Source organism: Ursus arctos, unplaced genomic scaffold (genome assembly GCF_023065955.2).
Source record: "Ursus arctos isolate Adak ecotype North America unplaced genomic scaffold, UrsArc2.0 scaffold_18, whole genome shotgun sequence".
NCBI classification, from domain to species: domain Eukaryota; kingdom Metazoa; phylum Chordata; class Mammalia; order Carnivora; family Ursidae; genus Ursus; species Ursus arctos.
The window spans coordinates 34,865,577-34,981,856 of NW_026622852.1; the positions used below are offsets into that span (position 1 = coordinate 34,865,577).

The 116,280-nt window shown below is 38.9% G+C and overlaps 1 protein-coding gene across 13 annotated transcripts; it reads left to right on the plus strand.

Moving 5' to 3' along the window:
- Positions 1-4,103: 4,103 nt before the first annotated feature.
- FKTN (fukutin) lies at positions 4,104-90,845 on the plus strand. Of its 13 annotated transcripts, XM_026506071.4 has the most exons (13): positions 4,363-5,036; positions 12,951-13,379; positions 16,091-16,278; positions 25,526-25,585; positions 30,019-30,222; positions 36,341-36,618; positions 37,286-37,418; positions 44,379-44,508; positions 47,042-47,175; positions 48,674-48,801; positions 64,860-64,957; positions 77,751-77,850; positions 89,656-90,845. In XM_026506071.4, exons 3-13 carry the CDS (start codon positions 16,174-16,176, stop codon positions 90,005-90,007), a joined length of 1,722 nt encoding a protein of 573 aa, XP_026361856.2. In that variant the 5' UTR covers positions 4,363-5,036; positions 12,951-13,379; positions 16,091-16,173; the 3' UTR covers positions 90,008-90,845. The 13 variants fall into 13 exon arrangements, with proteins under 13 accessions (XP_026361857.2, XP_048079166.1, XP_048079165.1 ...); XM_026506072.4 differs by lacking the exons at positions 4,363-5,036; positions 12,951-13,379 and adding an exon at positions 4,104-4,152; XM_044386758.3 differs by lacking the exons at positions 4,363-5,036; positions 12,951-13,379 and adding an exon at positions 4,159-4,334.
- The last annotated feature ends 25,435 nt before the right edge of the window (positions 90,846-116,280 follow it).

Sequence of the window (116,280 nt, forward strand, 5' to 3'; positions counted from 1 at the left end):
TACATTTGCACTGCATGGTACTAGTAGTATGTTTATGCCTCTTTTGCATTAGGTCACCAGAATGATTAGAATGTGATGCTTCCAAGTAACCCTACACACCTGTTACAGAATATGCTACTAATGGAAGGGTATTCATGATATGAAATGGAAAAAGCAAGTCTAACAGTTTATATGGTATGACATCATGGGTTTGTGTGTGTACTTAGACTTGGGCAAGAGGGGTCCCTGCCCTGATCCTCATGCTGGCTGTGCCTCTCCACAGAATGAAAAATAGAAGGAACTAAGGGATTGCACTCACCTGTAAGTTCATGTTCCTCTACACACTATGCACCAGATAGCCAGAGCCCCAGAATTCCCTGCCTGACCAGCCCAAGGCTTGATTCTAGAACAATTGCAGGCCTCTCTCAAATCATCCTGAGGACAGACTGTGCTACAGGTGTATATACCTTTACACTTCAGGAGTGGCAGTTTGTGAATAGTGTGGATGGAGCTTGGATGTGCAGACTGGGATGTCCGCATGTATGCATACCAGGACTCTTGTGGTAAGCTGAAATTAGTAAAAGGAGACAGACTCAGGGCCTTGTGGGAAGAACAAACAGACCTAGTTCTCATGCTGCACTTTATTATGGAAGAATTTCGAATTTGATCCTAGATTTCTGTTCCTTGAGAAGAAGTATTTGCCAGGGTAGAAGGACATATATATTTATTTGATGGTTCTTAGACACTTAAAAATATGTCAGAGTTAGACTCCATTTGTACTCTTGCCCCAGGACCCACAATATTAGGGTGGGCCGGGATATGTGTGTAATCCCACATCTGAGTAATTTTTGAAAGATGGATCTTTGGGGCGCCTGGGTGGCTCAGTCAGTTAAATGTCCAACTCGATTTTGGCTCCAGGCATGAGCTCAGAGTCATGGGATTGAGCCCGAAGTCAGGCTCTGCATTCAGTGGGGGAGTCTGCTTGAGATTCATTCCTCTGCCCTTCCCCCTGCTCACGTGTGCTCCCTCTCTCTTTAAAATAAATCTCCCCCCCCCCCAAGATGTTTCTTTGCCTATAATTGAGGCTGTTTTTACCTAGTCTTGTTCCGTTTGTCCGATTGGATTGGCTGACCAAGTTAAAGCATACTGACAGCTGGAGGCTTACAGCTGGGCTCCCCTCTGGTTTGCGGGAGAAGTACTGCTCCCAGCAGTTGAGTTACGTGTTTACCTTCTGTTAGCTGTTTGTTCCCAAATCTGTTTATGCTAGTGGCAGTTGTTGTAATTACGTAATTTAAATATGACATAAACCAATGAAATATGAGTATGAAAAATTATGAGAATCGAGGGAAACTTTAAAGAGCTAAAAAAAAAAAAAGTCACTGACAAGGTAGTTGTGTCCAAGGTAATTGTAAATGATAAGGGAGGACTGCAAAACCAAAAACAACAAAATAGGGCTCTTTGAATTGATTCCTTCACTTGTTTCTGTAAGTTCTTGGTCCACTTTAAAAAAGTAGAAATAGTAGGGGATGCATTATGTCTGTGGTTTATATAGGAGAAACAGAAGCCCCAATCAGTTGATTTGTATTTTAAAAGATCTTCACTCAAGGGGTGCCTGGGTAGCGCAGTCGTTAGGCGGCTGCCTTCAGCTCAGGGCGTGATCCTGGCGTTCCAGGATCGAGTCCCACATTGGGCTCCTCCGCTGGGAGCCTGCTTCTTCCTCTCCCACTCCCCCTGCTTGTGTTCCCTCTCTCGCTGGCTGTCTCTCTCTGTCAAAATAAATAAATAAAATCTTTTAAAAAAATAAATAAAAGATCTTCACTCAAAAGATCGGCCAGTGTAATCATCTGCTTTAATTGCTGTTTTTTTTTTTTTTAGGTGTACATGGAACAAGACTTGTTATGCATTTGAAAAGTATCCTAAGAACCTGATAATCTTCCTCTTATTAATTTTTATTATGACAATTTTCAAATATACAGAGAAGTAGAGGCTATTGTTGATATGATTTATCAGTTAATATTTTGCCATGTTTGTATCATCTTTTTTAAAGTTTTTAAAAATTTCACCTGTAAGCATTGCAATATGCATCAATGATGACTTATTTTTTTATTCTTTTAAACACAGCCACATTCCATTAACATTCTTAGCAAAAATACACTTCCTTACTATCATCTAATGGCGCAGTTCATATTAAAATTTTGTCTCAAAATTTATTTATTTTTAATTTTTTTTTAGAGAGCAAGAGCGTGAGAGTAAGCTTGTAGGCGGGGCGGGGGGAGAATCTCAAGCAGACTACACACTGAGCATGGAACCTGATGAGGGGCTCAATCCCACGACCCTGAGATCATGACCTAAGCCTTAATCAAGAGTCAGACACTCCACCAACTGAGCTACCCAGGCACCCCTCAAAATGTCTTTTTTATGGTTGCTTTCTTCAAATCAGGATCCAGACAAGGTCTACACACTGCCTTTGGTTATAGGTCTCCTTAAGTCTCTGACTTGGTAGTACTTACCTCCCTCCTTCCTTTTTAAATTCCATTGATAAAGAGACTGAGGCATTTATCTTGTAGAATATCGCACATATCTGAATTTAGCTGATTGCTTTTCTATACCCAGGTTCAGTTTTTAGGCAAGAATCCTTCACAGGTGGTGGTGGTGTGTACTTTCTGTTGCATTACATCATGAAATACACAATGTCTTGTCCCAGGATCAGTCATAATAATGATCAGTGGGGTGGGTTCAGGTGGTGCCAGTCTAATCCACCTATAATAATTTCCCCCATAAAAAATTACAAATTTTTTAAAAGTCTCCCATCAACATTTCACGTTAATGTTAACACCTATTGATGAATGTTGTACCTTGTATTATTTCATCAGGAGTAGAAAAATGGTGGTGGTTCTATCATTCTTTTATTAGCTAGAATTCTCATTAGCATGTTGGCTGCATTGAAATGCAGTTCATGCAAGAAAGGATAAATGCTTGATGTTTTTTCCCTTCAAGTTTTACAATAGTGATTTGATGCCCTGGCAACCTTCAATCATGACTAGTGTGTTTCATTTAAGGAATTACTATGAAGTCAAGAATTTTTATGTATTTGTAGTGTTTCAATCAGTAAGTTATTCATTTTCATGCTCAAATTTTCCCATATTAGGTGCGTCAAGCTAGCACTTGTGTCCAGCGATCCCTTTAATCTTTGAAAACTTCCTTCCTTTGGGTGTTATCTTTTTTGATTAATCTACCAACTACTAGTTCTAAGTCTATAGAACTAGTTCTAAGTAATAAAAGGACTTCTAAAAGTAAGCTTGTATGCACACAGAAAATTTCTAGAAGGAAACAAACTTATAACAGGAAACGAGAAATACTTTTCATTATATACTGTTCCAAAAAATAAAGTTTAGAAAACTCAAATATACAAAAGCAGTATTTTTAGGATTTACTATGGACTGATAATAATTTTTGTAGAAACTTAAAATTACAGTATTTAGTGCTTTATAGTTTTCAAAATTCACGTCAAAATTGATACATATTTGATCCTTAACAAACTTTTGGATTACACTGTGAACTAAAAAAGCCAGGGCCAGAACTGTATGCCTGTATATTTCCAGACGTAAACCGGAGTGTAACGGTCCTCTGGAGCTTGGATGTCATGCACCTCAACCTCACGAGCAATATTAAATGCAGCTGCTATTTCGCACTACATCCCGCATCTCGTCCGATGGTTCCCTAACCAGAATTCCGGGAGTTATTCTGAATCCCTCTGCGTAGCACACACACTAAAAAACTACCTGAAATTCACATTTTTAACTGGCATCCTATATTTTATCTGGCAAATTCACACTCTTTAAAAAACACAGCTCAGCTGGTGCCTCTCCAATTCTTGCTCCACTTCCTAAAATCTCATGTCGCCTCAGTGCGCTACAGCAGGTGTTACGTAGGCAAGTGATGAAAGGGCTTTGGCTACGTGGCCTGATACCAAAAGCTAGGAAATCGTGAGGTATCAGTAAACTTCGGACAGTGAAGAAGTGGCAGGAACCGAGGACATGCAGAGGTCCGCGGCAGTACAACGCGATCGTCTCCGACAGCCACCAGAATAGCCACGGCTCTGCACTTGACGGCACCTTTTGCAGCAGATGTTGTGAATGCCGTAAAGCGGGGTTGCTGCCGCTGTTGGGTGAGGTAAGGTGTAGAAGACGCCGCTTGGTCGCGGGGGAGGGGAGGGTACCTTCAGACAGGTATCGCGGGTGGCTCGAGTGCCCTCACCGGGCATCCCCCAGCATTCTGGGCACCTACTTCCCCCGCCCCCCAGCGGCCGAGGCGGGCCACAGGCTGAGCGCGCTCCGGGAGGAGGGAGGCACTCAGTGAGTCAGTTCACCACTAGGGCAGTCCTTCCCACGCTCCTGGGCGCGTCAGCAAGTAAAATCCGCATCCTGAGACAGGTTTAGTTTTGGAGGGTGATCGAGACCCTCGTAGGACTTTGCTTGGGGTAGTGACGTTTGAGCAGGGTCGTGAGAGCTATCGCAGGATTCGGGAGAGGACAGGCACTGGGGGTTGGGGGCGGAGAGCGCTGCAGGTTGTGGGACCAATGTGTGTAAGAGTGCAGAAGCATGAAAGGTTTGGGCAGCACCGCGTGCATATTAGGATAATGGCTGGAGAAATGGGTGCAGGGAAGGGAAGGCTAGGAATGTGGCTGCAGCTGACGTTGGGTCTCAACCGGGAGGGATCTTGATGCTCTATGAGTGTGGAGTTCTTCCACGGGCTGTGGGGAGCTACAACAGTTTTATAGAGAGGGATAATTTAATTAACCATCTCTCATTCTGATGCTTTCCCCGTGGGTTCAACTTTTAGTTTATTTGGAGGCATATTTACTGAAGCAACCCCTTTTTGTGCTTCATAATGGATGGACGCTGCTAGCTATGCTAAAGTTTCATATGGCTTTGATGTCTGCCTTTTGTTTGCACTGACAGTTGGGGGATGTCGGGAAAGACTGGATATGTGTAGAGGTGGTTGTGAATAGGAGTGAGGAGAACTGAGTTCAGAATTCATCACCATCAATTTTTCAGGTAACATGAGGCAAGTCACTTCTCTCAGGGCTTTGGTTTTCTCAGATATAAAAAGAGGACCTATCCGATGTCAAGTTCTTTCTACTTTTGAAGATAGCAGGTTTCCAAAGAATAAAGGTCAGCTTATGAACAGCTATCAAAATGAGCGTTGGAGCAGTGCATTAAGAATTGGGAAAAGAGGGAGGCCTAGTGGAAAGGGCTGGGATACTCTGGGAATGGGTAGGGTTTGAATCATCTCTGTTGAGCATCTTGGATAAAGATAGAAAAGGCAGGAAGAGGCATTCATATTAAATTAAATTATTTAAAAGGGTGTGAGGGTTAGAGGGGGAGGGAAACAGAATCTGAAGCAGACTCTGCACTGAGGTGGAGTCTGTGGAGGGGCTCGGGGCTTGATCTCAGGACCTGAGATCATGACCTGAGCCCAAACCAAGAGTGGGGCATTTAACTGACCGAGACACCCAGGTGCCCTGAGGCATTTGTATTTTAGAGTCTGTTTGTGGCAGTAGGTTTCAAGGGCATAGAGGACCTGGGAAGGATGGTACTGGGTATCCAAGGAACTCCAAGTGGAAAGAAAGTGCAGTGTGTTTGAAAAGGAAGAAAAGGAATAAGAGAAATGCCAGCAATATACAGGACTTGATTTCTTGGATCTAGGTGATTGATATTTAGAACCTGGGTTTTGAAAAAGTGAATTTAAGTGCTTTGGACAAAAATGAGCGTTTTATCAGAATTCCAGCATGCAATAATGTATTGGCAGTACGGTGATTCAGACTGTAGCTGTGGATGTTGCCAATAAGTAGCCTCTTGGACTGTCATTTAATTCTTCTAGAACTTATTCTCTGTAAATTGATATTGTTGGACAAGGTGGTCTCTCTCTCCTAAAACCTGTAAAACATGAGTCTTAAGAATGGAGAGCAACCTTCTGAAATGGGGGAGGGGATAGTTGATGAAGAGTAAAATTGTTAATTTTGAACATACTGAATTTGAGGTGTTGGAAATAGAGTTGGAAATATAGGCAGATGGAGTTCATAGCCTGGAACTTAAATAGTAAGTTTTCTCTCAGAGGTGGTTGTTAAAAATCTTGAAATAAGTTTGTTTTGAGGGATAGATTCTAGAGTAACTAGAGGATGTGTCCATGGATGGGAGGCTAGAAAAATGACTGAAGGAGACGAATGGCTCTCAGAGCAATGAACAAGGGACTCGTTTTAAAAAAGATTACGTGTAGTCATAGTAGATTGTTGAGGCCAACATTGTTATTAAAATACTGTAACAGCATTTGCAGCCAATATTAAGCACCCATTTCTAGGAACTCTGGCAGAAAACAACTCAAATGAATATAATCTCCAGTGTCTTTCTAATTGTCTACTCAAAAATAATATCATTTATATATTTATTTATTCAACAAATATTTATGTGTGTCAGGCACTGCTGGGTGCTATTATTCCTGCACGTAGGGGAACAAGTAGATGTTGTTCCTATTATTCCTGCACGTAGGGGCCTTAACTTCTAGGTCAGTGCTTTTCAAATTTTAACATACATAGAAATCACCTGAGGGTCTTGTTAAAATGTAGATTCTAAATCAGTAGGTCTGTAGTAGGACCTCTATGTTTGTATTTTTGACAGACTCCAACATGCTGCTGATGTTGCTGGTTTGAGGACTGTGCTTTTAAGTAGCAAAGATCTAGATCCTGTCTAGCAATTGTAGCAGTTATTAAACCACTACTACTACCCATCATCTGTTTTTATTAATAATTTCATTGCCTTTATGAAAATAATGTATGATAATTATAACAATATTGGGACAGTATAGAAAAGCATAAAGAATGATGTAAAATATCACCCATTTCCCCCACCTAGACATTATTGATATTTTGGTGAATATCCATCCAGATCGTATATGTGTGCATATGTTCACACTTTATATATTGTCTTAAGTACTTGATACATTTCGAGCCCTGTGTTTGAGTCTTATTAGCTATATAATTTTACTAAGCTCAGTACCCACACATTAACCAAGCAGTTAAGTACTTGCATTCTTGAGGGGAAGACTCTACTCACTTAATTTAACACCATTCTGTTACTCAAAAAATGGGAAGGTATTAACATAATTAAAGCTTATAACATGTGTGAGCTGTAGTAAATGAGTACTTGTTAATTGTCTCAGAATGAAAGAAGCCTTTTAAAAGTTTTGTTAAAAACTTTTTTTATATTTGAAAATCAATTGATGTTCACATAGGATAAACAGAAAAAAATACCTTCACTCCACCCAACCCAAACACAACCACTCTTCTTACCCTGCAGTGTATGCTAACTAAGGTAGCTCTTAAATGACTTCAAGAAATAGATTATGTAAATAATGGTTGGGTCAAAAGAAATCCGTGGTTCCTCAAGTTTCTGCGGCCTTTGAAATAACCATAATCTTTTGTTTATGCCCTTATAGTCTTGTGACAGGGAACTGCTAGCAGCTTGCCCAGTGTCTAGTACATAGGGCTCAGCAATATTTGTGAAGTTAATGGAAGAATGAATGAACGAGGTAGCAAACCAAACTGACCTGTGTGACATAAACTCTGGCTTTCACTCTTCATCTGTACTTGCTTGCATTCACCACTCATCTCACATTCTTTTGTACTCTTCTGGCCACACAGAACTCTTCTCTTCTGTAAAAAGTTGCTCTTTAAATCTATGTTTGTGCTTAAATTCTACTGTGGAAGAATTTGAAAGGCAGAATACTGTGGGATAAACATGAATGATAGCCTTCTGTCTCTAGGAACTGTAATTTAAGACTGACTGCAAAAATAGTACAGATATACAGTGGTGTGGGAATATAAGAGAGGGGGACTTTAATTGTCTGAGAGCAGAGGGAATTATTTGTAGACCTTTAAGATGACTGTTATTAATTATTGCTAGCATTACTGTATACTCTGACATTCTAGGTGCTATTCAGTGCTTTACATGAATTAATTTGTTCAATCCTCAGAACAGCCTTTTGAGTCAAGTGCAATTTATAGATCCACTCTAAAGATGGGGGCGCAAAGACATAAGTAACCTGCCCAAAGTCCTACAGGTTGCAAGTGGCAGAGCAGGATTTGAAGACCGCAGTCTGTCTTTGGAGCTTATACTCTTTAACTACTCAGTAGGCAGTGAGGGGGCAGAGAGGTGGGAAGAGAAAGCCTTGTAGATAGAAGGAATAGCATAGGCGAAGGCGCCTAGGTGAGATGGTACTGTCTCAGCGGATTCATACAAAAGAATAGTACAAAATCAGCCATCGAAGGTCTTAAAGCAGAGGAAGTGACACAAAGAGGTACATTAGAAATAATTTGACTTTGATCCCTAAGATGGGTATTTTGAGGAAAGCCTGGTAGTAGGATATTCAGGTAGGAGGCTTTATATCTAGACAGAGGTAATACGGCCTTTAAAATAGGCTAACTGTATGCAGATGGAAAAGAAATGACAGCTTTTAGAGGCATTGAGAAGGATACACAGTTTGTTGACTCATTAGATATAGAGTTAGAACAGCAAAAAAATATTTTGTTTTGAACATAAGTAATTGAGAATATAGGGATACTACTAACAGAAGAGATAGTCAAGTCATGGGAGAAATCTGGTGTGAAGGCGGACAGTGATTCATTTTAGGTGCTAGTAGAGTGTTCAAGAAGACATATTCAGCAGTCAGCTGGAATATTTATAAGTTGTACTTAGCCAGTAGATTATGGGAACTATCCCTAATAAAATGATTAAGAGCAAGAGAATGTAAAGAGAACTTCCATCTGAATTTTATAGCCAGCAGAGAATCGTAGGCATATTAGACAACGCCACTTCCTTCACCTTTTTACTTTGCCCTTGTAATATCAATCCCCTCCTATTTTCACTTCCTTTCTTAGCTAGACTTTCTTATCTAGGTTTATCATTTCAGACACTCTTTGCAGAACCTTACCATTCCCTAGTCATTTAGAAGGGAGTCACTATATATTTATATATCCGGAGCATCAGATAGACCAGTTTTGTTTTGTTTTGTTTTGTTTTTTATACCAGGTGTCAGCATGTTGAGTAGAGGTTATATTGCAAAGAGTTAAGAAGTAAATGAGTGGTAAGCAGATAAAGAGAATTCTTCACCCCGTGCAGCCTAACCTTAGCTCCCACCCTACTGATAGCTCTCAAGAAGTTGGCCGTGAGGGGCGCCTGGGTGGCTCAGTCATTAAGTGTCTGCCTTTAGCTCAGGGCGTGATCCCAGCGTTCTGGGATTGAGCCCCACATCAGGCTCCTTTGCTGGGAGCCCGCTTCTTCCTCTCCCACTCCCCCTGCTTGTGTTCCCTCTCTCGCTGGCTGTCTCTCTCTCTGTCAAATAAACAAATAAAATCTTTAAAAAAAAAAAAAGAAGAAGAAGAAGTTAGCCGTGAAAGAAAAGGAAATGAACAACATGAAAGACCGGCAGTATTTAGGGAAAATGGGTAGCATCTATTGCTACTGGGCCTTTTTTTGATTATAGCAGCTGGAAATGTTGATTTTTTTCATGTCTTAACCTTGAATACATTTGCAGAAGCATTTTCTCTTTGTGCTTTCTAAAACGCTGCCTCATCTCTGTAATCGTGCCTTTGCCTAATTACACGACCCTCTTTGTAGGTTAGCCTCCTGTTTTACTTTGTAGTGCAAGCCATATTTGAATCTCAGTTCTGTCTGATTCATACCACCCATGTCTCCCTCTCCTTTCTCTCATGTCCCTGAATAAGTTGGGACCTAGCAGCATTGAGGGGAACAGGCTAGCACACATCATCTATTAACCTAAATTAGGTGTCAGGGCTGACATTTCTTGTCGGAGGGCCTCTGATGTCAAGAGAGATGATCCAGTAAGGCAGGAGTAGGGAAAAATGGAATAAAAAAGTCAGGCAGTTAGACGTTCTTTCAGACAGATCCTTACCCAGATGATTCTCAAAGGAGTGGTGGTGGTCATAGGATGTCAGTTAGGCAGGTGTCAAAGTCTTTCATTGCTATTACCTGCAAAGATCAAGTAATGTAAAACAGGCAAACGGGAAGCCGAAAGAACATGAAATGCTGCTCTTTGCTGTAGAGAGAGCCTGAGCACTTGTCTTGAACTTCCCATCCTGTACATTTTCCCTTCACATTTGTGTATGGCTTTGATCTACCACCAGTTTTTTTCAAACTTTCTCATGTCTTGACACATAGTGAAATTGATAATAAAGGATATAAGAATGTGTTCATTCTTGGCTGGAGGTGACCAGTCTTAGGCTCTGGCTACCCCAGGCCCAAAGACTGAGAGGATTGATAGCTCTGACACACATAACCCATTAAAGATTCAGTTGAGAAGCAGATCTACCCAATTCTTTCTTCATTGCCAATTCTTAGTTTATGGCACTGGTGATGGCAGGCCATCTGAGACACATTCTGTGCTATAATATACCATACTTATTTTAATCTCATATTTGCATTAGAACTTGAAGATACTTGAATTACTTAAACCTCCTAACTCCCCTTAGTGTCTGCATTATATATTTTTCTGAAAACATTTGGTGTCTTTTTTTCCTTTATTTCCCCCTCATTTTAATTTATTATCTCTGCAATACTCATTTTCATTAGACATGATATACTGTCTTCTTTAGGAAGCTTTCCCTAAGTATAAGTAAAAAAATACATTACCTATCCTCCCCAGAACTTTTATTATGATAGGTAAGATGTCACATATAAAAAGAAACGTATACACAAAGAATATTTTTATTTTGCTTCTATGCCATATTTCTCCATATGTTATTTTTAAATGTTTCTTGTTCAGGAGTTGGAACAAAGTATGGGCTTTAAATTCTAAAAACAAAAATCACTCTTCATATTTCATATTTTGCTTTAACATAAAAGTTCCTGCAGGACAGAGAACATTTTAAAATAGAAACTTTAAAAAATAATTTTGTGTACTCTTGAGCATTGTGCAATGTACTTGAGTATACTTAGCATACATTTTATTTCTTTATGTTAATTCAGCCAGTTGTAGGCTGGTAGGGGGCATGATTCATATCTATTAATAAGTATAATTCAAAACGGAAGGTAGTAAAAGCCTCTCCTTGTGCTCTCATAGTAACTTGTGTCTACTCGTTCATAGCAGTTACACTGTTTACATTGCCTCCATATTTGCCTCTGATAGAGTCTATCACAAACTAGATGTGGGGGTGATAAGGAATGGGGTCTGTACATTTTGCTAAAAACTTCCCATGCTATTCTTTAGGTACATCACACCTTCCATCACCATTAACATCACCATTCTTCTTTTGAAAACTTCTACTCATCTCTAAATTCTTAGAAAATAGGAAACTGTATCTTATGTATCATTTTATCTCCAGTGCTTAGCTTTTTGTGGCATCTGTGCTTGTACAGTAGGCAGTAAATGTTCCCAGCAGGAAGGTAAAACTAGGAGTTTAGAGATAGGAGAGATTAATTTTGACTCGGAAGAGCACAAAAGACTGTATACGAGGGTTACTTGAGAGGAGTTATGAAAAGAGGTGTAGCTAGTTTTATGGAAATGGATGAGGGCATTTCACACAAGAGGGAGTGAGCAAAAGCAGAGGCAGGAAAGTGTGATATGTATTCCAGGAATTCTTAGGCAAAAATTTCAGTTTGTGACATGGGAGAACCCTGCAGAATTTGCTTGTGTTCAGTCTGATTATGAATACTCTTCTGTGGAATTGGAACTTTGTTTGTAGGTGGTAGAAAGTCATGGAAAAATTTTTATTGTGGCATGACTTGATTCATCTCTCAGCAACTTGGTACGTCTGTTGCTGTGTAGGTGAGATTATGGGTAGGTAGAAAGTGGAGACTGGGGCTTTAGTTAAAATTAGGACATTAGGTACAATTAGAGTCTAAATTAGAATGACAGTGAAGAAAGAAGCAGGAGTTGATGCCAGAGATATTTTAGAGTAAAATCAATAAGCCTTGGCCTCTCTTTTTTTAAGTATCACATTTTTTCATTTTAAAGTGGTAACTACATTCCTAATAAACAGACCGTGCTAGCAAAAAAGGAATGTTTTGAGAGGTGAATACTCCTCCTTTGCAATTGAATTGCCTTGGCATTTATAGAAAATAATGAAATAACATTAATTGGATATCATCTTGATAATAACAGTAGAGTTAAGTGATTGATGATACGTGTTAGAGGTTTATTTTACGTTAAGAATTCATTGTAGATTAGAGACATGTCCAAAAAGAGAACAAGACAATAATTTGAACCTTATGTTTCTGTAGTAGTGTATATAGGTCTTTTATGCTATTTATTTATTTATTTATTTGTTTATTTATTTTTTAAAGATTTTATTTATTTATTTGACAGAGAGACAGCCAGCGAGAGAGGGAACACAAGCAGGGGGAGTGGGAGAGGAAGAAGCAGGCTCATAGTGGAGGAGCCTGATGTGGGGCTCGATCCCATAACGCTGGGATCACGCCCTGAGCCGAAGGCAGACGCTTAACGACTGTGCCACCCAGGCGCCCCTATGCTTTCTATTTATTAATTCAGGCATAGAAGAGGCTCAGTTATGGCACATTCTGAATGCCACTTTAGAAAATTACATAGGAATCAATATACAATATGTTGATGTACTATTTAATATAACTACAAGAAACTGAGCTGAAATATTGAAAATGAAGGATATTCTCCTTGTTATCTTGTGAGCTACCCTTGTCAGCATATTTGTTTTATTTTAGCAGATTTTAGCTGACAGCAAAAACTAATGTCATCATCAGTGTTATTTTATGTATGTTGCTAGTTTTTACAATTTGAGGAAACAGAACATGATCGTGATTTATTCAGTTGTTTTTGCTCTATACATTATCTGTAAATCAAATGAATTATTCATATTACTGTTTGGTATCATTTTTCTTAAGTAGTTTATTGACTTTATATAATGTGTTTGCTTCATGTAGGCTTCAGCTCTGGAAGCTCATTTGTGTTGTTTTAAAACTCTAAACCAAGAACTTTTGATTTTTAAAATGGCAAAGTAGAGACATTCGTACCCTCTTTTATCTGAAATTAGCCTGAAACAACAAGGAGAGTGAGAGACAGAGATTACATCTTTGATGAGACCAGAAATCCTATAACCCCAAACCAAAATCTTTGAGAAATGGTTGTCAGATGTAAGCAGGAAGAGATTAAAAGAGGATGCTAGTAGGAAGAGATCTCAGAGCTTGCAGAGCAACGTGAGAAAGATCTTCTGCCTACAGTGGGATCAGGATGTATAGGAAGGCAGTAGGAGCGTCCTTGGATTGTTTGGCTGCATGAACTAGCAGGAAGGGAAGAGAAAATGAGAAAACACACAGATACACCATCTTTGCAGAACACACTTTCTTGGTGAGGTAAGAAGTCATGGCTAAACAACTTTCTCTCATTGTTCTCAGACACGTTCTCTTTGTATGTCTTTCACACACACACGTACAAAACACTGTGTCATAAAATGCTTTGTTGTACATCGGCGACTACCTTCTAGTTTAGAACCAAGCCTGCTTCTTCCTTCCACAGTCCTCTTGCAAATAAATGATCCTAATAGAGTTCACATCATTCACAGGTAAATAATAAAAAGGAAACAAGAACAGTATCTACACAAAAATGCTGCAAGAAAAAAAGAAGAAAGAAACAGGGAAAAACAAGTGACAAAGAACCCATGGGAAAACTGTTTTGGCCTAACAAATTTAATGAAACAATCACTTCTCTAAAATAATAGACAAAGTTTATTGGCCACGGAGAAATAGTAAGACAACAGGATATGATAAATCATATTCTGGCAGAGCTCAAGAAAGAAAAGGAAGAAAAATAAAATCAGAGAAATAGATGGCCATATTGGAAGCAAAAGGGAGAATTAACATTGTTGAAAAGTCAGTAAAGGGCGTGACTACAGGCTTTTCAAAGTTGAACAAAGTGAAATGTGAATGAAAAGAGATGAAACAAATCTGCTGTGAAACAAATCAGTTGTGTTCTGGAAATAGAGAATTCAACATTAGAACAGAAAAATATTCAAACATATAACTTAAGAAACTTCCCACTAAAGAAATCTTAGTTCTAGAGATTGAAAGGGCATGTAATAAAGAAAAATTAGTATGCATGAACCCTTGAACAGTGTGGGGATTAGGGACACCGACCCCCCCCCCATGCAGTTGAAAATCTGTGTGTTAACTTTTGACTCCCCAGAATCTTAACTACTAATAGCCTACGGTTGACCAGAAGCCTTATTAATAACATAGACAGTTGATTAACATATTTTGTATGTTATATATATTATATACTGTATTTTTACAATAAAGTAAGCTAGAGAAAAGAATGTTATTAAGAAAATCATAGGGAAGAGAAAATACATTTACAGTACTGTACTGTAAAAAATCCATGTATAAGTGGATCCATGTAATTCAAACCCATGTTGTTCAAGGGTCAGCTATACAGTCATCAACGTTGTTATGTAACCTAGTTTTTTTAAAAATTGGATTTCATAGGTAAGAAGTGCATTCTCTGTTCACCCCATTAAAATTTACCTGTAGGGGTGTCCTGGGGGAAGGATCAGATATTGTCAAGGAGATATTTAGCATTATAGAACAGTGGTACAAAGCCTACAAGTCATCAGGGGAAAGAAAGTATGATCTCAGCCCAACTATCAGTTGACAAGTGTATTTGAACAATGTAAGAACTCAAGGTAGGGGCTCCTGGGTGGCTCAGGGCGTGATCCCGGCGTTCTGGGATCAAGCCCCACATCAGGCTCCTCCGCTGGGAGCCTGCTTCTTCCTCTCCCATGCCCCCTGCTTGTGTTCCCTCTCTCGCTGGCTGTCTCTCTGTCTGTCAAATAAATAAAATCTTAAAAAAAAAAAAAGAACTCAAGGTAAATAATATCTATAAGTTTTTTGATAAACTATAGGAAGATGAATATCAGCTATCCAGTAGATGAATGGAGCTGATTCAGCAGAAGGATTGGTAGGGAAGATAGGATGAACAAGAACAAATTAACTGTGAGGTTTGGGGTTTTTTTGTTTTTTTTTAAAGATTTTAATTTATTTATTTGACAGAGAGAGAGACAGCCAGAAAGAGAGGGAACACAAGCAGGGGAAGTGGGAGAGGAAGAAGCAGGCTCCCAGCGGAGAAGCCTGATGCGGGGCTCGATCCCAGAAAGCCGGGATCACGCCCTGAGCCGAAGGCAGACGCTTTACCGCTGTGCCACCCAGGTGCCCCTAACTGTGAGATTTGTGGTAACAATATGATAGAACTGTAATGAGGTAGAAATAACTAATAAAGTCAAGATTGAAGGAGGAGAAAAAGCAGGAGGGTAAGTATAAATTTGCTGATTTCCTCTTATTTTTCAGCTGGAGAACAAAGGACAAAAAGTTTAGACATCAAGTAATGAGGTGTTAGTATATTTAAAGGAATAAAGGTGAACACTTGAAGAATTAAGTGCAATATGTTTAACCAAAATCAAATAGTACAGAGGAGGTACAAAGAAGTAGAACTGTTTTGAGTTTCTTATCCTAAATAATCAGATGCAACCAAAGATGAAAGAACAAAACTTTTTATCTTTATACTTCATTTACATTTGCAAAAAACTGAAAACATATATGGGATATTTATAAAAACTGACCATATCCTAGGTCACAAAAAACAACAAAAAGCTATCATACAGATGATATTTCTTGACCAAAAATTTTCTGTTTCTTCTATGAGAGTGGTTCTTAATATGGTCAGCAGCATCAGCATGGCCTGGCAACATGTCAGAAATGCAAATTCAGAAGCCCATACCAGATCTACTGAATCAGAAACTGTAGGAGAAGCCCCCAAATCTCTTGGTCTGGTTTTACAAATATCCTGTTTGTTTGTTATTTGCAGTTGTTATTTGTAGAATGCCATGATAAGTATTTTTGTTCTTTCATGTTTTGTCTCATATCTGATTATTTATTTAGGAGAGGAAATTAGCAAATCAAAGAATGTTCAGTAGAACTTTAGGTAACTTTTTCTTTGTTGTGGTGCTGGTTATTAGAGGTGAAAAATTAAAAGTACGTTTTTGTTTCTTTAGAAATATCTTTTTTGTTTACAGAAAACAAGATTATCTTCTTATCTAAAGAAGATGAAACCAACCGGGTTACTCTCAAAAGACAACCAAGTGAGCACTGCAGACTAATGAGTAGAATCAATAAGAACGTGATTTTGGCGCTTTTAACTTTGACAAGTTCTGCATTTCTGCTGTTTCAGTTGTACTACTACAAGCACTATTTATCAGCAAAGGTAATTTTTTTCTCTTTTCTCATCATTAGGCTTCATTTTAACTGTGTATTTTTCTAACATTCTTCCCTATTTCAGTACATAAAATTAATCTCAGTTTTTCACATTCTTGCAGAAATAGTTCTTACTGAGATTCTCATCTTTGTGAAGTATGGCAAGCAATTCAACATTGTAGTTAAATGTTGTTATAGCACAGTAATCAAAGGTGCCAAGTTTCAGTAATGTTTAATCTATTGAAATTTTTTCTGATACAGTTATATAAAATTATTACTCTTACAAACATATTATCCCTCACTGGAAAGAACTGAATAATAAATAATTTTGATAAAATACCAAAATTCATTTATTTCACTATGATATACTTCTCCCTCCCACTCTAGGGGACGATACTTCTCTGCCCTAGTTGACCCTGACCATGAGACTTACTTTGGCTGGTGGAATGTTATAGACATATGCAGAAATTTCGAAGGGCCTGTTATGATATGACTTGCCCTTTGTGCAACCCTGACCTATCAGGAGAAGAATGTGCCCTGGGTAGATTCTGCCCCTCCAGTCTGGGCCCTGGATGGGATGTATGAAGCAGACCAAAGCATAGCTGCCTGGCTGACCTGTGGATCTGACAGAGAAAATAAATGCATATTAGCCTTTAAGACTGGGGCAAGTTTATTATGCAGCATTGTTATGTGGGGTTGCTAGATCTCATTATACAGATGAGAAAACCAAAACTCTAACAGAGATGTTAGATAACTTGCCCATGCAAATCACCCCATTTCTAACATGCAGGGCTGACAGTCTGTACTTCGCCCCATTCTTTCCAGGTTAAATTATTTTTTAAAATAATTGACAAGTACCGAGGCTGCCAGCTACCTTGGCTGTTTATCCGGTGAGTGTCTGACAGTAATGGCATCTGTATTAGTTAGAGATGCTTTTGGCTGACCAATGGTAGCTTAAACAAATAGAGGCTTATTTGTTTCTTCTGCCTTTGAGTCCAGAGCTTCTAAAATTCTCTTGACATTTTCCTTGTCTAGACAAGGCTGGAAGAAGAAATAGTGCATTCTAGAAGCCTTCTACTTTTGTGACATTAGCCAGCAGATTTTCAGGTATAAGATAATCTGGGAAAGCAAGGTTTTACTACTAGCGTTGTTGTTGTTATTTAGCTTTTCCAGACTCTGTAATAGAGATTGTAGAGGAGAAGAAGTGTGAGAGTGGGTGTCAGGTCAACTTACACACTGTCTGTCACAGCAGCTAACATCTTTTGGTGTGCTTATAGGCTTGGCACTGTGCTAAGCATTTCACATACATTTAATTCTCATAACAACAAATTGAGTGTATCTTATACTTTCTATTTTCCCAGAGAAAAAACTGGGGTTTGTTGAGATTTATTAATTTGTTCAATGTCACATAATTATCATTTTTTTTTTGAGAGAGAGAGAGAGAGAGAGAGAGCATGAGCAGGAGGAGGGGCAGAGGGAGAGGGAGAGAGAATCCTCAAGCAGACCCTGCTGAGCACAGAGCCTGATGTGGGACTCGATCCCAGGACCCTGAGATCATGACCTGAGCCAAAACCAAGAGCTAGACGGCCAACTGACTGAGTCATCCCGGCACCCCATGAGCTATTATTTTTATTATTATCTTCAATTTTATAATCAAAAGTAGTATTTGTTATATAGTGTCCATGGCATACAAACTGCCTTAGTAATAAGTGCCATATTCATTAAGCAAAACTGAACAAAATAAGGAATAAAATTAAATAAAGTTTACTAAACCTGTATTGTACTCGAGTTGTTGTTTTTTTATGTTCACTATTAATAATAGGTAGAAATGATAACATCTAAGTTCTGAAATACCAAAGGTTACTTTTATTTTATTAAAAAAAATGGAAATGATATTAAGCTATTCCTAGTCAAGTAACTTTACATTCTACAAAATGGGATTTTAAACTTTATTAATTCAAAAACTTTTATTTAAAAGTCACCTTTTGCCGGGCATTATGACAGGGTGATAGAAGAAATGAGAAATGGTTTCTTTCTTACATTTATTTATAATTTGTTGGGGATGGGTGCTACGGGAAGTATAGATGCTTCTTGTATGTCATTAGTGTGAAGATAAAGTACCATCTGTAAGGAATATAAGTAGTTTATGCCAACAGGAAAAAAATGCTTTGTTTAAAAATAGTAGATGTAGTTAGAGTAATAGATGCTTAAGCTCCCAACATTTTTTTAAAAAGATTTTTTATTTATCTATTTGAGAGAGAGAGAATGAGCAGGGAGTGGGGGAGGAGCAGAGGGAGAGGGAGAAGCAGGCTCCCCACTGAGCAGGGAGCCGATGTGGGTTCGATCCCAGGACCCTGAGATCATGACCTGAGCCGAAGGCAGATGCTTAACCAGCCGAGCCACCCAGGCACCCCTGAAGCTCCCAATTTTTAAAAATATTTTCAGTTTTGTTGAAAATATTTAAACTTTGGCTTTTTACTAAACTTCAAGATCTCACTGAAACTTCAGGGAAGAACAGATGGATCTCGAGTATTCTAGTATAGTTTCTTGTGACATAGGAAGAGAACTCAGAATTTTGTAAACTTTGTTTACTGATTGTATCTGAATTGCATTTCTCATTTGTTCAATATTCTCATTTGTGGGATATTCTTAGATAAAGGAAATTCACACAAATAAAATGATTTCTAGTTCAACTAAATTAGTTTGATTTGTTAGCGGAAGACTACAGAATGGTAGCCGCAATCAGCACTAACTTATAGGTTAGCAGCATCAGCATAAAAACCATGATGTTAGGTCATGTTTGAACTTTAAGGCAATTTAGAAGGACAGTTGAGATTATGTGTTAAAGCTAGGACAAGAATGAAAAGTTGGTTTTATCTGTGATCACAGCCCACTTGTAGTAGTAAATGCCTGCAGCAGTAGGTGTTGAGAAGGACTGCAAAGCTTTTCAGGCTCCTCAGGAGAGAGTACTCTTTTATCATCGGTTAGGGAAGACAGGGTATTGCTGTCTTAGAGTTAAGGAGGCCTACTTTTGACCATTTCTAGGGCCTCACCACAGAATTCCTTTTGGCCCTAGCTGGTTAGACAAGTTTAGCCTTTCTATGATTTCCTAAATGAGGTCTGAATAATCTAGTTAGTTGATAGCATTGAAGAGAAGGAATTAGTGTATTATATCTATTGGGTTGGCTACAACTCCATAGATGAATGGAGTTGACTCTTCAGGTTCCAGAGAACAACCCTCTAGATCTTTGAAATACAAACTCTTGTGTGATGGCCTTATGAGCATTTTCTTTGAGCTCCAACTTTCAGGTAATTGGCTCACAGCTTGCATCACAAAGGAAGGGGTGTCTGTAGGACCCCCTGTGTGACTGTGTGATTATAATTCTGTGGGCTCATTCAATCTGTATTTATTGATTGCTTGTCATATATGTGTGTGTATATATATATATATATATATATATATATATATATATATATACACACACACACACACACACACACACATGGCCACTTTATGTATAAGTTATATATAAGGCCACTTTACAGGAATACAGAGATAAATAGAACACAGATCCTACTCTCAGGGAACTCATAATTTGATATAAGAGACTAACAGCATTAATTCTTGAGTTTGGGACCTAGATAGACCTGAGTTCAAATCCTCATTTGGTTGTTTGGCTTACTGCAAGTCATCTCACTTTTTTGAGCCTCAATTTCTTTAAATGGGGCTAATAGCAACTTTGCTGGTTGAGATAATGTATGAAGTGCATCTAACTTAGTGTCTGATATATGGTAGATGCTCAGTAGATGGTAGCTGTTAATAGTTTACACATTCTAGTCCTTTTAAGGTTTACATTGCTATTTGATAAATAAAATTATATTTAATTATTACAGACTTCTCATGAGCCTACATTTATCATTTTTTCATAAATGAGTTATCTGGGGCCCAGATATGTTAAGCTTCTTGCTGAAGATTGCCAAGTTCAGGTCCTAAAAGTTATGTCTTCTCTCATAGAGTCTCATATGAATATGTTCAAACAAAATACTATAGCATTGTTAAGATATGAAGTGAGATGGCTTTAAGGTATTATGAATAACAGTAGAAAATGATAAAATATTGCTAACTCAGTGGAGGGAAGACAAAGCCAACCGGACTATGTTTGTATAAAGTATTGGGTAAACCAAACCCTAACAATGTTCTTGACTTAGAACCGTAAGCGACACCAGTGCCTGAAGTATTCAGCTATTCTTATTACCTAGAAAGCCACTTACAGGGTTCTGCGCTAGGATGTCTTTCTTTGCATTATGTGTAGTAACCTCTGTGTGTTTGGTTAGAAGGCCAGGAGGGAGTGGAAAGGGGAGTTTGGATTTAAAGTTTGGCAATAGTCATTCACAGTGAACAATTTCATATGCCATTATTAGAAATGGAAATTAATCTGGTAGCCATTTAGATCATGTGCAACAAAGGTTTTTGAAATATTTTGAGTTGGTCAGTTGCTTGCTAAAATCATGCAAGAAACATGATTGTAAAAAAATCTTCTTTGACTATTGGCTAATTCTCTTATGCTCTGAAGGGTAATATATGGGTCATTGCTGGAGGAAGAGTATTCCATCTGATAATCTGATCTAGTATGATAAACTGATAAATGCTGTTGTCCCTCTCTTCCTATCCTTCCCTCTACCCCCATCCCCATCTCCACCATTGTTCAGGAGAAATGTGAAAGAATTTCTTCCATTAGAATTGAGGGATATTTAATAAATACTTCCATGTATTCCCAGACTTCAGACTTCATAGGTTTTCTGGCCAAACATTTTGGCTTATTAATAAACAAAGCTTTCCCACTGTCTCAGATCACATTTATGACTCCTATCCACTAAGAACTTCCGGGACTTAGGAGTAATAAAAGAACAGTACATCTACTGGAAGGAAAGGCACTGAGATATAGAAGGGGAAGGCTGCCTGGAGGGTTGGTGAATTTACCGTGGTTAGTGTTTCTGATTCTTAGGATTGCAAATTTATTTTCTTTTTATTTAAATATTTTATTTATTTATTTGACAGACAGAGAGAGCACAAGCAGGAGGAGCAGGCAGAGGGAGAGGGAGAAGCAGGCCCCCTGCTGAGCAAGTAGCCCAACACAGGACTCCATCCCAAGACCCCAGGATCATGACCTGAGCTGAAGGTAGACGCTTAACTGACTGAGCTATCCAGGGGTCCCAGGATTGCAAATTTATAAATGATTGAAAAAGATGAATTATTAAAGACTTAAAAAATGTTTTTTAAGTCTTACTGTTTGATTCTCTATTAAGAATTCTGGTTTTTGGTTTCTGTAAGAAACTGATTATTGGATACCGTCTTTCAAAAAAATGAAAGGATTTTTCCTTAAATCTTCACCCCGTATATCCCAAATACTTTCTCTTTAATGGCATATCTTAATTTGACTTATTTATCAGTGGGGTTCAGTAGCCACCAGACTTTTTCTACCCTCCTTTTTGGTATCTGATTCCATCTTTCCATTTATTCATTCACTTCACTTAATTTTTACTCTAAATATCCTATAGGATTATCTTTAGGCTTAAAATTAAAAAAAAAAAACCTCCTGATTTTATATAGCATTTCTTTTAGAACGTTCAGCCATTTATTTCTCAAGTGTTCATTGAGCGCTTATTGTGTGCCAAGCACAGTACTAGGCTATGAGACAAAATGTGAGTCAGGTGTAATGCTTGCTGTCTAGGAAGTCACAAATTGGGGAAATTTGGAATTGAAGAGGAGAGGAGTTAAGAACCCTTAGGGGCGCCTGGGTCGCTCAGTCGGTTAGGTGTCTCTCCAACTCTTGATTTCAGCTCGGGTCATGATCTCAGGGTCCTGGGATCAAGCCCTGTCCAGCTCTGCACTCAGCACAGAGTCTGCTTGAGAGTCTCTCTCTTCCTCTCCCTCTGCCTCTTTCCCTGCTCACTTGCTCTTTCTCTCTAAAATATATAAATCTTAAAAAAAGAGAGAGAGATCTACAAAGAGACATACAAGCAAATGATAACATGTTTAAAGCGCAGTTCATAAACCCTGTTCTGACCACTTTACTAGTTATAGTTTAAGAACTCTTCTGTTCTTTAACTTTTGTAATCCTCTTCTGTACTGCTGTCACAGTTATTTTTCTTAAGATCCGATCCACTTATTCTCTGCATAGCATACCTATGGAATACGATCCAAATTTCTTACCATGGTATGGTGGATAGTCTCTCTGCTTCTCGAGATCTTGTCTTCTGCATACTCTGAGCCTCAGGAGGCTGACCTCTATGGACTGCATTAGCTGAGTTCCCTTGACTTTTCTAGTTGCGGTCAGCCAATGGGAAACATCACCCTGAGGTTGGAGACCAGGAGAAACGAGAGGTCAGGTTATTTATTCTCTTGGTTCTCTATTTCTAGGATCGTTGCTTGATAGGGACTGCATTCCTCCGAAATGGCTACAGTGTAGCCACTGGGTGCCAGTAACTGTTCCTCACTGGAGATATATTAACCATTAAAATAAATGAAATTTAAACTGCAGGGCCCTTCACTTCCAAAGGCCCTTGAAGGGACCTTAGGAATATGTTACAAAGCTATATATTTTGGTAAAGTTTGCAGAAGATATTTTTGCATTCTTTTTCTTAAAAAGGACCACCAAAATTGTATAATTTTCAGGCCCCCCTATAAAACTGGATCCTCCTATGTCCTTATCCTTGACCCTTCAAGCTTAGGTAAGTGCAAAGTTTATAGGGAATGAAAAACTGCTGAATAACCTACTTAGGAAGGTTATGATTGAATATTTAATGGTTGAAATAATATTTTGAGTTGGTTTTATGAGTATAAGTTCTCCAGGTAAAGAAGGATGGGAAGGTGATTACAAATAGAGGAAACAGCCTATTTGAAGAGGATGAGCAATGTGGATACCTAGACAAGGAGCACACTACCTAGAGACCAAAGGAAGTACAAAAGTCCTGAGGCAGGAACATGCCTGACAGTTTTAAGAACAGCAAAGAGCTGAATATGGCTATAGAGGACTTTTGCTTTTATTCTAAATGAAATTAGGAAGCATAGGAAAGTTTTGAGCTGATATGTGACATGATCTGACTTAAAAAAAGTAGAGTGGATGCTTTGTTGAGAATAGACTGTTGGGTCAAGAGCTAACACAGAACAGTTAGAAGGCTGTTCTGGTAATTTACACAAGGTGATGATGGCTTGGACAAGGGAGCTGATAATAGAATTCATGAAAAGTGGAAACTAGAGCTATCAGAATTTGTTGATGGGCTAGATGTTGGGTATAAAAGACAGAAAGGAGTCAGGGATAACTTTAGTATTTTGGGCCTAGATAATTGGAAAAGGGAAGTTGCTGTTAACTGAGATGGGAAAGACTAGGAGAAGCAAGCTTGAGGGATGGTTAGAGATCTGGAGTTTTTCTCATACATGTTAAATTTGAGATGCTTATTTGACATCCAGTTGAAGAAGGTCAACAGATAGTTGAATATCTAAGTTTGGAATTCAAAGGACTGGTTTGTTTGGAAATATCAATTGAGAGGTGTAAGCGTATAGATTGTATTTAAAGCCATTAGAGTAAATGAGTTACCAAGAAAGTGAATATAGAGTAAGAAGAGGGAGAAAAGTCTCATGGTCTGAGTTTTGGGACCCTCCAATATCAGAGATGGAAGAACTAGCAAATGAGAACAAGAAGGAGCAGCCAGAGAGAAATAGCAGGAAAACCATTAGTATGGGATTCTGAGAGCCAAGCAACTGAAGTGTTTAAGTGAGACAGAAGTGATCAACAGTTCTTGATAGATCAAATAAGACAAGGAGTAATAATTGACCATTGGATTTAGCAACGTGGAGGTCATTGGTGATCTTGATGAATACTTGGAAGTGTGAAATTAATCTTGTAAGCTCATGAGAAGAGAGGAATCCGAGGCAATGAGAACAGACAACCCATTAAGGGTTTTGCTTAAAGGAGGATGGAATTGTTAGTTGGGAAAAGAGGAATTGTTTGTTTGTTTTAAGATAGGTGAAATAATATATTTATATATTGATGGTAATGATCCAGGAGAGAGAACAAACAGCTCAGAAATTCAGTCTCATCTACTCATGGAGGGCTAGGGTGAGCAACAAGGGCTATGTTACAGAGTTTATAGTCTCTTTTCAAGGATGAAGATTACAAAGCTGTCTCTTTGTGATTTGTTCTCAAATATCCCTTGGTATGAAAATGTTATTGTCTAAGTTGCAGAGCTTATGAGGAGAGACAGTTCTGACTTTACCTTAATTACTCAGTATACCTCTTTCTCTTTTTCGCTCTCCTTCCCTGCATTTAACAAACCATCAGGGTGCCTGGGTGGCTGAGTCAGTTAAGCATCTGCCTTTGGCTCAGGTTATGATCTGGGATTGAGTCCTGCATCAGGTTCCCTGCTCAGCGGGGAGTCTGCTTCTCCCTCTCCCTCTGCCCCTCCCCCCCGCTTGTGCTCTCTCTTGTTCACTCTCTCAAATAAATGAATAAAATCTTAAAAAAAAAAACCCATCATTAAACATTTACTCATTACCAAGCACTACACTAGGCACTGTCAATACAGAGAAGGATTGGACTTGGTCCCTTGCAGTTTACTGGGGATATGAGTCTCCTTTTTAGGAACGTGGGGCATATTTCATTTTTAGGGTAAGGCTATTCTTACTATTCTTCAGCATCCTCCCATCTATATCTTATAGGTAAAGAACATATTCAAGGCATAAGAAACTTCTCTGAATCTTCTTTGAGCATGAAACATTTTTCCTATTGTCTGTAGACCATCAGACATTCTTTTTCCTGTTACTTTCGAAGTATTTCGGGGCTTATCAGTTGAAGACTGATAATGCTTTCTTCCTTCTGATTCTCTAGACCTGGATATTTTTTTAAATTTTTATTTTTATTTTTTAGTGGAGTATAGTTGATACACCATGTTATGTTAGTTTCAACACAGTGATTCAACAGTTATGCTATGCTCACTACAAGTATAGCTACCATATGCTATGTAACACTATTACAGTACCATTGACTGTATTCCCCAGGCTGTACCTTTGGTCCCCATGGCTTATTCATTCCATAACTAGAAGCCTGTATCTCCCACTCCCCTTCACTCACTTTGCCCATCCCCTCACCTCTTCCCTTCTAGCCGACACTCTAGTGATTGTTCTCTGTATGCCAAGCAAAATAAGTCAGAGAAAGATAGCTTTGAATTTACTAAAATGTTTTTTGTTGTCCTCTTAGAATGGAGCTGGTTTATCAAAATCTAAAGGAAGCCGAATTGGATTTGATAGCACACAGTGGGTATGTATGATAAACATGAATGAAATTCCTCATTTACAATGTTCCTTTGGTTCATTTATTCATGTACTCAATAAGTATTTGTTGAATGATGATGCTGATAATAGCTGTCTTGGTGGGCAGTGGGAGTACGTGGTGGAGGGGAAGGGGCAGGCTCTGTGTCAAGTGTATTACATGCAGTATCTCATTTAGTCCTTATGGCAACTTTATGAAGTCAGTACATATTGTTATCCTCAGTTCACTTAAAGGGTTTAAGGTTAGTTGGCTAATAAATGGCTGAGTCTAGATTCTAAGTGTTTACCTTCAAAATTCTCACTCACTGAACTATGGTGCATCCCCCAATGAAAAAATATATGAATCAGGATTGAACTATGAGTAAGGGAAAATAATGATTAGGAATAAAAATCTATTCAACAGGTTTCCTTTTTAAGATAAGGAAAACTAGTAGTACATACGATATATCCCTGTTTTGATTTATAAATTCAGAGCCTATACATTTATAAAAATATGTTTTCTTACCTTTTTTTCTAGGCAAATTTAGAATGAAAAGTGATGCTAGGTTACTAGTTACTAATAAAAAATTACATTTATCCTATCAGTATACATTTTGGTTATGACCAGTTATTTCTTGTGGATGACTTCAGTCTTTGGCATCTCTCTAACCAGAGACATGAAGCTTCTAAGATAGGAAGTGGGTTTTCAAAATCATGAAGCAGCAGTGAAGTAGTAATAATTTTAGGTCATTGCTGGCATCAGTTGGTTTTGAATTACTATTTAAAAAGTAAAGTCTGGGATATCCTTTACCAGGCTCCTCATCTATGAAGTATCAAGATGAACTTTTAATTTATTAAAAATAGCAGATGTTTTGCTCTGTGAACTTAGGGAAGTCTGAGGGGAGCAAGAAGCCCCATCATTTTCATTCAAGGAAGGATCCAGAGGTGGGAGAAAAGAATGGATTTTTTTTAGAGATTTTATTTATTTATTTGACAGAGATAGAGACAGCCAGCGAGAGAGGGAACACAAGCAGGGGGAGTGGGATAGGAAGAAGCAGGCTCATAGCGGAGGAGCCTGATGTGGGGCTCGATCCCATAACGCCAGGATCACGCCCTGAGCCAAAGGCAGATGCTTAACGACTGCGCCACCCAGGTGCCCCAAGAATGGATTTTTTTTTAAAAGGGTTTACTTCCAAGATAAATGAGCAAATATTAAGGAACAGCTTGCTACATTCAGTGAGTTCTCTTTGTTAATTACATTGCATGGTATAAGAATCAGTCTTTATAACTGCAGAATTATAAGGAAGGGAAGTACTAAAATACTTTTGTAATAGTATTTTAAAAGGAAGGAAAAGTGAAATCTGATCAGTAAGTGGGATATGAGCCCTGATAAAATTCTAGAATGAGTTATTAAACAGATGACTTGAGAGCACTTAGGAAAGGGAATGATTATTAGGAACTAGCCTTTCTCTAAGAACAAGTCCCTCCAAGCCCTTTTAGATGAATAGGCTTACAGTCTTAGTGTACCCTGTTTTCAACAAGACGTTTTTCTTTCTTGCAAACAAAATGGATTACTGAAGGTCAGATGGTAATAGTCATGTCTATTTAGAATTAATTGGATTTAGAGTCAATTAGACATCTGTTTCCAAGGAGCATTGATGATTGCATTGATAACAACCTGGAAGGCGTATTTAGAAGGTGAGTTAGAGAATCTCTCCTCTACCCTGCCCTAATCTATATTTATATCAATAATTGTAATGAAGCCATAAATATGTTCATCATGTTTGTATTTAACACTAAGCTGAAAGAGATTTCATTCAACAAACATTTATTAAGCACCTTATATGTGCTGGTGTCTGTCACTTCATCATCTTTCTTCCAGAATCATTTCTTTTATTCTCCTGGTATAAAGCACAGAAAGCAACAACCATAAAAGAAAAAAAAATGATAAATTAGAATATCAAAATTTAAGACTTCTACTCCTCAAAAGACACCATTAAGAAAATGAATAGATATGCCACAGAGGAGGAAATATTTACAAAACATGTATCTGACAAAAGATAGGGTATCAAGAGTATATAAAGAACTCCTACAACCCAAAAACAGATTTTTTGTTCATACTCTATCAAGTTGAGGAAGTATCCTATTCCTGGTTTGCTGAGAGGTTTTAATCATGACTAGGTATTGAATTTTTTTCTATAATTTTTTTTTTTAAGATTTTATTTATTTATTCGACAGAGATAGAGACAGCCAGCGAGAGAGGGAACACAAGCAGGGGGAGTGGGAGAGGAAGAAGCAGGCTCATAGCAGAAGGGCCTGATGTGGGGCTCGATCCCAGATCGCCGGGATCACGCCCTGAGCCGAAGGCAGACGCTTAACCGCTGTGCCACCCAGGCGCCCCTTTTTTCTATAATTTTTATTTTGTTATATTAGTCACCATACAGTACATCCCCAGTTTTTGATGCAATGTTCCATGATTCATTATTTGCATATAACACCCAGTGCACCATGCAATATGTGCCCTCCTTAATACCCATCACCGGCCTATCCCAATCTGCGCCCGCACCCCGCCCCCCCCCCCCCCCCCCCCCCCCGCCTCCCAGACTCTCAGTTTGAATTTTGTCAAATACTTCTTCTGTATTGAAATTATCATTGGGTTTTCCCCCTTTATTCTGTTGATATGGTGAATTTCATTGATTGATTTTCAAATGCTAAACTAACCTTTCATTTCTGGGATAAACCCAGGTCAGGATGTTTACTCTTTTTTTGGTCTTTTTTTTTTTTTTAAGCTACTGGAATTGATTTTCTAGTATCTTGTTAAGTATTACTGCATCTATTTGCATGTGAGATAGTGGTTTACAATTTTCTTTTTTTGTAATATTTTTGTCAGGTTTTGGTATTAGGATTACCCTGGTCTCATACAATGAGTTAGGAAAGATTCTCCCTGTTCATTTTTCTGAAAAAGTTTTTGTAGAATCGGTATTATTCCTTAAATCTTTGATAGAATTTACCTGTGCACCATCTGAGTCTGGAGTTTTTTCTTGTTGTTGCTATTGTTTTGATGGCAGAGTTTTTATATATAACAAATATATATATGTATAACAATACATATGAATATATAGCAAATATATATATGAATATATAACACACATATATAAATTCAATTTTGTTAATAGGTACAGTGCAATTCAGATTTTCCATTTCATCTTGTGACTATTTGTTAATAGTGTTTTTAAAGAAGTTTGTCCATTTTATCTAAGTTATTGAATCTTTTAGCATGAAGTTATCTTTCTAACTTTTTACTTAGTTGTTTCACCCACTAAGAGATAATAAACTCCTCTAGAGCAGAGATTATTGTAGTCTTGGTATTTGCTTACTCAGCACTGAAAGCAAATGGTAAGAGACTTATTACTAGCTTTATCTCATTTTTTAATTTGAATTCAATGTAGTTAACATTAGTTTTGGGGGTAGAATTTAGTGATTCATCAGTTGCATATAACGCCCAGTGCTCATTACATCAAATGCCCTCCTTAATTCCCATTACCCAATTACCCAATCCCCCCACCCACAGGCCCTCCAGCAACCCTCAGTTTGTTCCCTATAGTTAAGAGTCTCTTATGGTCATTTTTTTCTATCCTTAAAATTCTTAATATCCTTGTTTATTTATTATCTTGTATATGTTTTTACATATTTCTTCAGATTTTGTGAATATGAGTTTACCCTTAATTCTATGAGGCACCTTTTTGATGGCATACGTTCCTATGATATTATTACTTTCATTAAAGTATGCTTTTAAGCAGTGATGTATACTAGTTATCCTATTTATCTTTGCTGCTCTTTGGTGTTACTTACTCTTGAGTGTGATTACTGTGTTTCTATTTTAATTTTGAAATCTATTTTTTCAATAGAGGACTCTACTTACTGCCCCAAAGAATTATATTTTAAAATACTACATTATTATTAGAAAATCAGACTATATATGGGAATAGTCTAGCAGGCAATATATTTTAGTTTTAATCTTTTGCTTAGAAACATTATTAAGCAGTATTATAAACATGAAAAAAGTGGCACATACAATTAATTTTTGATTTTGAAAAGACTGACATGACCGATTTTTAAAAACTGACAGATCTGGTATTTCCTCTCCCACTTTGGCTCAAAAAGGTTTAGCTAATACCAAGGGAATAATCTGTAAGCCCAACGTTTTCATCTCAGATAGGACTTCCTCTATGAAGATTTTGTTATTCTACTGATGTATAGTTAATTAGTAGCTTACTATTCTCTATATGTTGCAAATATTTTACTATAGCATATTTTACCTTGTATTGTAAATATACTGAGTGAAAACTATATATTCTTATAAAATTAATGAATAAAAATTTAATAAGGTAGATTGTTGTATCGGTTTAGAAGAATTGAGGGACTTTTTTTCCTTTCAAACAGCGTGCAGTTAAAAAATTTATTATGCTAACGTCCAGCCAAAATGTACCAGTGTTCCTTATTGATCCTTTGATTCTGGAATTGATTAATAAAGATTTTGAACAACTCAAGAATACTTCTCATGGCTCCACTTCAGAGTGCAAGTTTTTCTGTGTTCGGAGAGACTTTACTACGTTTGCACTGAGGTATCACCTTTGGAAGAATGAGGTAAGATGATTTGCTTTCAGATAACAGAATGTGTCTTTTACAAAATAGTGTGGGATTAAACCAGTTTAAAAGTAAAACATTTCAAAAATCTTTAAAGCTTTTTGTAAATTGTATTGGGAATATTTTCAGCAGTAAGTTAACAGAAGACACTTAATGGCTTAAGCAGATAGGGGACTTATTTTTCTTGTGTAACAAGAGGTTAAAAGATTGGTGCTGTTGGTATTAGTTCAGCTGCCCACTGGTGTCAGGGCTGGCATCCCTGAAGTTCTTTCTTCATTTTTCTCATCATTACAAGATAGCTGTCATAGTTCCCACGCATCACATCCATGTTTAAGGCAGGAAGATGAAAGGAAGGGATGATGACACTATTCATCCTTTGAAGCAAAAATTTTTCTTGAAAGCTCTGATAAACTGCTTATAACTCACTGCCCAGAGCTTGACTCATCTTGTTGTAAAGGGAGCTAAAAAGACAGGTATTTAGAATTTCCATCAGTGTGGGCAGGCAAGTAGGAAGGGATTTGGTGATGAATATTCAGTATCTGCCCCATAAGGTATCTAAGGGCAATATCACTAGTCTGTAGCACTACTCTTTCCATTGTGTAAGTGTGCAGTACTTGTTTGATACTCAAATGGAGTGCTGCTTAAGTGTATCCAAAAATTCAAATTTATATTTCCATCCTGTTTAATGGTTACAAGCAAAAGTTGACCAAACATGCCAAAAATTTGCTCACTTCTTTATTTGGAATACCTCTAATTACTCAATTTCACTAATTTTTCATTCTGAGGAGTTATTCAAATAAGAGTGAGAAAATTAGCCTCAGGTTAAATGAACTTAAGTAGTCAGTCAGCCACTCATGATAGATGTGCCCCAGCTCTGCAGTGGGGTTTGTTTTAGTTTTGTTGACCCCTGAGAGGTAAGCTTATACTCCAGGGTGATGATGGGAAGGCAGTATAAGCAGCACGTTGCCTTGATTGCCCTCGGCTCTTACACAGAGCCTCAAGAGACTGAGATTTGACATTTTCCTGGCTTACAGCTCTTTACAGGCAGTGATGCAAGTGATGGGACAGACGAAGTGTACGTATAAGTACATGGGTTTTGTTGGCATATTTTTTTCTTTCTTCCCGATTTTATATTAAAATATTTAAACTTTGGAGAAGTTAGGATATGGTATTTTAAATTTAATTTTTATATTTTTAATTAAAATAATACCAATCCTAAGTTTGAAAAGTCAGATACTAATGCAGAACTCATAAGGGAAAAGAGCAGTATCTGCTTCTTTCCTCATCCCTTATTTCTACTCCCAGAGTCAACCACTCTCAACTCTTTCTACCTTGTTTATCTTCTCATTTATAAATGAGATGTTTCCACTTCTATTTTTTAATATTTCTTATTTAGTTTGTAAATTATGAGATTCAGCTCATATCTATTTTGTCTTCATATATACACACACTCTCTCTTTTCTCCCATCATCATCCTAAAATGACTACATCACATTTTGTAGTTAAATCAATAGTGTTAACCTTATGGATATGTAATCACATGGATGCTACCTAATTTAATCTCATATTCCTTTTCTTATGCAACTCTTTTTTCTCCTTTTCTGTTTGCTAATTTTCTATGTGTTTATTAATAATCTATGTATAAATTCTGTAACAGAAGCATAAAACTGTCAGTAGGCTCTAACACATCAGGTAATCTCTCAGTTCTATTTTCTTGCCCTTGGAGATGTTCCTTCTAGAACTTTTGGTCTTCTTGCCTTAATACAGACTTATCGTTGTGCAGATATTTTTCTGTAACTCCCCTTCACAATATTTTAGGAATTCCCTTCTGAGAAAGGGTGAATGGGAGATTGAAACCTTGCATATCTGAAAATGTTTCTTTTTACCTGCATGTTTGATTTCCAATTTGACTTATATAATAGTTAGCTTCTACTGTGTAACAAATCACCCTAAAATTTAGTGGCTTAAACGACAACCGTTTGTGTAGCTCATGATTCTCTGACAGTGATTTGGGTTGCATTTAGCTGGGCAATTCTTCTGATCTCAGCTAAGCTCAGTTTCCAGTCAGTTAGGCAGCTCTGCTTCCTCAGGATGGCTGGCTGTCAAATGGGGCAGTGGGGGTGCCTGGGCCAACGTGTCTTTCATCATCCAGGCTAGTGAGAAAGCAAAAACATGAAGGGTTTCTTGACATTGTTAAAATATTAAGATTTTTTAACCATGAGCATAAATACAGCTCCCTTCATTCAGGTGTCCTTTGATGAGCTTTAATAGAATATTGTAATTTTTCTAACAGATTTTGCACATTTTAAAAAAGATTTTATTTATTTATTTAGAGAGGTCACAAGTGGGGAGAGGGGCAGAGGGAGAGGGAGAGGGAGAGCATCTCAAGGAGACTCTGCACTGAGTGTGGAGCCCAGTGCGGACTCAATCCCACAACCCTAAGATCATGACCTGAGCTGAAATCAAGAGTCGGATGCTCGACCAACTGAGCCACCCAGGTGCTCCATATTTTGCACATTTTTGATAAGATTTATTCCTTGCTGCCTTACAGTTTGTGTGCGTGTGTGTGTGTGTGTGTGTGTGTGTGTGTGTGTAGTGGGGGCAGTGGATAATGTGGATATTTTTCCTCTTCCTTGTCCAATTCATTGTTACAGGTAATGAGAATGCTGTTGATTTTTGTGTATTGATCCCATTTCCCAGCTACTGTTCTGAACTCTGCACTGTATAAACTCCAAAGTTCCTTCCTCCCATTCTCCTTTCCTTGCTTCCATCCCTCCTCTCTTTCTTTTTCTCTTTCTTTAAATGTAAATGGTTGTATTTTCTGCACAAAAAGACATTTTAGTTTCTTCCTTTCTAACCCTTAAACCTAATTTCTTTTTCTTGTATTATTGATTTAGGTAGAACTCCCCCTCCCCCAGGATAGCATTAAATAAAAGTGGTCTTTCTTTCTGAAAGAAAGAATATTTTATTACTTGGATGTTGAACTTCCAGAATTGATTCTCTCATTTTCTTGTCTTCGCTCTATGATTTTCCATCTCTTTTTTCTAACTGTTCTACTTTTAGACAAAATCTTTAACAATGCCATTGATTTTCTTCATATTCTAGCTCAAAATTTTTATATTTTTCTAAAAGTTTTGTATACTCTTTCTTATAATAGGATTCTTGTTTCATGGGTGCAGTTTTGTCTTTTTCACTCTGTAGATTTTCGTGTTTTGGGGGTTTTGTTTAGTTGTTTGCTTCCTGCTGCGTTTTGTTTTTCTAAATCCCTTCATTTTGGGTGTTTATTTTTTGTTATGCTTCTTTATTTTATTTGGTTTTATGATACAGGCTTTCTACAGTGTTTGTTGATCTTTGTTCATATTTAAGAATGAGGCATTGAAAACCAATTGGAAGCGTTTTGTTATGACCTTGCTTCATAAACTGGTGATTTTCACCGTAGTGTAATAAGGCTATACCAGCTTTTTCACCAGCTCCTAAATGTCAGTATTTGTAGGCCATTCCTACTGTTTTGTTGGATTTCCTCATAGAAAAAAGACTACAAAGCTTGTATACCTTTTCTATAAAGAGTCTTTTATTCCTTTATTTTCCCAAAATGAAGTTTAGAGAAGTTATAACCTGCCTACATACATAATTCCCCAAGTCAGTATAATGTCTTAACTATAATATAAATTAGAAATAAAAGGAAGTGTGTATTTCAGCATGTAAATGTTCGGTCATGACTACACTGGAAAACATAATGAAGTAATTCAGATGGTTTCACTTTTCAGTGAATCATTAAATATGATTAGCTTCAATGTAGACTCATTATGAATGATATTGTTAGTAATGTGGTTTTTTAAAATAGTGAACAAGTTTGCGACAACAGAAAAGTAAAATTGTCTCTCCTTTAACGTAGCTATTGTAATCCTGGGAAATAGAGGCTTAGGTCATTATGAACAAGTTTTTCACTGCAGGACTATCTGATAGAACATTTGAAATTATTCAGGACATGGGGCAGATTTTCATATTTTGGATTGTAGAATGTCTAGTATTCCTCTCCTGAGCCTCTAAATGCCAGTTGTGTCTTCCTCAGTCATTATGATAATTTAAAATATGCCACAAATTATTTTAAAGATTTTATTTATTTGAGAGAGAGAGCGAGAGAGAGAGAGAGAGAGAGAGAGAGCATGAGCAGGGGGAGGGGCAGAGGGAGAGGGAAAAGCAGACTCCCCGCTGAGCAGGGAACCCGCCACGGGCTCCATCCCAGGACCCTGGGATGACCTGAGTTGAAGGCAGATGCTTAAGCAGCTGAGCCACCCAGACACCCCTGCCCACAAATTATTTAAATGTCTCTTGGACGCAGTACCACTTGCCTTGAAAACCAGTACTTTAGAAGAAAGAAAATGTGCCACAATTGGCAAAAACCAATATGACCATAGTTGGTGGAAGAAGCAAAAAGTCAGAAGGGGGAAACCATGAAAGATTTTATGAAGATTGTAAGGCCAGGCCTAGAAGTATTATATGGTATTTCTTCCACATTCCTTTGACCGGGACACAGTTTAGCTCTATATCCATAAAGGAGAAGACAATTGTTACTGCTAGGTTAGCGTTTTCTACCAGAATTAACACTTTCTCTCATATAACAGTATAAACAACATAACAACAAATATCAATTGAGCACCTGCTGGGTACTAGTCACTCTGTTAATTCCTATGGTTGAGGAACTTGAAGTTTATTGATGGAGTTTAAACAAACTATTAAAAAGCAGTATAATCAATACTATGATAGAGGTCTGCGTCTGTAATGACAGCATGAATGAGGATACAGCTAATCTGAATGACAACATTCAAAAGCAGTAAGTGATGTGAATAAAGTATTCTTGAAGAATGTTTATGAATGCTTTGGCTTTTAAGGCAAACTTACAGACACAGCTCCATAATTTAATAACATCAAAGTCTGATATTACCACTTAGAGCTTTGTTTTCCTTAACTATAGACTAGGTATAATAATATTTTCCTTGCTGACCTCAAATAGTTTCTGGGGGCATCAGATGAGATAATGAATGTGAATGAGCTTCATATACATTATATAAATATAGACTAGAGAAGGTAGTATTAAGAATGGAAAGAACCGTGAGGCGCCTGGGTGGCTCAGTTGGTTAAGCATCTGCCTTCAGCTCAGGTCAGGATCCCAGGTCTTGGGATCGAGCCTGGCATCTGGCTCCAGAGCCTGCTTCTCTCCCTGCCCCTCCCCCTGCTTGTGAGCTCTCTCTCAAATAAATAAAATCTTAAAAAAAAAAAAAAAAGAATGAAAAGAACCTTAGATTTGGTTGGATAAGACCTAAATGTTGGTGGTGGCTTTGCCTCTTAATAGTTTTGGTTTTTTAGACTTCCATGAGTCTGTTTTTTAATCTAGCATACCTGTGCAACTTATTTTATAAGATAGATGTCGTGTAACTACAATAACACTTATAAAATTTCTTGGAAATCATAAAGTTGTATTAAAATCTTGGGTGTTCTCAATAATTAATACTGTTTAATCATCCATAGCACTGGTTGTTGATATTAGAAGTAAAAATCTACCATATGGATTAATCTTGTTACATGAGATTTATACTGTAACTAATGATGTTGGAAAATGCACATTTTATAGTATGACTCAGTTTATTTCTAATGATTTGCATTATGATGGACTTCTAATGAAGTAGCAGTTTAAGGTGCTGGGATATAAACTATGAGATGAAAGTACTACTCTTTTGAAGCAACTTTTGAAGAGAGATTAATGGAAGTTAAATTGAAAATTACGAGTTTTAAGTGTTATCCTTATATTAACATTTACTTCATAGATACTAACCAGAGAACACTAACATGAGCATTCTCTTTCCAAGGAAGAAATTGATATTAATTTGCGCTAAGGGAGTCTTTGAACATGTCTGCCAAACTACGTCGTTTCCCTTTTTGGTATTCTCCTTTATTCTCCCACCACCACCTTCCGCCTTGCCACCCTTAGTTTGAAATCTTTGGCCAAAGAGCAGACTAGCAAAAAATATGTATGGCTTAATTTGGTGTAAGAATCACTTTAGTTTTGCTGCCAGTATTTGGTTTTAAATATTTAAGCTTGATGTTTCTTTGGTTTTAGGAAGGCTGGTTTCGGATAGCTGAAAATATGGGATTTCAGTGCCTTAAGATTGAGAGCAAAGATCCCCGGCTAGATGGGATAGACTCACTTTCTGGAACTGAAATTCCGCTGCACTACATCTGCAGATTGGCCAATCATGCCATCCACTTGGTGGTCTTTCATGAGAGGAGTGGCAACTACCTCTGGCATGGCCATTTACGGCTCAAAGGACACATGGACAGGAAATTTGTTCCTTTTCGAAAATTACGGTTTGGTCGTTATCCTGGAGCTTTCGACAGGTAAATTCAGGATTAAAGAGGAGTTCTGAAACCTCTATTGTCCAGTCATGACTTTTCTCTTTGTTTACATTTAGTAATTAAATCTAATATGTAGTTCACACAAATCAGTTTTGAAATGTAAATATTCAACAGGAAGAAATTCATGGACAGGTGCGCCAGGAAATATATATAAGAATGTTGATAACAACACTGTTCTCAATGCCCCCAAACATTGTATATTCACACAATGAAATAGTGTACTGCTTAATACAGGAAATGAATGAATTAGTGCTCTGTGTAACAATGTAGATGAATCCTACAATCTTGAGTGACAGGAGCAAGACATAAAATAATACAGCTCTTGATTATATTTATAAAAAGTGCAAGTACAGGAGAAAGTATGTTCATGGATATATGCTTACATAGTAAAAGTGGTCAAAAGGTACAGACTTCCAGTTATAAGATAAATAAGTTCTGGGGATGTAATGTACAGTGTGGTGACTATAGCTAACAGTGCTGTATTATATATTTGAAAGTTGCTGAGAGAGTAGATCTTGAAAAGTGATCTCAGAGGTAACTGAGGAAAATATGCTTGATGTTTAGCTATTTTACTTATCTTGTATATTTTGAAGAGGCTGCCAGTTTTCTGGGTTAAGTCCTTGTGATAAATCTTAACTTTTTTTTTCAGGCCAGATTTGCAACAAATTACTGTTGATGGACTAGAAGTTTTCATCCCAAAAGATCCAGTGCACTTTCTAGAAGAAATACCACACTCTAGGTTTATTGAGTGTAGGTATAAAGAAGCTCGAGCATTCTTTCAGGTTAGAAATAATCAAATATTGTACTTTTTAAATTAAGGGAGATGTATTTATTTTTAATATTTCTGGGGAGGGGTAGGAAATGAAGGGACTTACAAAAAATTGGTAAGAAAACCTCTTTTTTGATTCATCCATTTTCTTCTAGATTGTTTTATTTTAACTTTTTAAAAAGTAGATTAGTAGATTAAAGATTTATTTATTTATTTTTGAGAGAGAGAGAGCGTGCACGTGCCAAGAGCAAGGAGAGGTGCAGAGGGGAGTCCCATGTGGGACCTGATCCCAAGACCCCAGGATCATGACCTGAGCTGAAGGCAGGTGCTTCACCAACTGAGCCACCAGGGTACCGTAAAGTAGATTAAACATCAACCTTAAGAAATTATTTCTTCCCTAGTTGAATGGTGTGATGTTTATGGAGACCTTGTTTTATTTGGATAGACTTTTGGTAGGTTTAGCACTGGCCTGTGCTTTCAGTTAGGATACCCCATACACTTTATCAAAGGTGGTGTGTTCTTGAAGCACCCCAGTTAGGATGAAGCCACTGTAGAAGATAGACCATGTAGATTTGGAAAAGATTTCAGTTTTTCTCAGAGGGTTGGCAATGACTATGAATTCTTTGTGTTTATGAAGGTTTTTAAAAGTAAATGCTACACAGAGACCAGTGCTTTTTGAACTTTACTTTATTCTGCTGCTGTAGCTTTCAATTCAATTTTTTATCGAAAGCCTGTTTCCCAGGAACTCTGCTGACCCTGAGGATGGAAAGATGATTTTGAGAGACATGAAAGTTCAGCTCTAAGATATGATTTGAAACAGAAATACAGTGAAACCGGTTAGATTTATTGTGGGGTTTTTGTACCCTAATCCTTCCACTTGCCCTTTATTTTCTGGGATTCCCTTCCAAGAAAGCTGTAGACACATGGACAGGAATGGAATGAGGGAATGAAGTACCAACTGTATTATCACTGGCCAAGTGCCTGACACCCGCAAATGCAAGGTTTTTCTGGTAGTCTGTGTTATTCCCCTGGGCCGAGGCCTGCCAGCCTTCCTGGTGGGTCTTCCCAGGCTAGTCCCCTTAAATCTGTAATTGTGGAGCTGTGAAACATACCCAGTCAGCCTCATGGATGAAAAGCTGGCAAACTGCGTCTGTGAATGGGCGTACTCTCACAGGCAAGCACTGATCATCCTTTATCACGTAGTAAGTAACAAAACGCAGAGGAGATGCAGCCTGGTGCTTGGACTTGACCGCTCACTCTTCTGGCCTTACGGGAGTTTGTTCTGGTTGCCACCTCTGTCAGACCTCTTATCACGGTGAATTGTGAATGTATGTCTTGTCCCCATACTAGATGATGTGAACTTATCTCACTTTATTCACCTCTGTAGCCCCAATATCTAGGACAGCATCTGCCACAAAGAAAAGATCCTAGAATTATGGAAAAATATATGGAGAGTAAGGTGCTCATCTGAATCAAAAGATTTTTTAAAGACACTTATTAGGACTACTCCATTACCTAGCAAGCATTTGCCCAGACTTATTTTGTTGATCTTTGTGAGAAAGCAGTATAAAGTATAAAATGCTTCAAAATATTGATACATCGTTAGGTTAGTATCAAATTTTTTAATTACGTATTTTCATTCTTTTGAATTCATCAAGCACTCAATCAGAATTTGAGTAAAGGATATGGATGACAGATGCTCAGAGGGCTTATCATATATAGCCTCATAGTTTTGATGTTTAAAGTACCATCACACTGGGGACAGGACTGTAATCCTGTCTGGAGGTTTATATTCATCGTAGGATCATGTGTGTCCTTCACTTGCAGCAAGGTATACTTGTGATTTCTAATCTGCTTTTCTCTTTCGCTGTTGTATTGGTATCACTGCTGTAGGGTGCCTAATTAGGTTGGTAACTCTTTATTCTTATTCTCTTAAATGTGTCATTCTTCATTTAAAAGTACCAGGGGGGTCAGTTTTCAAATTAAAGTGCATACATAACTTTGAACACTTGATGGCGCCAAACAATCTTAAATATAATGCCTGGTGTAAAATAAGCAATGAACTAATCTAATAGAGCTCATAAAACAACCTTCTAACTTTCTATTTCTAATAATATTTTTTTGGAAACATTCTCAAACTTTCAGGAAGGTTATAAATAAAATGCAAATAATTTTTTCCTGAACCATTTGGCAGTAAGTTGTTGACTGTATACCCCACAACCTCAAATAATTTAGTATTTTCCCAAAACAAGAACATTGTCCTACATTGTCTTAATAAAAAAATCAGGAAGTTAACACATAGATTATCACCATTTAATCCCCATTCAAGTTTGCTAATTGCCCCAATAATGGCCTTTATAATAAAAGGATCCAGCTGAGTAAAATATGATGAAAGGATTTAGAATCACATGTTGTATTTAATTTCTTTTTCCCTCTCTTTTTAAAAAGATTTTATTTATTTTAGGGAGAGATAAAGACTGTGAGTGGGGGAAGGGGTAAAGGGAGAGGGAGGAAGAGAAGCCCAAGCAGACACTGCACTCAGCGTGGAGCCCAACCCAGCTCTTGATCTCACAACCCTGAGATCATGACCTGAGCCGAAATCAAGAGTCAGTCGCTTAAACAACTGAGCCACCCAGGCACCCCTGTATTTAATTTTTCTCTCTTTGATTCCTTCCAGTCTGGAATGATTTCATAGTCCTTTTTTTGACTTTTATGACTTTGATGCTTTTGAAGATTACAGGCCAGATATTTTGTAAATTGTCCCTTGTTTGAGGTTTGTCTGGTTTTTCCTCATGTTAGATTCAGGTAATACACCTGTAGTAGGAATAATACAGATGTGATTCTGTGCTCTTCTCATTACATCCTATCAGGTGCTGCATGGCTGTGATTTGTCCCATTGCTGGTGATATTCACATTGATCACTTGATTAAAGTGGTATCTCTAGCTTCACCCCTGTGAATTTTCTGTTTTTTCCTTTGTAACTAATAGAAATTTGGTATGAATTTTTTTAAAGGTTTATTTATTTGAGAGAGAGAGAGTATGCACGAGGGGGGGGGGCAGAGGGAGAGAGAGAATCCCAAGCAGACTCCCTGCTGAGCACAGAGCCCGTTGTGGGGCTTGATCCCATGAGCCATGAGATCATGACCTGAGCTGAAATCAGTCAGAAGCTCAACCGACTGAGCCACCCAGGCTCCCCAAAGGTACCTTACAACCAGGTAAATACTGTCAGTATCCCAAGGCGCCTGGGTAGCCCAGTCGGTGAAGTGTCGGACTCTTGATTTCGGCTCAGGTCATGATCTCAGGGTCATGAGATTGGGCCCCACATCAGGCTGTGCACTGGGCATGGGGCCTGCTTAAGATTCTTTCTCTCCCTCTGGCCCTCGTCTCCCCACCACTACTGTGTGTACGCTCTCTCTCTTAAAAAATAATTGTCAATATCCTTATCTTTCAATTTATTTGTTTACATCAGTATGAATTCATGGTTTCCTGTTTTATTCAATAGGTTATAGTCCATTATTTTCTTTTTTAAAATTAATTAATTCATATTTTTTTAAGTAATCTACATACCAAACGTGGGGCTTGAACTCACAACCCAGAGATCAAGAGTCACATGCCCTTCTGACTAAGCCAGCCAGACGCCCCCCCCTTATTTTCATTATTTACTCTGATCCTCAAATTGTTCCCTATTTGGCCAGTGGGAACCTCTTCATGATGTCTTCTGTGTCTTTTTGACATGTCTTCATCATTTTTTTAGTACTTTTTTTTTTGTTCTTCGGAACAAGATGCTCTAGGTTCATCTTGTAATTTCTCTGTGACAATACTGGAATCAGCCATTTCTCTAAGTCCTGGTTCCTTTTAAAAGCCAAGGTTTGGATGCCAGGTGTGCTCATTGCTACTTGGGTTTTGTTGCACACAAGCCTTCTCAGTGACTCTGTGTGTGTGTGTGTGTGTGTGTGTGTGTGTGTGTATCTGTGTTTTTATATCCGTCTATCTATATCTGTCTTATCTATCAGTGATGGGGAGGTTTATTTCTATATCTGTCTATCAGTTCCATAAATTCACATTGATAAGCCAGTCCAACTAATTTATTTCCTTGTTTGTGACTCCCTTCTCAAACAGTGAGAAACTTGACTCCTGTTATTTTTAATATATTTGCTTATTTTTTCAATCTCCTGTCATTGCTTCTATCTCCTCTCCCACGTGGTTGATGTCCTCACCCTGCTTGAATGTTGCTCGTCTCCCCCTGGGCTGCCCCCATCTATGGACACACTTCTCAAACTGCTTGGGCTCTGACTCCCCACACTGAACATGGAGCGGGTGTTCCCTCCATGTGGATTCCCTCATCACTTGCTCAGGCTCTGATACCCATACCAGGCCACGCATGTGCATTTTCTTGCTCTGCCTTACCTAATAGTTCTAGTATTGAATAGTTTAAGAAGGGAGGAGGAGGAGAACAGGAAATGCTCTCTTGACTTACTTTATTTACTTTTATTTTCTCAATCTACCAAGAAGTTTGGAAGTAGGATAATATACATTTTCTTGAACTTGATTTTGTTTTGAGTAACCATCAAAAAATAATTAATGAATTCAGTCCAGTCTGTTGAGTTCCAGTGAAAAATCAGAGGGAAATATGGAGCTATCTGGACACCTGGCCTAGGGTTGTCTACAAAGCTATTATTATCCTCCTTCTACTAATTTTTTTCTGAGACTTTGGACAAATTCCTAAGTCTTAATTTCCTCATCTATAAAACGAGTGGGTACCTTCTGTCACGTTATTTTCAGTCTATATTTTGGGGGAAGCCTGGGAAAAGGTTACCTGAATAGCAAAGATCCAATGGACATGATATTTAAATTAGGATTTTGCCTTTTTCTAGAGGTGTGGTAAGCCCAAGATTGATATAAGACATTTTTAAGTAGAAATAAATACGCATACTACAATTTTAAAAGTCCCTAACAGATGCAAAAGGTTTATAGTTGTATACACTTTAATACGTATGGGGTAAATTCTAAGAAATGGAATTTCTGGGAGTGTCATGCTAGGAAAGGTATGTCAGAAGTGAGAGTATGTCCATATAGGGGCAGCCTCAGTAGGACATAACTATCAGAGTAATGCTTTTATCAAGCACAGAATTTTCATGTCTGTTACTTAATTTGACCCTTTCAGTCACTCTTTGAAAGAAGGCAAGTATTTGCCTTTCACAAATAAAAAAATTGAGGTTTCAGTGTGCTACACAGTCATTATTGGCTGAGCATAGACTAAGTCCTGCACCTCCAGTGTTTTCCACCACACCAAGGATAAGAACATGTGCCTCCCATTCCAGTCATGTGTTCTAAGAGAAGCCATGGCTCTGAGAATGTTTTCATCTTGAAGGGATCCTGTACAATTTGTATGTTGTAGTGAAGGCAGCTTATCTTCTGGGAGCCCACTTTCTTCCTAGGGATACTTTTTTCTTAGGATCCTCAGAGTCCCTCCAGCAACTATATTTTCTCCTGCTATATTGTAAAAGAATGACAGGGTATTATAGGATATGCTAGGCAGGGGCTAGTGCAGGAGGGGCTTAGTCATTTATTCATTTACCCATTTACCACTATGTGATCCTCACATATTACATCGTCAGGCACCATTCTGACTTCGTACATACAGTGTTGGGGAGGTTTAGTACATGCCCTCTCGGAACCGTCTTGACAGCCTAGTGGAGGAAATGTAAGTAGAACCAACAATGTGAATAAAAATAAGAATTATAGTGAAAGTGTATACAAGTAGTAACTATTATAAACTCATTGGACAGATTCTTTCATTTGCCTTTGTCTGTATCTAGGACAAATATTATTCTTTGCTCCCCAAATGTTGAACAAAAGGGTAGCACTGGGAGGATAAATACATCTTCCTAGGAAAATTAAGGAATGTTTGTCAAAAGGTAGAACTGAGACCTGAAAGATTTTGTTAGTCAAGAGCACTTCAGATAAAGGAAACATGTATAAAGGCACAGAGGCTTGAAAAGTTGTGGTATATTTGGGGATTTAGAAGTTATTGCTATATTATGAAGTGTGAGGAGGGTGGCGACGAGGCTGGACCAGTAGTCAGGGACCGGAACACAAACGTCCTTGTCTGCTATGCGAAGATGTTTAGATTTTGACCCATAGGTAGTGACCCGTCGCTGAAGAATTTATAGTGTTTTCCTCAGTCTAGAATACCCTAAAAATGAAGAAAATTAGAAAAGCATGACTACATATATGATAATGATAATATTTGTATAGGATTTCATAATTTATGAAGCATTTTTCTGTCATCCATTGTCTCATTCAATCTTCACAGCAGTCCTGCAAAGTGTAATTATTACGCTTTAGTGACTGATGAGGACACCGTATCTAGGAGGGGTTTGTTCTCTCATTCTCTCACTCATTCAGCAGATGTTCAGGTGCTGCTCTGGGCACTGGAGATAAAGTGATAAAATGAAGCTACTCTCCTCATGGAGCTTGTGTTCTTCTGAGGTGATATGCCCAGCATCACAGCTAGAAAGAAGCAGGGCTAAACATGAACACAGATAATCTGAATCAAAATCCCGGCTCTTTCTATTATACTCTGTAGTCTCTAAAGACCCATTGAATCAGTGAATCATGAAAATGTCACTAAGTGCATTTTGTTCAGATATGCTTATAGCTCTCAGAATTAGTCTTCTTATCTCCTAACTGCCCAATCTGCTAAATTGTAATGTGAAGGGAGTTGGTAAAAGTGTAAGTCTCCTCCTTTGGGAATTCTGGTTATACTCCTTCCCCTTTAACTTGTCTTTTCTAGAATCTGCCCCTGTAGTCTTATAAATGTGCAACTAACAAGGAACTCTGAAACTTGATTTTTTTGTAATAGAAAAATACATAATATGGGGTTAATATTCAAATTTAATTTAGATGTCACAGAAATATTTCTGGCAATTTAGAAATGGTTGTAATAGCTGACTATTTGTTATATCTGTAGCAGTACCTTGATGATAACACTGTGGAAGCTATGGCCTTTCGGAAGAATGCAAAGGAATTATTGCAACTGGCAGCCAAAACATTAAAGAAATTGGGAGTACGGTTCTGGCTGAGCAGCGGAACTTGTCTAGGTAAAATTCTTGTTGCTTTACATTTGTGTTTTTGTCATTTCATCCTCTTTGGCTTTAGGGATGACTGCTTGAGATGACAAAACATCAGTGATATTTGAAGTGTCATACTTAGAATAAATATAGTGCATGGAGCAGGAATTTATTGATTTCTTTAAATAAATTAATTTCAGAAACATAAAAGAGTTAGGAAGGCTATGTTGTGTTTACCAAAAACTATAAGTCATGTATAAAATTTATATCAGAACATGTAGACTATATTTGATCTTCAGGCAGTCCTTGGATTAGCATTTTATTATTTCTATCCCAAAGGTTGTTCTGCCTTTGAAAACAAAAACAAAAACAAAAAAAACCTCTGTTCTATTTCTTTACTTACACACCACGCAAATGAGAGGAAGACTGAAGGGAGTGTCATAAGGTCTTCCCACAAGTCTTTTCCAGGTCACTGATACTCTCACTGGTTGGCCATCACTGCCTTACCACATTCCATTCATCCTGAGATGGGGAAATGTAGACTTTTCTAGAGTCCTTATGCAATTTGCTATTAGAATCAGAGAAAGATTTATGGATCTCGTTTCACTAAACATTAGATCGAACTTCTTGGAATTCTAAATTATTTAGAATCTAAATTCTGTTGTTTTTATTCCCTCTTGTTTATAACTATAGTTGGTCATAACTGTATTCTTGATTATAGCTTTATTTGTACAAAAATTAATTCTCCTGTTTTTATAGTGTTACCATATAATTTATTGTCTAATTCAAGAGACTTTTTAGAGTGAAAAGGAGTGCCACTAATAATTATGTTGGTATGACAGACGGAAACTGGGATATATGGTTATCCTATTTGTTAGGCTTTGTGGAAATTCATGTGGTTCTTCCCGTCGCGGAGCTTATAGCCAGAGCAAGCCAAGAAAAAAAGAATACGTCTCACACGTATATGTGATATATGCTTTAGGTTTAACTTTCTGAAGCAAGATTGTGTTATAAACTATGTCATCAGAAATACTTCTTGATTAGTTGTCATGATTTATTATGCATTTTTAGCCTCATGGTTTTCTTCATTTAAGAGCAAAATGAGGGAGTTAGATTAGATGATATTTAAAGAGCCTTTCTTTTTATTTTTAAAGTAGGCTCCACACCCAGCGTGGAGCCCAACACAGGGCTCGAACTCACAACCCTGAGATCAAGACTTGAGCTGCTATCAAGAGTCAGATGCTTAACCGACTGAGCCACCAAGGCGCCCCAAGGAGCCTTCCATTTTTAATAGTTTATGATTCTCTGATAGATGTGGAGTGTGGATTTTTCTCAAGCTAGAGATGAGATGCCATCCTAGACTTCTAAAGATCTATGTTACAGTGAAATTAAAGTTTAGAATGCCAAATAGTGTTGCCCAATAGCAATGCCTATAAAGACAATCATAGACATTTATATACTTTCTGAATAATTTGGATGAAAGAATTAGAAGGATACTAGAGGAGACCTAAGGGCCCTTAGTAGTATTAAGGTATAGATTTTGGTTTTTTAGAGCAGTACTATAGCACCTAATTGAGAAATAGGTATATCGTAAATATACCTAGAAATATCTTTCGATATTGACAATGTGCTGAAAATTGAGGATGATACTGCTCTTTTGTATATGACCCATGAGGGTCACCTGGTGGTGCCATCGGTTAAGCAACCGACTCTTGGTTTCGGCTGATGTCGTGATCTCAGGATCCTGAGGTTGAGCCCTTCGCTGGGCTCCATGCTTAGCGGGGAGTTGATTGAGTTTCTCTCTCCCTCTCCCTCCTCTTCTCCTCCCCCCACACTTCCACTTTCTCTCTCTCTAAAATAAATAAATCGTTATATGACGCATCAGACATGAGCTGTTCAGAGCTGTTAAGTTCTGCAAATTATTGCTCAGGAAAGGGATATTGGTTAAGCAAAATAATTAAATTATATTTTTTAGCACACCTTAAAGGCAGCCTTCATCATTAGAGGTTTATGATCAAACATTCTCAAAAGTAACTTAATTTTTTTAAATTAACATTATTTTTTAAAAAGATTTTATTTATTTATTTGAGAGAGAGAGAGAATGCAGGGGAGGAGCAGAGAGCAGAGGGAGAGGGACAAGCAGACTCCTTATGGAGCGTGGAACCTGACAGAGGGCTCGATACCACAGCTCTGAGATCACGACCTGACCTGAAATGCCCAACCGACTGAGCCACACAGGCGGCCTGGCTCAGTTAACATTATTAAAGCTAATAATTTATTTAGAAATTAAAATACATGAAAGTCTTTGAGGATGCTGAGTGCTCGGAGCAGTAAAAATGAAGGAAAGAAGGAAAGAAAAAAGAAAGAAAGGTTCTTCAACAGATGGCTTCTTATAACCACATATTTTAGTTTGGGATTTAATTTTTTAAAAATATTTTTGGTAAAGCACTGTAAATCTAATCTTGAGAAATAACATCCATCCTTACAAAGATCATACAATAGTGACTAATTTTTTTTCCAAACTTAAGTTTTTAAAAAGTTTTCTGGTTTCTTTTATTTTTAGGGTGGTATCGGCAATGCAACATTATTCCTTATAGTAAAGATGTCGACCTAGGAATTTTTATACAAGATTATAAATCTGATATTATTTCAGCATTTCAGGATGTAGGACTTCCACTCAAACACAAATTTGGGAAGGTCAGTAGTAAAAATCTGCGTTACTTCATAAGTAACATGTCTCAAAAGAAAAGTATATATTAAGCAACTCAGAGATGGTTAAGAATGTGACATGTGTATCACTCAGTATTGGCCAGGATGAGGTCAGCAGAAGCTTGTTATGTGACTTTTGCACTATTTAAGGAAAGTAGAAAATTTGGCTTTCTGTTGACAATGAGAAGGAGAAAATGATCTTGAACTCTTGCAGGTGAATTTATTGCCATATAAAATTATAACACAATTAGTATACCATATAATGTAAAATTAATACAATTATTGAGAATCTCATCTACCCTACCTGAAGTTATATTGTTTCTCATAAGTCACTTAATTTCGTATTCACTTAGGCATCTTGTCATTATCAACATGAAATGGTCCTTTGGTGGCTAAGAGTTAGAAATATAGAATCATTTCAGATAGTACTTGAATTTCTTATTTATTTCACATGTTCTGGGTCATCATAGCAATTTTCTCAGAGTTCAACTAGGAATAGGTCATCATGACTTACATGAAATCTCCTTTTAGACAATTTGATTTCTATGCCCTAAGCCCATGATTCCTTGCAAACATGTTACTCTTTTTTTTTTCCAAACAACATCTTACTTTTAATTTGGTTGTTCCCAGGTAGGTGTTGTCCTGGAAACCAAGTAGAAGTATGTTTAGTCACTGAAAAATTACCTTCTTTATCATAATTATTCTAGTTTTTTTAAAAAAATTAATAAAATATTTTCCAGAGATCAGAGTCAAAGCAGTAGAACTCTAGGCATGCAGCAAATGTTTACTCTACACTCACTTTCTGCCTGACACTGCACTCTGCACCTGGGACACAAAGATGAATAAGTTACAGTACTTATCCTTGAGGAGTTCACTGTCTAATTGGGGGGAAAAAACACATAATAATTATGTGATTAGTGCTATAACAAGACAGAGGCACCAAGTCTAATGGGAACGTAATTATTTGTAGGTTACGTTTCTTTAGGGAAATGCTCTCAAAATTCTTTGTATCTTTAACTTTTCTTTTTTCTTTTTTTCATATACATAATATAATGATTTATGGTATATAGATGGGTTTCTGTGATGCCACATTTATATAAGTACTTATTATTGCTTGAAATGAGAGACTTATTTCCTAATGGTTTTACTTGATTATTAAAGGAATCATTTTTCTTTGGTTTCTTTCCTTGTTTAATCAGAAAGGGGCTCAGGAACAGAATGTCCTGCAGAGTGGTAATTTCGCTACTGTAAATAATTTACTCTGAGTTTTCATTAATTGTCAGAAGCAACATTATTTTATATGCATTTAAGAAAGAAATCAAATGATGGCATGCTACTGATAAATCCAATTTCAGAGATGTTCCAGCTTGAAAAAACATTATCATAGAGTCAGTGTTCTCGCTCTATAAAACAAAATCTTTTTTTTTTTTTTAAGAAAATATATTTCCTTTGTTTCAGTCTGTGAAGGTTTTCATTTTCCTCCTAGGTAGAGGACAGCTTGGAACTATCTTTCCAAGGAAAAGATGATATAAAACTCGACATTTTTTTCTTCTATGAAGAGACTGACCATATGTGGAATGGAGGCACTCAGGCCAAAACGGGAAAAAAATTTAAGTATGAATCAGATAAGTACTTATAAAAGGGGCTAGAGAAATAACTTCAGAAGGTAGGAATAAGGAAGTAACTGAAAATGAAAAACAAACGGAAGACTGTCACAGCTTCACTCTTAGCTAATACTTCCTCAGTTTACCCATAAAGTCCAATTACGTTTGGAAAGTATGGACTACTTATAAGGACAGTGTAAGAGGAGGAAGTGCCCCTGGGACTTCAGTCCAAAGAGTCATTATGATTAGAAGCCCTTGAGTCATTGGAAAGGGAAAACCAAAACAAGGAACACAAAAAACAAGCCCAGAGCCTTAGCCAAAACACTGATCGGCTGTTAGAGTTACAGGAGCTTGTTAATTTGATGGAAATGAGTGAGGGTCAGTAGGAAGGGGATAGTCAGGGTGAAGTGAAGTTTAAGTGAGGGCTCTGGAACTTCACTCCTCTGAGGCCACAAATGCTCGGCAAGCTCTGGAATGTGCCTTGAACAATGACTGAGGGCTGATCCTTAAAGCATACTCATTGAGCTTAATAGCTACCATATTTCATCAAATGTAAGATGATATGGATTGTAAGATGCACCATTATTTTATGTGCTACTAAGAAAGGAAAAATACTGCCAATTATAATTCTAAGATGCATGAATCACAGATGGAAAAATTTGGGTGGGGGGAAATGTCTCAGAATTGATGGAGTGCAGTATGTTAGATTGACATTTTTAACATTTTTTTTTAATGCTGCTACAGTAAAACTCTCTGATGAGAAAAGACAAAAATGACATTAGAGTAACAGTGCTCTCCTTTATGATGCAGTTGATCTATTCTCAATTTTGAGAGAGAAAGAGAAGGAGAGGCGAATGAATGGGAATGAGAACCCAAAGAGCATGGGCTTTGGAGTCAGGCAGACCTGGGGGACCTTGGCTGCACCCTAACCTATCTGTGGCCTTTAGCTTTTCTCTGAACATTGATCTCCTAGTCTATTAAGTTTGGGTAGCATTACCGTGTGTTTGACTGTTATGAACATTTTGTGTGTGTTAACACATCTAATCGTCAAAACAACCTTAGGAGGCAGGTATTCTCTGAGGTGCTGAGAATGTAAGTAGTTTGTTCAAGACCGCCCAGCGAACAATTGAAGGATTCAGACAGCAGCCTGTCCTCTAACTACTTTACCCACTACTTTAACCTTTAACCGCTACTCCCCACTGCCTCCCTAATACACCTGACGATATGAGGCACCTGGCATACTGCTTAGCACTCACTAAGTTATCAGTAAATGACGGTTATCATTGTTATTATAATTACTAAAGTGATTGTCATCATCATTGTCATTATTATGGTAGTTATGTGACCAGAAGCTTAAATTTGCCTCACTGACTAGCTGAGATTGGATCTTCTATCATTGAATAAATTTGAGCCATTGGGCAGAGTGGTGAGTGTTCTGTGACACAGAAGAGAAATGCCATATTCAGACTGGTTTCTCCTGGGTACATTGACGCACCCTCTTGGTATTGCTGAATCTTTATTTGAAGGCAAAGAGTCTTCATGTAAGATTAAATTCTGGAGGTTTGAGAGTAATCCAAACCTTTTTCTCAAAGTCATAATGTATCCCCAAATTGACCTTGATGCCAGAGCATGTTCTTGAAGCTTTTATTTAATATAAAAAATTATTTTGCTTTATGACAACAACACATTCATGCTGGGTAAGCTCTAAGACAGAAATTAATAAGTTAATGAATATGTAATTGACATTCTCACTGTGGCTAGGTGAATGGGGGTAAGTGTTATTCAGCTATAGTTTGTTTATTCAAATATAATAAAGAAGCTGAATCTGGGGGTGCCTGGGTGGCTCAGTTGGCTGAGTGTCCAACTCTTGGTTTCAGCTCAGGTCACGATCTCAGGGTCGTGAGATGGAACCCTGGGTCAGGCTCCGCACTTGGCGTGGAGTCTGCTTGGGATTCTCTGTTCCTCTGCCCCTCCCTCTCATAGTTGCTCTCTCTTTCTCTCTCTCTCTCTAAAATAAATAAATAAACCTTTAAAAAACACACACACAAAAAGCTGAATTTAATGTATAATTTAGAGGCTTCTTTAAAAACTGTAAGATAGTGTAGCACAGAAATTAAAGGGATGGAGCCAGTCTGCTTGCTTTCGAATCCCAGCTTTATACTCTACCAGCTATATTACCTTGGGCTAATTATTTAACCTCTCTGTGCCTAAGTCTCCTCAAGTGTAAAATGGAAATAGTAATAGAAATTGCTACATAGAATGGCTTTAAGGATTAAGTGAGTTAATACACAAAAAGGGTTTTGAAGAGAATTAAAGATATCCTGAGTGCCAAGTAATTATTAGCTGCTGTTACTACTACTGTATTAGTAGGACAGGAGTAAAGAAAATGATTTCTCTTCTTAGTCTTATGAGAAACTTACAGACTAGACACCTGTATAATTAACAATATATTAAACTGCCAAAGCTATTCTTAGAGAACTCATATGAGGATGTCACTTTTTTTCCTAAGAAAGATGCTTTCTAGAGCCAGTATTATAATTCTGTTTTTCTTAAATTTCCTTCTAAGGCTTGAATTTCTTTCTTCTCACCAACATGATCTGAAACCCACAAACTTCAAAAGAATGGTTCATTTCTAACCACTACATTTCTGCATAGAAAGAGCTTCTTTCATGCTGCTTTAACTGCTCTTTATGGTAGCAGTGTTTGGGAAGTGTGAAGTGTTCTGATTATTTAACAAGAGAAATGAGCAGTGATGGAACTGTCTGGACAGATGGTGTGAGTCCCAGATTTTCTATCCTGTTACTGTGACCTTAAAAGGCAGAGAAAAGAACAGGGGATGGCTGTGTAGAGTAGTTTCTTTGGAAGATTCCCCCAGCCATATGCCATTTTCATTCTTTTCAGCACTATTTACTTGAAGGAACTATAGTATTTTCACTACTACTATTCCTAGAGGGGGGAAAAAAAACCCAACCTTTTAAAGCTAGTCTAAAGGTCTTTTTATCTGTATAATATTTTATTTTGTATTCATGTATAGTTCATTCTGAGAAAAGCTGAATAATATCATAGAATGCTTACCATTAAAAAAAGAAAGAAAGAAAAGGTTAAAAAGGAACTCAGGAAGGAAGAAAAAAGTTTTCCCCTTTTGAAACTTCACTCTGCATGCCTGCAGAATGATGTTTTTGGTCTTCAGATGTAATAATAATATTAATGGCAATAATAAAGACACACCTACTAGGGTATGAGCTGGTTATCTGGCACATGATAGGTACTTTGTGTTTGTTATCTCAGACCACCTCACAGTGAGGTGTTCTCACTCTCAGTTAGATATGAGGAAACTAGTTCTCAGAGAAGGGAGGTAACTTGCTCATTAATGGCAGGACGAAGGTTTAACTCCCGAGCTGTTGGACTCTTCAGCCGAAGTGCTTATTTCTAAGACTTAGTAGGTTGAATGAATTAATACATGAAATGCTTTTAAAACAGTAAAACAGTACCTGGCACATAGTAAGTACTCTATAAACATTGACTACTGCTGCTACTATCATTACAATATATTATTACCATTACTGCTGCTGTGTTGCTCTGACACAAAGCATGGTACCTTCAACATCGTGGTAACTTGGATTAGTAACTCCAGTGGGTCTCTGAATTTTTTACACTTATTTTTCTTCTCCAGAGTCCCAGTCACTAGTAATAAAAAGTAAAGAGTGCCGCAAGGATGTGATGTTTTATTCCATAACTTCACAGTTCCTACAGATGCTGCCCTGGTTTCTTGGGGTTCTTTCCTTCTGATCTGAATCAGCTGATATAAGTAGAGGCCAGAAGTTTGAGAGGTAGTAATAAAAATTATCTTTGAATATTTGCCATGTGCCAGGCACTATGCCAAGCTTTTATATGCATCATCTCATTTAATCTTTGCAAGTTTATGAGGGAGATCTTAATCTTATCACCTTCGTTTTGTAGATGTGGAAATTAAGGCAGAGCTAAGACTCAGACGTGGGGCCATATCACTTCAGAGCCTAGATTCTTAGATATACACAATGTTAGCATCACCATGATCTACCATATTGTTAATACTCCTTTTATGAAAATAGTCCTTCTACTCAGTGATATTATCAGGGTAATAGAGCTACCTCTCTAGCCTAATAGGAAATACGCTACCCCCTGGGATAGTAGTGGTTCCTTGTATCTTCTGATATTTGTAGTTCCTGTTTATTGTCCTGATCTTCAGAAAATTTGGATGTGTTCTCTGTGGGACTAGACTCCTATCTAGTTGTGGCTCCTATATAATGTAACATTTCATTTGTGTAGAATTTATTTACTAACTCTATGTGCTAAGGATTCACATGTGAACATACTTAGGTTCTGCTCTCAAGGGTCTCATAATGTGGACCATGAAACAAATTATTTAAGTACCTTATCAGTAGTATAGTAATTGAAGTATGTGTTGTATATAGTTGAGATACCAAACCAAAGTCTGTCTAGAAGCAACAGCAAGGAAGTGTGGCTTAAAAATAGAGAGGTTTGTTAGGTAGACTTGACAGGAATATGGAGAAAGGCCTGATAATAGTTTTGCTTAACTACTTTTCTCTTTAGACTGTTCCTATTTTTTTTCTTATTAAAAATTCTATGAGGGTCTTTTTTACATAAAGTAAAAGCTTTATTGGGGCATTTCCTTGACTAGATTCCCAGCAATGGAATTATTATTGTTTGTGCAGTTTAAGAAGTAGAAAGGGTAAGTGGGTAATGTTCTAATACCAGTAAAATCCAAGATTTTATTCCTCAGTCTCTACTTTTTCCTTTGACTCCTTAGGACTCTTAAAAGTTGTATGGGCTTCCTCAATCCTTTTTTCTGTTTTAGGGTCTAACCCAAGATACCACATTGCATTTAGATACCCAGCCTTTTGCAGCTTCCTTTGAGACCAAGATTTTAAGCATGTCGCTAAGTAGTACCAAGTTATTATACATCATCACATGTCCCAGTTCTGCCCATTCAAGGGCATTGAGTTGTCTTTTTTTGATGTTGCTCCTCAGCACCTCTAACTGGAAATAATCTCTCCTCCCTCTGAATTTCCATAGATTTTTTTCCCTTTATTTTTCTCATGCCTTATTTGGGGACTTCTGCTGATTTGTCTGTACTTTCTGAGTTATAGATAGAATCAGGCCTGGTAAATTTGTTGGGACTGAGTGAGACCTGAGCCCTACCCATTCTTAAGTGTATTTGTTTTGTTAAGATGATAGGGTGATGCCAGATTGATGTCTTGATCCAACGTACCATCTTTGGAGAATCAGAACCATAAGGTCAAGCCACCCAGTTTTTCAGTCATTCTGCTTTACCAGAAGCTAAAGATTAGAGTTAGTTGTTGAATACCCACTCATAGGTTCTCTAAGCTTCATAGATGTACCAGGCTCCTGTGGTTTTAGCTCTCAAAAATACATTTGCCTTTTTAGTACTTATAGCTGTGAAGCTAAAAAGGCAAATTTGAATTATTTCTTTAAATTAGTACATTTAAAACATTGGCTTTTCTGAAAATGATCTCACATTTCCTACTCTGTTTACGCCTTCATATCTTACAACAGATATATTGTCTTAGGTTTCCTTAATTGTGTCTCCAAACCTCTAGTGAGTAGCAGGTACAAATTATGTCATTGAGGGAAGAACTTTGAATGCATTTTATATGGTAATTGTATACAAAGTACAAAAGTGGAAGTTATTTATACAGTTAGCTTTGCTTACTTGTTTTTTTAAGAGACGATTACCTCAGGGGCGCATGGCTGCCAAAGTCAGTAGAGGATGCGACTCTTGATCTTGGGGTTGTAATTTTGAGCCCCACATTGGGTGTAGATATTACTTAAAATAAAATAAAAATAAAATCTTTTAAAAAAATTACCTGAGAATGAATAAATGGCAGACCTTTCATTTATGTGAAGTAAGTTATATATTTTAAGACTGCCGTATGCCTTGTTTGAATAATTCTGTAAAGTATTTTGTAAGGTAGTAGTCCAAGAGAAATCAAAACGTATTTTCACTGAAAGAGTTGACATGAATGTTCATAGCGTTCTTATTCGTGGTAGCCAAAAAAATGGAAACAACCCAACTGTCCATCTTCTGGTGACCAGATAAATTATAGTATGTTCAGGCAATAAAATACTACTCAGTAGCAAAGAGAAATGAACTACTGATTTATGCAATAACATAGATGAATCTCCAAAATATTATGCTCAGTGGAGGAGGTCAGATGGGAAGAGTACCTACTATGTAACTGCATGTATTTGAAATTGTAGAACAGGCAAAACCAATGAAGGGTGTAGTAAGATGAGTGATTGCCAGGGGCCGGGGTGGATCTACTACATGACTTGCCAAAGACCACAGGGACCTTCGGGAAGCAGGGTGGTAGAAGTATTCTGTGTCTTAATTGTTGTGGTGGTTACACAGGTATATGTGTTTGTCAAAACTTAAAATGGGTGCACTTCTTTATATGTAAATTACTCCTCAAAAAAGTGTATTTAGAAAAAAAGTTTATTTACAAGTTTAAAAAAATTATGGAGGCGCCTGGGAGCCTCAGTCAGTTAAGCACTGACTCTTTTTTTTTTTTTTTTTTATTTGACAGAGATAGAGACAGCCAGCGAGAGAGGGAACACAAGCAGGGGGAGTGGGAGAGGAAGAAGCAGGCTCATAGCAGAGGAGCCTGACGTGGGGCTCGATCCCGTAACGCCAGGATCACGCCCTGGGCCGAAGGCGGACGCTTAACTGCTGTGCCACCCAGGCGCCCCTAAGCACTGACTCTTGATTTCATCTCAGGTCATGATCTCAGGATCATGGGGTTGAGCCCCACATCAAGTTCCGCACTCAGCGAGGATTCTGCACGTCCCTCTTTTCCTGCTTCTCCCCCCATTCATACATGCTCTCTCTCTCTGTCTAAAATAAATAAATAAAATCTTAAAAAAAAATTATGACTTAGAAAACCAATGTGAAGAGAAAAGAGCCCAAGATTACATACTGAAATAGAGGGATAACTGGGACCAGAGTGATGAATGCGATCAAGGCAGGCTTAAGTGCAGTGGTAAACTTTGAGCCTTTTGCATCTGATTGGACAAATTAGGTAATCTGAGTTCAAAATAAGCTTTTTCTATTTAGTATAAAATTTGAAATCATAATCTATTTTTTAAATTATCTATTATATCCAAAGAGAAATACTCTGGGAAACAAACTGAGGGTTTCAGAGGGGAGGGGGGTGGGGGGATGGGTTAGCCCGGTGATGGGTATTAAGGAGGGCACGTATTGCACGGAGCACTGGGTGTTATACGCAAACAATGAATCATGGAACACTACATCAAAAACTAATGAAGTACTGCATGGTGACTAACATAATAAAAAAAAAAGAGAGAAATACTATTAAAATTGAGAGGAAGCAAGGACAGCTGAGTCTAATTGGTTGTCGATGAACTATAGATTTAATTTTTTTAAGTTATGCAATAGAAATAAAAATATCCTGGGGCTTTGTTTCTGGCATTAAAGAAGAGTTTTGTGCATGCTTTAAATGGATAGTTTTTGATATAGTCGTTATGCAGGTGCATTCAGGTGTTACATGACAACAGCTACCTATACAAGCTTTAATTTGTCTACTCGTTGATGATATAAATTTGTTCTTGTTTCTCCTTTGGTACAGATAATCAGTAGTTCTGTCCTATGGAGATTGCGTAGCAGAGTTTAAAAGTCAGTAGAATAGATGGAATCACTCAATTTACACTGGAAGTCAGTGGGAAAATGAGGTTCAGTGGGTAGAATTTTATTTTATAAAACATATATGTGCTGTGTATATGGCTTATACATTAGAAGTTTGGGATGGGAGTGGAATATGGGATCAATAAAGATCTCAGAGATTATATTCTAGTTTAGGCTCTGAAAAGCATATTAGCCATTCCACTATTACCCTTTTTGCTTCTGTGTTATCTGGTGGAATTGTGAGGGGCTTAGTGGAAGAGATAATTTAAAAAATGCTGGTCAGCATGCTGTATACTTGGTTCTCAAGAATAGATTGCAATTCTTAGAAAATTGGGCAAAATTGATGGTGAGGACTTAATGTGCACAGTAATTCCTCACTTTGCCACATTCCCTTTGATCTAACACAAATCGCTGATGAATATGCCTAGAAGACATAGCTGATTCACATCACTAATGATCAGGGAAATGCAAATCAAAATCACAATGAGGTCTCACCTTAGGCCTGTCAGAATTCAAAAACATAAGAAATAACAAGTATTTGCAAGGATCTGGAGAAAAAGGAACCCTCATACACTGTTGGTGGGAATGTAAATCGGTTCAACTACTGTGGAAAACAGTATGGAGATTCCTCAAAAAATTAAAAATAGAAATATCCCATCCAGTAATTCCACTATTGGGTACTTACCCAAAGAAAACAAAAACACTAGTTTGAAAGATATATGCACCCCTGTTTATTTATGATATTATTTACAATAGCATTATTTACGATAGCCAAGATATGGAAGCAGACTAAGGGTCCATCAATAGACAAATGCCTAAAGGAGGTGTAAAGTGTACACACACACACACACACACACACACACACACAGAGTAGAATACAACACAGCCGTGAAAACGGATGAGCTCTTGCCATTTGAGAAAACATAGATGGACCTAGAGGGTATTATACTAAGTGAAATAAGTCAGACTTAGAAGGACAAATACCATATGATTTCTTACATAAGTGAAATCTAAAACAAACTAAACTAAATGAATGAACAAGCAGAAAGCAGAATTAGACCTATAAATACAGAGAACAAACTGATGGTTGCCAGAGAAGAAGAGAATAGGGAGTTGGGCAAAATGGGTGAAGGGGAGTGGGACATATAGGCTTCCGGTTAGGTAATGAATAAGTCATGGGAATAAAAGGCACAGCATAAGGAATATGGTCAATAGTACTGTAATACCAGTGTATTGGGACAGATGGCAGCTACACTTGTGATGAACATAGCATAATGTACAATCTTGTCTAATCACTGTGCTGTACACCTGAAACTTATGTAACATTGTGTGTCACCTATACTTAAATAAATATAAAATATATGTATAAAAACAAGTAAAATAAAACATAAAAGGTATAGCTGAGCTAAAAGAGAATGGAGTGAATAATGAAAAAGCAGTATTTGAACAAAATTCCCAAATTAAAGACAGATAAGCAGGATAAATAATAAATCTACATCTAGATACTTCTTAAGGAAACTGTAATGTCAAAAACAAAATTTTGAGGCACCTATGTGGCTCAGTCAGTTAAGCATCTGCCTTCAGCTCAGGTCATGATCCCAGGGTCCTGGGACCCACATCAGCTCCCTGCTCAAGGGGATCCTGCTTCTCCCTCTCCTCTACTTGTGCTCTCTCTCACTATCTGTGCTCTCTCTTTCTCTCTCTCTCTCTCACTATCTCTCTCTCTCAAATAAGTAAATACAATCTTTAAAAAAAAAATTTTTTTTTTGCAGGCTACCAGACAAAATAGATTGTTTACAAAGGAGCAGCAAATATACCTCTTTAACAATAGAGGCGAGAAGATAATGGGGGTTATAGCATCTTTCAAAAGCTGAGGAGAAATAACTAAGTTATGTGCAGTTAAAACTAACATTCAAGAGGGAGGTCAAGATAAAGACATTTACACATATAAAAAGACTAAGAAAGAAAGTTCACGTCTCAGAGATCCACACTTAAAGATCTATTAAAGGACACAGAAGGAAGACATGATAAATATGAAATAACGGTGAACACAAAAATGGGTAAAATATGTCAGTAAATTTGTGAGCCATTGTCTGTAAAAAATAAAATGACAATGTGTTAAAAAGAGAGAAGTCAAAAAAGGAAAACTCTTGATGATAATAAGTTGAGGAGGAGTTGATTTGTCAGTGTTGAAGGAGTGAAGTATATTTAAGTTCTGTGTGGTAGGAAGAGGGTCGAGATTCTGCATACATTCGGTTTTTATTAGAACTCTTACACTGAAGTATGTAGGTTAAAAATAGACAGTAGCTATTACAAACAGTAACTACTACTAGATAGAAATATTTAAAGCTTCCAAATAGGGGTGCCTGGCTGATTCATTCGGTAGAGTGTGCAACACTTGATTTTGGGGTTGTAAGTTCAAGCCCCACGTTGGGTGTAGAAATTATTTTATTCAAAAAAAAAAATCATTTAAAAAATAACTTCCAAATAAGCAGAACAAAAGAGAATTTATTAATCTTTATCAAATGAAATTAGGAAAGGTGGGACAAAGAAAAGGTATGGCAAGCTGAAAACATGTAAAGATAATCATAACAACAGTCAGCATCGTAATACCACTTACTGTGTATGTGCTAGATACTATTCTAAGTACTTTATTTATTCATTATGCTAACATCTCTCCAAGGTACTGTTAGTACCCTCATTTTATAAATGAAATGAGGAAGTTAAGGCACAAAGAGATTGACCGATGTTTTATAACTGGTAAGAAGCGGAGCCAGGGTTTGAGCCCAGGCAGTCTGGCTCTAGAATTCAAAATGTGTCTAAATATAAAATTAATTACAGGAAATATTAACAGATTAAGCTAACCCATATAAAGATGAAGATTAAAATAGGATAAAAAACCAAAACATAGCTATATAATGCTTGGCAAGAGGCACACCTAAAGCAAAATCACACAGAAAGGTTGAAAATTATAGGGATGGAAAAAGATATCCCCCAACATTATTAACTAAAGAAAACTCTGCTATAATATTAGTATCAGACAAAGTAGAATTTTAGGGGGAAAATTTTAAAGGATTGAAAGACCCACCACATAATTTTGCAAAGAAATAGTCCACCAAGAAATATTGTATGATTTTAATAGCATGGTCTTTAGGGGCACTTGGGTGGCTCATTTGGTTAAGTGTCTGACTCTTGATTTTGGCTCCCATCATGATCTCGGGGCCGTGAGATGGAGCCTCATGTGGGGCTCCATGCTCAGCGTGGAGTCTGCTTGAGATTCTCTCTCTCCCTCTGCCTCTCTGCTTGCTAACTCTCTCTCAAAATAAATAAATAAAATCTTTAAAAAATATGTGGTCTTTAAGTATGTAAACCAGAAGCTGATGAAATTCTAATGAATATTTAACATGTCCACAATTATGGTGGGAGAGATTCTGAAATACTTTTATTTAAAAAACTGCTGATTCAGGCAAAGAAGAAATCAGTAAAACTATTGAAAATATGAACAAAATCAACAAGCTTGATTTATTGGATATATATAAAGGTCTTTACCCAACAAATGCTGAATATACTTTCTTATCTACTGTATGTAGAACATTTATAAAAGTTGATCATGTACTGTATCATAAAGGCAATCTTAATATACTTCAAAGCATTAATAAAAATCCTCCTGTGTGTGTATGTGTGTATGAGAGAGAGAGAGAGGGAGGGAGGGAGATTCTCTACATTAAGAGATTAAAGGGAGAAAACCTACATGATTATTTCAATAGATGGTATTGTATGACCACAGTGGAATCAAATTATAAACGATTAAAGACATCTTTAAAATGTATGGAAACTTTAAAATGCCCTTCTTAATAACTAATGACTTAAAAAGGAAATAATAGTGGGAATTATAAAATTTGGGGGGCTCAAAGATAAGGTACTACATACTCAAAACTTGTAGAATGCAGTTAAAAGGAGAGAGGTAAACTTGTAGCCTTGAAAACACTTAAGTATGAAAAAGTAGATTAAAAAATTAAGCATTTAACTGAAGAAAGTAAAAGAATAATACAGTCAGCCAAAACAAAGAAAGAAAGTCAAAAGTAAAAAATTAATGAAATAAAAAACAGTATCAAAGATCAACAAATCCTAATGCTGGTTCTTAAAAAAAAAAAAATTAAAAACTAGTAAGCAGATATCTAGCAAGATTGACCAAGAAAAAAAAAGAGTAAAATTAAAGACAGTATTCACTGCTGAAGCCAAAAAGCTTTAGAGTCTATGCTCTTAACTATGTTACACTGACTTTCAAAAGAAAATGCTAGGGACAGCTTTAAATCATTAAATTTGATAATTAGGTATAATGTGAAAATGATAATTTTCTGGGAAGAAATAAATGTCAAAATTAATTCAAGAAGATCTAGATAACCCAATATCATGAAAGAAATTGAATTAATAATCAGAAATTCTCCTTTCTCTTTTTTTTCTCCTACCAAAAGAAAGTTCACAGGAAAGTTTTACCATGCCTTCACAGGAATAGATTATTCCCCATGTCATATCTCCTATGTCGGAAAATTTAAAAAGAAAAAAAAATGCTTTAAGCAATTCATTATATGAGACTGATAGCAAAACTGGACTTGGACAGTGCCAAAAAAAATTTAAAGGGTAAATATGGTATTGTCGAACATGGACGAGACTATCTTAAGCACAATGAATCAAATTTTGTAGTATTTGTGTATTAGTGTAATTTTCAACATTAAAGGATTAAAATATTAAAGGAGAAAACTCCTCCATTATTATTTCAATGGATGACATTAAAAACTTTTGATAAATTTCATAATTAACCAAAAGTGGGGAGTTTGGAATAAAAGGGGTCTGGAATTTCTTTAATTTGATAAAGGGAATATTCTCAAAACCTAGAGTGGGCAATAGTATTTCATGATCAACTTTAGAAGCCTTACCATCAAAATCAGAAAAAAAAAAAAAAAAAGTGCTTTCCCTGCTTCTATTAAGCAGAATGCTAGAGGGCTTAGGCAGTGGAAAAACACAAGAAAAAAAAAAATTAAGAATTAAAAGCAGAGACAAAATTGGTAATGAGAATAAACCATTTGTGTTGTTTTGCAGGATATTCTTGTTTAAAAACATGGCTCTGCTGTTCCAGCCCCAGAGTTTAATGCAACTTATGTTTAAAAAGGTCAGATTCAGTTGTAATTGATGGTATCTCTGTCTTTTACTTAGCCTAGCTAACTAGTAATAATAAAAGCAGTGTTTTCCATTTAACAATTGTTTATAGGTTGTACAATTAAACTGATGAGATTACTTTATCCAACCACCAGTAAGTAGTTTTACAGATTATAAGGAGGTTTGGAGGGAAAAAAATGAAATAGTCTACTCCAAGTCTTTTTTTTTAAACTCCAGCTAACTCTTAATTCTAATTATTCTTTCATGTGAAGATAAAATGAAGTAAACGTGCTATGAAATAGAAAATGTGAATGGAAGAATTTTTGTGTGTGGAAAGGTCCCTTGAGTTTACAAGGGTTGCCTTAGTCTGAATTTAAATCTGTTCACATTTTGGATGCTGTCCCAGAACTCTAAAGTACACACTGCTTAGCCAAACTTAACCTTAGCTCTACAAGCTAAGGTAATGTCGCAGACACATAGTCGTTGTTTACTGGTAACCTGGACAGAGTACAAGGCATGTGGTGTTCTGTTTCACCCCGCCCCCTCTCTGCCTCTCCTCCATCCCATTTTACAATCAGCTTTCACATTTTATGGTTTATCTTTCCTCTTCTCCGAGGAAGCTGGAATATTCTTTTTGCTGATTGAATTGAAAATTATTGGGTGGAAAGAAAAGCACAACGATTTAGGGATGTTTCCCTTTAGGAACAAAAATGAACCTTTGAGTTAAATTGTCTTTGAGTTATTTTTCACGTTGTTTATGTATTTTTGCTGTTTGGGTTTTGTTCATTTGAACATTTCATTGTTTAAAACATTGCTTTTGTAAAAGTTGTAGTATTTTCATCCACCCTATCTGTCCTGGACCTGTGATTTTTCTTTCTTTCACTTCTTTGGATAGACTGGAGAGGCTAGTATTTAAGAGAGGAGTTTCCTGGCCTATGTTATGAGATAGGCCATAGTTTCTGCCTCATTTCAACTAGAGTGTGTCAACTTGATAGGCTGGGACAGGTGGACATTCTGCTGACCGGCATCTGATAGGGCAGCGTGGAGGCCCATGATGGATGGCTGTGTCTGATGACAAAATAAGCAATTCCGTGAATATGAGTGTGCAGAATAAAACTGGGACCAGCAGATGGTGGAGCTATGCTGTATCTTGTTTCTTCCTCAGCTATGAGATTTGCTGTGGCCGTCTTTTCGCAGAAGCCAGCTGGGATTGTCTATTAACTGCCAGCACCCATTGGTTTGGGTAGAAGGGACTTGTTGCTTTCTTTAGAATTTGTTCAGCCTCTCATTTTCGTGTATGGCTTTATGTTCATCTGGTGGTAAAACATGATATTTAAAGGCAGAATGTATGAGAACTGACCTTTCCTTGGAGAACATCCCAGCTAGATCCCATTTCCACAATATGATTATGCTTTGACATCTGGCTTTTTCCTGGTTTTTTTTTTTTCTTTAGTCCTCTGATATTTTAAATTTCTGTGATCTCTGCTATTGTCACTTCAAATCTCATTACTGAAAGTTCTTTTCATGTTGTGAAGAGAAGAAACCTTTCTCAGAAAACACCAACACAGAATATAGGGCTGTAATATAAGCTTAAATCTAATGAACCAGCTCGTTTTAGCTTTCCTTTTAATATGTTGAATTTAATTTACTGATCTAGAGTACCTTTAAGAAACATGTTTTGGTTTAATTTCTTAAACTTACCTGCTAGTTAAAATAGTTCCGCTATAGATAGAGTAAAATTCATTATAACTAACATTGCCTGAGCTGGTATAGAGTTCTCTAGCATTTGAGATGAAAGAAAGGCAGAAACTACAGGTAGGTTCATGTGAGGGACAGAAGCCTGGCAATGCATCTTGGAGTCATGCTTGCTGTCTATCCTTGGGAAGTCCAGGTTATGAAAGAAAAGAAGATTCACCTCACACATACGCTGCTTATTTTAGTGTTCTGTAGTTAGAGTCTTTCAGTAGCAGTTTGAATTTGATGGGGATTTAATGATGTGTGAACTGTTAAAAATAAGAGAATAAGTTTGTGGCTGAGAACAGAGATTTAAAAAGGGCAGGTGGTAAAATAAAAGGCAGAGCAGGAAGAATGTGGTCTGTATAGCTGTGTTTAAGGGAAGTTTTGTTGAAGTACAGGACATCCAGGCATTAGACCTCTATTCCTGCATCTGAGAAGGGGGCGGGGGTGTGAAGCTTTACTCAAAAAGCCATCTTAGTGCATCCTACCATGCTCACGTATCGTGGGAAATTTTCACTACAGTAGGAGTTAGGAATGAAGTTTGAAAAATACCCTGGCTGACCCTGGGAGTTTCTTCTTTAGCTATCTGAGCTAAGTAGGTTATCAAAAGCCATCTAGGAGCACACTGAACCCCAGGACACAGGACTTAGTAAGACCTGTCCCAAAGGCACACGCATGTATGATGCTGTTGTTGGAGAATGTCCTGTGTCCAGAGTTGATTCAGGTTTTCTGGTCAACTAGAAGAGTTTGTGTCCTTTCTTGCTGCTACATGTGCCTCCCTCTGTGTAGGAAGGATTGCGAGTATTAGAAATGTAGTAAAAAAAGAATATATACATATGAATGAATATATATATATTCATTCACTGGTTTACCTGAGATGTTTAAGGAATGGCCACAGCCAAATCCAAGTCCTTCCCTAGGGTTTTCTGAGCTCTATCATTTTCCTCCATTTTTTGGGCACTTTTTGCTTTGACTTCATTCTCAGACAGGCTCTCCCTGCTAATAGATAACAAAAAGGCTCAGCTTCCATCCCACCTGCTTAGAAACCTCAGCAAAAAGAATGCCTCTTTCTTCTGGTAGTTCCAATGGAAATCCCAAAGCTGACTTTTATTTACCTAATTTGTGTATATTCCTATTCCTGATCCAATCACTGTAATGTACTGGTTAAGCCTGGGTCTTTTTTACCCATCTCTGGGTCCTGGGGGTGGGTCAGCCCCTCCTGAACCATAGGGACAAGAGTAGGGGAGGGAAACAGGGATGCTGGTAATGTTAGAAGAGGAAGGGGATGCTTGACAGTCAGAAACAGTAAAATGTCCACTATATCTGTCCCCAAAGCTATTTATTGGGAGAGGACTTTCCTTCAGCCAAGAGTGCACTAGCAGCTGGGTTCTTTAGATCAAACTTGTACTGTCAAGCCTAACCCCTCCCCCATTGCCTCTGTGTTGCCACAGATACCTGTTTCCCAAGTTTACACTGTGCTGGACCGAGTTTGTAGACATGAAGATTCATGTGCCCTGTGAAACTATTGAATACATTGAAGCCAACTATGGTAAGACCTGGAAGATTCCTGTGAAGACATGGGACTGGAAGCGCTCTCCCCCCAATGTGCAGCCCAATGGAATCTGGCCTATTTCTGAGTGGGATGAGGTTATCCAGTTATACTGAGACAGTAAGTTGAAATGGTAGACTTCCCCTTTTGAAACAAAGGTGGATAACTGTTTAAGAAGATAAATCTCTATTTGTCAAATGTAAGGAGGGGCCAAAGATATGTCAAGTGTGAAGATGGAGAAAGAGTCCTAACCTCTGAGCCATCTGATTTAATTCTCTCATTTTACTTTTATTAAGGAGTCCCCCTGCGCCAGGTACAGTGCTAGTTTAGAGTGGAGAAGCAGAGTTGAGTGACACACATGGCTGTCTCTTTCCCTTCCCTTTGGTAAGCACCTCAATTTTCCTTTGAGGGAAACACCCTTACCTTTGAAGCTCCTATGAAATGTGATGTTCTTTCAAAATGTTAGATAATGGTTGGACTGGATGATAGGTTTATTGGGCAAAGCTAAGGAAGGATATACCAGTAAAAATATTAGCCCGTTCCTGTAATCGGCAGTTAAACTTGTATGTCAGTGCTGCTTTTAAGGTTGTAGAGGCGGAGTTAACACATTTAAGTGATCAGACTTTAGATGGCATCAAGAAAAGATGCTAGCAGATTCATTTTACAAGCAACCCCATGTGAAATTGATTTAGAGTACAGGGCATCGTTCTGTAAGAGAATGAGAGCTTCTTTCTAGCTTTGTCAAAGATATGCAAATTTCCGTGCATTTTTCTATTTTTGTATTTGAAGTGAAAAGGAAGCTTGTGCTTGTGTGATGCTTTAATTTCCAGCCATTGTGAGAATATTTTCACTGACCTCTGTAGCACCTGTTAACAAATCATTCAAGCGAGATCATGCTACCAGACATGATTTTGAAAGGGTTGTGATTTCACAAAACTTACTTTCCTTGTTTCATTCCCAACCATCTGTTAGGTAAAAATATGAGCTATTCATGGACTTTAATATTTCCTGAATTTTTAATCCTTGCACTCCCAATTTTAATGTTAACACTAAAATATTAATAGAAATACCTCTAATTTTTCTAAGTGTACTCTTCTGTGTATTCATTCATCAGTTACAGCTCCTTACCTTTCATTTATGGCCTATAAACCAATTTAAATGCTATGTGAGACTACCTGCCCCTCTCCTGTATACTATATCACATCTCCAAAATGAAGATAAATGACAAATCTGACAAATGCTTTCTGCGTCCTCCCACCCCAGATCATGGTGTTTGTAAAGTTTGTGTCCATTCTCATTGTTCTACCTAGAGTTTCTATCTGTTGCATATTGATGGGACGAGAATGCAGACTTCCTTGCTTTATCAAGTACCACCAATTTAAGAACCCTTCAGTTTTCTTCCCCTCCTCCCCCCAGATATGTTTTTGAGTGGCCTGGGATGACCCTGTCTCCCTCATCTCTTCATGAATCACTTTAGTGATATATTCCAAGTGAGAAGTAAAGGTAGGCACAATAAACACTGCTATCTTTTTCTTTGTCTGGGAAAGGAAGCCAAGTCTTACATTTTATCCAGGCTACGTAGGACAACTTTCTTGACAAAATCCTAGACTTTCGTCTAAAACCAGAGAATCACAGGAGTATCAGAAATGGAAACCAGAGGGTCTGAGGGAATAGGCAGACTGAGTTTTCCTAAAACAAAGTTGGGGAAAGTGACCTGCAACCACCCCACTCTCTATTTTCAAAACACCAAAAACTTTTTTTGTTAAATGATAACCACTGATCTTCCTCTCTTAGGATGAGCTTTCAGTGCGTACTCATTGGATCTTTTCATAACTAACATAATGAGGTTCTCAGGGGCTCTTACAGATTACCAGTAAACTTGTCCCCAAATGACAGGCCATGTAATCAGATTCTCTTTGCTGGAAAATCAGCCCATAGAAATCATATCTGAATTCTAAATAGCTGAACCTAATTTCATTTTTCACGGTTGAAAAAATATCAAGATAATAATAGTGTTCCCGGGCAAAATCTGCTCTGCTTAGTGAGGACCATTTGCTTGTGCTCAGCATCTAGACGTGTATGTAAAAGTGCATACATATTTCTGCCCATTTCAAATTGGGGCTTCCACTGTTTGCCAGGGGGTCCTACCACCACTATTTAGGTTATTTTCTTTTATCTACCCCTGGAGTCCAAGGTCTTGAAGAATCCAAAATCTAAGATGTCTTGGCCCCATTGACAGAGATTCTGTATCCTTCCCTCCACAGCCCACTGGCAGCTAAAATACCTTTCTTGACTACCTTCTGGTTTCACAGGCTTCTGCTCTTGCTTGGTTCTGACCCTAACTTGAGGGAATGAAAGCTTTTCCCCAGACTCTGAAGGCCTGCTTGCTTCTGATACAGATCCAGCCATACTTCATTCTGCGCTTCTTGGCAGTTCTTAACTGTGCTCAGTGTTCAGTGCATCTACCCTCAAACCTCATCAGATCACTTTTCTTTCTTCACCTGAGTATTCCAACAATAATTCTCCTAGTATGGCTACTTTCAGGTCCACTTTGTCTGGCTTACAGGAGAAAACCTCCTATATTACTTGGAAGTTAGGCACCCATGGATATCTCCAGACAGATCCTGAGAGGCAAGACTGATAACCTCTCACTTTACAACCAGGGGGCCACACGGTCCTTCTCTAAGCAGAGGGCACTTGGCCTTCTTCCCTCTGCTGCAGCCACTGACATCTGGCCCCTGGAATAAAACTACAGTACAACTGCAGTTCCTAAAATCAAGCATCCCTAAGAAGCTGGGCAGTGGGATAGCTGGTTTCTTTGATTCCCTAGCTACAAACCCTGAAATATGACCACTAGATGGCAGAATGTCTACCACCATCCTCCCCAAACAAGTTCACTCAAGTGAAAATCATCTTGCTCTTGAGTCTTAAAAGCTATAGGGGTCACATTCATTCTGTCCCTCTTGTTTTATAGCTAAATCAATAAGCAATAGCAGTAATTTGAGAAACACCTGAAGCTAAAACTCAAGAGTGCGATGACTTTTGGCCTAGTTCCTATGTCATTGCGTCACAGCATAGCATCTTTAACTGTGCTTGAGGTGCTTGACAGAGAAGTCATCCTGAACCTTCAGGAGTCAGTTTCAGGGTGTTTCTGCCATTCCCTGCTTAGTATCTTTCTGCTCCAATTGAAAGTCTGAGGTGACAAAGAAATCAAGAAGGAGTATTTCTTTCTTGTCCAAAATACTTAGGCTATCTTCATACCCTTATCCACAAAATGCCGTATCTCCAAAAGGTGAAATAGTTCATGTTTGGAGACATCAGCCTTTGATCATGATACTCTTAACATCCAGGAGTACCTGATTCTCTTAAGAGGTGTCCCATTGCTACTTCACCTCTTCCACTTCCCCCAGGAAACCATTAGCTAAGCACTCATTTCTGAAAAATCTTTCCTCCTTCCCTATTGATACTCTCTGACAGATGCAAGTAGTTGGGAATAAGTTGTACTCATTCCTTTTCTTCTTTGTGACCGCAAACCATTGTATCTAGTCTTAACATGGCTCCAAACTTCAGATGGCACATAGGACAGCAAGGTGTTACATTAAAGAGCAGCGGTTTATAGATTGGGGACCAGAGCTGCATCTGGGAAACACACTTGGAATGAATTCCCACACTCCAGCCTAATACCTCACCCAGTATCACAAGCCTAAGGCTGCAAATGTTTCTAAGTCTCCCCTAAGTTTTACCTTTTGGAAAATGAACAATTCTTTCATCCTTAACATTATAAATCCCCATGGGAAAATTTCTTCAAATACTAGTCAGAGAAAGTGCCACATTCTCAACTTCTAATATATAATTATCATGGAAAAACTCTAGTTCCTGACCAGACGAAAGGATATCTTTGAAGAAGTGTCCCAGCAGCAATTTCTCTTTCCTCCTCTTCTTCCTCTCTCATTAAGACCTGGGCTGTGTCACCTCTGACATTTCACTTGGGGGGAATCAGCATGTTGGTATAAAAAGATCACAAATTTCTGAATTAGGCCTGAGTTTGCATCCCAGGTTCATCATGTGGGGTTTGTGGTAGAGGACCTCTCAGCCTCAACTTCCACATGAGTGAATTAGGGAAATGTGTACTTCCCAGGGTTTTTAGTTAGGGTAAAATGGACCATAAGTGCTTAGCATCAGGCCCAGGATTAAGTAAATACTCAAGAAATATTCCATTTCCTACTTCCAAGCCCCTTTTCTAATTATTCTTCAAATGGGATTAAAAAAACTATGATTCAGAACACAGACCTTGTTCAGGAGGTTGGGTGACTGAATTTGCTTAGGGGAAAAATTGTTTCATTGTATCACGGCATTAAAGGACAAATTGTATGGTTCATGAATTCAGAGACACTACCGAATTGGCTCTTTCTCTAAATAGAATTAGTATTTTCATTTTATTTGGCAAGCTGTTGTCTCATAAGGTCTCCTTATATGATCCCTAATGTTACATAGTTCCTTGGTCCCTCCCTAGATTTGGTACTTGTTCTGCCCTGGACTTCTTCAATATTCTAGCTTTTTCTAGAGGTAAACCGTCATCTCTTTGTTAGTAATTCTCTACCCAGCCAAAATCAGATGTAAGTCATGATTTGCAGAGGGGAAGAACTTGGAATACTTAGTTTCATGTAGCTATCTGTGCTGATGAATGTTTATATCCGTGCTTTAGTAAAGGAGAATTGAAAATACTCATTTCCACCTTCTTCCATCAAATTTGTGGTTTTGTCTCAATTAGGCAAGAATCTACAGGATATGTTTTAAGCTACTTTAAGCTTCTCTGCACAAACTAAAATCTAATTATAGTTTGTAAGTCAAACAGACCAATTCAGTAGTGATACCTTTTCACAGGACCAGTAGGCAGGTCTACATTTTTCTAATGAGAAATCTGTACTTCTGTATTCTCAGAACTTCTAGGTTAGAATGCCCCTTTGGCCATCTCCCAATCCAACCCAATGTAGAGATGATGTAGGAACCCATTAGCCAACCAAGCTGCTGTACACTTACAAGCAGCTCTCACAGTGGGGTTGAAAGGGATTATGAGGAGAATTAGAAGTACTGTATTTTGTTTTATAAAACAACGTACTGTCTCATGCACCATTAAAAAACAATTATAAGATTTTGTAGTTTTTTGATGACTCATTCAGAGCATGGGTTTGTTAAATGAAAATAATATATAGCTATTTGCATGCCCCTTCTACTTCATAACCAGAAAAAGATGTATGTGAGTTTTTTAAACAAAATGATATTTTAAACATGGGTAAATTTCAATGTATGCTTACCAGTTGACTATTTGGTTTTATCTTCAGGTAGAGGGAGTTTGTGGTACTACTGACAATACCTTTAATATTATTATTATGATCAGAAATTATAATATATAATCAGTTTAGGATGACGAATAAAATTTTTTTAATCACTTGAGATGTTTTGTGTTTATTCTTGAAGTTTGCAGTAGATATTACAGCCAGTAGTATTTGTAAGCAATCTGGTAAAATAGTAAATCTTGCCACCAGTACAGTATTTCTAAAATTAAGGTAAAATGAAGTCGTATGGGTGGGCCCTAATCAGATATGACTGGGTCCTTATAAGAAGAGATTTAAGAATACAGACAGGCATAGAGAGAAGACTACATGAAGATTAGGGAGAAGGTGGCCATCTACAAGTCAAGGAGAAAGGCCCTCAGAAGAAACCAGCCCTACCAACACCCTGATCTTGGACTTCTAGCCTACAGAACTGTAAGAAAATAAATGTCTGTCTTCAGCCACCCAGTCTGTGATACTTTATTTTTTTTTTTAAGATTTATTTATTTATTTGAGAGAAAGAGAGCACACTTGCATGCAAGCAGGGGAGGGGCAGAGGGAAAGGAAGAGGATCTCAAGCAGACTCCCTGCTGAGCTCAGAGCCTGACACGGAGCTCCATCTCATGACCCTAAGATCATGACCTGAGCCAAAACCAAGTGTCAGACACTTAACTGACTGAGCCCCCCAGGCACCCCATCTGTGATACTTTATTAGGCAGCCCTTGATTAAAGCAGTAATCAAGACAGTGTAGCATTAGTAAAGAGATAGACACATAGATCACTAGAGCACAATAAAGAACCCAGAAATTGACACACAAATATACTCAATGGATTTTTGATCAAAGAGCAAAAGCAATTCAGTAGAGGCTAGGATAGCCTTTTTAACAACAACAAAAGTAACCTCAACTTGCACTTCATACCTTATACAAAAATGAACCCAAATGTGTCCTGTACTTAAATGTAAGACTATGAAACTTTTAGGGGGAAAAAATGGAAATCTTCATGATCTAGAGTGAGGCTTTCTTAAGACTTGATACCAACCAAAAGCACAATCCAAAAAAGGGAAAATTGATAAGCTGGACTTCACCAAAATTAAAAACTGCAAAAGCCTACAAGAAGAGGATGGAAAGTCAAGCTACAGACTAGGAGGAAATATTTGCAAGCTACGTAGCTGACAAAAGAGTAACATCTAGAATATATAAAGAACTTGACCCTCAACAGCTTAGAAAAATCCATTAGAAAATGAGCAAAAGACATGAATAGACATTTCACTGGAAAAGATCCACAGGTGATAAGCACACCAAAAAGACGTTCAGGACTGTTAACCAAATAGCCAAAAGCAATCCTGAGAAAAAAGAACAAAGCTGGAGGCATCACATTTGCTGATTTCAAGCCATATTCTAGTGCTGTACTAATCAAAACAGTATGGTGCTGGCATAAACACAGACACATAGACCAACGGAACAGAATTTAGAGCCTGGAAAATAAACCCATGCATATTCAGTCAACTAATATTTGATGAGGAAGCCAAGAATACTCAATGGAGGAAATACAGTCTCTTTAATAAATAGGGCTGGGAAAATTTGGATATTCACATGGAAAAGAATGAAACTAGACTTCTGCCTTCCACCACTCACAAAAATTAACTCAAAATGGATTTAAAAACATACATGTGAGACTTAAAACCATAAAACTCCCTAGCGGAAAATGGGGAAAGAGCTCCTTGACATTGCTCATGTCAGTGATTTTTTGGATATGACACCAGAAGCACCAAAGGCAACAAAAGTGAAAATAAACAAGTGGGCTACATCAAACTAAAAAGCTTCTGCACAACAAGAGAAACAATGAGAGGCAACCTATAGATTGGGAATAAATATCTGCAAATAATATATCTGGTAAGGGGTTAATATCCAAAATACATAAGGAACTCCTACAACTCAATAGCAAAAACAAAAACAAAAAAAACCCAAACAATTAAAACTGGGCAAAGGAACTGAATAGACATTTTTCCAAAGGAGATACTCAGGTGGTCAACATGTACATGAAAGGGTGCTCGACATCACTAATCATCAGGGAAATGCAAATCAAAACCTCATACCTGTTAAAATGGCTGTTATTAAAAAGACAAGAGCTGACGAGTGTTGATGAGAATGTGCAGGAAAGGGAACTCTTATTCACTGCTAATGGGAATGTAAATTGATGCAGTCACTAGGAAAACAGTATGAAGTTTCCTCAAAATATTAAAAATACAGTTATCATATGATCCAGCAATTCCACTTCTGGATATTTATCTGAAGGATATGAAATCATTATCCCAAAGAGATTTCTGCACCCCTTGTACATTGCAGGTTTATTTACAATAACCAAGATACGGAAACAACGTAAGTGTCCATCAGCATATGAAGATAAGAAGCATAAGAAGCATAAGAAGAAGGGTATATACAAAAAATGGAATATTACTTAGCCACAAAAAAGAGGGAAATTCTGCCACTTGTGGCAATGTAAGTAGACCTTGAAGGCATTATGTTAAAGGAAATATCAGAGAAAAATAACTGTATGATCTCATTTAATATGTGGAAACTAGAAAAACCAAACTCAGAAACAGATTGGTGGTTGCCAGAGGCAGGGGGTAGGGACTGGGGGATTCGGATGAGGGTGGTCAAAAGGTACAAACTTCCGGTTACGAGACAAATTCTGGGGGTGTAATGTACAGCATGATGAGTATAGTTGACAATATTCTGTTGTATATTTGAAAGTTGCTAAGACAGTTTCATCACAAGAAAACAAATTTTTAGCTATGTGAGGTGATGGATGTTAACTTGTAGTGATCATTTTACCATACATAACATATATCAAATAATTATGTCGTACACCTTAAACTTATACAATGTTATAGGGCAATTATGTCTCTATAAAACTGGGGGAAGTGTTGCCATTTTTCTTAATGTCTTTCATAAACACCTCCTGAAATATTACTGAAGCAAATAATAAATCAGTCCTTGCTCAGCTGATAATTAGAAAGCATTTCCTGTGTTGTATGAGAAGTGACTTCCAGGTAGTTCATCCTCTGCCTCAGCTCTGCTTCATCACACTTTGTGTTTGGGGCTCTTATTTTTTTCTTTTGGATGCAAACACACAAAATCTGCTGAATTTCAGTGTATTCCTCTTCCAAAATGTATCATTTTCCAGCAATGCTGTGGAAACGTCCATCTTTACTGAAAGTTACTACTACTTTTATTCCTAACCTAACTTTATACCTCTACTGTTCTTCCCATAAAGAATGTTTCCCTAGGACTCTTCTCCCCGTGCAAAGCTATCTATAAACTGCTGAGCAAAGGTGCTAAATGTAACAGCATTTTCTGAAGGGAGTAAAAGTTATCATCGATAATAGAGAAGTAAAGAGAGAGAGCTATAGTATTGACTATTACTATAACTTTTTAAAAAAGATGTTCAACATTGTTGATCATCAGGGAAATGCAAATTACAACCACAATGAGATATCACTGCACACCTACTAGAATGGCTAAACTTTTAAATAGTGATAACACCAAATACTGTAATTGTCTCTTTTATGGTTTTCTTTTTGCATGTGTACTGTGCACCATGGTTTGTACTATGATTTTATTAGATAGTGCCCTTCAACATTTTACAAAAAGCCATATAACACTCTTTATAAAACATTGAAAGGAATAATCTTGCCACCATTTTTAGAAGACAGATTTTTAGGTTTTTGTTTTGTTTTTCACCTTTCTTTCCTCCAATTCTTCATTGATTTGCTCTGTAAATTTAATAATCCTCTTTAAAATTTATTTTCTTATTCGTTTGTGTCCTTTTTAGTTGACATTTCCGCAACTTGATTTACCAGCAAAAGCCCTTTAGCAGCTGGTGTGATTATTCTTAGCTTTTGTGAATTTAATTAATTTCATATTTACCACCAGTTTTTTTTTTTCTCACCTAAAACTTTTCAATTCCATCTTTTTCTCTAGTTTCAGTAATTTGGAGCATATTTTCTAGTGAATATTGCAGGAAAGGTAATTGGATGACTACTTTTCTGAATGTTTATTACCACCAAATGTTTTCAGGTCACTTAGAAGATTGATAGTTGCAATGTGTAAGAGTTTATTTTGGAGCCTAAACTGTGCAACCCTCTAATCCGACCAGATTCTGTTTGTCTGACTTCACAGACAAAAGGAAAGCCTTTGCTTTTAGAAAGCTGTCCTCTCCTCATATCATGCCAATTATAGTTTACTCAGAGCCATCTTTCCCCCATATTCTAGTGGAAGACCAGAGACTGTCTATAGCAGTGCTGTCCAGACAGAGCATCCTGTGATGCTGGAAATGATCTCTGTCTGCGCTGTCCAATACAGCAGCCACTAGCCACACTTGACCATCGAGCACTTGAAATGTGGCAAATGTAACCAAGGAACTGAATGTTTAATTTTAATTAAATAGCATCATGTAGCTAGCATAGGGGGTAATGTACATCTAGAGAGTTTGATGGGACCAGCAAGTGCTTTACTGTTGTACAAATTTGGACTCAAATCCAGGGGTGCCACTTCCTAGTTTTGTGATCTTCAACTAGCTATTTAACTTCTGAGTTCCAATTTTTTTATCTAATGGCTAAGATTAATATCTACCTATAAGGGTTATTATAAGAAATACAGGAAATCTACAGCATCTGGTACACTGTTTAGTACATAGGAGATGTTTAACAAATGATAGCTATTGGCAATATTATCCTTACTTGCTTTTATTTCTAGTTTTGGAATAAATCCCATGAACTTATATTTTCTTTATAAACCCAAGTAATAATTTTTCTGTAAGATTAGATACTTAAAAGTTCTCCTGGGTAAAGGGCCCTGTCCTGAGGTCTGGTGATAAGAAATGACCCTGGCCTCAACGGCACACGTGCATGCTCTGTCTTTTGGGAAGACAGGACATGGGATTAAAACAACACTTAACAGAATTGATTCTCAAAGATCAAGCTTAGATAAGGAGACCAAAAGTCCCAGACCTGAGCACCCAAGTCTAGAAAAATCTCCAGGAAGGAGGGCAAGTGGGCAAGGAGCAGATTGGGGGCAAGGGACTGAATATCCTGCTACGAAGTTTAGAGGATAAGAGAAAGTGTAGAAAGGTTACTTGAATAAAAACATGATATCTTTAATGAACACTCCTGGCTAGATTACTGCTCAAAGGTACTGTGTTGAGGGCTGAAGTTCATTTGTTGACTCCGCAAATAATCGAAACACCCCCAAGTCCAAAGTGGGGATTTGGGAGAATTTAGGCTAAGACTGATCCCAGAAACCCTCTTCTCCATTTTCCCTCTTCTCCATTTCCACCCAGCCAGATTCTGTTGCCTGGGTCAGAGAGCTGAGGCCGGGACTATTCACTGATGAGGTCTGGGCCAGCCTTAATGTCTGTTTGGATCCTAAGGGTGTCGAGTGTAGGAGAAGAGGAGCCAAGCACGGGTTGTATCCTGTTAAAAAACAGTCTGCTTCAGCTACAGTGTGAGTTTCAGAATTGTGTCTGAAACTCTAGCTGGTAATCGACTTATTTCAGGCAACTTGAAAAGAGCTCCACCAGCTAGAAAAGATGGATGTGCTCTTGGGTAGCACAGAAGTGTCTGTATTATGAAAAGCAGACTGTAGCAAGAAATCAAGGTTTCCTCTGTAGGTTTTTTATTGGTTACATTTAAAATAACATCCTCTACTTGTCCTAAGAAGCCCCCAGTGGAGCGTCCTGAAAACACCTGCTGAATTTGAGGAATAAGGGGGTGCCTGCCTCATCCCCTCAGTGGATGTGTTTGGTTTGGGATTTGTCAGTCTGGAGAGCTGAGGGCTCTGGGCGGCTCAGGCCTGGCAGATTTCCCCCACCTGCCTAAAATATAGCCCAGGGGGCGGAGGCCCCTTCCCAGCCCCATCCTGTGCCTCCACTCTCCAGCCCCTGGAGCTGTGGCCTTTATTTCAAGGCTGGTCCCCAGGGGGCTGAATGGAGAATGAGGACAGCTGATAAGCCTGACATTATTGACTTTATGGAGAGTATTCAATGAATTTACTTTCTGCAAGAAGGCTGCACTCTTATCTGCTACCCACAGACCATCCAAATCCCCATCTAGGGGACCCATTTGATGAGTCATGTCTCTTAGACAAAGAGCAGAGAATATAAAGAGGAGAAGGGGAGTCACACACCTCCTCTTTCTTTTCTCCAGTACCTGGTTCTGCTCACCCCCACCCCTCTTGCTTTCCCACTGCCCTTGGGGTTATTGGCTAGAAGTAGCACTCTCTGCTCCAGGGCTACAGAGTGAAGGCCAAACCAGCCTGGTCTTGAGAGTTCAGCAGCTGGGCACACCCAGGGCTGTGCGTCCCTCTTGTTGTAACTATGGGAAGAAAAGCCCACTCACTTGAGGCACTTATGTGCCCCGCTTTCTGTTGCAATGGTCAACATTTGCTCTGGACAGTCCTCAACACCAGGTGTCCTGAGGGAAATACATGTGTCTGTGTGTGTGTGTGTCTGGGTGTTCCCAAGGGGTGCTGGGTCTCGGGAGCTGGAGAGTGGCAATTAATTGTAAGAGAGAGCCTGATGCTCCAGAGAAGCTTTTCTTTCCCCTCTTTGATATCAAGCTCTGGGATCTGTTTGCTTCAAATACTTGAAGGAAATAAATTCTGCTTAGCAGCACAGGACCCAAAGCAACTGGAAGGAGAAAAGTGGGAGCCAGGATGGCTGGGTTGGGCAAATGAAAGGATATTAGAGGCATGTGTTCAGACTCTCCATTTAGCTTTTGGATAGAGTTTTTCTGGCAATAAAAATGAAAACACAACTGCTGATGGAGCAACTATGATTTTTATTAGATGCCTGTTCTCACCGTTTTTAAGCATTGACTCCAAATCATTCACTGAATCTTCACAATAAATCATGAAGCTGAGGTTTCCAATTCACAGCTGAGAAAATTGCGACTGGGAGAGTAGTGTGGGAGCAAGGATTCAAACACCAGTCCATCTGCCTTTGCAGCCATGGCAAAGGCCTGCTCTTAGCTGTTACCCACTTGGCATTGCTTGGTACTTTATCCCACTTTGTTCATAGCACATCCGTGAGTGTTTGTTATTCCCATGTTATAGAAAACAGCCTCAGAGGGGTAAAATATGTTTGTTTGTTTGTTTGTTTGTTTGTTTTTGGCAATTCCATCAGCTTTTTGTTTCTTAAATAAGTAGCCAGTTTAACTGGGAAGGCAACGAAGCAGCATGGGCCTGTAAAGCAATTAATAAATTCATCTACTTGCAATCAGAACCGGAAACCTTAGCATCGTACTTAACCCAGGCAAGGCGCAGGATTAGACAGCAGACAGAGAAACAGAGGAAATAAGAAAAGGCATCAAGAAGAGAGTGTTACAACAGTGCAGGAAATCTTTGCAAATCTGATTGTAGATGGATCACTCACCCTTCCCCTCTTCTTTATTCAAACAGGGCCTTACATCTGGATCCAGGGGAGGATCATCCCTGAGATGCAATGTTGGCGTCTTCCAAAATGCAGGATGTCTGGTGGCAGGCTCTGGCTATCCTCCAAGTAAGGATAACTTTGTTTACAGAGTGATATTGTTTCTCTTCCTTTGTCATCTAAAGTCACTGTCTGCTGCAGGGGAAAAACCCAATGGACAGCAGGTTTGTTTCCTTCTAAATCAACACCATTTTTTCCTTGATTGTTTCTATCTGTATGTCCAGAGCCATGAGACCAGTGTACATCAGAGACTCTGGTTTGCAGATTCTAGCATCTTTCCTTCCCTGTCATGACTAGGGAATGACCTCAGGGAAGTCCAAAAATGATGATAGAGCAGCCAAATCTCTCTTTCCTTATGAGAGAAAACCAAAGCTCTCACTCAGCCAGCACCCTCCCCAGCGCTCCAGTAGAAACGTGGGCCATGTCAGCTTATTTCTCCTTCCAGATGCCCTGGTTTCCTACATCACCTGCTCTCCTCTGCAGCTGCTTGTTTTATTACTTTTTTATTTGCAGGAGGTTAGAGAAGGGGAGGCAGGAAGAGCTTCAGAGGAGCTGAGCTAATCACTAAGTGGCTCTATGGGTCCTGTGAATGGAGTGACATTAATGTCCATGAGAATTTACAGCCTCTGCTGGCTCTGGAAAGATGTTTGTCTAAGGACCACTAGTAAAACAGTCAGCTGCATGTGAAATCTTGCTTCTTCGGGCATACTTTTTAGTATTTCACTTGTTTGGGAACAATATTTTGTTTTGTTGAGGATGATAACTTGTTATGTCATTTTATAATCAAAATATATAATTTCTCATATTAAATGGAAAAATTGGATGTAATGCCTTGCATGACACCTGGTACCCAGTGCTAAATAATGGGATAGAGAATTTGGCACCTAAGCCCCAACTGGTGCTTGATATCACCCCCTAGGTCAAGCAGCATCCGCTCTCCTGTCACAGCCTGCTAGCTAGTCTCCTCACATCTTTTCTCGCCGCCCTGTGTACAGCAGCCAGAATGTTCTTCTCTTCTCTTTAAAAAAAACAATCACCAAAACCCCTCCCATGGACTTGAAAGCATTCGTTTCATAGAAACAAGCTATGTGTCTTGGGACAGAAAGTGGGGCAAGCTGGAAGCAGCTGTTTGGAGAAATGAGTCAGCGCTGTCTTACATTCATTCAACAAATGTCTTATCGTGCAGCTTTTATGTGCAGTGAACACAGTTTGTGGGGTTTTGTGATTAACGAAGCTAAGTCCTTGCCCTCTTGACATTTACAGTGTATAGCAGGCAAGCCAATGAGCAAGTAAACCAGAATGAGATTTGCTTTGAAGAATTCACCATGGTGATGGGGCTCCTTTAAAACACCAGAGTCAAAGGAATTTTAATTTACCAAATAAAGTTTCACAGAAAGATAAAACCTATGACCAAGAGTCACACCCACACACCTACAAATTAACTGTAAAAGAACAAGCACAGTCTTATTTGGAAAATGCGGAGTAGGTTGTCATAGTATAAAATTCATGACAAAAAGCAAGGCAAAGAGGGCCATTTTTATATTGATATGGGGTTTATTCTCTAAATCAATAAAACTTCCATGATCTTCATGCGTCAAATGCATTGTATCTTAAAATACAAAGATCTAAAGCAAGCACTGCTAGAAAAACTGAAAGGAAGGAACAGACATGAAGCAGCAGAGGGAGATTTTCTTACAACTCTGTCAAACAGATTAAAACAGACCAAAACTCCCAGGAAGGATGTGAAGGATTGATTTAATGGATGCATATAAAAACATTTTATTTTTCAAACAGGATATTTACCTCCTTTTCTATTGCTTATGGATCATTTAAAACAGTTGATCATATATTTTACCAAAGAGAAGCTCTCAATAAATATCCCAAAGCAAAATTATGCAGAGCATATCTTTGACTATACCACAATGAAATTAGAAATTAATAGCAAATTGTTGCCAAAAATACAACAATAAAGAAATTTTTAAAATACTTTCAAAAAGAGAAATTAAACAGCAGATGTTAGGAACTAATGACAACGATAGTATAAATGGAAACACAGAACGACCCCCAAGGTATATCAAAAAGAAATTCATAGCCTGAAAATTAATAAAATAAACATTCAATCCAAGAATGGGAGATGGAGAGAGAACAAAATAAACATAAGCAAATGAGAAAGAGCAGATTTAATAAAGATAGAGTAGACATTAATACATTAGAAAATCATAAAAATGCTAGAACACAGAGGTAGTTTTCAAAAAGAACAATAAAATGTATAAGCTTCCGCAGTGCTAATCAAGAAGAGAGAGAACACATAACGTGAGGACTGTGAAAGACAACACAAATACAGATTTTTTAAAATTTTTTTAAAAGATTTTATTTATTTATTTGAGAGAAAGAGCATGAGCAGGAGCAGAGGCAGAAGGAGAAGGTGAAGCAGGCTCCTCACTGAGCAGGGAGCCCAATGATGCAGGGCTCGATCCCAGGACCCTGAGATCGTGACCTGAGCCGAAGGCAGACGCTTAACAGACTGAGCCCTCCAGGTGCCCCCCAGATATATATATATATATAAAATCATCGAATAGATGTATATAACACTTAATGTTTCTGACAATGTCAAAGTTTATATGTCAAAGTACCAAAATTAACACTTGAAGGAAGAAAACCTACCTAAAAGGATTTACTAGTGAATTCTATTAACTATCAAGAACCAGCTAATTTATGTGATGAATAAATTGATGGCTGCATTCACAATAGGTGGATGGAAGAAGGGATGGATGGATGGATGGATGGATGGATGGATGGATGGAGAGATGGATGGATGGATTGGGGCCTGGAAATGCAAAATTGGGGATTGGGAAGGGAGTTAAGAATGAGAGGGGAGGAAGGAGTTTTAAGATTGGATAAATAAGACTGATGCTTGACCTCCAGCCAAAATGATCTTGGCCCACAACCACCTGGGCTGACAGAATTCCCTTCTGAAAACCTAAGGTTTGGTCTCTCCTAAAGCTGACAACTTCTGCACATAGGACTAGAGGTCCAGTATTCACAGGCTAATCCAGACAGATCAATTAAGCCAGTAGAACCAGGCTGTCCTAGCGACCTGCCCTTCCCTTGCCAGGAGCCCGCAGGTGCAGTCTCTCCAGGGGGCAGTGAGAGCCATGAATAGTAAGGGTTTTAGCTCAAGCACACAGAGGCGTTTAGCTGCCCAAACTTAATCCCCCAATAATCGGATTATGTAAATTCCTCCTTCAACCCCTTTCCCCTGGGGGACCCGGACCTAGCCCCTAACCCTGGGCACAGGGAGACTGGGATGGGAGAGGGCCCATCATCTGAAGAATCACTGCTAGTGGCACCGTGCCCCAAAATGTCTCCCCGTTTTCAAAACGACAAAGGTAACAATAATGAGTAGGACAGTTTTGAGAAGAAAACTGATGTTGACCCTGGTCCCCGTGTCCCAGCACAGTGGTGCCCCTTTCTCTGAAGCTCGTGGCCAGCTGTGCACAGATCCCACTTACAGCTTCTTGTCTCATTTTGCATCATTGTGCCTTGTTGCCACAATTCTTTTTTTTTTACAATCAGAGAGTATGCCATTAAGCACATATATTCCCTCACAGGTTTTTGGCTAAGATGAAGGATAGTATAGGTCCTTGGTTTAAAATATAACCTGAGGTCTATCAGAATTGTGATATAACAGGGCATGGTAGAAAAGCCTGGGCACTGAGAGGCCACAGTTCCCCTTCCACAGCACACAGAGAAGACAGAAGGGCAGAAAGAGGACACATTGGGGATGTTTGCTGGAAATACCAAGTTGTATTTCTGAAGGCCCCGTTTGTGCACAAGTTGACCAATTAATCCAATCCATCTTTTGCATTGCCACCAGAATGAGCCTTGTAACCTATAAATCTAAATATATCACTCCCATCTTCAATCCACACAGTCGGCTTCACATGGACTGTCTTCCCCTCTACTCCTACTCATATAATTCCTGCAGTCTTTCCCACCCTTCCACCCAGGTACCCAGGCAACTGAGACCCCTGCCTTTTTAGATGTGCTTTAGATGGCCCTGTACTAGCCCTCCTCCAGTACCCATCTGGGGCCCACTTCCCACATTCTAGATCACATTCTGGGTATCCAGGACCCCTGGATTTAGACCACACTTTAGGTATCTAGGACCCCAGAATTTCTGCTCCAATGGCCCTGAGCCCATTTTCAGAGCCTTCACAGGGCTCTTCCTTAGGTCCATGTGGGCTGGGAGTCCACATCATATACACGAGGCCCTTCACAGAGCAGAACAGAGCTGGGCAGTGGGAAAAGAATGGAGACTGGTCAAGACTCTCCATATGTACCTTTGTCCGGGATCCCACAAACATCAGGGGCAGACCTGCCTAAGGGCCTGGTTTAAATGCCATCCCTCCCACAAGCAATCTCTGAATCTCCAGCTAGAATCTTGTGACTCCCCAGTTCCAAGTTCACACTCTCTGGCACTCAGGACTGTCTTGTATTTAGTCATTTGTGTCATGCCTCTCCCTCCCAAAGGCTGTGAACTCCTTGAAGGCAGATGTAGCATTTTCTTCACATTCTTGTCTCCTGAGACTCTAGCAATTCATGCAACAGCTTTTCTTATTTATAAAAAGAACCATATTTTTTTTTTTTGAGGAGGGGTCAAACAACCCTAAAGTCTCAGTGGCTTACAACAGCAAAGATTTACCTCTCACTCATGTTACATGAGGACTGTGGTTGGTTATGGATTTGTTCTATGGCTTTCAGGCTGAAAGAGCAACCCGAAACATAACTTCTCACGACAGCCCAACTAGGAATTCCTCTTAAAGCTCCCACTCCACCACCACAGAGGGCAGGTCTGCTCATATTCCATTGGCTGATGCAAGTCACATGCCCAAGCCTGGCCGTGGGCGGGGAAGTCCTCTCCCACCCCCTACAGGGAGGCACTGTCAGTCATATGGCAATGGGTGGGGCTATATAATCCTCTCCCAAGGAAGGGAGCCGGTAGTTGTCCTTACAATCCTATCATTGTCCCTATTTTCCAGTTGAGGAGACTGAGGCAGGGAGAAGTTACATAATTGGCCTAGGCTCGCATAAATGGCGTAGACCAGGGATTTCAACCAGGGTAACGCAACTCCAGAGTCCTTTATTCTTACCCACTAAGCTGTAATGCATTGTGAATTTATCATACCAAATCGTATGCTGGGTCCTTCAGAGAATGTGATGTCTAGAAATTCATTACTTATCCATTCGTTAATCAACCAGTGTTTGATGAATGTCTATTCACTGGGGTTGGGAGGAGACAAAATAAATAAGTAAAATATTACTAAATGGGGATGAGCACTAAAGAGAGAATAAAGCAGGGCGGGAGGATGAAGAGTCCTTATATGTGTGGAGGTGCAATTTTAGATGTTCTCAGAGAATCTTCATGAGAAGGTGACATTTGACCAAAGACCTGAAGAATGTCAGCTCCCTGAGGGCAGGGGTTTGTGTCCGTTTTGTTTGAAGTTGTCTCCCTGCCCCTGAACAGGGTGGGCTATAGTAGGTGCACAGTAATAACGGTGGAATGAATGAAAGGAGGGGGAAGTATGTGGATAACTTGGAGGCAGAGTGTTTCAGGCAGAGAGAACAGTGCAAAGGCCCTGAGGCAGGAAGGTGTTTGGTGTGTTCCTGAAACAGCAAAGGTCAGAATGGCTACTACAGTTGACTAAACCACAGGAAGAGAAGGAACAGACAGGTCAGATAAAGTGTATCTTAGGGGCCATTGTGAAGACTTCAAGTTAACTCCGAGTGAAATGGAGAGCCGCCTAAGGGTTTTGAATAGGAAGTGACAGGAATCAGAGCTGGATTTTCATAGGATTCTTCGGAGTGATGCTGGATAGCAGACAGAAAGAGAAAGTATAGAAGCAGAAAGACCAAGTAGAAGGCCACTGAAATAATCAAGCTGTGTGCTGGGCCCCGTAGACCCTGAGATGCATAAATCAGGGTGTCTGCCCAGTGCAGTGACTGCTACACTTCGCTGTGCATCTTCATCCCCTGGAATACTTAGTAAAAATGCAGATTTCGGATCCCACCCCCAGAAAACCTGATCCAGTGGGCCTGGGTCGGGGGCCTGGGAAGCGGGGACGCAGGGAGTGGGGAGGGACGGGCGGGAATCCCGGGCGGGAAGGGGCCCCGTGGGTCCCGGAGACAAAGGGCCGTGTCCTATAAAGGCAGCGGCGGAAGCGCGGCGTCCAGGCGAGGGCGCACACGGCCAGCGACGGCGACAACGACGGCGCGGTCCCCGGCTCTTGGCGAGGAGGTGCGTCGACCCTGGGGGGACGCGGGTACCGCCGGGGCCGGGCTCGTGGGCTAGCGGGTCTCCCGCGCAGCCCCGGAGTTCGTGCCTCACCCGCCCGGGAGGACAGAGGTGTGGAGGCGACTTGGTAGCAGCTACCAAGTCGACTCAGTGAGAAGACCTGGGAGGTTCCCGAGGGGTAGGGGTGGTGGCGCGACTCCGGGGGAGCAAAGCGATGCCCTTGTGCGTGTTGGCCTGGCCACTTCACCTTGATACGCGATGCCGAAGACACCCCGCAGCACCTCTGAGGGCCATTTGGGTAGCTTCTGCGTCCAGGTGAGCTACTCCCCCGCACCTGACAGGTGCGAAACTTGAGCGCGAGATGCTTCCTGGACGCCCTATTAAGGCTAGGGGGAGCGACGGTTATAAAAAGGGAAAGGCAAAGGTCGGGAAGTGAAGTGGGCAAGGCTTCAGGCTGGGCGGGGTGGGCGGGGTGTTCAGGTGCGTCAGGCAATGAGGCGCAGGTGGGACAGCAGCTCTCCCAGAGTGCGGGGTGCCCACCTGAAGACTGTTGCTTAAGGTCAATGTATTTATTTAGGACATCAACATGCAGAGTTGTCCAATAAGAAAAGTAATTTGCATAATAGCGTGTGTTCTGATTTTTAAAGGATATAGGTATTCTGTATAAAGGATCTATATCATATTTATGCACAGCAAGCTGGCTACTGCTGGGGAGTAAGATTGAAGAGACAGCCTTTTATTCTTTACTTTATGCCCTTGTGTGCTGCTTCTTTGTTTGTTTGTTTCTTGGATGAGCATGTGTTACTTCTATAATGATTTCAAAAGGCAAAACTATGCCCAGTGTTGAAAGTTAGGCACCTTCCCCTAACCCAACTCTATAAGCCACCTTTATCACTCTCTTTCTGGAGTCTGTTTTCCCTTATTTTCAAGAAAAAGATGAAAGAAGAGACAAATACACATGACCAAATGAGGAGAAGAAATTTAGTCTTATGAACAAAGAGCCATATGAGTCTGAATGCTAGGGACAGGCCCCCACAGGAATGTTAGCCGTGAGCCTGTGCTGTACCCTTTCTTGTTGTCCCAGGCTCTGTGTCCAGAAACCACTGTCACAAAAAAGCAGCAATCCCTAGTGGGGACATTGGTCACTTTCTGTAGGGGCATAATTGTCGTTCTTCTCCCTGGTAACTTGTTACCTTCAGTGGTATAATAGAGGTTTGTGCACACCTATATTCCTATTATATTTACGATCACATTCCTCCTGCCTCGGCATTCCTAACCCCAGGTCTGTGACACCCACCCAACCAGAAGCATGTAACTCGAAATCAAGGGTTCTATATATTTGGATGAGAATAACATTACATCTTTATTTCCAGTAAACTTCATTTGCAAATGTGGGTAATGAAAAGTAGTACTGGTGGTGAAATCACCAACAAAAGTCATAAATACCTTCATCTCACGGCTGTTGCAGATATTTTGATTACACATCACTGTGTAGAAATTATGGTAATAAATAATTTAATATGTTAAAAGCAAAGCACATTATTACTATATTTCATTTTAAAATTATTTTAATAATTATTAATTATAATTGGTGATTTTTATGTGTCTTATGTATTTCAGTTCATGCATTTAAAATAATTATTTTGAGGAGGGAACCAAAGGCTTTTTACTCTATTTCAAATCATTGTTCTGGGATAGAGTCCTTCCCTCGGCTTCCCCAGACCGCCAGAAGAATCCATGGTGCAAAAAGGTTATGTGCCCTGACCCACCAGGAGTCAGTGGTGACAAGGATGCATCAGTACAGAGGCGTGGGACACTGGCTGCGCCACTGACTCCCCGTGTGACCCGGGACAACATGTTTTACCTCTGTTTTGACATTTATCAGATGTTTTCTGATTCTGTGGCATCTGGTGTATTTTTTAAGCTCTTAAATTATTCTGAAATCAAGCTTAGCAGTAATCAGTCCTTACAACTGGAAAAGCACTAAGTGCAATTTTCCTTTGATTTAATGAGTATGTTAGTAATTTCCCAGTGACCGCTACTTTGAATTTTCCCAGCTTGTTAAAGAACTGATTTCTATTTCCCCCTGTGGAGGAGAGTAACACCCTTGAGGATAAATCAACAAGGCATTATTAAGCTCCTTCTAGGATGGCAGGCTACATTTCTGAAGCCTATCTTTTCCTCTCCTTATTTCCTCTGTCTGCTTCTAACACAATAGGATTGAGCCCTCTTAGAAGAGAACACCAGTTAGTTTATCCTGCTTAATCTTTTTCTTCCAGCTTGAAAAAGATGCCCCCCCCCCCCAGGGACTAGAGTTGACTTAGTGAGTGAGCTAAACCCTCTTTTGACAAGAGAAGCTTGAAAGTAGGTTTGCTCTCACAGTCCTGGCTGCAAAGCAGCCAGCCTTAGTGTAAGCAAAACTGGATAGTTTTCTTTCTATCTTAAAATCCCTTGATTTAGGTTCAAACTGCCCTATGTTAGTTGTAGTTGGTTACAGTTCTGAGGACACTCAAATTTTTCATTGTAGATGAAACACTAGGTTATTTAGAAATGAGTTAAGCGAGATCAAAGGCAATAGGCAGGGACTGTGGCATTTTAGAGCAGGAAGAGGCCCTTGGGATCACCTAGTCCACCCCCTTCAGTTTGGAAGGATACATGGAATGCCTTGAAGGCCCCTAGAATCCTGGGTTGGGTGCTGCTTCTCTGCTCCTACAGCCTCTGGGCTTCTCTCTCCATTCGCAAGGCATGGTTTCCTCAGGATCCAGCTGCCCAGCACAGTGTCTGACACATATGGTCAGTAAGTGTTGTTATGTAAGCTTGGAGTGCACATGATGGTAATTGGATCATGGGTCCTACTAAGAGTATCTCTGCAGAGACCCAAGTGGCTGATGGAGGGAGCCTGAAGCCAGCCAGTGAGCTTGGGCGGCCATGCCTTCCCCTTACCACTGGGTTCTCAGCACAGCCGTCTGTCTCCAACCCAGACAGAAGCAGGAAAGGCAACAAGAATGGGGATGGGCAAATGTCCTGGAGCCATACAGATGATTGAAAAATGCTATTCTTTGAAGTAATGACCCTTCCCATCTGTATAGGGAAGAGAATCCTTGTATTTATTAAGCACCTATGTAGCAGGCACATAGTGTCTCACTTATGTATTTAAATACTTTACAGAATGTATTATTTAATCCTCACAAGGACTCAGATGTTGGCTTTATTTCCATTTTCCAGAGAAGAAATAGAGGCTTAAAGAAATTAACTGATTTTTTCAGAATCATATAACTAAGAAATTGGGAGCTGAGATTTACAGCCAGGTCCTTCCACATTAAGACCCATAAACGTTCTTAGTTTTTGTCTATTATGAAGCAAATAATATATGAATCCTTTCTTGTTACGAAAATGTAAAATATTACCCCACTATATCAAATAAAATGTACCCGTCTCCTTTTTCTATCTTCCCCCATCCCGCCTGTCCTTCCCCAAGGAACCACTATCAACAGTTTGGCCTGAATCCTTCCAGATGGTTTGCTGTGTATCCACACACACATAAATGACATATAGAGCAGAGCAAACAAAAACACAAAACAAGCTCAGACCTTTCTACTGCACTGTAGCTGCTTCATTAGGGGAAAAAAATGCTAAGTTGGAATGAACATTTACTTTTCCCTGTTTTATTTGTAGAGATAATAATTGTAATTATTTAATATTTATTGACCACTTACTGTGTGCCAAGCACTTTGCTAAAGTGGTTTACGTGGATCATTTTACGTGTCCTTACAAGTAATACCCTGAATCCTCCTTTACTTATGAGGCATTTGGTACACAGAGAGTTGAAGTAGATTGCTCAGGGTCACACCGCTGAGGAGCAGAACCAAAAGCCAAACCAGGGTTCTGGCTCCAAAGTCTGTGTCCTTACTCACCATGCAGATGCTTCCATTGGAGACTGATCCCTGAAGAGTCAGGGCTTGAAGGTAACAGCATGGCTTGTTCTAATTAACTGAGATCGTCATTTGGTTCCTACCGAAGGGCAGAGATACCAGCACACAGTGTGGTGAAATGACTTCCGGAATATGCCAGCAGCCTCTGCCAGTCCCAGCAGCGTCTACAATACTGTCGCTACAACCAACATATGCATATGTACGTAGCGTGAGTTAATGCATGAGAAACAATGGCTGGCTCAAAGCAAAGGTGCTGTTTGCTCTTATGTTCCTTGGTTTATAGTTCACAGAATGCTTTCACATGCAGTATTCCATTTAATCCTTACAACAAACTGTGAGGAAAGGATGGTATAATTACGCCCATTGTATAGCTGAGGAACTGAGGCTCAGGTTGGTGAAGTGACTTAGGCAGCACCTCGCAGCTGGTTGGTGTTTGGTGCCGTGACCAGAACACACACCCTCTGAGGGAGAAGGTGGCTTTTCCCCTAGGCTGGCCTCCTGCTGTACCTGCCTCCAGGATTGCAGGGATCTGGTGAGTCTACTGCTTCCTTATCACAGTTTCCATAGGGATGAGGGGTTCCTATTTCCAGAGTAGAGCAGTGGTTCTCAACGTCTGCCACGCGCTGAGATCACAGAGAGCTTTGTTCACTGATGTATCATCTATGTTCCCATTAATGCATGTTAGTCCAAGCTGCCTGGCAGAAGGGGCCCATGCCTCTAAGAGTTAAAAATGGCAAAGGAAGATTTGGCAGGAGATGGTGATAATCAGCTCTCCTGGGGTTGGAAAGGTCACCTAAGTGCAGGCTTGTGGAGGCCTGCATATCTTCTGTAACATCCATGGCAAATCGCCACCCCCACCTCCCCCTTGTCTTTTCTTCTTGTCGTGCCAAATATCCCCACTTCTGTTTTTCATACAACAGAGTTTCAAGACTCTTCATCACTCTGTTCATCCTCCTGTAAATGTGGTCCAGGTCGGCTATTTTATGTCTTACATGGTGAGACCCAACCCTCCAGGTGAGGGCTGCCAGCTAAGAGGGGAGCTGTGCTATCGTCTTCATTCCCCCTGATGAATCTTACTAGTGAAACCTACGATTACAGTTTTTATTTTTTGAGAATCCATATTTAATTCCCTATTGGCTAAATATATATTTTATCTGCACAAGTACTAAATCCTATACCATGCCTGATTCTGAACAATTAGGAAGAGTTGCTGGTAAAAGAAGTAGTGGAGATACTGGAATAAAAAAAGCTTGCAACGGGCACTTGGAAATAGCTAGGGAGGAAAAGGCTGAAGGGTATTGTTCTTACCCTGTCCTTTCTTCTCTTATCAAAAGGAAGACTCAGGGGCGCCTGGGTGGCTCAGTCAGTTAAGCGTCTGCCTTTGGCTCAGATCATGATCCCAGGGTCCTGGGATTGAGCCCCGCATTGGGCTCCCTACTCAGCAGGGAGTCTGCTTCTCCCTCTGACCCTCCCCCTTCTTGTGCTCACGCTCTCTCTCTCAAATAAATAAATAAAATCTTGTAAAAGAGAAAAATGAAGACTCAAAAAAACCTAAAAATGAGGACATGGAGTTTCCTAAAACCTGCATCTCAAATTCATGGCAGGACATGCGCTACCCACCATCTCTTACAAGGTATTGGCCCTTAGGGCCCTTTCTCTTTCCTGTCTCAGGAGCTCAAACATGACCAGGAAGATCTTCACAAATACCAGGGAGCGGTGGAGGCAGCAGAACGTCAACAGTGCCTTTGCCAAGCTGAGGAAGCTCATCCCCACTCACCCTCCAGACAAAAAGCTGAGTAAAAATGAGACGCTTCGCCTGGCAATGAGGTACATCAACTTCTTGGTCAAGGTCTTGGGGGAGCAAACCCTGCAGCAAACAGGAGTGGCTTCTCAGGGAAACATTCTGGGACTCTTCCCCCAAGGATCCCACCTGCCGGACAAGACTCTACTCGGTGACTACCAGGTTCCTTCACTTGACCCAAGCCACAGCATTGCATAGTGGGGCTCTGGCTGTCATCACCCAGGGAGCACTCGCTCAGAAGCTACTGGCTGTCAGCAGCCTTTTGCATGTTCCAATGTCAACGGGATGAATAATTTGTGAGGCATGCATTTAAGCTTCACAGGAGGGGGCTCAGGGACAGCTGCAGGGAGCCAGCCAGGGGCCATGAGGAAGATGGCTTTGGAGTCCGCCACCCCAGAGCTTCAGGCAGCCTGCCTCTGTTTTATGTATCCAGGATCTGCATAAGATGTTGTTTGGGGGGGGGGAAGCATAGATTAAAAACAGGTTTGGAAATCACTGTTTTACTCAGTATGATTTCAATGACAAGGAAGGAGTTTTCCCATAACAGATCTCAGATGGATGAGTAGAAAATGCTTCCCTCAGAACATACTTTACAGTTTGTTTTGATAAATGAGGTATATGTGATCGGGGGTGAACAAAATAAGGTTGATAAATGTGAAGAGAGCCCTTACAGAAACCAACCTGGAGACTTGTGGAAACTTGAGGGAAAAAGACCCTCCTGACACGTGAGGATTACAGGAACACAGCAGATACATGTGGAAGAGCTCTGCATCTTTTATCCCTGTGGAAATATGAAGTGTTACCTGCATTGAGCCATTTATATCTATGTTATCTCTAAAGCCAAATGGTGGATTATATCTGTGAGAGGAAAAGACTTGATAATTTAAGAATTAGAGTTCATAGTTTTCTTATGAAAGACAGGTAGCTAAAATAGGTTATTTAACCCCTAGTTGCACATGTCAGGCATTAACACTTTTAATTCAGCCTGAGTTCCTGCTGATTTAAGACCTGTAAAATTCAAATATAATTATGAAAATCCAAACATTACCATTTAATGACTCATTTAACAGAGAGCTTAGTTTAAACAAAAGATCTAGAGTAGACAATAGGAATGTAATACCAGACTTTAATGAATTAATGAATTTGTAATTTGTCTTCCTCGCTATGGAGCATTAGCTCAATCTTAGCTGGGAGGGGTGGTACCCACTAGTCAATGAAACAGTGTGATCTGGCGGAACTACTCATAACCACGTTCCCCCCTGATGATTGGATTCAAAGATGGATTCAAGGATGAATCCCATAGCTGAGCCCAGAATACAAATAATGTTATTTGATTGTCTCTGGGACATTTTATTTCCCTAAGTTCTTGACAGTACATTGGTTTTAAAACCCTCGGAACCACAGGTAGGAAATTGATGGATTTGCAATTACAGGTTTCCAGTGTATACACAATAGAGGAATTTAAATTTCCTGTTACTCTAGAAATAAGATGTTGATTTATGGGAGGTTGAAATGAGCCTCTTTGGTTTGGTGATCAGAAAAAAACTTGGTAAGTGCGCCTGGGTGGCACAGCAGTTAAGCGTCTGCCTTCGGCTCAGGGCGTGATCCCAGCGTTATGGGATCGAGCCCCACATCAGGCTCCTCTGCTATGAGCCTGCTTCTTCCTCTCCCACTCCCCCTGCTTGTGTTCCCTCTCTGGCTGGCTGTCTCTATCTCTGTCAAATAAATAAATAAAATCTTTAAAAAAAAAAAAAGAAAAGAAAAAAGAAAAAAGCTGGATGAGGCTCCCCTAAAATCTCATTCCCCTCCAAATAACAAGGTTGTAATGTCATTAACACCTACACAGCATTCACGCTCATAGCCCAATGCATTTATCCGAAGCAATATGTTCTCCTTCAAGGTCCTTTCTTTAAACTGCATTCTCTACACTTCCCTATGGACCCAGAATAGTCCAGGGAAACACATATGCACAGAGACTAAGGGACTTCCTCCAAATGTGCATTTCTTGCTCATGAGGTTATGTGGACTTAAATTTGTCCCCAAACTACCAGCGGATAGTATATATCAAAGATTTGATGACAGTTGTCAATTGAACAACATTACTTACTCTCTCATCTGGCATTAAATCAAAATGACACTTTGACAGTGTTTTTATATTAGCTTCCTATTAACATGTTGCTGAGGAGGGCACAGAGGACCTCTTTGCCTGAATGCAGGATTTTACTGCTCTTCTCAGAACGAGTGCCCTTTTCTGCAGTTGGGGCCATGTCTGTTGAGTACAGAGGGCCCTTCCACTGAAGTGAACGAGAGTGCTCCTGAGAAGTCATGAGGAGATTGAGTTATCATTAAACTATAGGAGAGGCATAATGATTTAAAGGAACCCTGCAAGAAATTCCATTGATAAGCGAATAAACATTTAAAAATATTATTTGATGTAATTTACGTCTTAAATTATTTTGCAAGCTTAGATTTTGGTATGTCAAGTTGTGTGGGGTTAGAGTGACTGTCAAAAGGAATTGTAGGTACACATGGATCAAAACCTTTGGCAAGTTACCTATGAGACTGGAAGCTAATTCAAAAATTACTCTGTGGTCTTCCTTGGTAGTAGTAGTAAGTATATAGTAGTAAGAATTTTCCACTAAAACACATTGGAGTTCACTGATGGTACATCTCTTTAGGGATTATTTGAACCCAACAGAAAAGTTTAGATGGAATATATCATCTATGCTACTCTGTTATTTGAAAAAAAAATGTTTGATCTGCTATGGACACCACTAGAAACTTCCAGAAACCAGGTATAAACAGGCCATTGATTTATATAGATCATGAGATTGGCAGAGGAGAAAATAGGTCAAATGATATGAAGTGACTTTCCAGAATGGACGATTCCTGGAAACCCAGGACACGGTGCCTGATTTCCTGACCCTGTGGCCAACATTTCTTCAGCCCTGTTCAGCCTCCAAGTTTTTTAGGATTGAAAACGGATAAGCACCTTATTGTTATGCTCATCTCTTTTCAACAGCATTCAGTAATCTTCATATGCCTTTTTATTGAAATTGATTTCTTGTGCTTTATAGAATGTGATTAGATGTATTAACCAAAGATTCTTTTGTTGATATGTTTTGTGAGTTTTTAACCATTGAATTTGCTATTTAACTATTAATTTATTGCAAATAAATTATTTAAGAAAAGAAATTATTCTTAAAAAAAAGAATTTCACAAATTTACTAAGCTTTTCCACCCGTTCTCTCTATCCTCACAGTCACTGTTCTGGCTTTGACCCCTCCCCTACCATTGTCCTTAGTCTAGGAAAAAATCTAGCATCCCCTGGTTAGTCTTTCTCTCCTCTCTCTTTCTCTCTCTCTACCTCTGGCTCTCTCTTCATTTCACCTTACACACAGCTTGCTCACCGTCCTTCTCAAACCACAGCTGGGGGCAGATCACTCCCTAGCTATTAAACATTCAGTGTCTTAACCACCAGACTGAGACAAATGCCTTACTCCAGGCACTCTGCAGCCTGATCCTTCCTTGTATCTTCCACAATCCCCTAAATATATTGTACATGCTAATGAAACGATCTCACTCGATGGTCCCCAGACATGTTCCACTTCTTAATACTTCTGACTTTTCTCTTGTGATTCCACCTGCATGCATGAATGTTCCCATTCTCTCTCATTCTACTCACCCCTCCACCTGCACCAAATTCCACTCACTACCATACTTCATGACTGATCTTAAACACCACTCCTTCACAAAGCTTAACTCCTCTTAAACACCATCTCTTACCTGGAGTCCTCCTAGATTTCCACCATTCAATCAAAACTTTCCTTTTTTAGAATCCCCTTTTGTGCTTCGTGACCCTTACTTCCTCTACTCTAGGTTACAGAGGTCTGTGTATATTCTGTCCCCCCCGAGCTAAGATCTCCTCAAGGAAAGGGATGGTTTCTAACATTTACTCCTCACAACAGCTCTGCAAGAGACCTCACTTTCAAAATGAGAGAACTGTATCAAGACTGCCTCTGTTAAGAATAATGCTCTAGCCTCCCCTAAAAGAGGACATAGAAATGAAACTTGAACAAGGTGAGTCTTCCTGAGAAACCCAAAGTCTAATGCACTTCTGAACAGTTTGTTTCTCCCCATTTCTATTCAACGTGCCCCCTGGCAGCACCTGCTTTTGGAGGTTTCACCACCTAAGAATGGCTTGAGATGGCCAAAATATGTGTAAGTTATGCACAACTGGCTTTGTCCTTAAAAAGCCAAAGATGAAAGGAGTCTGGGAGAATGGACAGCTTAACTGCTGACCCACAGGCCAAAGGTTAGTTAAAAGTCACATCCTTAAATAAAAAGGTCAAAGATAAGGAGGGAATCTAAAAGTCCAATGGCAATGCAAAGCGAGGGATTTAAAGTGGCAGGTGTTAGAAAGGAACGCCAAGGAATGAATGCACTCAAAGGGTTGCAGGAAGCCAGGGGCATAGTCTCCTAAACCACTTTCACTTCTGGGACTGTTGGGTTTACCATAAATAGGGAAACTTTTCATTTTATTTTCTCTATCTTGCTAATGACCTATCACAAAGAGATCTTAAAGAGCACTAGATTTTAACATAAATATACATAAATTTAGTTAAGTTTGTAACCTGCCAACTAAATTTAAGAATTTAACTTCCAGAGCTCGAGAATTTCCTGGTAGTCAAGTGAAGCAAACTGTTGAATTGCCTTTCCTGGGTAACTCTGACAAAACAGGATTATCATCCAATATGTTCAGATCCTTGGACCTAAGTATTATCCTTCTAGGAATCTATCATGAAGAATTAATTGCAATTATGGTCAAAGATGTATGTACATGGATCTGTATTTCAGAATTTTACATCGTACATAAAATTATAATGATAAGACTATGATCTCAGACTCTTGGGGTGCTTCCTATATGCCAGACACTGGGCCAAGAGCTTCCAATGTATCAGCTCACCTAATCTTCATAACAATGTTGTATTGTTAACATTATATTAATTATGTGTGTTGTTCTCACTTCACAGATGAGGAAACTGAAGTTTAGGATATTATTTATCTTGCTCAAGTTTCCACTGCAGAGTCAGGATTTGACCCTCAGTCATTTTTACTCAAAATTACTGCTCTTCAGAGACAGATTTTTTTTGGCATCAGAATTCTTACTTATTTTTAAAGTTTAAAAATTTATTATCTTTTTTTATTTGAAGTAGAGTTGACATACAATGTTACATTAGTTTCAGGTGTGGGGATTCTTTTTATTTATATTTTTTATTTTTTAAATTTAAATTCAATTTTGTTAACATATACTGTATTATTTGGTTCAGGGGTAGAACTTAGTGATTCATCAGCTGCATGTAACACCAGTGCTCATTACATCACATGCCCTACTTAATGCCCATCACCCGATTACCCCATCCCCCCCCAATCCACCTCCCCTCCAGCAATCTTCGGTTTGTTTTCTATATGGTTTTGCCTCCGTCTGTTTTTATCTTATTTTATTGTTCCTTCCCTTCCCCTTTTTTCATCTGTTTTGTTTCTTAAATTCCACATATGAGTGAAATCATATGGTATTTGTCTTTCTCTGACTGGTTTATTTCACTTAGCATCATACACTCTAGTTCCATCCACATCATTGCAAATGGCACGATTTCATTGTGTGATGGCTGAGTAGTAGTCCATTGTATATATATACTACATCTTCTCTATCCATTCATCTGTTGATGAACATCTGGGCTCTTTCCATAGTTTGGCTATTGTGGACATGGCTGCTATAAACATTGGGGTGCATGTAACCCTTCGAATCACTATTTTTGTATCCTTTGGATAAATATCAGGTGTGGGAATTCTTAATTTTTTAAATCCTGACCCCTTTAATGGAACATCACGGAGCAGGCATATTACCCAATAACACTATTGAGTAATCGAACACAACCCTGAAAAACAAAGCCTCCTGGTTAGAAACACCAAGGTGGGGGTGATACCACGGTAAGACACTATGAGGACACTGTCTTGCAGAGGCAGGCTTAAGTGAATCTGCAGGAGAAACTGTTTCTTCCTCTGTTTGGACTTTGCTTTCCCCTTCCACCTCGGCTTGAGCATGAACTATGGTTCAGGGCATTGGTACTTGTGTATGTGCGTGTGCGTGCATGCTTGCGTGTGCAGGCATAAGGTGGGAAATCTACTCCTCCACATCTCCTACCTGTCCTTCTTCTGGTTTTAGCTCCTCTGGAGTTGAGGAGGAAGGAGGGTCTAAGGAAATGGACAGTGTTTTTCTTCACTGGGTATGGGATTGCATTCTCTTCCTAGATTCAGTTTAGACTGTTCATATCAATTCTTTTTAACTAGTGATACAAGTCCCAGGTTTAGAAACACTGTGGAACAGCAGAGAATTACATCTCTTAGATTCAGCAAGACTCCGCCTTGCACATCGTCTTATGGCCACTGCGACCCCCTCCCCAGGTTGGGGGAGGTGGAGTGCTGTGGTGAATATTCAGCATCTGCTCCAGTCGTCAGATCACTTCAGGGCATTTTTTGGATCTTTCACTAAATAAACCAACAAACTTTACAATGTGTGTAAGATGTGCACATGTTCTCTTTCCACCAACCGGTAATACACCTGAGAGCGTACAACTGTGTCGGCAATTGGGAAGCACCAACCCCATCGCACCTCAAACAGGCACTGCACAAAGAACGGATTTTGAAGCATTTTAAAAATGAGGCAATGGTGACTGGAAAATATGTAGAAGGGGATGGGCTAATCAGTTACATGAGACTCTTGGGTCTCTAAGCGAAGTTTGGAGGAAGAGGTTGTCATATCAGTGACATCTTTTGGCCTGCCCTTCAACTCCTTTCAGTTTGGACCAATGAGTAACTAGATAAGGTTAAAGCTGAGGATCTGTTGGCCTGAGATCCAGTTGCTTGGTGTCTCTTTAACACTCTACCCAAAGGGGTAGAAATTGTCACAGAGATCACAAAATGAGCCAAATCCCATAGGGAGGAGCCAGGGGAAGGAACGACAGCCAGGTGTCCTGGGATGTCTCCAGTCTTCTCACATGGTACGGTAATATTCAGGATGGGACAGAACATTGCCATGCTTGCTAGATTGAGCATCGGGGACTTTCTGGGCAAAAACTGGGTACATGTTTAGCTTTTAAACAGTATGTGAGAGGAGAGTCCTAAATGTTCTCTGAGTTTACTCTCCAGGCATGCGTAGACTTAAAAAGGAGAGGAGAGGGCTGCTGAGGACAAAACAATCAAATAAACAAACAAGAAAATAGACTGTTTACCAAACTGAGATACGAATCTTCTAAAAAGCTTTTGCCTTGGAGCCCTAATTTGGGCAAACATATGGTAAAATATTGTGGAGTAAAAATCAGTTTTCAGAAGATAGTCACGTGTACAGTTGAAAAGAGAACTTTCTAAGCAAAACTATAAAAATACAAAATTTCCAAGGCATAGACATCTTTTTTTTTCAGTACTTCTGTTTAAAAAATAAATGTGTAAGTGTAAGTTACCCAGTGAGGTAAAATGTTTAAGTGAATAGGCTAAATGTGTAAAAAGTTAAAAAGCTGTACGTTTTATCATTTGAGGCTATAAGGATACTAAAATAAAATGGGGGTCTCAATTTAACTGCCATATTTTTATAAATTGATAAAGTGTTTTAAAATCTATAGTTTTTATATTTTGGAAGTAATGTTTTTTAAAGATAGGATTGAGATAATAGGGGGGATATAGTAATATGCCCAAGAAATGGTTTTCAGAAAGTCACTTTCCAAGGCTGTTTTTTTATTAAGTAGGCTCCACACCCAGTGTGGGGCTTGAACTCACTAGCCTGAGATTAAGAGTTGCATGCTCTACCAATTGAGCAAGCCAGACACCCCTTGAAGACTATTTTTTAAAGAAAAAAAAAAAAAGAAAAGAAAAAGGAGAGGGGAGTGGGGTTAGTAACATTATTTTTTCTTTCAAAAGTGTTATTAAGCTCTGTGAAAGACAATGTCAAGAGAATGAGAAGACAAGCCACAGATTGGGAAAAAAATATTTTCAAAAGATGCATCTGATAAAGGATTGTTATCCAAAATATGCAAAGAACTCAACAAGAAAAAAAAATTAAAAAATAGACCAAAGACACCTCACCAAAGAAGATATACAGAGGTCAAATAAGCATATGGAAAAATGCTCCACATCATATGTCATCAGGGAAATGTGAATTAAAACAATCAGATACCATTACACACCTATTAGAACAGTTGAAATCTGGTCACTGACAACACCCAATGCTGGAGAGCATGGGAAGCAACAGGAACTCTCAAACACTGCCAGTGAAAATGCAGAACAGTACAGCCACTTTGGATGGCAGTTTGGCAGTTTCTTATAAAACTAAACATATCCTTCCATACAATCCAGCAATTGCACTCCTCAGTTTTTACCCCAAGGAGTTTACAACTTATGTCCACACAAATACCTTCACACAGATGTTTATAGCAGCTTTATTCATAATTGCCCAAACTTGGAAGCAACCAAGATATCCTTTAGGAGATGAACAGATAAATTAAGTGTGGTACATCTAGACAAAGTAATATTATTTAGCAGTAAAAGGATATGAGCTATCAAGCCATGAAAAGACATAGAGGAAGAAGCTTAAATGCATATCACTAAGTGAAATTAGCCAATCTGAAAAGACTACACACTGTTTGATTCCAACTGCATGATGAAAAGGCAAAACTATGGAGACAGTAAAACGATCAGTGGTTGCCAGAAGTGGGAGGGTGTAGGATGAATAGGGAGAGCACAGAGCATTTTTAGGGCAGTGAAATTATTCTGTATGATGTTATAATGATGGATACATGTTATTATACATGTTTTCCCTCCAGTAGAAATTTTTTAAAGATTTTATGTATGTATGTATGTATGTATGTATTTAGAGCGTGAATGGGGTAAGGGGCAGAGGGAGAGGGAGAGAGAAAATCTCCAGCAGACTCCATGCTTGAGTGTGGAGACCAAGGAGAATGGGGGTGGGGGGCTCGATCTCACAACCCTGAGATAATGACCGGAGCTGAAACCAAGAGTTGGATGCTTAACAGACTGAGCCACCCAGGCGCCCCTCCAGTAGAAATTTTATTCAGGAAGCCAACGTGTAACATCAACAAAAACTAGATTTTTAAAACCAGTAACATTTATTTGTATGAGTTTATGTAGAATCTAGTTATAAAATTAATCAATGATAACAAAGAAGCACTTTTAGTGAATACAAAATTAGAATTTTAAAAAATTCCAACACAGTTAACATACGGTATTATATTAGTTTTGGGTGTACGATATAATGATTCAACAATTCTGTACATTGCGCAGTGTTCATCATAAGTGTACTGTTAATCCCCTTCACCTGAGTTTAGGGTCCTCCTATTCCGCCATCTTTCATATGTCATTACACATTTATCAAAACCCTTAGAATGTACAACACCAGGAGTGTTACCTGTTTTTTTTTTTTTTTTTGTGCAAATGCAACTATATATTCTCATTTCCATCTTTCTTATACCACCTTGCTTTCTCTCTTAACACTATATCCTGGAGATCTTCAGTACCGTAGAGAACGTTCTCACTCTTGTTAACATCTGCACGTATTATATCAAATGGATGTCCCTTAGTTACTGAGGGACACTGTTTTTTTTTTTCTAGTCTTTTGCTGATACTAACAATGCTGCAATGAATAGCAATGAATAGTCTTCAACACACAAGATTTCCCGTTTGTAGATGTATCTGTAGGATAAGTGTACTCTTAGCCGCAATGTGTGGTAATTCTTGTTTCCACAGTCAACTATAGAGCGTGTTAACAATTGCTGGGATACTTGCCAATCTGATGGGTGAAAATGTTATCACAATGCAGTTTTAATTTGTATTTTTCTTCTTATGAGTGAGGCTGACATCATATACTTAGGAGTCATTTGTGTTTTTGTGGACTGTCTATAGATATTTTTAGCTTTTTTTTCTGTTGGGTTGTTGGGCTTTTTCTTTCCAATTTCTAAAAAGCTCTTCATATATGAAGGAGATCAACCCTTTTTCTGTGATGTGAATAACAAATAGTCCCCCCCCCAATATTTCATTTCTCTTATGACTTTGTTTATGATGTTCATTTGCCACGTATAAGAATTTGATTTTTATGTTATACAAATTATCAATTTTATGGTTCTGGATTTCTAGTCATAGTTAGAAAGACTTCCTTCACGCTGAGGTTTTTGTCTTTTCGAACCCATTTTAAAATCTTGCTGTGAGGCCCCATTTTTGAGGTTTCTGAGACAAGAAATGGCAGGGGGGAGATGCTGAATATTTCCTTCCCTTTAATACGAAGGACTTATTAAGACATTGAAAATTACATATTTCAAATAAATTCAAATAGATTAAATTGCTCCCTCACCAAATTCTAAATTTGGCTCTAATCAAAGTTTCAAAAACTTGCTCCCTGAAACTCTGACACAAGAAAGTGGGGGACCCAGGGCCCACAAGGTCTGAGATAGATCAGCCCCCTCTATCCTAACCTAGCGGAGCTAAGAGGACACACACTCCTGGACAGGAAGAAAAAGAAGCATTCAAAAGGCAAAACAAAAAGAAAAGGAAGGGAAAAAACAAAACAAGAAATGAAAGTTCAGAAGAACAATTTTCTCAAAAATTGGGTCTCCAGAAAGGGATAGCTGGGTAAAGGCAGGAATAACGTCTGCTACTGCCTGGTACCCCCAGTGTGACTGGCCCCCAGCAAAGCCATGTTCATGATGAAGGGCTGTCCGATAGGGGCTGTGGTTGCAGACGAAGGGGTATGTATGGGGGCGGGAGCAGATAAATACCTTGACCTCTTTTTCTTCCAACCAGAAGCCCAAGAGAGGGGAGGCCAGAGTGATAGAGGTTGAGGTTTGTATAGATCTGCCTCCTGGGCATAAAGAAAGGCAGTTTTCACTGCCCCCCCCCCAACAAGGACCAGGTAATATATTTTAATGAAAGGTTTTTGGTATCTATTGAAATTGGTATGGGATATATAATATTAATACATTTCCTTGCATTGTTTGGGTAAGTCTTTACTTGGTCATGATCTAAGTATCATGATATATAATTGTATATAATTTCATATACTGTCAATCCATATCTTGACTGTAATGTAAAATACACCTGAAAAAATCAGACTTACAAAAGCAACCTTTGCTAAAATCTACACGAGAAGGCAGAGCGTCTTGTCTGACCTGAGGACACCCTGCACCACTGCCTTTTATGCCGCCCGGCCAATCTATGTAGGAGATGTACTACGTGCAATTGTTTCAACACACAGCCCGAGGGAGGTATGGCCTGTCAGAGTTAGTGAGCTTCTCAGGCTTTGCCCTGATGGCCCCTTCTTACCCTTTGCTCTAGATTTCAGGCCTCCAGACCCCCATCTCGCACTCAGGGTGCTCTGCATGCTCACTTGGGCTTCTAGCAGATAGAAATTATTTTCCTACCTGCCTCCTCAGACTGAATTTTCCCCCTCGGTTCTGGAGCTTCTGAAAACAACCTTGCAGGGTCTCCTGGGTCCTCTCTGAGAGACAGAATGGTTCTAGGCTCCCAGAAGAAAGATGTTCCTTTAAGGAAATTGAGAAGGAAAGACGTGCTGGCCAAAAGATGGGGGAGACAAAGCAGAGAAAAGTAGTTCTTGGGACCAGTAAACTCCCTGCACTGTGTTTGAAGATCATGATACCGCTACGTCTACATACAACATAAACAGAAGTGAGTATGGCAAGGTGGGCTTGGGGAAGGGAAGGATAAACCCCTCAAGGATGGGCCATTAATATCCACTGAGAGCCTATTATATGCCAGGCATTTTATAAATGCCATCTTCAGTACTAATAACCGTTTAATGGTACTATTGGTTCCAGTTTATAGTTGGAGGAATTGTGGCTTAAAAGAGTCTGAGAGACAGACCTGAGATCACACAGTGATTTACTGCACACACAGAGTCCCTTTCCGAGTTTTCAAAATAATGAAAATCGCAGTTCCACCCACAAATGGCCAAGAGCAGAGAAAGGTGCACTCAGTCGAGAAGTTTTCTGGCCTCACTTGTTGTAACAAGTCGACCGTTGAGTTTTTCTTCTGTGGCTTCTAAGCACACATTACCCAAAGGCCCAACACAGCTACCTCCACCTCACTTTTCCCCCCTCTTCTTTTCCAGAAATAAAGGAAACATACAGAAATCCAATTCAGAAAGTACTGAAATCAAACATCCAATGAACTTTGTTCCCTACAAGTAAACCCCTTATCAGTCTCTTGCAGAGATCCTAAAACGCTTATCTCGATAGACCAGATTATGGGGCTGACCCACTCTCAGTGCTGAGTAGGAATCAAACAGGCATTCTCTTCTGTCAGCAGCTCCCGCTTTGCCAATCCAGATAAATCAATTAATGGGATGCAGAGCTGCTGTCTTGCCTTTCTCCTCCCGGTGCTCACCTCCCCGAACTCCCCCGGACTCCTCAGTGCCCAGTTTAATACCATCTAAGAGTCCTTATTTACAAGAGGGCTTGTGCAGGTGCAAGCTTTCAGGCCAGCAGCCCGGGAGCAATTGTCGCCCCTCCCCTTTGCAAGCTCCAGGCTCCCCTCTTTGTGAGATACTTTTTTTTTCTCTGCTTTTCACACCAAAGACGTCCCTCAGCAGCTAATCTAATCGGATTATGCTAATTTGTACTTCATGAACCTAAACGGCATAACTAGATCTGCAGAGGGCTAAGGCCAGGAAGAGAGGGACAACGACTTTGTTGGTAAACCTACCCCCAAAAAAGCGAAAAAGAAAGCGCGTCCTGTGTTTAGCCACACAAAGCTGCTACTCTGGAAAGCCCACAGAGCTCTTGACAATTTAGAGTGCCCAGAAGTCTCTGTGTTCAGAATAGAAAAGGCAGCGAGCGCAGTGAAGGCACAATAAGGACCACAATGACAAGGCTGTTTTTCCCTTCTACAAAGTAAGGTTCCTCTTCTTCCTTTTACCCAATTTGCTCACATTTACCATCTTGGCTAATCAATATATAAATTCAGAAGCTGAAGCTGGGTGGTACAGTTCAACAAATAGTTATTGGATCCTAATACTCGTTAGGATGATGCTTTGTGCTGTGGGCTGCACAAAAGTGTCTAAGACTTAGTGCTTACCGTTCAGAATTTACCACTCTGGTAGGGAAAGATATCCAGGTACAGAAAGTAGGAAACACCTCAGTGTGGGGATTGCAATTCTTCCATTTGTTTTCTCTGCTTCATGCTTGATGACCCTGCTAGTCATCTTCCACAATCTTCCAGCGATTATTTAAAAAATTACTTATGTTCTTATAAAGCTTTGTGTTTATTCAAAATGCCTAAGTATATAACTTGATCTTCATAACAGACTGTGAGACAAGTAAAACTGATACTTCTAATTCCATTTTCAAGTGCTGAGACTGAGAATTGGAGACATTAAATGGCTCATCCAAGACGAACCCTCTGGTTAATAATTGGGTTTCCGGTTCCCAGTCGAGTGCTTCCTGCCCCCACCCCCAGCAGGCTGCCTCACATAAGGCTAGAGGGGACCTTAGAGGCCAAGTACTCCATTCTATTGTGTTTGATGAGTAGGACCGCATAACAATGTTAACATGTTACACCTATAGCTTAAAAAAACAAAACCATCACGCATTGAGCAATTGGCAAAATCAATTTGAATTTTTAAAGGGGTAAGTGAAATTGTTCAACCGGAATAATCTAAACAAGCATTTTTGATAAACTTCAGCTCTAGTTTTTAGCCCTTACCTATCCTGTCACTGTTCTTGTGTGATTATACCATTCCGTTTCTTCTTTTCTTGCTCTAGACATCCAATGCTCCCTGAATTGGTCTCTCCCGCCCATTTTGAAGCCAGACCCTTTCAGGCATCATGTTCTTGCTGCCCCAGGTGATTAGCACTCAGCACTTGTGCTAATTAGTTTCTTTTTTTTTTTTTCTTTTTTTTTTTTTTAAAGATTTTTATTTATTTATTTGACAGAGAGAGAGACAGTCAGTGAGAGAGGGAACACAAGCAAGGGGAGTGGGAGAGGAAGAAGCAGGCTCATAGCGGAGGAGCCTGATGTGGGGCTCGATCCCACAACGCCGGGATCACGCCCTGAGCCGAAGGCAGACGCTTAACCGCTGTGCCACCCAGGCGCCCCGCTAATTAGTTTCTAAGCTGAGTGTACCCTTGGGTGATGAAGCCCCAGCCGCTGCAGGTACCCTCCCTGGGGATTGCCACATACCTTTCTCTGTCACAACTCAAGCATCTTCCTCTTATTCCAAAGTCTTCACTCCCTCTGGGATCTGACATCGAATTCCTCTATCTGGTCTGAGAGACTCTCTTAATTCACGGTTCACTTACAGAGCTGACAAGGTTGACTAGGCTAAAATTAATGAATGATTCAGGCCTTCTCAGTTCACGTGCTCACTTCACCACTTCTTCCTTTCCATCACCTCCAAAATAGGCTAAATATGCAGCAATAATCAGATTCCATCAGAAGGACAGAGGGGCAAATTTTATCTCTGCTATCTGTCCCTCCCTGTTTTTGTTTAAAAACTAAAAAAATTATCATCTCATATCTTCAGACCCTAGTTAGAGTGGCAAGTGGAAAGGCAGAGGGTTAGACATGGCAGATTTCATATGTGCTTAAATAAACCATTTCTTAGCATAAAAATGTTTTTCTTACTCAACTTATAGAGTTGGTTTAAGGTAGTTTTTTTGTCTAAAGGGTTACCACCAGTAGTTTTAATTTCCTTGTGTGGTTGAATATTATAAGCCAGTCTCAGACTTTTTGCTAGAGTTTAATATTCAGCAATCTAAACAATGATGAATATTTAAATATCTTCATCTTGGTATAATTTTGCTGCAAATGGCCTTCTTTTGCCACTATGATGATGCCCTACTGGATTTTTAGTGCTAATTTAGTGTACACTGTCTTGTCAAATTCTTATAGGGGTTAGGGCTGGGGGTTAGGGTGGATGTGGGCTGAAGTCGTGGGACTTTCCCAAACTAACTGTCTTAACCTCACTCAAATCAAGTATCATGGACATAGCTCTGTGAAAAAGATGACTTCTTTATGAAAACTGTAGTGATGCAGATTTTTTTTAAGCCTAGAAAGTTAAAGAAAATTGACTAACATTAGAAAATCCTGATGAGTAAGAAATGCTTGTGTTGTATAAAGTTAGATATTTCATGGAATACACTAATATACATTATTGTTATGCTAGAAAATGTGTGATTGAATTCATTCTGGCAGTTTTTTCCTCATGTGTTGTGTAGACCCCAGGATTTTCCAAAGCCAGAACCCAGCAAATCAGTGAATGTAGACTACCATGTGAATGGTCCTCCCAGTCCAGTTATACAGTAAATTGTGGTCTCTAAGGGATGCTACTATTGAGGCAAGCATACTGAAGACAAAATTAAGAATGGGAAAGGCATTATATATCAGGTTAGAATAGACAGGATACTAAAACAAAGTCCAAACATCTTTTGGTGTTTTGCCTAGGATCAATGTTTACAGTACCATAATGGAAATTGGCAAATGTACATGTAACATAAGAATCAAAATCCACTGTTACACTTAGGATTAGAGTCAGAAAAAGCTAATAAATGGCAAAGGTCAGAGGAATAGCATCAGCAAGATAGCAGAATAGGAAGTTCCAGCCATCATCCCTTACACAGAAACACTGATGTAACAACCATCCCTGGATGAGGGTATTAGCAGTAGAGCTCTGGAATCTAGGTGAGAGGTTACAGCACTCCAGTGGAACACAGAAATGAGAAAAGAGGCAATGAAAGGGTAAGAAGAACACTTTCACTTTCTATATGTCACCACTCCCTCAAGCCAGCACAGTGCAACGCTGAAAGTGAGGCTTGTGAGTCCTCCACGGGGGAAAGAGAGAGCAAAGTGAGCATTCAACTTCCTCTGCCTTTCAGGGTGCTACCTCTGAGACCCCCTTCTGTCATGTTTCACCCAGAACATTGAGAGAATCAGCAAGACTAGATCAACTAGGGGATCAATTAAGAACAAAGAAAAGAGGTGGGGGCTTTCACCAAGTGTATACAGATCTCAACAGCTGGCCTGCAAACGCCAGTAGCAAACTGCCCTTGAACCCCTGGGACCAGGCCCACCTGACAGTACACCTTGGCAGCAGGCACACGTGTGGACCCCACCAGTGAGCTCACACAGAATCTCTGGCTAGGTTGACTGGTGGAAGGCTTTCCCCGACAAAGCCAGTCTGAAAAGACTGGAAAAGGCGACTCCTTTTTCAAATGTGCAGACACCAATGCAAGGTACAAGGATCATGAAGAAAGGAAACCAATACCACCAAAGGAATAAAATAAAGCTTCAGTAACTGACTCCAAAGAAATGGAGATCTATGAACTGCTTGACAAAGAATTCAAAATAATCATCTTAAAGAATCCCAGGGAGCACAAGAGAACACGGATAAACAAAGTCTGGAAAACAACACATGAACAAAATGAGAAGTTCAACAAACTTCTTTAATGGTAGAAATCAAAAGAACCAAACAGAAATTCTAGAGCCGAAGAAGAATACAAAGACTGAACCGAAAATTTTAATACAGAGCTTCAACAGCAGAGTCAATCAAGCAGAAGAAAGAATCAGCACACTCAAAGACATGTCATTTGAAATTATCCAGTTGGAGGAACAAAAAGAAAAAAAAAGGAATAGAAAAGAGTGAGGAAAGCCAAAGGAACTTATGGCATATCTTTAAGAAAATGAATATATGCATTGTGGAAGTCTCAGAAGGAAAAGAAAGGGAAAGGGGCAGAAGGATTATTAAAGGAATATGGTTAAAAACTTCCCATTCATCAGAGGATGAATGGGTAAAGAAAATGTAGTATGTATGTACAGTGAAATATTATTCAGCCTTAAAAAAGAAAAAGTCCTGTCATTTGCAACGACATGGATAAACCTGAAGACATTATGCTAATTGAAACGAACCAGGTACAGAAGACAGATACCACATGATATTGCTAACATAAGAGTCTAAAATAGTTAGATAGAAGCAGAGAGTAGAATGGTGGTTGCCAGGGGCTGGAGGGAGGGGGAAAAAGGGAGGTGTTAGTCAAAGAGGACAAAGTTTCCCTTATACAAGATGAATAAGTCCTAGAGACCTACCGAACAGTTTAGAGCCTATAGTTAACAATATTATATTATATACTTAAAAATTTGCTAAGAGGGTAGATCTTATCTTATTACACATAAACACAAAATAATAAATAAAGAGGATGGGAGGAAACTTTTGGTGGTGATGGATATGCCCATGGCATAGCTTATAGTGGTCATTTCATGGGAGTATACTTATCTCCAAACTCATCAAGATGTGTATGTTAAATATGTATAGCTTTTTGTACATCAATCATACCTCAGTAAAGTGTTGTTTTCTTTTTAAATAGGAAAGATCAAATGGTTATTAGATCTAGTGATTTGGTGTATTGGGGCTTCTCATAAAGATAGCGTTCCATCCCTGTGACTCTTTCTTTTTTCATAAAGACCCAGTTCTCTGAACTGGTATGTGACACTGGCCTTCCCCCCATTGTTCTTTCCTGCAACTCTGTACCACTTCTCTGGTCAAAGTAGTGGCTAGTATTTGGACTTTGTGGGAAGGTGGAAGTGGGAGGATGTCATATGTTTGAGTATTGCAGAAGCTGGCAGAAGTTTTCAGTTTCACTCTGGCTATTTTCCCAATTTCCAATCCCCATCCAGTAAATACTGCAATTGCCCGAGAGTAGTGGGAATCCTTGGGCTCTTTGCCCTTCTGAAAGATACAAAAGATTATCTGCTTTCTGAGCTTAGTTTTTGGTAGATGAATATGTTATGGAACAAGGGCCGCATGAGGTACCAAGAGACCAAGCAGTGGGCCTTAGAGAATATGATGCTGGACTGTGTGTGTGCGTACGTACATGTGAGTGTGTGTGTGTGGAGTGTTTGCCCCATGCTTCCATGGGTGGATATATAAACAGGAATAAGAGAAATAGATTGCTCTATAAAATAGTCCATTGAATAGTGGCTGATTTGCCTGCAGGACGACTGTTTTTTTCTGCTTGAAACAAACTGTTGCATTAGTTCACGAACTTGTACTTGGGCTTCTATGAGACAGCTGTTACAAATTCTACACTTGGAGACCGAGTCCTGGTCAAGTTCCAAGTCTCTTCTTTTAGTCAGAAGCAGGACATACTGTGAGTTAAGATCTGCTATTCAGAGAATATCTGCTATTCAGTGGCCTAATTTCCTGCAGGAGAAAGCTAAGAGCCTCCTGAAGGAAATCCTCTGCTTCATAGCCAGGGATGGCAGGCAAACACTGTGGTGTACAAAATGGGGTTATGACTCGAGTGCCTTCACTAAACATCTATTTCCCGGACTTTCTTAACCTCTTGAGTTTGGGTTAGAGTTCATCTTCCCAGGGTTATGAACTTGCGTGTATGCTATACAATCTCTGTTCATGTATCTGTGTGCCAAGTAGAGCAAAGCTCCCAAGAGCCTGAAAGTGTTCTTCATCTACACATAAAGTTGATTAGATGCGTGAACCCGCCTATTGGAATTTTTTCACAAATATCTCACAAGAATCCAATGTAGGCAGAGATGCTGGTGGTCGCTTTTCTTTTCTTTTTTTCCTTTTCTATTTATTTTATTTTTACTTTTTTAATTAATTATTTTTTTATTATGTTCAGTTAGCCAGCATGTAGTACATCATAAGTTTTTATTGTTGTGTTCAACGATTCATTAGTTGCATATAGCACCCAGTGCTCATCCCAACATGTCCCCTCCTTAATACCCATATAACTATTCACCCATTCACCATTCTTCTGAATGGCAGTCTTTAGGGAAGTTGATGTGTTCTCATCCCTACTCTTGCTGGCTCTCATGATCTAGCAGCCTGGTGGAGAATAGATGCTTAATGAAATTTGAGCCTGACTTCAGGTATCCTTGTCACCCAGCTCTGAGTTCAAAGGGCCCACTAAAATTTGTACGTCTGGAGCCCAAAGTACACATTTGTTCAAGCAACAACACAAGAATCTTACCCCTACTTAGCTGAAATTACTTCCCTTTCAGGAAGGAGAAGAGAGCTCTTGTAGCACCTAGAGGCATACAGTTGAAGGGCCCCACAGGTTTGGCATCTGATCCCCTCCTCCTACTTTTTAAGCATCTCTGTCCCTGAATATATATTTAAAAGGTAAATGATATAAAGAACGAACCATTCTTAAGACCCAAGATTATTGGCACCTGAAGATTAGCTCCAGGATGATTATTAACTTCATCTTCTCTGGAGGAAATTCTTTAGGAAACAGACTTCAGGAGCATATGAACTAAGAAAATTGCATGCAGCCTAGCTATTTTTTCTCAGAGTTCCAGAAGAAACCTCTGACTGAGCTGATAACACAACAGTGCCTTTGACTGAATTAAGACAGGCTTTTATACATTGGCTTATCATGTTACTCTCACAGAGACCAGGCTCTTCCTGGAGAGACAGAAAACTCAGTCAGGGCCAGACTACCTGCCAAGCCCCAAGCTGCCTAGTAAGTTTGTTAGAAAATGTCATTCCTCCTCTTTACGTGAAAAATTTTTTTGAAGTATAAAATATACATTAAAAGTGCACAAATCTTAAAAGTGTAACTATTTTCAATAAAGTAAACACAGTAACATCATAATAAAGAAGCAAAACTCCAGAAGCTCCCTTCTCCTGTCTCCAAGAACAACCATGCATCCTGGCTTTTAACTGAACAGATAAGTTTTGCCTGTTTTTGAACTCCATTTAAATGGAATCATGCAGAATGTACTTTTTTTTTTTTTTTTTAAATCCCTGGCTTCTTTCCTTCAATATTGTGTTTGAGATTCATGATTCACTGATGGTGATGCAAGTAGCAGTATTTCACTCATTTTCATTACTGTACAGAATATTGTCTGTATATAGCAATTATATATGTAAATAATGGTGCTATGCATATTTGTGAATGGAATTTGTAGGTCTGAGGTTATCTATGTTCGCCATTAGCAGATACTACCAGTTTTCCAAAGAGGTTGTATCACGTTAGACTCCCACCAGCAGTGTATGTGAGTTCACGTGGCTTTATTTTCTTACCTAGTATTGTATATTTGCACTTCGTATTGTCTCTTTTTTTAATTTTAAAATTTTTAACAAGCAGTTTTAATTTCCATTTCCGTGATGACAATTGAAGTTGAGCACCTCTTCATATATTTATTGGTTACTTGGTTATTCTCTTCTGTGAATTATCTAGTTGAGTTTTTGCTTGGCTTTGTATTGAAAAAGCTAATTGACTTTTACTTATTAATTTATATGAGTTCTTTATATTTTTGGGGTAAGATTTTTCTGTTGGCGATAAATACATATAGCAAGTATCTTCTTCCACTTTGTGTTTGCCTTTTTGTTCTCTTAGTAGTGTCTTTTGATAATTTGAAGTTCTTAATTTTAATGTAATCCTATTCATCCATTTTTTCTTTCACGGTTTGAGCTTTTTTTGAGGAGGTATCTTTAGGATAGCAAATCCTTTTTGATGCAACTCTTCACTCACCTGGGAGAAATCCTTGTGTGGTTCCGGCCCAGCGTTAGCATTAGTGGTTTTACAGTGGTGAGTCATTCATACCTTGTCATTGGAGTGTTTCTTGCTTCATTGGCTTGACTTTTTTTCATCTGACATTTTTGTTCTGGTAATATCTTTGACTATGTTCCTGCTAATGCCAGCTGACTAAACCTCGTCTGGCCCTCAGGTTGGATTTCTTAGTCTCAGCTATGATCTGACTGACCAGACTGGCCAATTACCCACTTCTAATTAGCTAGTCTCAATGTCCCTATATCTAATTTTATCCTCAGTCTCTCTCCTAGTTATGGATGTGCAACAACTGTTGGCCTAGTTGTCCTAACCTCTGTCTGGTAGGTAATGTTCCCAGGCCTTCTTTAGAATATGCTCTGGCTAACTATTTTTTCTTTCTTTCTTTCTCTCTCTTTCTTTCTTTCTTTCTTTCTTTCTTTCTTTCTTTCTTTCTTTCTCTTTCTTTCTTTTTCTTTCTTTCTTTCTTTCTTTCTTTCTTTCTTCTCTTTCTTTTCACTTTGGCACCTCACAGTTAGGTGAATTTACAGGATTGGAAGCCCCGTCAAAGACTTTTCTGAATTGAACTGGTAGACTTCAATGTGGATGGCTTCTAGCTGAGAAAATGTGATAAAAGAACTCAAGGAAAGTTCAAGTGTGACTTTAGTCAAAGCAATAGCACCGTCTTCATGTATTAAGGGAAGCATTGTTGTTATTTCTATTTGGGCACACATTATTATTATAATGTACAATGCTAAAGAGAAGGAAATAAGAATAAAAAACAAAACACAAAACCAAAAGGGAGCAAATAAAGGAGAAATGCCTATATTTTTTCTTGGAATGCTAAAGACAATTTCACTGAACTTACTAAAGTCTGTCACCCAAGCATCCTTTTCTATTGCACGCAGATGATTTTGTTCATGATTTAGGTTAATACACTAGATCACAAATTTGAGAGTGCTTTTATGTGATAGGTATTTTTTTTAATGAAATTAGGTCCCAATTGAATTATATTCATGACAAGAGAAAATTATTAAAGTCCTTATAATGCTGGTTAAGTAAATTCTGAGTAATAACTGACATTTATTGAGGGTTTTCTATGTGCTAGGCACTGATCTTCACACACATTAATATATTTAATTCTCACAAAACCCCATGAGGTCCAGAGTATTATGTTCACCATTTTAGAAATGACAAAACTGAGGCACAGAGCAACTTTCCCAAGGTAGCTCAGCTAGCAAGGGGCAGAGCCAGGATTTGACTCAGGATCTCTGGCTTCAGCACCTGCAATCTTAACCACTATGCCTCTAAAATTAGTATAATCTATATAACTTCAGTAGTTAAGAAAGCAGTTGGAAAGAATGCCTAAGTTCCTTCCAAGGGATCTGAATACCATAGGAGAAGACTAATAGCTAAGATTTATCAAGCAGGTACGCATGGGTTGGGTACTATGCTAAGCAATTTATAGACATGCTTTCTTAGTTTTGAAAACAACACTGTGAAGTAAGCACTGTTAATCCTAAATTAAGACGAAGGCACAGGTTTAGAGAAATTTAGCAACTGCTTTCTATAAGTTTACCCAATAAATAGCCAGTCAGACTCTAAAGACTCTGTATTTTATATTACCACTGTGCTACACTGTCTTCCAAGAGTAGAGTTTCCCGAGTGAACTCCTTGGTATAAAATGGAGAATGCAATGTGATATGCTGCTATTAGCTGGCTAGGCTTAACAGAGAGGTAGCTAAAGAGATGGAGGGAACGATTTTGCTGTTCTGATCTGATGGGCCCCATTTGAAAGATGAGATACATATTTATTGAGTGAATGAGCATTATAAATAATCTCATAGTCCAGCTGAGTGTAGTGGAGATAGGAAAAGATTTATACAGGGTTCTCCATGCTGGATTTCTGGTTTCATGAACTGCTTGGAAGGAAAAAAAATAGATTTCCATGTTTAAAACACTTAGGGAAATTATTCCCTGCTTAGATAATCATAATGCCTATAAGAAGTTGTGCTGTTATTAAAAATATTCTCTTGGGGCACCTGGGTGTTTCAGTCGGTTAAGCATCAGACTCTTGATTTTGGTTCAGGTCATGATCTCAGGGTCATCAGATTGAGCCCCTGGTTGGTGCCACACTCACCGGGGAGTCTGCCTGAGTTTCTCTCTCTCTCTCTCTCTCTCTCCCTTTGCCCACACCCTGCTTGCATGTGCTCTCTCTCTCTCTAAAATAAATATATAAATCTTAAAAAAATATTCTCTTTAGCTTTTCTTTTTTTCAGATTAAGGAAACTTGTTACTGATTTTTCTATGCAAAACCATAAGAATGTGGATAATAAATACTAATAGATCTTTACATTTTGTAGATTATACATCTGATATGATTTGCACAGATTTACAGATATTTAAAGAACATTCAGTGATCGAAGCAGTCCCTGGAATATACATTCTGTCTACAGAAACATATACAATTCCACTAATTGACATGGACTTTAGAAATAGAGCTGGGAGATATGTAATGTAGATACATTCTGTATGAAAGCTAGACAGCTTTAGGCTCAATATATTTATTGTCAATTGTCCTAAAAGGGCAGCTTTACGTTGGATTAATTTGCCTCAGTGATTGTTACTGGACAGAGACCACCTGCAACTGCATTTGCCTTCTCTATTTGTACTTATGGATCCTCCTCACCATTCATTCCCTGTTATTTGGACACATTTCTGAATCTGTAGGTAGGATTCCTTTGGTTTGCCCAAATGTCAGGTGCATATTATGTTCTCGTTTCTAATGTTTTGGTTTAATCAACCCATCTACACAGATCACTTACATTTTTTGTGTTCTTAGCTCTAGGTACATGCATTTTCTTTCAAACCTCACTCATCGACCTCGTTTTCTAATCTCTCTCTTTTGCCTATTTTCTGGTGTAACAAGATGTTAATTGGGACTTATTATCTTGGAACTCCAGCTAGTGCGCCTAAGAAAAAGATGTTACCTTCCTGTTCTAAAGAGAGGAGGTAGACAATCTAACTGGGACTTAATTAAAGATAACAACTGGTCCAGAGACTTTCACTCCCAACACCCCAAGATATCAACAGCTTGAAAGGAAATTCATAGAAGGGAATTCAAAGTTTTGGAGTTTTGCTTTTCTACTCCTCTCTCTGTGAGGAAGGAGGTACACAGTTCCCCCCCGCCCAAGCCAATTCAGACTCTATTTAAACAGATAAAGGAACACTTATTCTCATATAACAGTAAGTCTGAGAGAGATAGCTGATATCTTCAGTTATCTGCTATTTTCTTGACCCTCTCCCATGGTCACAAGATGGCTGCTCCAGCTCAAGGCAGAAAAAAAGGAAGGCCCATCTCAAGGGCATAGATCACTTTTGTAAGAGAATCAACATTATTTTCATTGATCTATTTGTTCATTTGCCAATATCACACTGTCTTGATTACCGTGGTTGTATAGTAAGTCTTAAGGTCAAGCAAGCAGTGTCAGTCCGCCAACTATGTTCTTCTTCACTTTGTTTTTAGAAGCACTCCCACAGACTCCTTCTTCATTTTCATTTGCCAATATTCTAATACATGGCCACCCCTTGCTGAGAGGGTGTAAAAGCCATATTTAATGTTTTAATTCCACATGCAAAGTTGGATATACCTGTTGTGTTAGGCATCTGATGGTGTCTGCCATAACTGTAGATGATGAGAAAACTTGCTATGCAGAGGTCCTTGGCATCATTGCAGAACCCACAAATGTATCTCATAAATGAGTCAGCACTGGGAGCCTGCCATGAAAAAAATATCAATAACCAAAACAAAACAAAAACTATAACCAACACTTGTTAACTAGAAGGTCTTTGTTCCTTTTCTATAATTTTCCTAACTTCTACCTCGACTTTGAAGGTCACAGAAGATGGAAGAGGCAGAAGATGAAGAAAGGTGAAAGACCACATGTCCCTTTTTCTTCCATAGTAAGTTTCTGGGCCAGGCAGACCAAGCTGATGGAATGTGAGAAGCTCTGAATTAGATGCAAGACTGACAATTTAACTGTAGTAGACTTTAATATTTTCATTTATTTTTATTTTTTAGTATCTTTAATGATAAGAAGCAATGGGATCTTCTGAGAAAATGTTAGAGGATGCGAAGGGGAGATCTGACATAGGATGATAGTCGGGGGGTTTTGTCTGAAGGAAGATCAATTCATTTCCTGATTGTGTTCTACTAAGTTCAGCCCCTTCAACAAACCGATTATGCTAGAAACTACAAACTCCTTTAATCCTATTGACCCACTGCCCTGACTCCTAATAAGTCTTTCTAGCTCTTATTTTCTAGCCTTTTCATTGCTGTAGAGGTGCTGAATCTGTTATTAAAAGACAACTTTAGGAAGAATATTTGGTGTCTGCGAGACAGGAGAAAGCCCAGGAGGAGTACTTAGGAGAGATTGTAACGGGAGAATAACAAATCCTGGTTTGTCACTGACTGCCTTTGCGGTCTCTCTGTAGCCCTGGGTTTCCTACTCTGACATAAATGGGCTAAAGAAAATGATTGTAGTAGACACCTCTTGTGTTGGTTGCCTAGCTCACTTTGTTCTCAGGACATTGCCTCTGATACCTAGGGATGCTGTGGGTCCATGTGACCCAGGATCCCTTCAGAGCTGATTAAGCAGGAGAGGACATCTGTCCCAGGCCAGGCTGGCTCTCTTTCCTGCAGTATTGAATAGGTGGACACAGAGATGGAACAGTGTTGACACTGACTATCATTAGTAACGGAGAGCAACCCACCCCCACCTGTGGTGGCTGGCCTCAGAAAAGCCCAGCCTCTTGCTCTTCTTGGGGCTTAATGTCTTAACTGTTCCTTGGCTTTCATGAGATTCCTGGTAGTTTTTCTGTAAATCCCTCACTTTGTTTAAGCTGCCCCAAATCGTTTTCTATGACTTGCAATCCAAGGTAATTTTTTAAAGGGTCCATTCCACTTCTACAATGTTTTTATTCTTTGATTTAATGGTATCCATTAATCTTGAACAGAGATGAGTTGTAACCTTGGGTGTTGGTAACCACAGACACCTGGCAGCTATGCACTGGTGAATGACTGCCATTTTGGCAGTCCTTATACTGATGAATACTAGAGATATTCCTTTATATATTCTTAATAACATTAGATTTTTTTAATTAGGTATATTTGCATTTGTTACAGAGAGGGAACATTTTTAGTTTGATAGTTTATATTAGAGGTATACGCGATGTTTACAGAAAAGAATTAGCTTCCAGGGCAAGAAATAGGTGAACCAAGTTGTATTTTATAAGTCACCGTATCAAAAGGCACTATTATTAGATACACACCAAGTCTAAAAAGTTGAGTGTATACTCAGACTGGTTTATCACTAAAACCTCATGCACCAGCATCTCACTGAACTGATTGAATGCAGTGGGTATTTTGAGGGCAATTGATGTTCTTTAGTTAATTCTCCCAGATAATGCTGGATATTAAAAAAGTTGAAATCAAATTAAACATATTTTGTTGTAAATGTCATATTACACTATGATTTGATACGGCATAGTTATCAAATACCTATCAAAATAACTTCAGAATGAAAATGTTTAACTGGAATACCAAAGTTTGGAAGTGTAATTAGCCCCTTTAATATTAAACCTCCTAACTATGGACTCTTTATGGTTCTTTAAAAACTTACTGTTATTGATTTCCCAAAGTGAGAGGCATGCCACTCAGTGGATAGAAACCAGTATTGCAGAGAAGAAATAGCTAGGATTACATTTTGAGATACTAGTTTTTGGGATTTTGCCAACTTGGCTTGGGGGCATGGGTGAGCAAGCTGAGACGAAGAAGGGCTATGTGAGTTGTTCTAGAATTAACTTGATGATTAATATTAGTGG

Excerpts from the sequence above, each read along its gene's own strand:
- FKTN (XM_026506072.4), top strand. The coding sequence starts at position 16,174 with ATGAGTAGAATCAATAAGAACGTGATTTTGGCGCTTTTAACTTTGACA. Across the intron at positions 16,279-25,525 it reads AGCACTATTTATCAGCAAAG|AATGGAGCTGGTTTATCAAA; the intron begins GTAATTTTTTTC and ends TTGTCCTCTTAG. Across the intron at positions 36,619-37,285 it reads TATCCTGGAGCTTTCGACAG|GCCAGATTTGCAACAAATTA; the intron begins GTAAATTCAGGA and ends TTTTTTTTTCAG.